At 37.0% G+C, this 144,179-nt stretch overlaps 3 protein-coding genes across 3 annotated transcripts in view; all 3 read left to right on the top strand.

Moving 5' to 3' along the window:
- The first annotated feature begins 34,110 nt into the window (after nucleotides 1-34,110).
- LOC112961627 (long-chain fatty acid transport protein 6-like) lies at nucleotides 34,111-51,735 on the top strand. The gene is made up of 10 exons (XM_026056972.1): nucleotides 34,111-34,588; nucleotides 35,560-35,772; nucleotides 36,561-36,719; nucleotides 38,811-38,935; nucleotides 41,695-41,889; nucleotides 43,306-43,396; nucleotides 45,900-46,098; nucleotides 46,507-46,604; nucleotides 48,484-48,614; nucleotides 51,559-51,735. Exons 1-10 carry the CDS (start codon nucleotides 34,111-34,113, stop codon nucleotides 51,733-51,735), a joined length of 1,866 nt encoding a protein of 621 aa, XP_025912757.1.
- A 23,593-nt stretch (nucleotides 51,736-75,328) lies between these two features.
- On the top strand, nucleotides 75,329-113,216 carry LOC112961626 (long-chain fatty acid transport protein 6-like). Its single transcript, XM_026056971.1, has 10 exons — nucleotides 75,329-75,809; nucleotides 84,987-85,193; nucleotides 87,315-87,473; nucleotides 88,525-88,649; nucleotides 98,874-99,068; nucleotides 107,696-107,786; nucleotides 108,193-108,391; nucleotides 109,001-109,098; nucleotides 110,597-110,727; nucleotides 113,040-113,216. The coding sequence occupies exons 1-10, from the start codon at nucleotides 75,329-75,331 to the stop codon at nucleotides 113,214-113,216; spliced, it is 1,863 nt and encodes a 620-aa protein (XP_025912756.1).
- A 16,773-nt stretch (nucleotides 113,217-129,989) lies between these two features.
- ISOC1 (isochorismatase domain containing 1) overlaps nucleotides 129,990-144,179 on the top strand; it is a 15,485-nt gene continuing 1,295 nt past the window's right edge. Inside the window, exons 1-5 of the mRNA XM_026056963.1 lie at nucleotides 129,990-130,312; nucleotides 139,079-139,198; nucleotides 139,353-139,556; nucleotides 139,932-140,048; nucleotides 144,029-144,179. The exon at nucleotides 144,029-144,179 is cut by the window's right edge and continues 1,295 nt beyond it. Of these exons, the coding sequence (XP_025912748.1) occupies nucleotides 129,998-130,312; nucleotides 139,079-139,198; nucleotides 139,353-139,556; nucleotides 139,932-140,048; nucleotides 144,029-144,175 (903 nt within the window). The 5' untranslated portion in view covers nucleotides 129,990-129,997 and the 3' untranslated portion in view covers nucleotides 144,176-144,179. The remainder of the gene's footprint in view (nucleotides 130,313-139,078; nucleotides 139,199-139,352; nucleotides 139,557-139,931; nucleotides 140,049-144,028) is intronic.

The raw sequence follows: 144,179 nt of genomic DNA, 5'->3' as shown, positions 1-144,179 counted from the left end.
GACCACCCACACCATTTTCACTTGCAAGATTAATTGGACTTGACATTTTCTTCATTGTTCATCTTGGACTAAGACAATTTGAACTACTGGAGTTACTATTTTCAAATCAATATAGCACATTAATAGTGTTGCACTATAATGTAAAGGCCAGTAATTGCATATCTCCACTACTATTGCACTTGCTCCAGTTTGATTTTTGCAATTTGCAAACAAGAGAAAACTATGAGCTTTAACGTAATTTCTACTTATCTTCTTTTAATCTTCTCCGGCTGTTGAATCCTAATCTGCCAACAACCAAAATCCATAATATTACCTTGTAAACATATACGAAAGTTTAAAATAGTAACTGACCACAATTGCAGCTGCAGAGAGGTGCTAACACTCTTTTTGAAATAATTTACATTCACTTAGTTTCAGATTTACATGGTCTCATCTCAGTCAGCTCGATATATTGATGTTCTCCTGAAGGCAGAAAACAAGCATTCTATTATTTACAGACATCGGAGCAGGCAGATATTTTTTAAAATTGCCTTAGTTTTAATCAAAACATATGGGAAGAGCATTTATTTCCTAGGAGAATTTTAAAATTAAGTGCAAAATCCTATATAACACCTTTTTTCATACTAATCTGTCACAGCTCTTTGTAGTGAGACATGCTGTGCCAGACCCCATTGTTAAAACACCTAAACGTGTTCAGCAACCTCCAAAAGCATCAAGACTCTAAAAGTATGTCTACACTATATACACTACATTATTTTTATAAGGTACAGTGGTATTAAAAAGCACATATAAATCCCATTAAGAATGAACAGGATATAAAATGTGTCTCTTATTTATATTGCTACCATGCAATGTTTGGATCCAAACAGTCTGGTCATCTGCCAAAGCAAAAACCAAAAGCATTAAAACTAGGGCCAGTTCTTCTTGCTTGTAAACCTCTCATTGCTGCAGTGGCTTCTTATTAGTTCCTTCACCCTATACAGAAAAGCCTCTTACTCTTAATCTTAAATAGTATTAGTGTATGTTACTCATCAGGACTCTAAAACAACAGGTGGATTCTGAAAATGACTGGTTGCTAACATCAAAACACTTCTGTGTCATTTATAATGTAAAACAAAGCTTCAGACTTTCTAGTAATTTAAAATGTATTTTCCTCAGCAAACTGGAATGTAGACATATCAACTCTATCATTGTAAAAAGTCGATTAAATCATATTTGCTATAGTCCAACAATTTTAAGTACTGGACTCTATATGTTTAATGAAAAGTGTATCCAGGATACAGAGACTTAAATAGTTTTACAATGAAACCACAAAGCAAGAACATATTTTCACTGCTAGGCATTTTCAGGACTATGTGTGGAGAATGGATGCTCACCAAGACTAGTTGGAAGAACACAAAAAAATAAAGCACTCAAGACAGACTATTACTGTCACTTAACAACAGACAATTTTTTATTCCCGGAAAGGTGTCTGAGAAGTTGATGAATAAGCACATCTAATACCACCTGCCTTCTGCCAGCACACAAGAGTCCACACAATAGTTTCCACCTTGTAGGGGCAGGGAAACTGGCTGTTTTTTGCAATTACTGCCTTTCCTCTGCCTTTAACAAAGGGGAAAGCACTGTGCTTTCTCTTTCTTTCTCTTAAAGTAGTTGTATTTCTTTATAATTGTGGTATTTACTCCCAAGTTATGCTCATCAAATGATCATATGCTGCTAGCTAAGCAATTTGAAAGTTGCTTTCCAATGTGTAGGTCATTCAAAAATAACTCTCTGAAAATCTGTGTTCCACCCATCAATGTGTTCTCATTTGTTTGTTGATATTTTGATATGTAAATCACAACTTATTATTATTGTCATTATCATACATGAAAAACATTTGATGTCAATTCAGTCTTACATTTTTTAAAAGTACTGCACATCAGAGTAATGTTATTTATCTTTCATATGTCACATGCAATAGTTTATAAGGGAAAACTGATTGGACTGTTAGATAGCTCTGACACTAACCCACAAAAGTAACCAGCTTCTGGATTTTCCTTGTAGGTCAGCAATTTGCAACCATCTTTCACAACTTGATTAAAATGTTCTGTTTCCCCATTGGCCTGAGTAAAGTAAATAGAAGTATGTCTCTATTTAATATTTCTTGCCTTCAGAAATTCTCTGGATTCCGTGAATGTGAGTTGATGTCTGCTGTCAAGGACTAATTCTCTTGGGATTTACAAGAGGATTAACAAGAACTTGATTAGTCTTGTAGAAATATCCTGGAAAATAAAAATTAGTTTTGGCTTTTTGCTGAGGTAATCAGTTCTACTGAAATGTTCTCACTGGCATTTGTAGAGCAATCTCCTGAACTTGCACATAAAGTAATTTGATAAAAAGCCTCTATAGCTGTTTTGACAAGTATTATAGAAGTGACAGCGTATGCTGTTCTAAACTTGAAAGCCCATCCCTAGATATGAGTGGAGATTTGAGTGTCTGCTTACATGAAGCTCATTTATGAGTATGACAAACCAGACAGGCTTGTGGCTTTATGGGAGCAATACGACAACAGATGTCCTTTCAATTAAACATACTGGTGTCAATTAAAGGCAGATACTATTGATAAACAACATATGCATTTTCTACATAGTTTCATAGTAAAGCAGATTCACATTTCCTGTAAGGATACATTCAACAACATGATGTACACGGACACAGTCCTGTTATGGTAGTAATCATTTCAATATCATCTCCCAGACAGATGTTGTACTTGACAAAAGTATCTGAAGCATGCATCCTTACTATGTTTACCTATCTCTTAAGATGCTCAAAATTAATATATAGGTGACAGTGCACAAATCAGCACTCAAGGGAAATATTGCTTGCCTCCATGTTTTTGATTAATAGTACAGGTATCAGTGAAAAATGTATTACAGTAGGTTAAATCCCTGGAACTATTTAATTTCACTAGATGAATACAAGGGCTTAATTTCCGATAATAAAAATATTTACTTTGGTCCTATAGCATTGCTGACAGAAAAATATGTTTGGAGTTCATCCTGGTGGAGTTGCAGGATACTGCACCAAATGCACGCTGACATATGTCTGTAGTTATGACTGCATGAGAGACTAGGAGTGACACTGCATTCCTGACAGTTCACTTTGTAACATTTCATAACAAAAGAGATGTTTTTGTTCACAAAAGTCAAGCTTACTGCAGCCACAAAATAACTGAAAATAAGTTTGATGCAAAAACCAAATTCAGCCCCAGGAAATAGTCACATTTCTTGGACTGCATGTCTGAGTGTCTGATATAACACCTGTTTCTCTGAGATTACATAGACCCTATCAAAGGTTTTCAATTTGAACTGCTATCAGAACTTCTACCAATCAGTAACAACAGTGATTAGTCCTTGAACATCCTTTATACATGAAGCAAAGCCAGTCATGGACTTCATGGACTGTAGCACAACATCTCTGTAATCCTCATGTAATGCTGAAGTCTAAGGTTGCCAGCATTTTACTTCCTAAAACCTCCAAACCCACTTTTTCATTCTGTAATAAAGGATAGTTGTTGTCATTGTTGCCTGATTACAAGTGTCCATAAATCTAATATTCTTGATAAAATCACCTGGCAATGTTTCTTACATGCATCAGAGAAGCTGCAACTCCTTAGAGAAGGTGAAAGTTGTGGCTCTAAGCCATCATTATGCCCTTGTGATCCATGATGTTTCAGCAGTTGAGCTAGTTTCCCACACAGTTTAATAACGTGTGATGGGTCATCAACATCGTAACAGCCTCCTCAAGCTGCTCAATGGATTTCATGGCTACTTGAAACTTTGACAGCACTATGTAATTGTGTAGCCTCTGATCCTGGCCAATCTAACAAAAAGACTAATTCTGACTAGTCCAGGATGGTTTCTCAATTCAGCTATCTGGTACAGCCACTTCTTTCCATAAGGGGAACTCAGGAGATGCTGCTGAATATAATGTATTTTGGATACACTCTCGCCTTCTGATAGCTGACTAGAGTTTCTGACTCCTGGCTTGGTTGCAGACTTCTGCTTATGACTCCTTTCTTGCAGGTTGTGTGTCTGTTCCTAAGGACTGAGGAGGACTGAGAGTAAAGAGGCCATATGTATACATTGACAGAAGATGAAAAGAAGGCATAACATCTGGACCTCAGCATCTGGAATTTGTTTTTGTGATATCTGACTTTCCCGCATGCAACCATCCACCTGTATATCATGTATTTTAGGAAAATATTTTTTAGTTAGTGGTATTAATTTAATTAGTGGTCTGTTATTTTAGAATACAGAATCTAGAAAAGTTGTTTTTATTTCCTAGTGTGTTTCTAACAGTGAATTTCTAAGAGAAATCAGAATTGGTAAAAGAATACCTGCTATAACTGTGTCATTGGTTATTCTACTTGGCTGACAATTTGACAAGAACTCCATAGTAAATATACAGTGGAGATGTCAGCAGGGACAACCACCGAAACCCAGGGCCACTCAGCAGCACAGGATTAGAAAGGAGGGAAGAAATGCTGAGAATAAAGCAAGCCCAAGGAAGCTACGCTGGGCAGCAGAAGTGAAAGGACAAGAGTGGGAAAAGAATAGGGAAAGTGTAAATAATATCATATGAAGCAGTACAACGTTCAGAATAAGCCAATTCTACCAAAGTAAATTTCTGGCAATGTATGAATAGTATGTTAGGTCTCGTTTCCACATAATGAACTGCCTATGTGCTCACTGCATAGCCAGGAATTGGGATAAATCAAATCAGATTTACATTTGTCCAGAGGAGAGTTGAAAATGGGTTTCTAAGGTGCTAAGAAGTCAAAAGATACCCAGTAGGTAAGTAGATTTGTGGGATTACTTGCCAAAGTACATTGTGGATGCAATAAATACATGTACCCTCGAGCATTTGAAGGTGAGATCTATTAGGGATTACTTACAGAGAAACTCTGTTAGAGTTTCAGATTCAGGAAATCAGCTAAACTGAAAATAGTTATAGCCTGGGAGAGGGGTAGTATCGTATATAATTACTCTCTTCCTACTCTTCCGTAGACCATATGTGGTTAATGTTTTACTTTATTTTTAATGACACTCGCAAATTGTATCTATTTGTTCTTTCTCATGGGATGATATTTCTGAAGACTGAGTAGACAAATTAACATGGCAAAATACCAGATGCTCAACAGATGCTCAATTATTCTTGAACATAGAGATGTGAAAAGACATCATAATAAATTAGTCAAATGTTTTGCATTGTCTGCTATTTAATCTTCCACTTCTCTATGTGAACTGTCAAGGTTTAGGAGCAAACTCTCCCTGGCTGAAGTTCAAAAAACCACTGCTCAGTGGCTTGCGTGTGTACATATCTTGGATAACTGCATCTACATTGGCAGTGATCTCTTCATTAAGCAGAGCATATTCAGCATTGCTGTCCTTGTCTTGATTAAACACTCTCCTTCTGGCATGTAATCACAACCTTTTTTAAAGAGTTCCAGCATTCAAATCTTTTGTTTAAAGGTAAGAGTTTGAACATTATTTCAGGTACTGCTACAGAAAAGTTTCCTTAGATTTCATCATCCCAGATCCTTCAGATTAATTCAGCCTCTCCCACAAAGGTAGCTCTATTTTTGCGCATTATCTCAACTTCTCTTTCTCTATGAATACCAAATCCTTATTTACTTCCTCTGTAAAACAATATGGAAGAGAAAGGGTGTTCACAAATGAATCTACTTTACTCTTCCTCTCTAATGAAAGGAAGACTTTTCCTCTCTCTATCGAGGGTTATTTTGATAAACATGTTTCAGGTAAGTGAAGTCCATCACTTTGAAGTTCCTCAACACGTCTAGAGCCACGTGTATATCAGAGGCAGGCCACACCACATGAAATACACCATCATGCACTTAGTTTGCTTATTTGCTTCCTCCTGTAAGTGCTCTATCCCTTTTCTGTTTCAATCTGCTTGGATTGCTGCTTCTTTTTCTTTCTTTTTTTCTCTTTTTTTCACATTTTGCAGTAGCAGCGAAAGATTTACCAGGCAATTGTACATATACAAAGAGGTGTGCAATAGAGATTTATTGATCAATCCTAGGAAAAATGGATCTGGGCACTGAGCCAGAATTTTCTACAAGCAATATCAGATGGATGCCGCCATCTCATGGTCAATGCTGGAGACAGAACGCCAGGCCCAGACTGAACACCAGATCCTTACTCTGAACCAGTGCAACCACTCTTATGGTTTGAAATAGCTAATCATCTAATGCAGTGATCTTAAATGCATGTATAGATAAAAACTTAAACGGAAGTCAAATCCCTTTTTCATGATAGGTGTGCATGCAGTATTTTAATGGAGCCCGCCAGGAAGCTGGAATGCTGTCTGAATGTTACATATTTTCAGGGACACGTTTTCATCCCAGCTGATTTCCAGGTGAATAACTCGCTGTAACTGAGAAGCTAAATATACAATGTCTGATAGCACCTAGCAGAAGTGAAAATTCCAGAATCCTGGAATTTAATTAGAAAGGAAGATGCCTTCTCTATATTTGTTATAAGGTGTACACCCTCACTTTGACTTCTCAGGAAAATCATCTGTTTTCTAAAAGAAAGAAACAGTCCACAGCCAGCATTTTCAAGCATTCTGACTATGCCAGAGTGCTCCTTACTGCTTGCACTGTGGCTCACACAGTTCTCCTGTTTTCATTCTGCTCCTCCACTGTGAAAGCCAGCACATGTGTGGCCACTCCTAGGGTGTGCTTGGCAAGCACCGGAGCATAGACGCCAAGCTCCAGAATGCATTTTTTCCAGCATTGATATGTGGGACTGTAGCTGTCTTCCTGGCTGCATTTCTTCGTGCTGCTGGCTGGCTCCAAGTTTGGCTGCTGAAACTACTGAAGGAGTTGCCAACAGGACTGGTGTGAGGATTAGTCTGGTTTAGCTGTCCTAACCTTCAGGATGCCATGATCCCTCAATTTCCCCGTCACGAAGAAAAGAAAATCTTTTTTATGTTTAAGAACAAGTTTCTAGAAACATTTTTTTTCAGAGATCCATTTTCAAGGGACTTTTGTGGTGAAGGAAGAGGAAGTGCCATATTTATCTGAACTGTTAAAGCACATACAGCAAACAGACTCCAGTACAAATTCTGCCCATACTTTTATGCAGGCCACAGATTTATCAAGTTCCTTCCCTGACTTGTTGATAGCTAAATGGGAGAACCACTGTATTGCTTTCCATATTTCTTCAAGACTGGGTATCTTGAATATTGCTTAGTTGGCAAAAGGCAAAACAACTTATTTATGCCTCTTAAAAACAGTATGTAAGAAAATTAGACAGATTACACTGTCCAGATTATGGCTAAGGCAACAAAGAATATGGAGACAGTGACCTCTGTTGGCATCTTCAACAAAGGCACCAATCCAAACTTTTTTCTGAATGTCTTATATCCACTGGAAGTAGGTGATAGAGACAGAATATCAAGCTCTGCTTGAATTGCCAGGTAAATTTCACAACCCAAAAGCAGATTGAAGGTATTGGCAAGGATAGGAAAGTGACGCTTTTTTTTCATTGCATTTTAGATGGCTGCCTGAAAAGGGATTAGTAGTCAGTGACCTCCCCACTACCCCTGGGAGGTCAGAAAAGCATTGTGGCTCATTGAGGCACAAGGTCTTACAGTGTTGCTTTGGAGATGATGCAGTTCTGCACTGCCCCAATTCAGGGCTGTGGTTACAAGCCACAAGAGAATCCATAAGGGGTTCACTCGAATATCTCATTCTAGTTTCCAGCTAAGAAGTATCTTTTCTACTACTTTCCATAAGAACAACCATTGCTGAGCATAGGCATGGGCTGCGGAGGTGAATACTTTTGGCTCTGGGTCTGGGCGTTGAAAAGTTCTCACGCGTTCTCAGAATAAGGGAACTGTAAAGAATTAAAGAACACAGTCCTTCCACGGTCCTTCCTGGAGCACTGCCTGGAGCACTGTGGTGTTGCTCCACTCCCAATGTGAAACAGACTGTAATTTGCAAACTGTTCCTCAATCTTTTTCAGAAGAATACAAGTTGGGAAATGTTTCCATCAGTGGAAGTGCCTGGAAAAAGAAGGGGAAAGAGATTAAGAAGCTCAAATGCTCAAAAAAAAGAACAGGGAAAGAGATGGAGGAAACAGAGAAAAAGGAAATAGCAGAGACTGGAACAGAGAAGGCAGTATTTAGAGCCTACAAGTTTTAAATATTGTAGGCTTATGTGCAAATTAGGCTGTGGGAATCTTTCAAAACTGGGGCCTGTGCTTTGGGCCCTACAGACCTTAAGACAGCACAGGAATGATGTGCTACTTGACAAGCATTAGAGGGAAATGTAAATAGTTAGTGATTTTCAAGAGAAAATGGCAAGGGAAAAATATTGAAAAGTATAAAAGAAAAGTCCTAAAATTCATGTAAGACTATAAATCTTCTTCCATTTTTATTAAGATAAAAGATTGTTCCTAGGAAGAAGAAAGGATCAACTGGGATAAACATTATAGAAAGATCTTTTTCTTCTTCTAATTCTTTTTCTTGTCTGGAGGGGAAAAGGAAAATAATTGAGCATTTATTGACTGAAAAGGATTTAAAATAAGAAACTGAATGGAAAAAAAGAATAGGGGGAATCTCTTTGGGATGAGGAAGGGCTCCAATAATGGATTAAAAGAATGCAAGAAACTTTAAAGAGTTTTAAGGACAGAAGTGACATTTTATTTTATGGGGCATTCATTGTCATATGTTTGTGGCTGCGGGCATGAAAAGTGGGTGTATACTTTTGGGTAAACATCAAAAGTCTGGGAAGTTCTATCAAAAGTTGCTTATCCAAACCAGTCTGGTTTGGAGGGGATAGCTTTTCTCTCAGTTCATTTCTGTTTCTTGTTGTGGCCAAAAACAGGAAGCAGAGAGACAAAAAGRAAAAAAAAAAAAAAAAAAGTATTACCAAATGTTTTAACAACCTAAGAAATTTGGGTTTGATTTGCATTTTGAGGTAAAGGTTCAAATCAGTTCTTTCTCCAAGTTAGTCTGTTCAACTAAGATATAAACATAGTGAGTCTGCTGGCTGTTGATGAGTCTGCCTGGCCAAGTGCTGCAGTAGCAATTTTTGGTCCACAGTGCTTGTAATACAGAAAATGGCAAGCAAAGGGTCACAGTAACTGTTCTTTTTACCAGATATATTTCACTTATCTTCCCAGCAATCACAGTAAATATTCAAGTAACTTATTTAGGGCAAACGTCAATAAAATGCCATCCAGCCTCAGGCTGCGAATCCTTCACAAAACTGTCAAAAATCTTTCCCCAGCGTTCAAATACTGTCTCTATTTCTGTGATCTGGTGCAGGCTCCATGACCAAAAACACGGGCAGAAATTTACTCATTTGTTTTTAGTGTTTCACCTCAATTTACCAAGTAATTTTGGAGATTATAAACAATATCCTTACAGATTTATGGATTTTCTAATTTAAAGGAAAAAAGTAACTACAAAATTAGCCCTGCTATTTATTGTCATGTGATCAGTTGTACTGCATTTAGATAGTCAGAAAATAAAAAGCAGGAATAGAGTTGCATAAGTTATGAAATTTTAAATGCACATACCCATAGTTACAAAAGTGGTAAGAGGTTTTAAAAGAGGTTTTAAAAGAGGTTTTATTCCACAATTTTTAACACTTTTGATGTGATTTTGCCATGCTTTATGATGACTTAAATCTTCAAACAGATCTCAAAATCATCTAAAAGACACACAGATGGGGAGTAAAAACATTTTTTTACACTAAGTTTTGTATTTGAAAAATAATCTAATTTTAATTACAGGAAGGCACACTATTGAGTGTGGGAAACCTGATCATTACTTCCTCCTAAAATATACTGTAGGCAAAGCACAAGGTTAGAAGCAGGTCCTTGAGCTGAGATGTCCAATTTGCCAAGACCTTAACAAAACCCTGCAAATATAAAATACTTTGTAAATATTAGCAATGAAATAGGAAAACATCAATAGTGTTATTTAATAGATGACAAAACACACTGAAAATTTTCTGACCTTCTTGCAGTTATGACAAGCAGAGGGAATATAGGGAGTGGACAAAAGGAAGAAAAGACGAGGTGAAGGTGCCAAAGAAAGGAATCAAACAAAAGGAGATCAGTCTTGCTGACATCCTGATCATATGCAGCTCTACTCTACATGTAGAGAAGATAGATAGGCACAACTTTGAGTATCTTCTTCCCTGTTGTCCAAAGAATAAGGGAACTGTAAAGAATTAAAGAAGCTTCCTCCAAAATAAGTATTAAGAAGCATGGAAGATTGAATGCACATGTCTGAGTCTTGCAAATTATAGCCTAACAGGCGATCTTTCTCCTCAAGTTACTGATGTGTATTCTTAGTCCTCTACTCTGAATTATCCGGGAAATACACAAAATGTCTTTCACTAGAAATCACTGATTAACTTACACAGTGCTTGATCTTGCATGATTCAGGGCTTGTCTATACAGGCAAAAATATCTGATAGAGTTTAATGCTTTTTTTTTTTTTTTTGCTGTAACTGTAGCAAGCAAGCAAATCCACATCAGTTTGCTTATGCAATCATAATGACTGCAGTGAGCTTTCTGGAAACAGTCACTGGACATGCATGGTGTAACATGCCCATTTGTTGCTGGGCTTCACGCAGTCTGGGCTCTCCTCCTGGAACTCTAGCACTTGTGGTTAAATTTAGTAACTCTCAAGACTTCTTTTCTGATAATACATCATTCAAATGGTTTTAAATGAGCCTGTGACATTTTGAAATTGTGTGGTAGTAGTACTGCCAAGTACGGCAGTCCTCACTGTTATTAAAATGAATTAATGTACTTCAGATGCATTGGCAATCACACAGACTAGCATCTTCGGATGAGTGGGAGGAATGGCAGCCAGCCACCTGCTTTACTGCTGTGGTGCTACAACAGTTCTGCTTAAAAAGGAGGAGCAGGTAAGTAGCCAATTAGCCAGCTTATGTTAAATTTGCTAGGGTTGCTTAACTTATTTAAATGTGATGCTGGTGGGATACATTATAGGATGTATAAGGAGGATGACCAACAGTGATGTCAGAACTTCGAAGTGAGGAAGGCTTCTGTGGCAAAGAAGGGAATTAACTATATGCTGTTCATTTTTATGAAAAAGATACGTAGCTGGCCTCTTTCATCTCTTACCTTAAATCAAAGGGAGCTCTTGTGGGATGAACCTATCAGCAAATGAACAATGAGTAATGACCACAACAAACAAAAGATTGACAGCTAAGAATACCAAGGATCTTTGAGAAGGGAGGGGGCATACTAGTAAATGGCAACTTTTTTTAACCTAACTCCAGAAAGACTGTTAAAGTTTATCCTTCCCCATTCCTGGTCCTAGGAAGAAAGGAACTCTAATGGCAAAGGGGACAGAAGGGCTGTCAGTGTCTTGAGGGCTGTCAATGCCTTCCCCAACAGGGAGATGTGAGGTTGGCATATGTAAGAAACACACTAAAACTACAGCAAGCCTAGAACTCACTTTTGTACAAAACTAAAGCATGGTGCAACAGGAACAGTTAGTGTGGATAACAACAGAGATTTGGTTGTGCGTATTATTTAGCATGCACCAACAGCTGGGCTCCTGTGTTGGGCTGATCCAAAATCTATGCCCTGAGGTCTTCACTGCTATCACCTTACTAGCTAATCAGGCTCATACAGGTATGCTAGCTCTTGCTAAGGTCACACCTTCATTCTGCTGCCAGATATCCCCAGAAATCTCATCTCTAATCATAATAGTCTTTACTATCCATGTGCAAGACACGCTGCAGTTGCACCCTGGAACACCAACTTGAGAAGTGGCCACAGTGTGAACAGCATTTGGCTACCATCCTTCTTCGCTGCTGCTGTCAAAAATCATCTCTTGGGACAGCCATGGAAAGAGGACCAGGAGGAAAACAAAGTTTTGAGCTTGAGTTTTTATGGTATAGAGTCCATTTTGAGCCCAGCAGGAAAAAGGATTGACACACCTGGGGGGAGGAGGGGTGGCAAACAACAAAGGAAATAAATTTAGTCCCTCACATAGTCATAGCCACCAAACATGGTGGCTGGAGCCTGAAACAAAATTGCTCCTGTTTCCCTACAAGGCAGTCCAAGACAGTCCTGTTGGAAACATTCAGAGACACAGGCTATGGCTGTAATACTTGACTTCAAATAGATTGTGTTTCAGTCAAAATTTTGATGAAAGGGAGTACACAGAACTGCTGTATCGAGTGCACGGCACTATGGATTAGAATGGAGCTGGAGAGAGGCGAAGAATCTGAACAGAAAGCTGACATCTGGTCTAAGGAGCACCTGACAAGCTACAAGTTAAAGTAATTGGCTCAACCAGAGGTGAACACCACAGTGAGGGTGATGGGAGAACTAAGGCATCCAAAAAAGTTAGTTTGAACCTGGACTACATGCACATATATAGTTACATGCACATACACACCTACAGAGTATAAACAGTATGTTTCACTGTCAGACTCAAGGAGGCCTAACATGATGCCTAACTTTTAGATAACTAAGCTGAGATAAAACCTACCCTTTGTGCTAAAAAAGAAAAGAAAGTCTAGTAAACAAGAAAAACAAACAAGCACTCTTTGTGTAGCCCAAGTGAAAGCCAAGAACAACTCAAAAGTACAAAAATAAGCACATGTATAAATCTTTCTATGCTTAGGGCCCCAATTCCTGTCCTCACAGAACCTGAATATTCTACTTAATTAGAGTTTGAGCTACTAAGCACACTCCACATATGTAAAGACAACATAGATTTTCCCATTACAGATAATCAAACGTCACTTTGGTATGTATTTGTAATCATAATTTATAATAACAACTAAAATGATACACATTTTTCTTTAAATAAGTTGTGCTGGGTATGATACCTTTAAATGAAAGAAACAAAGTTCCTTTGAAAACTGCTTTTAAGAGAAAGTATCCATTTTATTCAACAAGTTATGAAAAAATATCTTACTGCATGTACATGTATTTCTTTTCAATATAACACATTTCTCTTAAAATACAATGTGCTTATTCATTGGGAATTGTATGCTGCACCAAAGCTTTTTAAGCCTTGGACTAATGTCAGAGCGCCTGACAAAACATAAGCATAAGGAAAATGATATCATTCTATTTTCTGCAAATAGATCAACTTTTGAAAAAGCAGAAGAAATAATACATATTTTCTGATATTCAAACAACTTGATAAAAATTTTCACACTGTTTTGAGTTCTGCTGAAACTGTATCACAACACTTACATCACACTTCAAAATTGTTAGCAGTACTGGTAGAAGGATGAAAATCAATGTGTATAGGACTACAGGACTAAAATTAAGAAAAAATTTGTATCTTATTGCTTATAGTCTTCTAACTTCAATTAAAATGATTGCTGTAAGAGAGAGGTCAGAGTCTGCTGAAAGCAAATTCACTTCATGGTAACAGTTGTGACTGTATGCTATTCATGTACACTATCACAAGATAGAAGATAAAATATCACAAGATAGAAATGTACAGAGATAGAGATAGAAATATATAGAGGTAGAATTTATATAGAAATATAAAATTTGACACGCTAAATTATTTGCCTGTGCTGCACACTACTGAATAAATGGTACTAGTATTCCTGCTGATACTATACCCAATTCACAAAATCCCTAAGAATTCATATTTTCTTTCCAGAGTGTGAAGCATGGTGGGTTTTTAGAATATCTAATTCAGTTGGGTTTTACTTTTACTTTCCTTTACTTTTACTTACACTTACCTTGAAAGTGTCTTAACACTGCAGAATTACAGTTTGATGTGGCCCAATATGCCACTACATACATTACATCTTTACTTCCCTGAGTTGTGGACCAGATGGGATACATTCTCCTTAGGCATCCAGACAGTTTCTATTTAAAGGAAAATATAACCATTTAGATTTTTTCACAGGAGAGCAACTGTCTGATTTTAGTATTCAGCATTCACAGGATACATTTTAGGCCAAGTCATAAATCTTAAATCATAATGCTATCTTTGGTATGAAGCTGTGGGTTTTTGTTTTAATTTCAGTTTTGGGGTTGGATTTTTTTTTGTTAGCTCAGCTAGTTCACACAGAAAATTGTGTTCAAAAAAAGAGTACTTTACATAGGATTTTCTACAAACTGCAGCCTCATAAAGTGAAACAGCTGTTAACTAAATTCTAAGGGAGACAAAGGTAGATATTTCTCATAACGTTTTCTATATCCTGTATGCTAGAAATAAACTTAAACTGCCATGATTGCATCTCTTTCTCTTCCTGGAAGTTTACCACACTTAAAAGAGGAATGAGTCCTGGGAGCTAATTCAGAACAATTTATACCAGCACAATAATGGATTCCTGGGGGCTCTTTCAACTTCTGTTTGCAAATGGAATAGGGAATTTTAGGAAACCCAGTTGTTATTATTAGGTTGTTCAGGTTGTCAAATTATCAGGGAAAATGTAAACAAAGGTAGTGAATTCATAACCACAAGCTGGATAAAGAAACCAATCTTTGGGTCTTCATTTTCACAGGTCATACAAAATCCAAAAGTTCTTCCTCTTTCTTCTCCTTCAAACCAGGAGACAAAATGTAGTCCTGAATCAGTACTGCAATCTTTTGAGTCTGCCACTGTAGAAGTAGAGCAAGGCAGGAAAGCCACCACACGCTCTTTGAAACGGTAAAGATTTGGGTCAGGGAGACAGTCTTGATTTGCTACCAGATGTCCCTGTAAAAGGTAAATGGCTGTTTTGTGCAAGTTTTGTGAGAAATGGAACCGATAACTGAAGTGTTTCTCTAATAGCTTTGGAGCATGCAGTTCAGCCTATTTCCAAATGCATGTCCATGAAACTGATTTCATCTTACTGTATTGACCAGGATCTGATCATGCAGATTAAAACAAAGATGGACAGATAAAATGTATTTTGCTTGTAATCTATAATAATTATAGATTATAATAAGGAATATAGATTATAGTAAGGTTACACATAGTCTACAAGGAATGTACAGTAATTATAGATCACAGATAATAAACAAGGATTTTTGCAAATAATCTATGCACCTGAAGAAGACTGTTTTGTTTTTTTTTCCAACTAGGTGAACAGGCAGCTGAACACAGATGGCTGACTGAGAGAAGTGAGAGTTATCTTGCCTTCCCATTTTCGTATATTTAATAGCCAGCAGCAAAGAAAAATGAGCAAGCGAGATACCAGATGTGTGTCCTAGCATGCTGACGTGAAGAAAACTTTACAAAGACTGTTGACATTTTGGCATTCAGGACATTGTTCTGACTGGGGTCTAAGTGGTGAAATGTCAACATTCTTTGCTTCTTCCTAGTAAAATATTTGCTATAAAGTGTAAATAAAGACTATAGAGTTTTTCTTCACATTAGTTTGCTGAAACATCTGGATTTGTGTTTACATTAGGCTGCACCACAGGCTTATCCTTCAAAGCAACCCGCTTTTATTTTCTGTTTTTTTAATGGAACCTCTCAAATGCACAATGTTTTTATAAGTAAGACAATATTGTTTGACTATGGGAATAATCTTAAATATAATGTGAAAAAACGCTAGAAAAAGGCCCTGCTGAATCTGTAGAATGCTTTTGTGAAAGCAGGTGAAATATTGTATAATGTGGCCTGTAAAAAAGATGTTTACACTGTTTTTTATGGAGAAAGAACCTTTTGGCTACAGTTGCTTGACTCATGCAGCTGCAATCATATTAAAACTATTATTTGTGAAAACATATTTGGCATATACATCCAATCCTTGATGTCTAACCATGACACTGTTGAAAAACTGGTAGAGCTGTAACATAAAATGCTGACTACCACCATGATTTAGAACTGTACAAAGCCTCCAGAGGAGAAGGTGAGAAGTGATTGAAGCATATTTTTTAAATAAACAGGAATTGCCAGTTCTCCTAAGTTTACAATGGGAGGAAAATATCACATGCTGAAATGATACAAAGAAGGGTGTGTAATGGTTAAAGCAAAGGCTGCAAAGTAACAAAACAGCTCCTATCATCCAAAATATATTGGTGCTCTCCAGAGGATAAAAGTGTTCACCAAAATGCAGACATAAAACACAGTTCCAAGCATTAAGACAAGCTGTAAATATTAGTCATTTGGCCTCAGTAAATAAGAGTAGGTTTCTATTTCCTTTTTTTCTACAGTCAATATTAGTTCTCTAACCTAGGCTGGCCAGTGGAGAAAACCCATACAAATATATCACATAATACACTAATGACACCAAGTCTCCAGATCTCACAATACCTTGACAGGAGTTTACAAACAGCAATTCTTTTTTACCCAATTAACATTACACTGAAACAGCAGTAAGAGGCCTCATGAAACAACCATTTCATAACAGATGATCAGGACACAGTAAATCATAAAGCTACCATCAGTAGATCAAAAGCTGCTCCCCATACAAGTAATATCCATAAATTCTACTCTGCTGGATGGCTGGTGATCATCCATGCCACAGCAGTTTGGAAATATTTTTAATAGATTTGTCCAAGTTTCAAATTTTGGTTTTAAACTTGCCCCAAAAGCTTTGTCCTTCAAAGTGTTAACCACCATGAGCCTCCAACGGTCCTGGGGCAAGTCAGCGCAGTCAGTACTTTGCTTTGCAGGATCAGGAACATAGACTGCAAAACCTTTTCTACTTCTCTGTTGGCAGCTTCATTATCATGGTCAAATTGGTAGCATCTGAGTTGAAAGTTTTTAGATCTATTTTCCCCCCATGATAGATGCACATCTCTATATTCTGTGATTTTACTTAGTAGTGCTTCTGTGAACTATGCATGTTATGCATGCACATGAACAAAGGAGAAGCTAAACTTGCTGAACAAAAACTCACATAATCTCTAGTAAAGTACTGCTACTAATTCACTGTGAAATCAATGAACTAAAAAAAACCAAACAGGTAATGCTCAATATGAGATCATGCATGACTGAATTGCGAGCTTGCTTAATGTTGTGTTTTTGGAGCCACTATATGCGTGTTGAACCAGAATGTGACATGTGATAGAAAGAAGAACAAGCATTAACAAACAAGCATAAACCATATTTTCCAGTACACTGATATCCACCTATTGCTTTGATAAATTATGTCACATGAAACAAAATACAAACCAACCACTCTGAGCTACTGTAAATAACATAGTGAAAACAAACAGCATGTTTTTGGACTGCTAATTCAAGCTGGATAAAATATGACTAAGACATTCAAGGTTTTAAGAGACAATGACTCTGTCATACAATTTTTTGTTCTGTGTTTTATCTTTTAAAGATTCTCTTTTAGTTATACCCAGTGAAATAGGAAATCAAAATACTTCTTTTAAAATTATTTTATACCAAAAACTGAGATCACCCAAAACAGAAACTCTAAAAAAGAAGCTTGAATTCAGAGAATCAAAGTGAAGTTTTAACAGATTTATGTTAGCAAGTACTCTAAAAGGGTGAAATATTTTAAAAAGTCAAAGTAAAACAAAGAGAAAGACAACATGTGAGAGTCATGTGAGAGTAAAATTGTGTCTGGTCATATGAAAGCTCTGTCCTATCCAATGAATATATAAACCTCTTCCTAACCTGAAGGACGCAACAGAAATATTGAAGGAATTTAAAGACTATGTTTCTACAAACTAAATAATGACAGATTTGGACTCTGTTTCCATGTTTTTCATCTAATGCCTTTCCTACTGGATACTGTTTTACTATATAGCCATTATAAAGACCAGTGACATCACTGAACAGAGGAAAGTCCTTTGTTACCTTCACTTTCTACCAAATATATTTTGAGAGCACCAATAAATGATTAAAATAATACAGTGACAGAAACTCATAGCTGGTTTTAAATATGATAGCATGCGTTTAAATGGAATGACTCTTTTGTTGTTTCATTCAGCGGTACTTTAACTGGTATTTGCATTTGAGAAGTGAAGAAGCCACCTAACCTTGGTCCACACTGAACATGTTCATGAGTGCTCAGACCTGTGGCTTTTATTTGAGCTTATTAAATTCAGCAGTTACAGCAGATTTCTCACTCCCTGAGAAATTATGGAGAAGTGTAATAAATTTTATGGCTGTCTAGCTCCAAATGTTAGGACATGCAAATGCAGAAGAGTAGACACATTTGCACTATCCACAGAATCATTTAGAAGCCATAATTTACTGCTTTATATAGATTTCTAGATCTTCATTTAAGAAAATGCTCATAATTCAGGCATAATTACAGTTTCTCATACCAGTTTCTTTTTCATCATGGATTAAAACAAGCCTCTTTTACTTACCCTGGCACAAACTGAGCTTTGTCTCAAGCTGCTGCTGCTCACTGTCCTTCAGTTTGATCCAAATGTATTCTTCAGATAGAAACAAGCATCAAGAAAAACCCTTACATAGAGCAAGGCTTTCGCTGTCGGCAGCTCTGGTGTTTTAACTTCAGAGCAACAAGGTATTACTGAGTTTATATCTTTTTATCTTTTTATCATATGGGATATATTTCTTGAGGCACCGGTTAATTTTAATGTTAAAAATTATTAATTTTAATATTAAATTTCAAGCTTCCATCAGCCACACTACTGAGCTTTTAGCAGCTCTTTTTTTCCTTTTACTACAAAAAACAAATCCTAGCACCTGTTCCTCTTTCCTTTTAATCTTCTAAGGTGTATTTTCAAGAAAGCAAAGAAGGATTTGCATGAATAAAATCTATATATTGACAACTATATTTCTGTGATTGTAAGAGCTCTGGGTCAAAAGCCATACATTTGGCGTGTGTTTACTTACCATGTAGCATTATAGAAAATTGTAGGTCTTCCCAGCCCTATAGTAATAAAAATAAAAATAATAAAACCATCCAAAATAATTTAGAAAAGCCAAAATTTCCTCAGTGATTTTCAGCCTCACTCCAAGTCATATTTGCCTCCAGAATTAGCTTAATGTAAAGCTATCAACCTATTTGAGCTTACTCTTCCTTAGTGTCTTTACATTCATTACAGCTTAATTCAGCTGAATACTTCTCCTTCATGGCTAAGTTCTCTTGGCAAATAAGGGCCAAAAGCCCTGTAATGGTGGGACAAGAAAGTGATTACTAATCTGTTTGTCAAAACTCAGACCCTCATAACAAATCCATGCAATATTTAAACCAAAAAATAAAATTGTATGTGTAATTCCTCTTTGAAGTAAAATCCGTTGAGAAGAAAAATATGCAATGGGAAAGACCTCTTTTAGTAAAGACAGTAATATTATTGTCTTATTCATTTGCTGACTACAAATAGTCAGCTGACTACAAGTGTCTTTTTTCTTTTCCATTCCCAAGATACTTTTTATGGCATTTTAGTGCACTTAATGTACATGTGTATATATTTTTGTATAAAAATTAGTAATATGCTGCTGGGGTCTGTTGTTCTGTCTGTTTATTTTACATGTGTATATTTATATGAGAAATATTTTAGTTATTAAACTTCATGTCAATGAAAAATTAGCTTCCCAACACATTTTTATACAGTAGATCTTATATTATTGTTATAGTCAGAAAAGTGACTCTGTAAAAATGGTTCTGTTTATCAGCATACCAGTTCCTGTGTGTCTTCAGGTCAGTGGGAAGATACAGTAATGGCTCTGTAGTTAAGGAAAAAATTTGCAGACTTTACTCTAGGGACATTAGCATCTATTTTCCAGCTTTTTAAAATGCTTCAGCTTAAAAGAATTCTAGCTTAGCATAAACCTACATTCGATCCATTAGCAGTACTCTAGTCATCAATAAAAGACACTTCAGAGCTTGATCATCTTGATTCAAAGCCATGGAGATTCATTACATCTGCTAATCATGTAGCAGTGAAATAGGCCCCAAATTTGTAAAGGAAAGGATGGTAGGAGTTATTTCTCTTCATAGTCAACACGGCCTATGGGAGATATGCCGTAGCAGGACATGCAGGGAGACTTTTCTGATTTTCAGATCTTGATTTGAGGCAAACAAAAAGAATTCAAAATAAATCAGAGAAACCTCAGACTCAAACAAAGGGAAAAATGAGAACTGTTTGGATTCGGCTGTGCAGCAGGGTGCCAAAGGAAGAAAACCTTACTGCCAGTCACAGGGAATGATAGCTGACTGTTGGCCTGACTCCTAGTTAGGTACAAAGTTTCCAGGGAGTGGAAAGGGAAGACAATTATTTTTTCTGATATACATGTCTTTTTCTGCCATAACACATAACCAGTCTGAGCACGTACCTRAGCTAAATTATTAGTTACGTTTAATGGAATAGCTATTGTAGGTAAGAATGAGAATTTTGGCATGCATGCATGAGGGATTTGTATTGTCTCTGTTACTGCTCAAGTTGCCTTCCCCTGGAAAGCCACAGATTTTCTTTTCTTGCTTAATTCTCATTTTGGCTTTTGTATATTGGTTTGTTTCTCCTTGTAACCGCCATTATGTTATTGGTGGACATAGCAAGGAAAACTTTCAAATATGGCCTTTGCTTGAATGTGTGTTTTCCTTCATACATGTGACCGCAGCTGCATGTTTTGAAAATGATCACAAAGTGTAAGTGACATATTTGTCATGTAGAGATACAGAGATGCAGCTATACACAGGTGCACACGTGGCTTTTCTACTCATGGTACTTAAAAACACTGTGTCAGAAATTACAGCTGAAGACCTTTTAATAATCGCTGAGCATCCCACCTCTTTCAGGCTCTGCTAATGAAGACCAATTAGGGTCAGTATTTTGGCCAAGTCCATGTCTGCCTTGGAGACCACAGAACGTGCTGAAGGCAGATAACTGTCTCTGCACCTTGCTGTGCTTCTTGTAGCTCTATCTCACTGGCTGACTGGCTCTCTTATTTTGATGCTTAAAGTGAAGAAGTTCATTCAGATTTTGCCTGAATATCCTTACTGTCACTAGAACTGGGATAGAAAATAGGCTGAAGTAGACACGGAAAAATTATCAGTGGCAAAATCAGAAATGGATGATGCTAGAGCATTTGCAAACTACAGAGCCTACAGAACTGCAAAAAAAAAGATGTTAAGGCAAGTAGGGAGAATTGTATTTCTCATATTGTGCTAGCAGCAACTTACTTCACAGCTGTATACGAAATCTGCATGCTTTATGCAATGCTTCGCACATGCTTCTGAACATCCAGAATATCCGCTATAATATTGTCATTCAGAAAAGTGCTGTGTTTAAACTAACAAAAAGCATAGGGGTGAGCAGTGACTCTAGTGACCAGTGCAGGCCAATCCCATTTTTGTGATGAGGCGACAGTCTGTACTCTAAAAACGTACTGGAGGGGCCAAGGGAGAAAAAGTGCTTCAGCCTATTTACAGTAAATCCACATGGTTTCCTGCAGACAAACCAAGTCTCTCTGCCTGTGCTTCTACTCACCTGGATGCCAGCCAGCTCTGAACTGGAAACTGCTGTCAGTACAGTGCTGCGCCCAAGCTAATAAGCCTTGCTGAGAGACTGACTTCAAGTTCAGAGCTGGATCACAACTGGCAGACAGAGCAAGTTTATGTCTGTCTGCAAAAGACTGAGTAGACATAGCTTTAGGGTAAAGGAAATCTGAGATTATACAAAATTGGTGGATTAGGATTTTGCATAGCACAGCTCCCTCGTGGGAGCTCCAGGTAGGGGGAGCGCTACCCAGGCCGACATAAACACACTAAACCTTGCTAAGAACAAGACATGCTCGTAAAAGCATTGGGAGAGCTGAACTGGGACTTCTCTAACTGGGACTCCTTCTATGGACCGATTGATCACATATATTTTGGGGACATATTTCCCTACTTAAGACAGATTTAGAATAGATAGCAGAGCATATATTTAAGATGAATCCTACATCCAGTTTTTATTATTTCATGTGTGCATATGGTGGCTCATCAGATCGTGCAGTTTGTTCGCTGAACTATAAGTATTTATTACAATACTACACTTATGAACAAACAACAATAAAGTGAGAATACTAAACAAACCTCCATTGATTTAAAAATATATGAACAACTAATTCTATCTAAGCATGTTTTAAACCTTTTTAAAATCACGTATTAAAACCAAAACATATTTGAAAAGTAAATGCAGTTATAGAAAGATGGCTGATCTTAATCTTGGCCCATATAAATTGTTTGTTTGTGCCTGATAATGAATAGTCATGCCTGCTTTGAATTTTCTTCTCATTGTATTATTTTATTTAAGACTGTATGTAAAAGAAGATTTTTTCTCTGCATTTTTCATTCTGAACTCTGTAGCTGTCTTACAAACTATGCCTTTTCATCTCCAGGCACTTCACTTTTGAAGCATGTTCAGTGTGCTTGATAAGTATATAATCTCAGAATTTACCGTGCTGTCCACTTTCTTATAATCAGTTACACTGATGGTGAAATGGCAAATCAATATACCCCCCCCTTTTTTTTTAGGGAGGAATCCAGTTGGTTCATGCAAAGGTCAATCTTTGAGGAAATAACAGAAATGCTATTGAGTGCCAGAAGGGAGAATATCAAATGATGGGTTGGAGAGAAGTTCTCTGAGGTCCGGAGAGACTGAAGAGAAATCCTTTTGAGCCCCACCATAGCAATGGGAGTAAAAGAAGCCGTAAGCCAACTTTACATGTAGACCCTATGGGGGCAAGACACAGGATAAAGAAGAAAACAAGACTGTGTGGATCCTAAGTCTGTGGGAATTGTGTCGCTAAGAGGTATCTACAGAATTTCTTTCAATTTCTGCGCTTTCTTACTCAAGTAACAATGGATTTTATTTTTGTAAAAGATGAAGAAACATCTATTTCAAAGACATGTTGTTTTAGTCTAGAGTGAGTAAAGCACAACTAATATGGTTCATCCAAACAGAGCAGGTTAAAAGAAGATCAGTGCAGCTATAACTGATATCAGAAAGTGGAAAAATGGCTATGTAAGAAAATGTCCCAAAAGTTAAATGATACAGTTCAGGTGTTTTAACATTAGAATTGATCCACGTTGATCAATATGTAGACTCCTCAACTTAGTTTAATGACTCAGCAAGAATGTCATAACTGTAGTGTCTTTTCTCAGGACAGTTTAGTGCTAATATTACACATTGTATGTCTGTGGAAAACCTGTAACATTGTATTTTGCCATTAGGTCTGTACAAGGCTGTTCTTTCAGCCTTGTTGATGACCCAAAGTAAAGACCCAATTTTATACTTAAGTAAGGAAAACTAAGGTTTGGGTTGAATGAAATACCTGAGTTGTCTGAAGACTTCATTCTAATAGCTTCATTTGGGGGTATATAGAGTAAATAAATAAAAGAAAGGAAAGCAGCAAAGTTTTATGAATTTTTGAATACTTTCCAGACTCCTCCTTGGCTTCCAGGATAAAACAAACTTTAAAATAAATTATTCACACGGGAAACAAAAAAAAAAAAAAAAAACCACACAGCGCTACTTCCATTATTAGAAAGTTTTAATTTATAGCCAATAAAAAATTTCAAGATACTGCATATTAAACTACTGGATGGTCCTATTAAGAATAGTATATCATGGCCAGATTGTAGGAGCTGGGAAGAAAGCTTTTGGTACAGAAGATAGAAATAATTCTCTGGTATACCTTACTGACAACTTACTTGTTCCAAAAGAAAAAAAAAAGAGTCAATTTCTTTTTCTCTCCCTTTCCTTCAGAATAATAACTATACATTAAATGTTGGGTTTCCTGTGTCTCTAGCTTGTACACTTTTGGATTACATTTCGCTTTATGCTTTCAAACTATCCTATGCAGCCATAAGAACATGAAATTCACTTTTACAAAGTACATGAAGAAGAATTACTAGGCTCCAGTAGCCAGGACTTTAAGAAAAACCCAAGCAACAAGAAAGGTGGTGGTTTTTTTTTAAATAGATAGGTAGATGCGTAGATGGATATCAAACTAGACAGATATGTGTGGATTAACTGAAAATTTACAGATGATGGCATGTAATAAGTGTTCTCTTCTTTATCATCCATCATTTTTTTCACATGTATTCATATACTTCCTCCCATCCAAAAAGAAATTATGTTTAGTGGTTCATAGCTAGGGATTCATAAGCAGGGATTCAAAATAAATTCTACAGTTATGATTGTATATATCTCTTTAACTCTAATCCCCCCAGTAGTTGTGCTGAGACACTTAAATTACATGCAATTTCTCAAGTACTGAAATCCCACTTTCTCCTTCTGTACTCTAGAAAGACAGTGGATCTTGGAACGCTGCAGTGTTTTTTTAGAAACAAGCACAATAATTCCATTGTCATACACACCTGGCATACTCCTTTGAGGCAATTTTGTAAATGCTCTCATTCAAGGAGGACATACCATGCGGATAGGCCCCTTAGTCTATTCTAAATGTTCCAGACTATGCCTGCCATAGATTCTTGGTGGTGTCTATTTCTCAGCATTAATGTATTATATATTTTAATCATCAGTGTGAATCAGGGCAAGAAGCATTTGACCTAGATTCATATTCAGCAGACCTATATGCTGACAGCATTTGTCAGTATTTTACTCTGAGTTTGTCAGACTTCATTTGTAATGTGATGTTCAAGAATAGTTGACTACATTTTTCACATGCATTGTTGTTACTGTCTGGCAAGCACTGAATTGAACACAGTATTAAAGGAGATACATATGAACATATAGAGATAAAAATATATCATATGATACATTCACTTTTTAAAATCCAATAATGTAATTAAACTAAGATACACATTTAGGATCAGGTATGATGTGCACTTCAACATTTATTGTGATACTTCTTTAACTTTATGCTTATGTTTTTAATTTGCTCTCAGCAAACTCTGTACATGTTTTCACTTTAAATAGGGTGTCACTTTTCTCAGCTGGAGATATTAAAAATGTAAAGATGGAAGAACAATACTAAATAGGGAGAACCTCTTGCTAGTCCTCTGAAAGTGCTCCATAGCTTTAAAAAGAAAGCAATACCATCCAGAATCTGGAAATAAATGGATAAATACCACAGAAATACCTTTCTTCATGCACCTTAAGAGTTTGTGCTGTGAGACTTTTCTGTATTGTGAGATTCAGAATGGGTATCAGGATACCATCCTCTCCTACAGATCTGGCATTGTGTTCAACTGCTTTCTCTAATGCTCTCATGTTACTACATTGATGTTCAAATATGCTGTGATCTAATAGATATAGATCCATTGTGGGCATAAATGATTCTGCAGTTTTTAGCTGAAAACTAAACTAACAAAACTTAGAAGGCTAGCAAAAATACCCACTCAAGCAAATAAGTTTCTTGTGGTGATAGGTAAATTCCAGGAACGTAGTTTGATAAAACAATAACAATCATAATACACAACCAAAACCCCCACAATTTCATCCTAATACTCAAACTACTTCTTTCAGAAATAGTGTCTTTTTCCTTGCAAGCAGACATACATATGTGACTAATGTGCCCTTTGAAACAATGTAGCTCCAAATAGACACAGAACTGTGTATATTTTCACATATGTACACACAACACATATGTGCATTATTTCAGGGTCCAGGGCCACGTTTCAGTTTTCCCACTCACAGTAATTCTAGTTGCAAACATATTGGAAGAGACAGTTCCAGGATTTTACAATATTCTGCATTCTCCGATACTTACCTTTGTTCCTTTACTTGCAAAAAATCAGTAGGTCACCAGCTATCAGGTGAGACATTTTGCAGACCTAAAAATGGAAGGTTTATAAATGAGATGCATTCCTATGCATACCGTTATGCAGTTTATTTTAACTGCAGGTGGTAACTGCCTGTGCTCTAGTAAAATTCCGCAAGGATCTAGTAAAATTCCCCAAGGATGTTATCTTTTTGAATACAAGGTGTTGTAGTTAAAGTTATTATTTTTAATTAACTTAAGGAAAAATGTGTTCATTACTTGTAAAACTGCTTATATCATACTCTGGAAGCTAAACAGCATGCAGAGTTGAAAAGCAAATCAGAGTCAGAGAATGTTCTCAGGCCCCACAAGCTGAACCATGAAAAGAGTAGTAAAAGCTGGGAAGCTGATTGTCAAAATTAATGAAACACTGCCCTCTTCTGATTAAATCTAATCTTGAGGTAACTGTTCTTGCAATGAAAGAAAAGATATCTGCGAAAGAATAAATGGACTGCAGATGAATGTGTGGCTTGGCAATTAGGTTAGTCTTCTGCAGTGGTAGTTAAGTACTGAACATCCATAATTTCTGAGTGGCAAATACATTGATGCACATCAAAGCAAGAGATACAGATAGCCTAAACAAAAGCAACATGCAGTGTAGCTGTGTATTTTGGGGATACTACTGTAATAAAAAGAAAGGTGGTGTGAAATGCAGCTAGCAGATGGACGATTTAACGCAAACAGAAGGAGGCGATTCTTCTCACAGGTAACTAAGCTGTGAAACTCCTTGCTGCCAGGTTTTGTGGATGCTAAGCTTTTCAAATATTCAAGAACAAGGAATCAGAGTCTCAGAAAGAAAATTACATTATAGAGTTATTAAATGTAAAGACATGTTCAGGAAGTTTCTGAGCTGTTGATTGCTGGGTAAGTGTTCTGCAGAAATACCACTATTCGCTTTCCTTAGTCTTATACTCTTCCCTAGGCATTCACTACTGGCAGCTATCGGTGACTAATTTCCAGTATCTTCCATACTCACCTTGCTGAAGTATCTCTTCTTTAATTGCAAAAAATGAGTTGCTCACAAGCCACCTGTAGACCTACAAGTAGAACAAGGGTCATAAATACGATGCAGTCCTACACAAATTTCTATGCACTGAACATTTGGTCTGATTTAGATTGACTGATTTTATGATAGCTTCCTTACAGAGAACATCTCCCTGTATTTCACACCAGACCGACATGCAACATTGCTTTAGCTGTGAAGGATCACATACATAGAAAATCTGACTGCTTTTTGGACTTGTCACAGAAAAGATTGGAAAATGAGGGTCTTACCCTTCACTGAGTGTTAGCAGAACTAATAGTCTACATGAGGCCTAATCCTTCTCACACATCCTGCAACTTCTGTTGGACAGAAGAATAGTTCTCTTGATAATTCTTTTCTTTTTTGACTCATTGGAAACCCCATGGAGAGAACTGAGGAAGTAACCCCTCTGCTCCCATCCCAGAAAGGTCCACAATTCTACTCATCTTTTACATGCATCATACAAAACAGAAATCAGCATATAGGGAAACTCCTGCTTTCTCTCCACCACCGTGCACTGACACAGAAAAAAAAAAGTAAAAAGGAAGAGTTGTGGCATGCAGAGTCGTGAGCTACAGCCTGTCCTTAGGTACCCTGTTGTGAGTGAGAGCAGAATCCACATCACAGAATTCTTAGAGTAGACTTGGTAGAAAAGCTTAGTTGCAAAGGAGCCAATGTAAGTGGAGTGGTTTGGATCACTTACAGTAACTGCTACACTCATTYATTAATATGACTTAAAAGGAAGAAATATTATCTTGCACTTAGCTACATTTTTTCATAAAGCAGGCATTAGGTTTTGTATGTCATGTTAGAATGATTAGTTGCAAAACCATGAAAAAGATGATGTTCTGTGGCCCAATATTGTCATGGTTAAAAAAGCCATCAGTTAAGTTCTGCTTTTGTATCTTGGCTTGAGCTACTATGCTAATAGTCTACACCAGAATACTGCGCCATTAAATTATGGAATTTATATGTAGAATCCATGTGGCAGTCTAAAATATTCCATAAAATATTCCAGCACTAGCAGCTGGGGGAGATGGGAAGAAGAAAGAGCGGGGGTGTTTCCCATGGCCATTCTGAAATATACACCATGCAATTTAACTGGATGTCATATTCTTTAAGGACATATCAGTTTCCACAGTCTACATTTGACTTAAAGAATATGTGGGCCTTCATCAAGTTCTGACCACTATTGGACATTTAAAGAAACTCAGAGGCCAAAATTAATTCTCAAAGGAGTTTCATGGGGCCCAGATAAGTTGCTCATACATATGAGAACTGCAAATGAGCACAAGTAGTAATTTGACCATTTTGCTCCAATTTGCTTCATTTTCCCCAGACAAGCAAGCTTGACCCCTATGAACATTTTCTCAATGCTTTTTCCTCCTTCAGAACAGTGGTTTACTTACTAAGTTGTAAATAATACAAAGCTTCCTCCCAATGCTACTAACCAGTTCTTGCTCCTGCTCTTTTGCTCTTATTAACCTTTCTGAATCTTGGCATCAAAAAGTTCCTGACCTTCACCACTAGCCATTTGCTTCATGTTCTTCTTGCTCTCTAATGGACCAATACATTTTCAGCCAATCTACTCTATAGTCATGATCTCAGTTATACTGCATCTTTAATCATTTCCTCCAACCAGGATGATAGCCTAATCTTTACATAAAGTGCCAGTGTGCGATATGTTCAGCCCAGAATTATGTCCTCCAAATACAATAAATAATTTGACAAATTTAGTTTGTGAATGGAACAAAGTCTGTAAGCCAAAATCTGTTAATTATTCAATAAAATAAGCTGCATAAAAATGATGGTTTATGGATTTTCTAAAAACTGAATACCGTAATTATTTATTATAAATTATTTATTAGGTCATTAATCAACCCTAAAGTTCATGGATGCATTTTAAACAGAAAAATAAATGGTGACTAATTAACCTGTATGAATAAAATACATTTACATACAAATAACTGAATATATATGAAAATAGGATAACTCAGTAAACACTCATACAAATATAGAAGATACCTCTTATAAAAAAAATGAAGCCAATACAGCCTAATCTCTATGTATTTAGCAACCCTGTCCAAAAGCTATTCAGCTTGTAACTTTGACTTTCAAAGATTAGAGGTTTGGTCCAAATGATTTAAATTGTTAGCTGACAGTGTATATGCCTTCTTCTATTCAGGTAATCTTTCATAGCTCTGTAATGAATTAGGGAACAAGTGACATATATATTCTGTAACACAAATATCCATCGAGGCTTCTATGACTAAGCTTAAAAATGTGTTAATCAGAAATTATTATGAAACCTAGTAACATTTCTGTACTCGTCACAGAGAGTATTTGACAATGTGAGATAAATTCTGTAGAAACATTTGCTGTATACTGAATGTCATATAATGCGGAGTATAGAGAAACATGACTGAGCTTTTTCTATCACACTGGTACTGTGTAATTTTTGTTTAACTCTGCCTTGATGCTTATGGTTGTTTTAACCCTATAAGCTAGTAGATCATAATCAGTTTGATTTCTTTCTCTTTTAAAAATTAACTCTCATTAGAGTCAACAAACACACTGAGTTCCAAAGTACAATATTCCAATTCTCTTTCACTCACATGCTCAAATACAGATGCAAAGCAGAAGAAATAAAGGTCAGGAAACCTGGGACCTGGGAGTAACAGACACAAGCCTCTACCTGTATGTTCAGTCATACAGTCACCACTGAAACACCATATGGATGTGAAGCTTCAAGAGAACATCTTCTACTGGATAAAATGAACATGTATAAATTACCCATGCAACCTTGCTATGAATGATAAACAGAGCCAGGAAGGATTCAACTGAATATAGGATGCTGATCAAAATATATAAACAAAGTAGTGGTAAGAAAATGCTTGTTTGGTGACATTATTTATCATTCAGATGCTGGATAAAGTATTAGCAGTAAACTTGGGTAAATGTTTGCATTTCTTTTGTAGGTTATTTTCTTATTATATTTACACAAAACAATGTTCACTATACGCATCTGAAGTCAGATTAGATTCATTCCTTTATTTGCTTGCATTTATACATTTTTCTAAAGTTGATTTTGTCTCTCTGCTTCAATGAGATAAATATATTAAATAAATATATATATTTTTTTTATTGCTCAGACAGTACTTTGAGCTTCAAAACTGAACTGCTGCTGCCTAACGATTAGCTTGTTTTTAAGCAAAGGCAGCATGTTGTTTTACTGAAAAAGCTGATGGAATACTGGAAAGACAAAATATTAATATGTATTCTTAGTGAACGGTTGTTTTCACTGTATTTGTAAACCTTTACATTTGCTGTTCTTCATTATTCATGTGGTTGCCTAAATACTGAAAAATAGTTGATTTTAGATTTCAACACCATTTCTTAGTCTTCTGTGTTTTTCTTCAAGATCAAGCTCTAAATATCAAGAAATCATTAGGAATCTCATTTTTCATAAAAAGCATGTTTCCAGTCCTTGTGATTGCAGAGGAAAAGTTGAAAAGAAGCAAAGAGGAACAAAGCAGAGAGAATAAGTAAACAGAATTCTAGGTTTCCATAACTCCTTACTTTCTAGACCCTCCCAAACCAACAAAAATAATAATGTGAGATTGGGGATCAATTTTCTTGAATTCAGTTATGATTTTGTTAACAAAGTGCTGACTAAAATAGTGTAATAATAAAAATTTCACATTAGAGACTTTGTAGTGTAATACTAAGGCTATTAACATGCTATTTCTACCTCGAAAACACAAATTTTCCACAGCAGAAATTTAGGCAGCTGGTTGAATCACTATCAAAAGTTAATGTCCAAGATTCTTAGTCTAGTACTTCTAGTGTCAAAGTAGTATTAACTGTAAAGTCAACCACATAAAGGGCAGAACTCCCAGAAAACTAGGACATGCAGTTTACACCAGGGCCAACACACAAAACTGCTTACATCTCCTAGTGATTGGCACAGGGCTGCCACCAGAACATCTTCTGGATGGTCTTAACTGCTTTTAACGGGACTTAAAGTTTTCTGTGTTTTTTTTCTTTCTCTCCAGTATGCCCCCAGCCTGTCAGAGCTACTCTGTACGTGGCCACTAAGTGGTGCACGTGCAGTAGCTCTGTGTCTGAGGCGGCAGCTCTGTTGTTTGGTTTTCCCTTTTTCTAAGAGAATAACCCCAGGTCAGAGCCAAGAAGAGAGAAAGGGAGTTCAGTCTGAGAAGAGCTAGCAGTCAGTTTTCACTGAAGTAATACTTTTTGGCATAGGATCATTCTGGTCAGATAAGCAAATGAAGACTAAGGACTGGAAATACCAGATTGTCCATTAATTAATAAAAGGCTGAAGGAATTACTTGGTTATTTCATGCTAATTGCTCAAATGCCCTTTCCAAGACATCAGTGAAAATATCCCAGAGCGCACTGACTCATAGGAATAAATAGTTCTATTTCTGACCATGCAGAGAAACAAATCTAGATATATGTGCAAGCAAAACTCCATTGTGTGAAATGTGGTGAAAAGAATACAAAGGAGAGATGAAGTAGTCCAACTTTAAGGACATTTCTCTTACTTTGACAGAGAGTCTTGTCAAAAAAACAAACCAAGCCAAAACTCAACAGTAGATGCTATTTTAAGATGAATACAAAGCTTTGCAAATCAAGGACGCATTTGATAAAACCATTAGTTCACTAAGCTGTTTGCAATTATGCCTAAATCTTAAGTTACTCATCAGAGTGCATTAATAATTAAAACTATTTTTTTCCAAAATGTACTATGCTATGAGTTTGTCTAATTTAATAAAATAATCCACTGTCCTGAGCTGCTCCTTCTGTTGGACTGTGGATTAGATAGCTACATTTCTGAATGTAGCTGACATACATTTTCTGAATGTTTTGGGGAATCCAGCAGGCCAGTAATCAAAAGCCAGATATGCAGTTGTGCCAAGATATTGCAACAAAAAGCAGGCATCAGGCATGTCCTTACAGGCATGGGGCAGATCATGGCACTGTGGCTTCTAGACTGCAGCTGATTGTATGACTGTAGTCTCACTCAGAAAGAGGCATACTCTTTCCTAATATTCACTGCTTTCTTCTCCATCTATATATTTGACGTTTCCCCTTTCATTTCTTCTGTTTAACTTAGATTTCAGTTCTCTGTCCCATAAACAGTATTTTGCTTGAACAAATTCATGAGGACAGATGGAGGGCCTTTCCAAGCACACCCAACTGTGAAAAGGGTGAACCTAAATTAATTCTGAAAGAACTTTGGAGACCAAAAGTTGTTTCATGCAGTCTGGTCTAGTCTTTGTCTGTTTTATTATACTACTAATTCTCACTTATACACCATAGCTATATTTGGGCATAAAAGTCACATAAGAATGTTACAGCAGGTCTATTATTTACTGAGTTTACTTCTGATCTTGCCTCAAAGACAATTAAAGCTGATTCTAGTCTTGCTCCATCATCCCTTTTATTTATTTTCTTCCGAAATTATGTCAATGTGTTTATTGGATCAGTTTATAAACTCTGCCATTTACACATGCCCTGGGGCTAAATCTACTGTTTAGAGCTATAGTGAATCTTGCACACTTGTACAGAGTAGCAAAGAGAAATTAGTAACTGTTTACAAGTCACAGTCAAGGAGAATTCAATAGCCATGAACAGTATGAGGTCTTCCGCGAGTTCACTTGGCCAGAAAAGTAAGTAACAAATATTCGGAAAAAGCCAAAAGGTTAATATGGGAACCATACAAGTGAATGGCATGGTATTTTAAGGGCATATCTACTGTAAGATTAATTTTGAGCTAATCTAATTTTTTTATATATTAAAGAAATATTTTAGCCTGATATGTAACCTGACAAATCCCACAATAAAGAAGAATAATTGGGAAACTTAAGGTTAACTAAAATTGTCACTTACAAATTAGAGAGTTCAGAAACAAGCTTTTTTGTTTTTAATTTTTGTTAGAACTTCAAAATGTCATGCATGACATACTTTAACTTGTTTTATATCTTTGTATGCAATTAATTTACACACACAATGTTTTCATTTTTAAGGCGTTCTTTTACTCCTACAACATTACAGTGGCTTTACAGTATATACAAGATCCTGTTTGCTGCAAAAAATCTATGAGGTTGTATATTCTTTAAATATTGTTAAAAATGTAAACTAGCTTGAGAAACTTACCCTTAAGTAAAGCTTCTCAGGAAAATATTTCTAAACTACAGAGTGGAGGCCACATTATTTAGAAAAGCCTCACAGACTGCTGAAGTGTTCTGTATCCTACACTGACATATAAAAATGTTTTAAATATTTGTAGTAATCATGGCTGAAAGCTCAAAAAGGACACTGGTGAATGCTACACATTTCAAATTGTAAGTATCTTGCACAATCTTTAGGAGTCTCCTTCTAAATACTATTTGAAAATATGGCAATTGATGATTGAAATATTTTAATGAAGTTAGTAACTGCTTTGCTCTAGAGATACTCCTTCAAATCTTAGTATGTGCTTCTGTAGCAATAGGTTCATGATTTTGTTTTAAGCTTCTGGGTATTATGGTAAATAATAAAAATAAAAAATAAAACAGCTATTAATTACCATTTACTATAAATTTCAGAAAATTCTAAGGTGAAAATTGGCTGCTTTAGAAAATGCAGAAGGGTCACAGTATATTGTCTGAAGTTTGTGGATGTTCAGCAGACTATTCAAACCTACTATCTGTGGAGGGTTAGATGATGGCCTCAAATTCTACCTGGACCAAAAACAAAGGCAGTAAAAGAGAAGATAGTAAAGGAGAAGATATAGTGATATATATATATTTAGGAGTTATGTACTAAAAGAAGATATTTCATGTATCTTGCAGACACAGCATACTTAATATACCATACACTATACTTTCATAACATACATATAATATACATATGATATTACATTATTTAACTGTTTGTTTCCTTCTTTTTTAGGATTTGCCCTGGTACAATAAACAGTCTAGATAGAATCCTGACTTCAGGTTAAAAAATTGTGTACAATTTTTTTCCTGTGTTTATATCTTCTGTTGTTTGCTCTTCAAAGACTTTTTAAGCTTCTTAATTTCCATCTTGTATTTAATTGTCAATATCTTACTCATTTTACTGTCACATTGGCCACATTTTAAAATATTTTTTTTAGTCTGAATGAACTCTTCTGCCCTTGTCAATTGTGCAATCTTCTTTACTCCATTTTTTCTTTTTTCACTGTTCTGGGCCTTTGTACTTTTGGTAAACTCCAATATGTCATTCTAAAAAGTTCTCAAGATAACTGGTGGAACTGCAATGAGATTTTTGTCTTTCAGTCTCTGTCTTCTTAAAACTTGTTACCAATTATATAAATGCATTGTATTTTACATCCAATCTATTATTTCCCTCCCAGCATGCTATACACGTGGCTTTCAACACTTGCTGGAGGAGCACTGGTGCTATATGTCTCTCTGAAGATATTTTTCCCATATTTCTGGGAGGATCTGCTCTATTGCTTGAGACGGAAGAGGTTAAAAGCGATAATAAAGAAAAGGGCAAGCAATGGAATTCTCTCAATAACTGATCTTTTCATGCAGAGAGTGGAAAAGGCTCCCCACAAGCCATTCATAATCTACGAAGGGAAGGTATACACCTACCAAGATGTAGACAAGAGAAGTAACAGGGTAGCCCAGGTCTTCCTCCACCATGGGGCTCTGAAAAAGGGCGACACGGTGGCGCTGATGATGGGCAACGAGCCAGACTTCATCCACGTGTGGTTTGGACTGGCCAAGCTGGGCTGCGTGGTGTCTTTCCTCAACTTCAACGTCCACTCCCGGTCTCTCCTGCACTGTATTAATAAATGTGCAGCAAAAGCACTGGTGATAGCAGAAGGTAAGTCTTGTGTCATGTTTGATTTACTACTGACTTCCTACTGCTTTATGCTTTTTCTTTTAAATAGAAAACCAGAGCAGTTCAAAGTTTCAAGCACTTCATATATGTATACACATATTTTGGCTATAAGAGAGGGGAAAGTGATAGGTTTGTTTAAATTTAAACAGTATAAATACCAGAAATATGTGGAATTAATCAGCATAATAAAAGGCTTCAAACTGAAACTCTCAAAGTACTGGACAATGTACCAGCAGAAACAATCATACATCAGGAAGGGAACAACCTGGTGAGAAATTTTAGCATTTCATTTGCATTTCTATTTACTGGCCTATGTAGATACAAGCCCACTGACTCCAAGAAGACTCACATTTCCTTTATAAGTGATTTTTTTTTAACTGACAGCTTGCACATACAAATTTACAACCACTTTCACACCACTTAAAATTAGTTGTCCTGAGGTAACATTGCTTAGAGCAAAGAGTACAGTGAATTGAGCTATCTTTCTGACCCTGTTACTTATATGTTAAGTAATATTGGACAATTTATTTAGCCTTTCTACTCTTCTTTTCCCATCTTTGGGAAAGAGTGGCACTCCTGAGTGGCACAACTTCCATAATTCACATATACAAACCCATGAAGGATCATTAGTTGGTATGTTTACCATGCTTTAAAACATAAGAATGCTATAACATAAAATTAAATTAAATCAAATCCAATATTTTAGTATCACCAAGTGATAAGATCAGTGAGTTTTACCTGTTACAGTTAAAACCGCATGAGAAAGATAGGGAGATTAACCTTCACTGTTATCTTTTTCACTGTCCATGGGATCTCACAGGTGGGGTTACCTTGATGTGTGTGGAGTGGTAGGTTCACTGTAGGCAGTGGGAGGGCACTAACTCCAGCGCAGGTAATCAGGGCTGTAATTGACATTGTTTTAATACTAAGTACATATTTCTTTAACTTGGCAGATTGTTTAGGATCGATAGAGAAGGATTTTATTTTTCATCTCAAGGACAATAATGTTACTATCTGGCTGATGAGCACCAGTTCTCCTTTCCAGCATGTTGATACTATACTGGACAAACTAGACAAGGTCCCTGATGACCCTGTTCCATCTCACCTTAGATCTGTGACAAACCAAAGAAACACAGCTATGTATATCTTCACATCGGGAAGTACAGGTGAGGATGTGTGCTAAGAACATACTACTGGAACTACCTTAAAATTCATGTGGCATAAACTTGGCACCAAGACACAGAAAGACAGAAGTTAAATTTTTAACTCAAGACAGTAAACTACACAAGAATTCATTTACTTAAAAGACATTTTTGCCTTGACATAACAAGGGCATAAATCCAGTTAGAGAACTTTTGCATAGATATTCCATGGCTGAATTTAATTCCTTAAATATAAGGCCAGTAAAGTCAGTCTCTAGCAGCTGCTCAGATTTCATTATGTCAGAATTTCACAGATCTATACTAAAAAGAGCTATGATCAGCACAAGTGCTTGGGCCTTGGGGCAAAACTTTTGCTCAGTGATTGGCCCGAGTAAAAAAGCTTCACACTACTTCATTGGGAAGGAAAGGGGAATTCCTCCTCCAGCCAAGCCAAACAACTTCGTAAAAGCTATTCCTATAGCAAATAGCAGCTGAGCAGCACAATCTTCACAGCCTTTTCAGTTCTTGCTTTGTGGTGAGAGAACACAGCATGCACAAGGGATCTGCATCTGCTTGTGATGTATAGGGATTTTCCTTCCCAGAGAGAGAAGGAGACATGATCAAATAGCCTTCAAGGCAAACAGACCAAAGAAGCTGATAGACTAAGGAGACATATTCTTTATCTAAAGACTGAAGTATGGGACAGATACAGACTCACAAGAAGGGATAATAGAACAAACAGTTCTAGACAGCAGCAAAATTGTGGATGCAAACAGCACATTTATAATTATTTCCTCTTCTCACTTTGACAGGTTTCCCAAAAGCTGCTATCATTACTCATCTAAGAGCCCTATCTGCCTCCTTAGCCTTTATGCAGTGTGGGGCAGTTTCGCAGGATATTATGTATCTCACTCTTCCTTTGTACCACATCAGTGCTTCTCTTCTTGGTATCGGTGGATGCATTGAATTAGGTAATATTTACCATCTGGTGAAATTTCACTGACTTGTGATGACCTCAGATGGTTTTGTTTCTTATAAATCATTAAGGGAGTTGTGAAGGCAGGCAAGAGAAGGGTAGAGAGAAAGAGGGAGAGAGAAAGGATGATTTGATCTAAAATTGCATGGTGCTCGTTATATACTTTTTACTAAGTCTTCCATGTGAGTAAAAACACAAATGAAGATGTACTTCACTCTGTATTCAAAAGATTAACAGGAAATACAATACAGACAAGACAAGAAATACAATATAGACAAGCAATACAATATAGAGATGTCTTGAATACATCTCTCCCATCCTATTGACATCCCAGTACACATATAACTGTCAACGCTGTATCATTTTATTATTTGGTGAATAACTCTTGTCATTATGTTTTGTAAGTAACAAATGAAGAATTAAATTTGTGGAAATAGAATATGCAAAAAGGCAAGTGGCTCATAGTCATCAGCTTTCTTGGATGTAAAATTGTGACAATCACATAAAAAAAGGAAGGATGTGGTAAGGAAATCTTTCCTTAAAATATTGTGTATTTTTTTCCTCAACTATGCATTCCTACTAACTTCTAATATGAAATTCAGTATCTTAATCTTTGATCTATTTAAGTGGTGTTTATTATAGTATGAATATATTTTAATGAATATTTGCTTTCTGAAATCTTATCATAAATGTTTGTGTACCCATCCATAGTAAGCATTTGCTATTTATCTAAATATTAATAAACCTTTTCCTGAAACTTTCTTCTACGTCTGCCACTTCCTCAACTGGCAAACAGTGAAAAAACAGAGATCTTGACAATGTTATAAAAGGCAAAATCTCAAAATATGAAGCAGATCCATACTTTTTTTTAGGTATACACCCTAAACTTTGTGTGTTTTTTTAGAGTTCTCTGGTTAATTTTTATTAAAGACTAGGTCTTTTTAGTTTCAGTCTTACATGAAAACAGTTTTCATTCACAGTTTATGCATAATGTTCCTGTGTAAAGTTTTGTTCAATTGTTACTTCTATGACAAGTAAATTGAATAAATTATGTCTCTTAAAATAAGAGACAAATACTGATTTTGCACCTAACTATCCCCCCAGACACAGTATTTGAATGAGGGCATGATTCTAACTCCAAATCATAAGTAACTAGGAACTAGGGAGGAACTGGGAAGCTTCATGCCTTTGTGTAGGACCCAGGCAAAAAGGTATTTTGGAAAGGACAGAAGGAGGGAAAATAGGGAATGCTTGGTTAACAGCACTTAGAGAAAACTGTGGAAAAGGGATGGTATAGGAGACATGAGGGAGTCTAGGATGGGATAGCTTTTGGAATAGAAAGCACTGAAGGAAAGGAACATCAGGGCAACAGAAGCAAAAAGTTGAAGGTGAAGAGTTGACAAGAAATGTGAAAATGGGTATAGAGACAGAAATAACAGAGGCTCTGAGCCAGTTTTCCTTCTACCACTTCTTACACAAATTCAGAAAACTGCCAGCTCCCTTCTCCCCCACCTCAAGCTCTCTTTTTTTTCCCAGACTTACACTGGTAACAATCTTGAAAGAAACATAAAGGCTTTGAACTATTCCTGAGAATTGGAGACCACTAAAAGGTTACAACAGCTTCTCCTAACTGAAACATGCTTAACTACAGACCTAATGATCTATATAGCATATAATCAAGAACAAAATATGGCCATAAGATTTCTTCTGCAGATTTACACAGAAAAGAAAGAATGGGGTAGGATGCCTCCTAATATTTCAATTTAAATATGAAACAGGAGGACACTGAAGCAAAAATATTTTAAGCTGAAAAGTGTCATTACAAATTTGAGTAACAAACTGGTATGAGTGGAAATCAGATTCACACAATACAATTAATTCCTACTCCTTTTCATACTGTAAGTTTTTAGATTCTAGTCAGAAATCCAAGAAGAAACACTGCATTGTGCTAGGCCCATTTAACAAAAACACCTTGCTGCATTAGCTGAATAAAGAGAATGTTGACTTTTTTGTTAACAATAGTGGTAGAAGATAGAATAGATTTTAATAGTTATTTTTAATTTCCTTGTTTGTTTTCTTCACCTAGGAGCAACTTGTGTTTTGAAGAAGAAATTTTCCGCAAGCCAGTTTTGGAATGACTGCAGAAAATATAATGTAACAGTGTTTTTGTATATAGGGGAACTTTGTCGTTACCTTTGTAACCAGCCCAGTGTAAGTTCTTGTTATAACTGCAGCTTTAAAACATAGCAAATATTTTAAATTATATGGAATTACCTATTTCTTGGTGGTATAGACCTTTTTATACTTGACATTTTTTTCCAGAGTATGCAAATATGGGGTCTTGTGTTGCTTGCAAATATAATGAAGCTACACAGTATAAACCTGGCAGGACTGGACAGTTACGCTCACATACTATCTTTAGTCCTTCCGTAAAGCCAAGCTTGTCTGGCTTTTCATCTGAGTGAAAATGATAATGGAAGGCAGGTCAGTAAGGAAAAGGTATAAGCAGTAGAAGTTTTATTAAACTTGATAAAATGCAAGTAAGAAACAGATTAAATGATTAACCAATCAGTGCACTGCAGTGTTCCAAATTAGTTACTTATTAAGAGAAGGTTACTCTATCCAATATTTAATATCTGATAAATAATCTTTGTATGGCTTTGAAATTGTTGAATGAGTTGTTTAGTTTTTCTGAAAAGGATACATTTACTTTGCTCCAACAGCACCTTTTGCTTCACTGCCACATATATGATGATAAACCCACCTTTATAAAGGCATGCCACTACTAGTGTGGTAAAAAGTCATGGTTGCCCCTGGGATAACAGTACTGAAAGACATGGAGATAAATCTTGATCCGATTTAGGACAAAAGTAACATGTCACTGAGCATAGCAGCAACAGAAAAGCAAATATGTAAGCCTGAAAACATTTATTAGACTTGCAATACTTGTTTCTAGATAATGATGGAAAATTACTAAGATGGGTTAATTCTCCTAGTATTGTACTTGGGAGTTTGGAAGTTACTGAAGGGAGGTGACAAGAAGGATTCCTGCCTACCACAGAAAGCATCATGTACAAGTACAAGGTTCAAATGCTGTCCATCTGCATTGGTCAGAGATTGGAGCAAGGACTAGCAAAAAGGCACAACTGAGTCCAATAGCTCATCTGAACAGAGCCTTACTATTGTGTGGTCCGGATGTAGGAGAGGGGTCAAAGAGAAAAAAGGCGTCATCAGACTGTGACCAAGCCAGGAAAGCTGTTGGCCAGAACTCCAGCCTGCACAAACATTTTGTCAGTACATGGATCAAACAACAAAGGAATAATTAGCTAGGCCAAACTAGTTGTGTAAAGGTCTCCTGCAGGAAAAGACAGGAAGAACTTTCTTTACTTGGCTCAATGACTGGAATTTAACAGAGAGGATATTGATTTTTAACTGGCAACCAGTAAGAAGAGGGGAAAACAGAAAGCTGGCCTAGTTGAGTTCAGAGTGTTGAGGATGCCAGCAGAAGTGGATCAGTGTAAAGGCAGAGTCCTATCAAGAGGATTAAACATTATACTGATGCATGATGTATAAGATCTATAGTGTGTCATGCAGATTCTTTCACAATGAGACAAGCCTGTGCAGGCTAATAAACCTGGCAGGCACATTTCACCTAGCCTCCTCTGCTGTGGGATGCCAGAGCACAGCCCAGTCCTGGTGCTGCCCAGATCAGGGCTACCTAGATGAGGGACTGTTGGAGTAAGCTCCAGCTCACATCCAGGGTATCAGGCCCTGCTTCCTTTCACAGAGCATGAAATTGGTTAAGAACATGGATTTGGGAATGGGGAAGCACTCCTGGGTTTCTTGACATAGACTCCAGAAACCTCTCTGTGACTAGCACATATCTATAGGAAGGTTAACCGGCATTCTTGTACCTATCAGAACTAATAACTGTGAAATATGGTACTCCATAGGAGCTATAACAAACAAAACAGAATATACTCTGATGCTGTCAGAGTGAGCTCACAAAACCATTTCATCCAAATATTTTTTAAATGTGAAAAAGTTAGAATACTGATTCTATTAAATATTTTCACATGATTCTTAGGTAAACTCTTTCAACTTTCCATTTAGAAACCACTTTTATTTTATTTAGAAATCAACTGTATTACACAATTTTCAAAATTCAAAATCACACCAGAAGGGAAACAAAATGCACTGATTTGGCTTGAAGAAACCACTTTTCCGGACCTGAAAAAATTTGTTTTTTACTTTCTGTTTTTCAGTCATGGAGGCAACTTAATCAATCAGTCCTACCTACCTCTCTGAAAAAGTGGTGGTTTTTCCATAGTCAGACTCTTGACTCCACTTCTTACCTGGAGCTTAAATGTGAAAGGTGCTGAGCAGTCTGGCCCAGTGCCGAAACTATTTGCTTACGTAAGCATCTGAGTAGCACATCATAATAGTGACATAGCTGACGGGTAACAATGACATGGTAACAACCACATTTTGACTATAGGTCTGATAGGAGCTTTGCTGAATTTGGACTTCCTCACATGTACAGCTGACTATAAGCTTTCATAAGTGTTTTCTAAGACAGTATGTTACTTATGGAATTGGTTTGGAAAGGAATTTCCATTCTGTGGGCCATGGCACTATTTACAGCATATTTATTTACATTTCCAACATAAAATGGTTCCTTTGAACTTTGTAAAAGAAATGTTTGATGGAATTTGTAAGTGAAAATGCAAAGGAGATCTATAGGAATAAAGAAAAACTGTTCACATTTTATGAATATCTTTCAACCTTAGACAAACAAGAATTCTGATAATTTTCTGGTTGATTTTTATAAAACCAATACCTTCCTGTGAGCGTGTTTGTCAAGATGCATTTTCTAAAGGAAAACTCTTCTATTAGGAAATTTTAGATCAATTCTACATATTTAGACCCTTTATCTCAGTAGCAGAATATTTATTTTTGGCTGTTCACAGAAAGAAGGGGACAGAGTTCACCAAGTGCGCCTGGCTCTAGGAAATGGCATAAGACCTGTTATCTGGAAAGAATTCCTGATGAGGTTTGGCCCAATTAAAATATTTGAATTCTATGGATCCACAGAAGGAAACTCTTTTTTCTTAAATTATACAAATAAAATAGGAGCTGTGGGCCGTGCTGGCATGTTCTCAAAGGTAAGTGTAATCAAGTCAACCAACCAACCCCGTATTCCCCTCCAAAAAAGCAGGTCAAACAAATAAATACATAAGAACTTATAAAGACAAAGAAAATGTACAGGGTTTATCTAAAAGAAACTGCTTTTCATGGAAACCAAAACCTTATTTTTACTCCCTTTGACATTGACTCTATTCTCTGTTCATATATTGTAAAGCTAGAGTAAGTATACAGAAGTCCACAGAAGTTAAAACTACAGCACTCACATAACAGAGATTTTTCCTCAGAACATATAAAAAATAACCCCACTGTACAGAAGTGCCCATGCATAGGATCAATTAAAGATGATTTTCACTGAGGTTTATTTATCATCCTAACAACTCACATATATTAAGTGATGAGGCAGAAATTAGTTTTGATTTGACTTTTGGTATGAATCAGGAGATACACATTCTAGAGCAAACTCTTACACAAATTTACTGTTTGATTGCCTCTTGATACATTAAAACTGGCATCACACCTTCTCTGAAATAAGACAAGCACAAGAACCAAACTCTCAAAAACTCATCACTTAAGAAAGATAAGTACAAATCTCAAAATAGCTGAAGTATAAACTTCAGATACATGAGTATTGTTGAAATTCTTGTTCGAGATACACATCTTCCACTCATAAAAATGCCTTGACAGTCTCAAATGTTTTTCCTATTTGTACGGACTCTTTCTTAATCATGAAAATTAAACTACTATAAAATACTGTTCAAATGATACTAAAGATTCAGATCAGTTAATATCAAAACCAGATTAATGATTTCCAAATGATTTCTGCTTTTAATCTGAGATGCTGAAAATGCCTTCCCATGGCCATAATAACAACTCTGCAATGCTTTTGATCTTTTAACAATCTTAACTATGTGGACAGGGGATGAAGGCAGGAAAGTCTAAATCAAACCATTGTGCTGTATGTTTCCACTTCGATCTGACTGAAGTAATTTTTGAGAGGTCTGTAAATTTAATTTGGATTTTTTTCAGAGAATCTTCTTGATTTGCATTCCAGTAATGTTACACCATTACTTAGAAGAGAATGGTAGTTTTTAAGCAAAATCAATAATGTGATCAAAAGCACTGTCCCATTTTATTTTACATAAATAATGTGAACCAGAACGTACTCTAAAACAGTGGATTTTGTTTTTTCTCTTCATCAAGAAAGGAGACAATAATTTCATCTGTATATCCAATGTTGCTTACTAGGACACAAATATCTTCTGACAAACATCTGATTTCTTCTCAGTAATAGTGTCAGCATATTTCAGGCTGTTCCAAATCTTCCAAAGTTAATAGGGGATTATTTGTTAATTTAAAGTAATTTTAATCAGACCAGCTGGAAACTGAGTAAGACTGTGCAGTTTTTAAGTATTTATATGTGTTCTTTTATTTAGTTCCTACATTCTTTTGAATTGTTGAAATATGATGTCTGGAAACAGGAACTTATGAAGGATGAACATGGATGGTGTAAGAAAGCACCCATAGGTAAGGAAAATTATCAGTTATCTATTAATTGACAGGTAACACTATTTACATGCAGATATTTTTAGGGTAGAGATTAACTCTCTGCTCTGTGTGCAACACAGAGTAGTGTGCTTCTTGACATATAATTAGAAGCTGAAAATTATACAGCAAAAACATCAAGAGATAGAGATCAACAGGTCTGTATCAACAGATACAAATAATATAAAAAAATACAATAATGTAAGAATATAATTTATACTCAGGGCTCAGCATGATTTTGCTCCCATCTGCAAAAACTTACACGTTCATGTTCCTGAATAAATAAAGCATCCTAGTGTTTCTGTTTTTTCCAAATAAAATGGGCAAGTAACTCCTAGTTGATACTGCATTTTGAGACCAGATGTTTACAGATGCTTTATAATCTCTAAATTAAAAGTTCCAAGAAATAGAAAAGTGCCTTTACAAAATCTGGAGGATATTTTTCAGATTTGTACATTTACCGACTGAAGCAGTTTTAACTATTTAGTAGCTAGAGTTGCATAGAATCTCCAAATCCTACTTAAAATAGGACACACTGAATCAAAGAGCTGAAGCTCTCACACTGAAAATAGCATGTCTTCACAGCTGAGAGTGTCATATTTGATAAAAACCCAGAGAACTTGCTCTCACATGAGACATAGCAATGCTGCTTATTAAAGTTACCTTAAATCTGTGTGTGTGTGTGTGTGTGTGTGTGTGTGTGTGTGTGTGTACATGAGTGCATGCATCCACATATGACAAAGTTAACAGTTCTGGGAAAAAATCTTTAACATCACTAGCTTTGGTAATGTAGATTTAACTATCATCAAGATAGTTCCAGAAGGCAAAAAAGGAGCCTGAACAGCTGAGCTAAATAATATTTGCAATACTAATATCAGAACTCAATGAAGCATAGTAGTATTGGTAACCAAAGTAATAATGATTATTAATTATTTCTGATAATGCATTATTTTCTGATAATATCTAAACTGAGCAAAAGTGACTTTTTTCTTGAAAAAAGGCTAGCTTCTTCAGTACAGTTACATTAAAAACTGGACAAAATTTCTTGCTCTCATAATGAAATTGTTTCATGACACAACTAAAAAAGCTGTGCAAGTTTTTTTTATTTTTACATGTATTTTTTAAATAACTCTGAAGCCATCACTTGATGCAAAGTGTGACAGCAATGACTGTAAATTCCCAAACTGGAACAAAGGATCATCACGTAAAAATGGCTGGAATGCTGGACAATCCCTTTTTTTTAAATTCAACGTTTTTAGATGGTTTTATTCTTTTGTTATAAAGCATGCATCTTATTTGCAGTGGTGTGAGCTCCTTTGAACTGTAATACGAGCTTTCATTCCACTTTCCACATCTAGAGTTCAAAACAACAAGGAGATTTCATATAAGAGACAGCTATGCAGCTATGAAGAAAACTATTTGTTTGAAAAACATCTCCATACAACTCTTGGAAGGAAAAATAATAAAAATCTTTGGAAGCTGGAAATGTCTTTTAACCTCAGAAGTAGACTGGGAAATAAGCCAGTACCTACCATAGACACAGAACAATAAAAATGTATTTACAAGGGGAGTTCTGAGCCAATTCCAGTGAAATCAGTAGGATTTTTGCCCTTAATATAAATGGGAATTGTACAGTCAGCTGTAATGAGTGCTGCCCAGAAAGAAAATCCTGGAGCCTCTGGGGACTCCAGGATGTTCTGAGGAACAGGCACACCATCGAACTTCCCATCATGGCCTCCAGCACGTGTTCCCCACAACGACACTGTGCTGAGAGCAGTAACAAGTCTGTCTTTCAGAAAAATATAAAGCACAAGAAATCAGAAACTGTGTTTTGCCCCCATGCGCGTTGTTTGACTACCAGCATCCTTTTCAGATGACAAAATAGTTCTCCTTTCCTTGGGCAAATGCTCTTTCAGGGTGAGAAAAGAACATTGGGCAGGCTATGAATAATGTAGTGTAGGAGTGGAAAGACTCTTCCAAGAATCTGGAGGGATTGTTGGAAAAAAACCCAAAAAACATATTTTAGTTCTGTTTTCCCTATACTCCAGAATGAAGGACAACCACTATCAGGGGAACAGGCTTCAGACACTGAAGCTGAAATCTTCTGGAAGAGCCCAAGAGGCAGAAACAGGCAATCCTGCACTCCATGTGAGACTTTTGGGATAACATACAATCCATTCAAGTGCAACCAGAGAAGGACAAATGGTGGAAAAGTCTTATGGAGATTTCATTCATAATAAGTGGATTGGCAGGCTCCAGGCCACCAAAGCTTTTCCCTAAGGTCTAGCTTTTCAGGAGAGAAGGAAGCAATATTATGTTCCCTCTTCCACTCACCTCTTTCTGCTGCTCAGGAAATAGTTATGGAAACGTAGCAATAAGACGAGTAGAACGATGTGGTTTTCCAAAAGATTTTCAATATGATACTTTATGCTCTAAATAGTTCATTGTAAATACAGCTTTTCCCTCCTCCTTTCATGGCCTGCAGGTGAACCTGGCCTTCTGGTTGTCCAGGTGACACAGGAAACCCCATTTTCTGGATATGCTGGAAATAAAGAAATCTCAGAGAAGAAACTCCTGCGTAACGTGTTTGTGAAAGGAGATGTGTATTTTGACACAGGAGATCTCCTGGTGATGGACCAGAATGGCTTCCTTTACTTCAGTGACCGGGTGGGAGACACTTTCAGGTGAGATACAGACTTAACAGTTAATCCAGTGAGAGGAAGGAAATCAATTTTTCTTGAAGGAAATCACACATATACAGGACTGGATAGCAAAGCTCAGACTTGAACTTGATTATCACCTGTTTGGTTTTAACAGAACCATTAAGGATCTCATCCAAGGTACACACGTTCAGACCCAAAGAACAGTCATGGTGGACAATTTTAAAAATTTGAGTCAAATGGCACTGTCTTTTCTTTTAAAGCTGGGATTTCAAAAGAGAGGGCACTAAAACAGAACTGGTTTCATCTGTCTATGCTTTTCAGTTAACAGTAGTCCACATTAACAATAGCACTCTCCATCACATATAGCCATGTATAGAATAAAAAATTGTTAGCTAATATTTATGTTATTTAAAAAAATATTTTCAACAGATGGAAAGGAGAAAATGTTGCCACTATAGAAGTCTCTGAGATCATTGGGATGATGGATTTTATTCAAGAAGTTAATGTTTATGGCGTAAGCGTAAAAAGTAAGAATCTCCTTATAGTTTGTGAACATTAAATGAAAGTAATAATTAATTTTCCTACTCTATTTTTTCTGTTCTTATACACAAGTGCACATTTATATGTATGGAAATCAGTGGAGTTAACCAGGAAATTCATGCTTTCTTACAGTGCTTTGAAATTTCTGTTTCAAAAAAATGGTGTATTTAATAAAGATGATATGCTGAAAGTTTATAATGAATAACAGAAACACTTGGATGAAACAGAACTCGTAACACAGATGTGAGAAGTACAAAATTATAAACTACAGAAGACATCTGTTAGAGCAGAGCCTTTCATCTGAAAAATGCTAAAACAGGGAGCATACTAAAACATGACATGTGTGAAAACACCTGTCACCATCTTGTGTCCTAGAAGACACCTATTTTTTCACAACTGGAATGCTCCCAATGGCATATGGGGCTCTATAAATGTACAATACCAAGCTGAAAAACTATAGGCAACTGAGTTACAAGGTGAGGTGGAAAAGAACTTGGAAGATGCATCTCCTGCATGAACAGTTTGAGGACAACAAACTTCTTTTGGCATTGAATAGCTGTTCTGTGCTTCCTATGGGTGAAGACAAACAAAGTCTAACATTAAAAGAAAACAGTCACTTGAAGAAGCAGCTAGCAAGATACAAGCTATTACTTAGCACTGAGAGAAGGGAAATCCAGTGGATTCAAAAAGAAACAGGATATATGAAAACTGAATAAAAAGAAGGCTGAAATCTGAATGGTTGACCAGCAGGTGGCTAGGAAATGGTATTCCATTGTGTTCATTTGGGAGAGATGGCATCTTGCTTCAAGTGGCACAAATAAAATTGTAATCTCACTTGGACAGCATATCCCATTCTCATCAACGATTGCTGATGACAAGCTCTCCTCAGTGGCTGCAGCTATCTGGAATCTCAGGGTAGAGAATAACATGCACCATCAAAACAAAACCCCTAGACCTTAAAAATCACATTCATCCTTGGCTAACTTAAACTGCTTTGAGTATTAATATAGCAACATGATAATGTTTTGTATTTCTGAATCAACTTGAGTCTCAAAAATTGCCAAATTTATTACACATCACCAATTAAACAATTCCAAGTTAATTTCCATGAAAAGGGAACGCCCACATTTTATCCTTTCTGTGCCTTGGTCACACCTCAAAGCTGCTATTTCCTTCTGGACAGATTTTTTTCCTGGCAGCTCACTTTTTCTAGTTTAAATGTTTTGTCCATTTGGAATTTTTACTTGTGTGTGAAAAAAGCAAAAGTAGCAACTGTGCTTGTTACATCTTTCATAATAGGCTTTTATCTCTGTTTTCAGGTACAACATAATTTACTGCTTGTAATTTACTAGGAGGCCCTTGGCACTATATTTGTCACTAATCTGTCCATGGAGTAGAGCAGCAGCCAATTACTCAGCACTGCTTATACAATGTACAGTAGCCATTAGACTTGGTATATACCAGAGAGCGTACTCACATGTCTACCTTTTGCTCTAGTCTTTGTGGAAGTGCTTCCAGCTTTTCATTGGCTAGTGGTCACTCTGATTTCAGTAGCCACTATGTTACCAATGGAATGATTAAGCAAGGCAGGAAGGAAACTCAGCAGCCAACTGCAGCTCTACAGAATTCCTAACAAAAAGAGGTTGCTGACATTTTTTAATTGAGTAAAAACTCTGAAAGTAACTTTAAATCTTCCAAAATAAAATATTTTGTATCTTCTACTGAATGATGTCTGAGAGGGTAGGGCAGATACACAGGCTCAAAATCCTTGCTCTGATCAATACTAAATCCCTCTCAAAGTGATAGAAGATACCTCTTTCATGTAGATAACTCATATTTGTGATACTATTTTCAATGCTTTTTTAGATTATGAAGGAAGAATAGGGATGGCAGCTATTGTGCTTAAACCTGACCAACCCTTTGATGGAGAAAGACTTTACAAGCATGTTGTGGACTTCCTTCCAAGTTATGCCCAACCACGCTTTGTGAGAATCATGGTAAGACAAATCAGATGTTTCCTGTTTGTATTTATCTTTTGTCTGACCTGAGAATTTGTTACTAGAAAGTAACTTACAAACAGTTTCAAGAAGTTAAATGCAAAAGTAATATTAATCTAACATTCAGAAAAAAATTATTCTGAAGTAATTATTTGATGAATTAAAAATATATTTTGCTTTACGAATCCATTTGTACCTAATAATCCTAGATGCACTTAATAACTTAGCAAAGTCATATTTTCCTTTAAAACTGATTACCTTTAAGTAGCTTGTTCTAGCCAGTGGAAGACAGAGCAGGGACAGACGAGCGATATTACACATAACAGTGTCCACCTATGAAAAGATGACTCAATCCATTTAAAACCTTTTCCTAACACATTTGATCTTGAAGTGATTATTATTCATTATTACTGACACAACATCAAAGAAATAGCTAGTACTTTACAATAAATAACAAGATAAATACTTTACAGTGAGGATCTCATAATCAAGGAACCAGAACTGGCCCATATGCTCTAGGGTATAAAAGCAGACCTGGGATAGAATTCTTTTTCCCAGTGCACTTTAAAAGTGCAAGGACTGTATCCTTTGCATGGTCCCCACAGTATGAACTTGTGCAACAGGACAAGAGAGTTATGAACTGCAAAGAGCAGGAAAGGGCCCTATGTTATATCTTCTGAAAGTTGGCAGCAGACAGCTTTCTGCTGCCAGGCTATGCTAAGAGGTGTTCGGCAATTCTGTCTCTTCCTTAATATAGATGTTGTGTCTGAAGGGCACAAGTTGGACTGAGAACAGCATGGGAATATAACAAAGAGTGAGCTGATATAAAACAGAAAGAGGAGAAAGTGAATATTATTGTTATATATTTATTTGAAGAGATAACGTATATATTTAGAGGGAAGTATGAGTATTGAAAGAGTTTTAAGAATTGAGAAAGGCTATTTTTTAACTAACAGAAGTTACTGTACTAAGTAAAAGTATCTTCAAATACCATCTATGGTGCCTAAGGACAGCAGTGCCCTCTCCTGGGAAAAAACTTTGGAACAGATTTGTCTTTATGGTTCTATCAGGTACAGGAAAAAAGCTATGAGGAGCTCCACTGCCTATATACGTGGAACTATTTAAACTTGGTTGAATTTCTATGTTCTCTGAGAAAATTTTTTTTTAGCTAATTGAAGGAAGCTAACTAGCTAAATCATCTTTGATGCTGTTGTTGAAAAGTAAGACATTGCCAGTAATAATTCACAGATATCTAAATATCCATAAAATCTTATTAAAAGAGATAAAATCAATTTTATAATAAAATCAAAAAGATAAACAACATTTTATTACTTTAAAAAGCATCCTAATGAAGGATAATATAAAATTTCTAAAAAAAAGAATGAAAATTTTCTGAGTGGAGCTGGTCAGAAAATGAAGTTCCTTTTCTGGAAAAAAAAATTTTGAGGAATAGGTAATCCTAATCAAGAGTGACAAATAAAAACATGAAATTCTCATGCAAAATTGGATTTCAGATAAAACCTGCCCCGAACATTTTTCAACTGTCCATACGCAGGCTCTTTCTAATTTGGCTTGCAGCCATGGTCAATTTTGTGAAAAATGGAGCAACCGAGCGAGTGAGCTGTTCTTCTCAAACTCTCTGAGTGACTCTAAAAACAAAGCAGAGGCCCAGAGACCACCATGCAGAGAATGAGGGGACTCGGGGGTAGCAGATTTTTCCCAGACTTTTGCTAACTTCACTTTCTACCTGGAGGAAGAAATTACGAAGAGGTTTCTGAGAGCATCCTGGGAGTTATTAGTTTTGCATTTTTGTTCTGTTCCCCCCACCCCAACAGTATTTCTCTGTATAAAATTCCGACTTTATACAAATAGCATAAGGGGATCATTTCAATAGAAAATCTCAGCAATCTCTATTCATAATACCCATTTGAAAATAATTAATACCTGTTTTTATTAAACTTTTCATCTTAAGCATTGCAACTTTTTTAATAATTACCAAGAAAAGATGATGTTGGCTATTCAATTTGAAGAAAGCCCAGTTGGTAACGACTGAGTCATATTACCGTCTGGCAGCTATTCAGTGGTTGTGTGAAATGACTTGGTGGTCTAAGTGTGGTTCCTATCGTAAGCGCTGCCAAAAAGACTGAATTAACTGGCAAACTTATTAGCAGTCTCAGCTTAGAAGCCAAAGACTAAATGATCTGAGACTTGTGCATATAGAGTGGCAGGGGGAAGAGGAAACTAATTATATTACAGATCAAGAGAAAAAACAAACAGGAACTGAAAAGTTGCCTGTTTCAGTTTGAAGAGTGAAAGAAAATTTTGGCTACATTGAAAACAACGTACAAGTAAAAACAATGTTTAAGAATGAGGCTTCTTTAACTTTTCCTGTAATATGAGCCACATTTAAGAGATTATTTTATATACCGCTTCCACTCTTGTACACTGACTATCGTGTGCAGACCAACTTGTTCATGAATTAGCAGTTGTAGAACTTCTGTATAACAACTGCAGCAACTGCTTACACAGAAAAATAACACAGGAAGGTATTTAATATATTTGTATTTAATGTCTTAAATGAAATTTAGCAGCTGGAAACCAGAGAAGAGCCAGTACCATAAAATCAGCCAGCTCTTTGCAGACCACCACCAAATGTTCCATAAACTACAGATTTTGTGATCAGCTGCATTAATGAAAGTTTAAAAAAATGCTTATTTTAAAACAGAATGTTGTGAACTTGAATATGGCTCTGATACAGAGTATGAAACAAAAGCTGCCTTTAGATTTAGGTTCCACTGCATCTGTGAATCAGATCATTCTTTCTAACTCAAGCCATTCTATAGCAAAACTGTACAATCCATTTTCTTCAGTAATTGCATTATTTTTTTCACTGATATAGGCAGAAATGGAATACTGGACTTAACTTGAATTATTTCTTTTTTAGGATGTTATGCAAATTACTGCAACTTTCAAGCATCAGAAAATGCATCTGGTGAATGAGGGATTTAATCCAGAAATTATATCTGAACCTCTGTATTTCTTGCATGAACCTGCATGTTCCTATATTCCTTTGACAAGGGAGATATACAAGAAGGTGGTTTCTGGTGAAATACGTTTATAAAGCATAGATATAAAAAATGTCCTACAACACAGAGAATAAATTTTAAATATACTCCTGCACTTACTTCAACAGAAGTCAATATACCGTATTTGTCATAAAACCATAAAATAATCAAATTATTCCCATTGTGACAGTTTGTTTCATCATAATAAGACAGAGCCACAATCTTTACACATATTGTTTAAGCTGCACTGTAACTGTTCAAATTACTTCCACTGCTCGTACATACAAATTTGTATCTTACATTTCTCAGTGATTCAAATTACTATTTTTGTCTAAGCCACTTGTAGCTGAATATCTGACTCCTTGTTTAGCTCTTAATACTGGTTCTGCTTCTAGAATGCAAATATTTGTAGTAGAATTTTAGATGAATAGTCATAGACATTAATAAAATATAAAATAGGCAATCAAAAACATAAGCCAAATACTGCACTAGCAGTACATGTAGACTTCTGTTCAATGTTTGTTAATTATAGTATGTATATTTAATTGCAGCACTTTATGTTATATGTAATTTCAGATTTTTATGGGAAATAAACATACAATGCTAAAATACTGTTATAGTACTTAATTATGGGTATATTTCACAACTTCCACCAGAACTGACATAGTTTAAACTATTCACAAAGATTCATCCACGCTGGCACATGACTTCTTCCTTTACTTACTGATTGTCATACTCCTGAAACGGAGTTCACGTGAAAGGAGAACAGAAAAGGCTACAACTTCCTGTCTTCCTGCTTTTGCTGAAAGTGAACATCTAGAATTTTTTTAAAGGTGCTATTCCCTAGCCCTTTCCTGAACATAACATGAAGCTTATTTGTTCCCAGGTTTCAGTAGGTACTACCACTGCTAACTATTACTACTGCCATAATGCATTGAAACATGGGAACTGACCAGAACACTATTGCTGGCTATTGTACAAGCACAGCAGAGACTCTGGTCCTGCCCCACAAAAGCTCATTATCTAACCTAAAAAACAATTTGACCAACAAAAAGACCTGGCTCTGATCGTAAAGGCCTATCATCCATCCTGTTCCCCAGCAGACAAAGTACTATGCAGTGTATCTTTTAGATCCATTATCGTGCCTCTGCCTTTCCAACCTCTGAGATGGACAGTGTTAGCACTGTGGGACAAGACCCGGCACAGCAAGTGGGAATGGGCTGCCAGGAACCTAGAAACTGATAATTAAAACAAGTTTTACAGAAACAGAAAGTGGCAGCGTCCTGCATATAGGTGTGGTCTCCTGAGATCTCCCACGAGACACACAAGGCTTCTGAGCTTGGAGATAAGCAGAGCTCCCTGAGCAAAACAGTCTCAGAAGTCCTTACTTGTATGGATTCACTGTTTGCGGACTGGGAAGAATACTGAGCCCAATATGGGGTCAAGGAGGGCCCAAGGACCTCCAATGGGCTGGAATTTCACGTGTGACTGTAAATCGCCAAACACCTCCTATGACTGCAGTGGGAAGCAATGAACTTCACTCGGCTTGCTGACAGCTCTCAATTCCTGGGCATCCTAGCGTCCAGAAAAGACGGGATCACTTACTCATGCCTCTGGAATATACTGGTTCCTCCAAATACTTCTCCCACTGATCTTCTAACATATGATACAATAGGACTCACCTAGAGCTGATCTGATAAGTTGACATCTCTTTTCCAAAATGTCAGAAATTTTCAGATCACGATGCTGTATTGAGAGAGCTCTGAAGTGGTTAGAGTAAACAGAATATTTGTATTTTTCCTGACACCTAATATATATAAATACACACATATACCCTTCTGCATATATGTATCATTAAGCTTTATGTGGGCTATCCATGTAGAACTGTTGATACCAATAAACACAATTAAGTTTGCAATACATGATATTGAGAGAAATCCCAAAAGCTCAAAAAAATCTCTGGTCATCTATCTGACTTTTACTGCCACAAAAGATAGTGCTTTAACATTGCTTGTCTTTCCATTATTTCTTCCTTCCTTCCTGACTATTTTCCTTCCTCTACATTCAGTTCCTTCCCTACATTCACCCTTCAGAAAAGTAAAAATAATGAAGAACACAAGATAACAATTCCATCCATGGCCGCACAATCAATAGTCAACAGCTTATTCATCTATGTATATGCTAACAGGAAAAGATTTACATATAGTTTATATTTATCTTAGTAGAACTGACAGTAAACATAAAATATCACTGGAGAACATTCATACAATACATCAAAGAAATGCTTCACAGAGAGATACTCGAAGCACTATTACTTATTTGCAGTCTGATTTTTAAAAGAATAGTAAAATGTTACATTATTCTTAAAGATTTCTAAACTTGTTAATCTGATTTACTAATCTCAAGAAAAATATTTCAAGATTTACAGACAACAGAATAGTTTTTGTAAGGTAGGCATGATCCCGTATTTAGTGAACTATAGAAAAAGCTTCTAATATAGCACAATTTTGTAGATATAATAATGCACTGAGATGATAAATGCTGCATTTAATATAGCATGCTGCATTCAATACAGTATATTGTGCAGTAAATCAAGTGAAATAAATTACCAGCATAATAATTTTATATTGAATATAAATTATATTTAGCTATAGTATTTCAAACATCTTCATTTTATACACATTAGAATCAATAAACCCAAATGCACACATTTTTAGTAAAACGAATTGCTAATGTATGCTCTCTAATGAAAGAAAGAAAATCCTTCCAGTAATGAAATGATAATGTAAACAGATATTGGCATAATGCTTAATACTAAGAGAGTGGCACTTAGAAATATGAGGTGTCACGTGACATCAAAGCACTTTATTGGAACTATAAAATCAATGGGAATAAAGTCTTTACAAAGCATTACAAAAGACATAAGTTGTTATCAAGTCATTATATTCATATACTCATGTTAAAAGGAGGACATCAGTTATAAGCTCTCCACAGCAAAGACCTACTTTGCATATGACCCCTCACAATAGCATTTGGTTTCATAAATAAATCTTTCATATGCCAGTAAATAGTAAATTATAGATTATTTACTAATAGTTTATAATAACTTGCTGTAAAGTATTTAAAAGGAATTCATTTAAAAAACAAACATCTAATCTACTGAATGGAAATACTACAGCAGCATTAAGGATTCACAAAACTACTTTGAAAGTTCCTCTTAGCAGGCACATAGACATTGTGGATAATTATATACTATTTTGGTAAGGAGTTGCCTTTAACAGTGCTATCCTTATACTCAGTCATCTCAAGCACCACAAGATGGTAGCATTTCTGAACAATACTGCCACTCACTTTCCTCTCCAGTAAGTTTCAACCCACAGAATTTTCCAAAACAGCAATATTTAGATTTTTAATATTATTTTAATGTACTTATTATTCTTTTCAAATAATAAGCATAATATAACTCAATATATTGGACCATGTTTATAGGCAGAAAAGTATGTCCCACCTTACTCCCTCTGAAAGTTTTTATCCAGTGTGCCTTCTAAAAGCCCTAAAAAATAAATGACATCTGTTTTGTGTCCAGGTCAGTTCAATATTTTAATTAACTCTCTGGCTAAAGGAACAAAAGACATACTAATAAATTTCTGTCCACAGCAATGGAGGAGTTACCGGGACTTTGGAGCAGATAAGTGGAATGCAAAATAGTCTTGATAAACTGAAGAACCAGGGAGATGAAATTCAGTAAAAATGTGCAAAGAACTAAACACAAGAAAGAGTCAATTGTGCCTATACAAAAAGGAAAATAACTAAGGAGCAACACTTTGAAGAGGAGGATTTAAGCTCAAAATGATGAAAATCTCAGGATATTTCTTCAAAAGTAGGTACAAACAAACCAGGTTGTTCATTCTCCATGGAGGCCACATAAAGCGAGCTGTAACCACAAACCACTGAGGTTACTCTGGGTACTCAGCACTGTACCTAAGTTAATTTGACCTGCATGAAAGCTTGTTTTTTTCCACAAGGCTAACACCGTTACACTGCTTCCAGAACAGCTCAGAGCACAGAGACAGGGGCTCAGCTACAGCTGCACTCATCCATGAAGAGGCAACCGAAAATGCTAAAAGGCAATTTTCATGACCTACAACTGTTGACATACAACCCGCCTAACTAGGTATGCAAGCTGCCTCTGAAAGCTCCTACCTCTTTCTACTAATGATAAAGCTTTCAAACCTGGGTGCTTTGAGCTGCACTTAAAGTAGATTTCTACAAAAGACCGGAAGTAAGAAACCCCAAACTAAGGGCAAAGACCCTTTAAAAGAATTTCATTTTCCCACAGATCTCCCCTCATTCTCTCTTGGCCCTGCAAAGGCAGAGGATCAGCACCCAGTTTCATGAGCAGCAGGGCTGAAGCTCAGAAAGGATCTCAGGGTAAAAAGCTCTCAGTGGTCCGGGCTCAACGCTGAACCATAGGCTGCTCTCAGGGTGAAGGGAACAAGGCAGTTCGGTATTAAGAAACACTTTCTGACACTAAGTGTAGAAATTGGTAAGTTGCTGAGGAGACTGTGAAATGTATGTTGTTCAGAGCTTTTAAAAAAACATGCCCCAGGCTTTTGGCCAGGACATTTCCAATAGCTTGTTAGGGACCTACCCAGGAACCTGATACTGTGACTGGAGCAGGCAGCCGGTCACAAGGGCCCAACAGGAGATCAGGGATGCTCATATGGTCACCAGGAGCGGTCATTTGAAATGTTTTGGAACGCCTTATCTGTCGGTGAGGTAAATATCAGGAATACCTGGTTTACAGCTGACAGGCTTTTAAAGTGAAGATGTGCTAGATGACTTCTCAGGGCCCATTCCAGCCAAAATCCAGGATCTGTGAGGTTATTCTGGTAAGAATAGAAACAGAAGGCAGAGTCAGATATTCTTCCATACGCTTTCATCTGCTTCACAGTTCAGAGCCTTTATCAGTCACCTCTTCCAGTATCAACCTTCCTCATGTTTTTTGTTTTTCCTTAGATACTTTCCCTGATTGTATCAGACTTCAGCATCTTGTCTGTTTTTTTTCCATTCTTTCTTGCTCATATCACAAAACATCTTGTTCAAAGCAATACCAGTAAAGTCTCTTCATTTGTTATTTCAAATTTTCATTTGGATGCTTTTGCATTTGTTTTGGAGGACAACATGTGCATTCAATTTGAAAAATCATATTACTTAAGAAACTTACTTTCATAAAATAATTTAAGGGACTGTACAACCATCTTAAACAACCTGAAAACAGCTGTTTAAATAAGATTCAAATCAATGAAAAATTAATTAAAATATTACATTAAGCATTTCTACTGCAGAAAAGCTTTTAAAATGCAATCTTTTAATCTATGTTGTAGAACTGTGTTAAACAACACTAACCTGTAGAATGAGATCTTTAAAGAAATTGAGGGATTGAATATTTCATATGCTGACCAAAATACTTGTGACAATAGGATAAAAGTTCTCTAAAAGAAAAAATATACTTAATACATTTAGGATTTCAACAATAAATAGAGAGAGCATTCATTTCTTTACTTGAAATCTGGAATGTCTTTAGCTGTAAGGATACCAAGACTTTGATCTGCTGACAATGCTGCCTTTCTTTTAAGATCTGAAGAAACCACATGAAACTTATATGCTTTTGCCATGCTATAGGTAAAGAGAACCTCTGAAAAGAAGTTCACAAGAAAATGTGTTCATATATAAATATATGTGCTAAAGCTGTATTTATACAGAAGTGTACATACATACTACAAGTTAGAAGGCCTTTCATTAAACTTTTACATCAGTCAAAAGGACAGAAAGATATGCATCTACTTGCAGCATGCAAATTATTTAGCAAAGACATGCCTCTTGTTGTCTCTGTCAATAAATTTTTGAGATTAGTCTCAGAGAGTTTGCTATTGCCACTGACCATTTTTTCTAATATAACTCTCAAGTGCTCATCAAATGGCAGAGTCTGTTCCCCACAGCAACACTTCCAACCATCAAGGCTCCTGCCTATGCCAGGGTCACGCACATAATGGTCCTGCAGATTCTAGAGGATGCTCACAGTCTGGGCTGATGTGCAACAAAACAAATTCATCATTCTACTGATCATGGGCATGATTTAACTTGTGCAAGACCTATGAATAAATCTGTACTTACAAAAACAAATCAAGTTGGAAAATAAGCTAAATATTCCAAATATTTCCTGGGATACTGAGAAGAGACTACATAAGGGAGGGGAGGGAAGGGAAGGGAAGGGAAGGGATTAAAAAAAAGAAAATGCTTTGAAGAACTAAAATTAGAACTTTTAAAACACAAATCTCTGGGCTCTCATATTCCTACAGAGCCAAGCTGCCCACAGTCACACCGTCTGAAAGCCTCCATCCAGGAGCCTACAGCTTCACAGCTACAGAGCACAGGAACCTACAAGCCTGGGAAGTCCAGAAACCTGGAAAGCTGTTAGTCTGTGCAAGGGATGCCAGGGAGTGTGGGAGCTCCGAGACATGGGCAAACCGGCAGGAAAGCAGGCTAACCTCATTAAAAGTTCAGGGGAGACCGAAGGGTTGCATGGCATTGTGGTTCACATTCTACACACTGATTTTAGAAAATAAGAATGTTTTTATGTGGCATTACTAATTTTCTCTTAGGTTTAAAAGCACTTATTTTTCTTTGTTTGCTTCCAGAGGGCTAGTAGAAGCATAAAAGTTTTAACATGAGTTTGAGATCTTGTAACATTTTCTACAATGGGAGTTTTCATTAAAAGGACACTTACAGAAATCACCATTCCATATATTCTATATACCATTAGCAAAAATTCTGGCAAGTTACACAAATGACCTCGGTTTAGGTCAACAACAACATAAATGCAAAATAAATGAAAACATAAATGTCATTAGCAAAGGAAAGGACAAACCAAAGGTTTTCTTTCCACCTTTCTTCAAAAAAGTTTTGTAAATGATGGTTTGCAATAGGTAAATCAAGCACATTTTACTACCTACATCATGCTTAAACTTTGAAAGTCAACACCAAGAGAGAGTCATGTCTACTGCAAATACGCTACTATTTTTCAAAAAGTCAAGCACAGCAGAGAGGAATAGGGGCAAGCGAAGCTCAGTCCAAGTAATTCTGAGCTGTTGATGAGTCCTCCCGCAATAAAGCAACATGAGAGCAGAATCTGGTACTTAAACATACTGAAATTGGACAAAAGAGTGAAACAAAAGTTCAAAGACGAGGGATCCCTAATTGCAGAAAAGATAGGCTAATGCCAAACAGACATAAAGTAAAATCTTCCAAAGTAAATTGCTTATACTGCTTATTTTCCTGTTACTTCTAGTCAAGAATCATATTTCTACTATTTTCCAAGGTCCCACAGATAAACCACAATTCTGAGAGGCCTCACATTGGAGTCAAGGAGAAGAAAACGTGCACAGAAATAAGACAAAATATGAGTTTTAAATTGTTCACTGTTTCTTAGGATCTGGAGTTAAATAACCTACCTATCAAGATTTAAAAAACGTGATAGTATTTTAAATACCACAGTGTGTTTACTACTGGAGAATGCTTGCTTAAATATGTTTGCTTTTATATGCAAATATTTCCTTGAATTTTAACAAATTCAATAAAGCTCATCAAAGTTTTCTTTGGAAAGCCTTTAAGGAGTGTATCTAAATTAAACAATGCTGGAATGCTGTATTTTAAGAAATAGCCCGCATGTATAGTAGTCTTTAAATTAGATCACCCTGGATTTTGGAGGGATGAGTCAAGGGAAGTGTTTGTAAAGAAATGTATTGCCTTTTTAGTAAAAGAAATCTGATAACAACGTGGCTCCTACTGCTTTTTGCTTCACAGGTACTGACATACACATTTGCCCCTCACATAGGATATACAAAAATTTCCAACAAACAAACAGTGACTTCTTGCGAGTAATACAGGTTCTAGGTTAAGAAATTCTTCCAGAAGGACTACGTTAATTTTGATTTTTTCTAGTCAATTATTATAATACAACTACGGTATGAAGTTGTTGGCTTATTTTAGTAACAGATAATGGAAGTATGTTTTATATTGCATGCATCTTAGAGTGCATTCACTCTTGCATAGGGCAACAGTTGCAGTTCTTGAAGTAAAAACACTGAAGAAATCTTTCCAAAGACTAAATAAACTATAAGATCATGTTCTCTGACAAGCAGAATGTACTTTACAAATAAACTCATGCGTAGGCTGCTTCTTGCTCCAAGACACATAAATTATGCTGGAGTGCGCAATACTTGAACTTCAAATAATAAACAGAATTACATATAATTGGCAGACCAGGATTGCCTCTATTTTAAAAAAGCCTGCTATTTACTTGTACAAAGTAGGTAATATAAAAATGTCATCTATTCCCACTGTGTATATAAGCTTATTTTTCACAAACTTTTTTATTTCTATTAAGTGGACATGTGTATTGACACATACTCACAATGCATATACATTTTATGGGTATTTTGATATAGAAAGAATCCTTATCCAAAACTCTGTGTACTTTTACTTAGGGATTTAAAGACAAATAAACAAAGCTAAAGCCGTAACATTGATCTACTTACCTCAGTAAGTAGAAAATTAGGGAAACAAGCAAACAATAATCCACATATAACAATAAACTATGAGCTCCAGCCTCCTTCCTGGGAAGTGAAATAGGTGGTATTACAAGGACACACTAAGGATAAAGAGACATAGACATTCTTAACAAAAGTACCGTTTTCACTGTAAAATAAACGTCCTACAGTATGCCTTGAGGACTGGGCCTTTTTTGACCTTAGAGTTCAAGCTCAGAAACAACGTTTAATTCCAGTTGTAACTGTATTCCATGATCTCGCAATGATCTCCGAAGCAGAAGGGCAAAGACAAAATGGCAAAGGGATTAAGGACATTCAGAGATAGAGATGCATCTCCAACCTCACAATTGTGATTTGTGAGACAGTCAGAAGGGATGAAGATATGCGGGAAGACTGCATGCGTCTGCTTCTGCATGTTAGAGACATTAAATACACATTTGGGGTCTGCCTATTGCGAGGAAGAATCAAAGAAGGTATTGTCCAGCAGTAGGTCTTTATTTTAATTCTTGTCCACAAGCACTATCAAATGGCTTTTCTATACACGGGATAGATTCAATGGCAACAGAAAACAATATTTAGCAATTACCACTGAAAATATTGCAAAAATCACTGTGTTGAAATACAGTTAAAAAGTAACAGACTCCCAATTGTGAAATCCTTAATAGAGATGTCTATTAAGTGGTTCTTCTTTTAACTTCTGATTATATTGTTTACCCAGATCTCTCATACTATTTTTCTGCTCTGTTTTTAAAGCTTCAAGGAGATGATTCCCGAAAGGAATTTGGACTAAAATGCAACACTAATACACCATCGCACTCCTGCATTTCTGACAAAGCAAAGAGCATGTATCCAGCCTTGCTGAGGCAATGTACTGCTGTGGGGGCAAGGAGAGGAACGGAAGAAGATAAGGAGTGCAGCATGTCATTAGCCTCTGTATCCTTCTTGCCTCTGCTGAGGTGGCCTTCCCTGCCATCTCCTTCTTCCTCTGTGCTCCTTCCCCCCACCTCCTTCTTCTTCCCTTCCTGCCCCCATTGCTAGAAGACTAGGGCAAAAACTCACTGTTTTATTGGGGTGGTATTTTTCACTTTAAGCTGCTTAAAGAGGATGGTGCCTGAGGGAAGTGATTTATTGCCATGCCTGAGCCAGTGCTGTCTAGATGGATTGCCACAGTCACTACTACCACAATGGGAAACTCTCTCTTCTGCAAGCTGTGTTTTTGTTCCCCCAACTAGGTAATTCTCTGCTTTGCTTATGCCGAAAGCTAATCAGGCACAAACTCGCCTGCCTTGGGATCTCCTGCCAGTAGCAACTGCAAAAGGAACTCTTACGCTCACCTTCCCAAGCTGTTATTTTGCAGCTATCATGCTTCACATGCAGACTGAAATGTAGGAAGATGTACTAACCACAAAGACTCCAGTGATACACGTGGCTGGCTGGTCATCTTTGTACATCTTTGTACTTCCAGCTGACCTGTGGAGACCGTCCTGAATCCCTTTTGCTTTTGGTCATAAACAGTGTCACCTCTGTCATGTCATAAAGAATTTTCAGTGTCATCACCACAGTGGCACCTTAGATGTAGTGGACAGCATGCTAGCTGAGAAAATACAAAATAGGATTATCTCAAAATGTATTAATACTTTATTGGTCACTAATACTTATTCTGTAAGGGGGACTCTGCACAATGTAAGTTGAGATAGGAGTACAAAGTTGTGATTAGTAACATTGAAAAATCAGGCCATTTATTAAGTAATTATTGGAGCAGTGTACAATACTGTACAACAGGGTGCTAATGTATAGTACAGCAAGTCCTTTAAAAGATTTGGCTCCTGCATACAGGAATATCCTTGAAAATTACATTTTCATCACCCTGGCATGAAAGCTACATTTTGCAACAAGATCATTCCTCTAGATATAAAAAGTTATTAAACTAAATCCAACTGGAGATTTTGGCAAGCAAATCCCTTTGAGAAACACGAGCATAGTTATTTGCTCACATAATGCCAATTTTTCATAAGTGTCTATGCTTGCCTTGTTGTTACCATTTTTTTTCTTTTATTGCCAAGCTCGCATTTGGAGATATCTACATGTTCACCTCCCCATTCATAAGATAACCAGTTAATAACACAAACACACCCCAAGCAGCTGGAAACTGAAAACAGCTAATCTGTGTGAAATATTCATGGCCTACAGCTTAGAAACACCAAGAGGTGACACGTACACATACAAAAATATTTTCTGTGCATGTAGTAGTGACTAGATCAAATCAATGCAAAGCTAATGACACATTAAAGTATCTGACTGAGTCATCATGTTTGTTTTTCTTTAGCCTCATGAGGTTTATCAATCAAGGTGGTTGCATATGACAGATCTCATTTACATTTCACATGAGAAGTTACATAAATGAACGTGAAGGATTATTTTTTTCAGAAGAACATCTCAGAAAACTAGTAAATACTTTTGGCTCTAGCTGGAATCAGCAGGTGCTGGAGCTTCTAAGGACTTCCAAGAATCAAGGCCCAGGCGGTGTTAGGACGGGCAACAGTCTAATTGGCTGTCAGACACTGCCAGCATTAACTGGCCTTAATGGCCCTGATGTGCATCACCCAGGACCCCCACTCACCCCCTCCTCCCCCAACAGGCCCAGGAGCTCTATTTAAGCTCAGGAAGAGCGCTCTCTTGTCTTTTCTCTTGGGTGGACCTTGCTGTATCTTTATCTCTAATCCTACTTCCAGCCTCCTCTCCTGACTGGACTCCCTGGACCTGATTCATCCCCTTGCCTTGTCTGGGGCTGTTGATGGGCCCCTAGACCCTGCTGTGTTTAGGTGCTGTGGGACTGCTCCCTGGTCAGGGAGGGCACAGCCTGTGTTGGGGACCTCCTGGCACCTGGCTTGTCCCCCCTGCCTTTTTGAGCAGCCCTGCTCTTGCTGCTCCCTGACACTGGCTATATGAAATTCAGCTACAGAAATGTAAGTAGGTAGCTTTTTCTTTGGTTGTCTCTCAGACTAAGTGTGCTTGGGGGGGGGGAGAAAAATGGGGGAGCACAATGAGCATGTCAAAGCAAGCTTGAAATTCTGGTGTGCCAGAAACTATTAGCTGTAAAAAACACATATTCTTAATACAGAAAACTACAAGAGAAATCACATTTTACAATCATGTTTTTTACAATTATGTTTTAGGTAGTGGATGTTTGAGGAATGAGTTTCCCATGCATCAGAATGACTGGCTATAAGGATTCAGAAGAAATGGCCTGTGCATGTGTAGAGAGCTACAGGTATCCCTGCGTTATCTAAAAGCCCAAACACTGCTTAAAATTCTTTTCACCTGTGGCTCACTGTATGATGGTTCTCTGGCTTCTGAGGGACTTGTTTCCCCTCTTCACTTCCAGAAAACAAAAAGAGCATGTGAGGAGAAGAAAACTGAAAAATTGAGCCTAAGTTTTTTTGCCATTGAATTCACAGAAACCAGGATTTTATCACACAGTTGAGTTATACCATGATGACAAAGTACTTCTGAAAAGGGTGTGGCATATCAGATGCAAGTGGTCTCTCTTAAAAAAAAAGTTGTTGACAGATTCAGAATTGGGAGTTTATGTACACGAAAGTACTGCTAGCAAGAAGAAGTCACAGTGGTGGTGGTGGGAAATCTGCTACATTAGCTAACATTAAGAATAACACTTTGAATGTCAGGTAAAGTTTCTAATGCAATCAATTCAAGTACAAAATGAAAGAACAAGTGACAGATGTTCTCTGGCATGCTGTTTAACTTCATGATGGAAACATGAAAGCTGGGAAAACAGGGGCAAGTTGAAAGCTATCTTAGGCATGCCTGGAGGCTCAGGAGGCAAACATGCTGTTCCAGTCCTTTGAAGAATAATTCCGACAGCACTTTCACCTAAAAAGTCAACAGGATAATAAATACTGAATGCTTCCAACTGGTAGCTATACAGAACATCCTGATTAGAATTATGGGTGACTCTTAAACTGTTTTTTACTAGCAAGTACCCACAAAGCAGAAAAGCAATAGAAGCACTAAGCATCTAGATGGTTTCTTAGAGCTAGAATTTGTCTTATTTACTCATTGCTACAGTTTTTGCTTGGGACCTTCAGGTCGCAGATGTGCTCCTCAGTATTTTGACCCAGGCCAATATGTGAGAAAACTTGCCTAGTGACCATGGGAAGACTTTTCCTGCTAGACTCCTACATTACCCTATTCCAAGACAGGTAAGATCAAATAAAAGCATGTTTTGACACCTCTTAAAAAAGGTATTGGGATATTAGACTCTTAGTACTCTAGAACAGTGATTATAAGGATAGCCAAAAATTAAAGGAAATGGAATGCATGTATGTTAGTCAGGTACCTTGAAATTGCCTAAAACTCAAGCCAAGTTTCACTAACAATCAACAAATATTTAAAGGATCTAAAACAGCACTTTATCCTGAAACAATCTGTCTTTGTTCAGCTCTTTCTGGCTTTCCCCATGCTTTAAAGACTTGGTTTTCTTGCATACCTTACATCTGAGACTGTATTCCCCAGAATACCCTTTGATCTTTCCCTTTCTATAGGGGTTACATTCAGACTCAAATCTTTATCTCAAAGTTAACTGACTCTTTAGAGGTGCTTTTGATCTTTCCCTACAAATGATTAGCTGTCCTCAAGAGTCGAGAAAGGTTAGGGTCCCTTTTACAGATCAGGTACTACTTGCTATATTTAATGAGTTGTTTGGGGAGTAATACCAAAAACACACTTGCCTGAACCTATCAGTAAAATGTGAAAGTCTTCCATGCCATTAATATTACTTCATCTAAAAAGTGGTGTTTATACATGTGGATTGTTTCAGTTCTTCATTTAGATCCTTTCTGGATGACAGTGAAATTGAACCCAATCTCTATTTATTCTGTATTTGGGGGATCCAAAGAAAACAAACTTATGAGCTTCATTCCTTCAGCAGTCAACAAAACTGTTCAAGGTGCAAGAAAATCTGAATAATACACCTTGATTCCCTGGGAAGTTATGGCTAAATTTTATTAGAATATGAATAAATTGTCATAATATATAGGTAAATATATCCTAGTGTGAACACAGCTTATACCAGCAAAACTATGACTTATTAGTAAAGCTTATTCCAAGGAAATTAGTACACAATAAATAAGGTACATTTTTATGGTCTACCCTATCAACAGTAAGGCTTTCTGTTAACATAATTACACCCATACTTCCCTACATCCTAGAAAAGTTGACAGAAGTTGGTAGTGTTGATGTGCCATAATGAGTGACTTGAGCATCCTAAAATATTACAAAATGATCTTTCATTTCCTATGGATTTGAGGTTTTGTGACCATTTAATGATTTGCAATGATCGAAACCTCCTTTAACGTCTTCTAGTCTTTACCTTCTCAGGTCCCCTTGATATCTTTAATGTGAGTACCCTGCTCATATTTCCTAAATTCCCACATCCCCTTATTTAACAAGAGTTAAAGTTTGTGTGACTGGCTCAGCATTACTGCTTAATATTCCAGTAATTTAGCTTAAGAAATATTGCTTTATGAAACATGACTAGAAAATTAAGATAGCTTTGTGTTGCTGAATTGATTTATATTGCTTAGTCATGAAGGAGAAAATGGTTTTACTTATCTATGGGGTGAATGTCATTCAGAAGGGCTGGGGAAGAAAACACTGACCTCAGTTCTACTTCTGTTCAGAACACAAGTGCACTCTTCCATTCTTATATCCATACAGTCACAATACTATCTGTACTTTCATTTCATAGCAACTTATAAAGTGGAATATCATGGTGCAAATGCTGTAACTGTTCAGGAAGTAAGGAACAAATAATATGGTGCTATTTTCTTTGCCTAAGTAGACTACTTATGCTAAGAAATTCTATAGCAAGAAGATTGTATAGCAAGGCTTGTATAGTCCCCTATAAAGTATGTATGTGTATAGGAATGCTCAGTGCATGAATGGACTTGTGTTATATGCTAGAAAACAAAATGCTACAGCAGGCAGAGAGTCAGTATAGAATCTCTTCCATTTCCCTTCCCTGCTGCTACATGATTCTCAATTTTCTACAGTAAAGGCAAACATATAAATTTTGCCTCCCTTTTGCCAGCTGATCCTGGGCTTCTGCAGTTATCTTCTCCTACCTGGGGTCTATGGAAACTTAGGTGACATTGTTCTATAAGACTAACTTATAAATCAGTGTGTCTCCCACTGACTTGACCATGAGACCTTTTGAGGTGTTTTTTTTCACACTAATAAAAGGTGCCACTTCCATATTTTCTCAAACCCTCTGACTAATGCAATTGTATTGAACTGAGAGTAAGTATTTCATAGCTGCCATTAACTTGAAATTTACTGTTGGTGTTTCAGATTAAAGAAAGGCTTGTGAGTTTGAAAGATTATCTCTTTATTCCTGCTACATCATCTTGGCTAATAAAAGTTATCTGTACAAACTATGCCTCACTGAAAAGACATCTTTACAGATATTTCCTTGTAATGTTGTTTGTTATGTTGGACAGCAATGTTGGATTCTGCTTTAATCCTGTCTTTGGATTGCATGCTCTTTCTGAAGTCTTGTTTGGCCTTCAAATGATATAGCAACTACAGGACAAATGGTAAGTATGGTTATATAAAAAAACAAACTCCAAACCCCAAAGATGTATGCATTCCCTAATGATCTTACATAATTCTCACTTAACGTTTTCCCACTACCGCAAGTCTTAAATTTTCTGATAAATCTTACAGAAAAATTGCTTATGAATCCTTTTCTGTTGTAAAAATGTCTTTATTAATATAGAAGCCTTTATACTTTCTATAGTGTATTCACCACATGGCCAGGATCAATTTCTATCCATGTTGTGTAAAAGTATAGTTCCATGTAACTTTAAAGAAATCTTAGTGTAGATTTGAATAGCCGTGCGTGACACCATTCTATTTTAAGAAGCACGAGCCAGGTTTTCCAAGTCTTCAATATGCTTTAAGTTGTTATAATGTAATTTTTGATTAACTGAAAAGCTATATTCCAGTGCCTGACAGTCTTTCACCAATCATCTTTAATTTGCATTTCTATGTCCCTCTGAAATGTAAATGTGCACTAGGAAAGGGTCACATGTAGCATTAAGCTTTGCAAATCAACAGATGTGCTGTTGAAAATGTTTGTGTCAGACATTAAATTTTTTTAGGGAAAAGCCAAAATACAAATAAAATGAAATAGCATACAATCTTGGTTACTCAACAAATTCTGTTTATTTTACTAGGATACATACAATCCTAGTAGGACCTGTTCACATAACTAAAAGAATCTCTCTACCATTATTCAGCCATTCATTCCAGATTTGCTTATTTCTTTTTTGTTTTAAAACCTAGGACTTTACTAGATATAAATTGTGAACATTTAAAGACAATTATTTTACTTTAATAGAAAGGTAATTGATTAGTGACATGTGAGGAGTTGGAAAATGCATTTGCAAGGAATATTGACTTTTATATGAAATGTATATATTATGCAACTATGTTTTTAAAACAGAAAAAGATTCAACAGATTCTAAGAAAGAATTCTCTAGAGGTGAACAATCTACAAGGCTATTCCCACACTGTGAAACTGTTGTCTTCCCTCCTTTTGCTTCAGCTTTATTTAATCACATTTTACAAGAAGAAAAATTTTTCATCAGAAAAAAATTACAACTCCTTTATATTTCATTATTGGGTCATACCATAGTCTTGGACATCAAAATGTTTTCTGTTGGAGAGAAATTGAGCAGAATAATTTATAGCATAATAAACAATTCAGGGCTCAGTGATTTGTCTGTTAAGAGTTCTCTGTAGTCAAGAGTAAATCACATTCCAGCTCATGAAATGTTACAAGAAGCTGATTAATGGGTAAATTTCTTATTACGCTTTTGGGCTCTTATTTACTTAAAAGTATGTCATTACATTTAAGTTTCTTGGAGTTAAACTTAATAAAGGGTTTGGGGCAATATGATTTACCACCTGCAAGCATCTTATGTTAATTTTAATTTCATAATACATACAATTTTTCCTAGAGGACTATGGCTTTATTCAATGCATACAGTAGCTGATATTCACTTACCAATAATTCAGCATTCTGTGTTGCACATTGACCAATGTATACAGGAAACTTAATGCTATGCTTAATGCCAGCTAGCTAATGCCAGCAGCAAAGATGATTTTATTGATTTCTTCATGAGCCTTTCAAATTTATGCTATTTATGTCAGAAAACATTAATAAATGTGCATATTTTTCCATTGGGTGAAAAGATGGAACTGTCCTTCAGGTAGAGAGCCAAGACACAGAACATGAGATTCAGCTCTCCTAAATTTAGAGGCTAGTCTCAGCCACCTAAACTTGGGCATTTAATGCCAGTTTGGGATGTCAGAGGTATCAGACACTAGCAAATATGACACAAGAGCTCAGAACCATCTGGAGAGTCATCTGAAGATCAGGCATCTTTCTCCAAGGCATCCAGAATGGCACAAGATGCCTAGTTGTGGTTAACTGATTCAAGCCCTGGCTACATACAATGCCTGCACAGAAGCTGCTTGCTTATACTTCTCTCATAGTGGAGACCTAGTCAGGGCAGCCAGGCAAGCATTTCACCTTATCCTAAATTAGACATCAGCATTTGGTCAAAAAAATGACTCTAAAATCTCTTAACTGTAAGTGATCTTCATTAATTATAGTGGAAGCTTACACCAAACGCTTGCATGTGGACATCCACCTACCTTGCAGGCACTGAAAGTTAGGGTAAACTCAATCCCACAGGGAAAAGTTAGTCAAATGTGTCCACTAATCTTTAAGAGCCCAATTTTTCACTATCCCATTTAACATCACATGTAAAATATGACTCCTGGTGTCTTCATCTATAGTTGTGTGAGTAGCCACCAAATCCAAGAGTCTGAGGGTTTTAAAGGCTAATGTTGGGCATACAGCATGGCTAAATTGCCCCCAGTTTGAAGAGAGTATAAATGGTTAAGACAATATCACATGGGATTTCTGTGGCACAGGCAGGAATCAAATCCATTTCTAGTATTAGTTTACCTATATTGGCACCATTTTACTTTTTATTGAAATCTACTGCCTTGGCTTATCTAGTCTCTCAACAACTGAAAACTACTGAAAGCCAATTCATATGCTATACAAATTCTCCCTCTCACTTGGGGGAGAGGAAATTAATGCTTACTTTTTACAAAGAAAACTTGGATAATGAGTACAGAGGACTGCAACAGTTGCTGTGCACAACTGAGAGGAACAGAGACAATACAGAGATTGCAAAACCACAGTTCTCCTTTAAAACTAAGCATTTCAGAGTATCAGAGACTTTATACTGGGATCTGGCTCATTTCTTTTCTTTGGGATTGGCAGCAATGATAACATCTGAAGTACAAAATTCTTCCTCTCTGCTCTTATGACTAATGTCTTTGGTGATGTGCTAGTCATTAGTCACCTTAGTTAACACAATCACCTGCTTACTTGCCTGTCTGATTTCTAGCTCACAGTATAGTTCAAATGCATCTTTCTCACTCAAAGTCTATATTATTGTTTGTATGTCTTCCTTTTGTGCTCTATCAGTTACCTATTACCTATTGCTTTTTCCTTTCATTCTCATCTGTATACCCCCAATTTTTCACAATTCTGACTCTTTCCATGCTTTTGTTCTCATTTGTTGCTGCTTCTGCACTACACCATAGAATGTCTCGCTCCTCCTTTCTGTCTTCTTCAAGGTAATCCTTGCATATGTAAGTATCTTTCAGCCTCCCTCCATCATCTTTCAAAGCAACATTTAAGCATGTCTTCCACAAAGTGCACATTCCTTTTCATTGTGTATTATTTATACATATTCATAGTTGACCATGTGAATCCCTAAATAAAAAAACTTCACAATTTTTATATTACCTTAGGTAGAGGTTACTGTAGCGTTTAATTTATTAAATTATTTAAATGTTTTTAAATGAAAACACTGGCCCATGAAGTTGCATTCACTTAAGCAAGTTAAAAATCTGTCTCCTCATAGAAGGTTGGTCTTGAAGTGATGCAGACCAACTTAAACTGAATATTGCTGTCTTCCTATAAATTTACACTTCATATACTTCCTATAAATGTATGTGATATACAACATAGAAGCAGATACTTCTGTTGCACCTTACAATTATATAGACTCTACATCAATATAAAAATAGCAGCCTACTGCCACTGTCCCCTTTGAAGAGCCATCAAATCTATTTATAATCTAATCTTGCATTATTTCATTTGCTTGAATTTGTTTCCAATGGATGTCCAGACAGGACCCATACAATAATGCTATGTCTGTACCTCGTTCATAAAATCAGGCCTCAGTCTCAGTGGTTAAGACAGAAAACTACAATACTAGAACCAGCTGAGAATGCAACATAGCTCTCTACTTGTTCTTCTCCCTTCCTTCATGGCATAGCCTAATTAGCCTAGAATTAAAAAACTTTACAATCAAGTCAGTCTAAACCAGAGTTTTGAGCTAAAGTTACTGACTCCACAGTGGAGCCGAACAAAGTAAGATCACTCATTATTTAACATAGTTTGTTTGATAGTGCAATGAAATAAAGGAGAAAGGCCCCAAGAAGGGGTTAGAAGCATTCTTAGAGTTGAAAAGTGGTTTAAGAGGCTACTGCTTACTACTTCTCACCTACCTATTGGTGCATCTCAGCCCACTTTTCTCCTTGATACTGTTGTTCCATTCTCAGTACAGAGGAGAGCTCGGGCAAGACAGTTCTTATGATCATTGGGTTTCAAGGCAAGAGCTAAAAAGCTTTCTCAAATCACATTAATAAATGGGAGTATGAAGCTGAGCTCTGACCTGAGTCAAACACACAGTGCAGACATCTAATAGTAGGTGAGAACATGCTTTTTACTTGCTTGAAAATACTCCTGTTATAAAACAATTTGTATTTTCAAATAGATTTTCAAAGAATCTGGTAACGGTAGGTGTAACTATGATTTCAGACAAAGGAGTCTATTTTTGCAAAGGCGTTTGACATTTTCTGGCAGTATTTTGCCAGTATCTGGGCAATTCTTGGGATACTGCTGGAGTATAAGAACACTTCTATACAGTGTATGACAATTTTGACACCTAAGCCTTTGATTAATAAGTAGGTATATTCCAGCAAGCTGTTCATGTTACACGATTCAACTGCATTTAATATTACTAAAATTATTAAGATTTTTTCTTAAATAAAATGCTTAGTCCAGGCTTCAATCCAATTCTTTCATCTTCCAAACTTGACAGACTCTTAAAAAGAAATAGCCTCAATTTCACTTGTAATGGACTTTCTGAAATGTCTGTGAATAGTGAAAACATTCTAAGAAGGTCCATGATATGTAATATAAATAAGTAATTAAAAATTAAATACCTGACTATCACTTTGTATGCTTCTCCATCCTCAGCCCTTCAAATCTTGTCTGTGTGAAAGTGCTGTACACTGCAAATGAAAATAGAAAGCTGTTTCCTTTCTATTCAACAACATTCAGAAAGTTGAAGTATTTCATCTAACAAAAATATTCACCTCTATTCCGTTTTTATTTCAATTTTTGTCTTAGGAATTTGAACAAACTGGACACTTTGAGGTAATCTCAAATTTACCTTTTTAGCATTCTTAAAATGTGGACCAGGCATTATCTAACTGTTATAACAGTTGGAATACCTAAATGCACTTAGTAGTTTTGGACAATCTGAAGGTAAAATATATCCTTGTATATTCACCCAGCAAGCTTCACATTTATTAAAAAGATTGCAGGAAGTGTTGGTATTGTAGGAATAAAAGCAGATGAGTCAGATGTGCCTTAAAACCACTGCAAAAATACCATCATACTACCTAAATAAAACCCAGCTCAGTACCATCCTCACCATTATAAACAGCCCTTGTCTGTGTTTCATGAAGTATTATGAAGCTCATAAAGCTCTTCTCCCAAAGAAATTGCTGATTTGCACCCTTAAAAGGGGAATCTGAGGAAAAAGCAATGAGAGGACAGGACGACTTTTACAAGGAAAAAGAAACAAGCACTGACAACTCCGCAATTCTAGCAAATTTACCTATAGAGGAAAAAAAGGACAAAAGTCACGTTTTTAATACTTTTTAAAATTTGCTTTATATTTGTACAAATCAAATTTTCATCTTTCATTATATTATTATCCAATGGGCAGAATGAAATTTCCATTATTCCATGTGTTCCCTGTCCTCAGTTTCACAGCCACAAAAAGCAGAATGAACTGTACTTTTTCTACTAAGATTAGCAGGGGACTGGTAGATACTCTACATCCAAAAGCAGATGAGTCAAGTCTTTCCCCATAAAGAAAAGTACCTGCTCTCGGATTGCATAATATGGAACATCCACCAAAAAGCCTCAGGAATAAATTGATGATTCATTTGTTTAGTTATTATCCTTTTATAGTTGTTCTTTCAAACAGAATTTTTACATCAAGGAAGGCACTATGAACTGTGATTTAGAGTGACCTTTATTTATAAGTTTTTGTGTTTACAGAACAGAAATTTGTATCATTTACTAGGGAGGGGGCAGTCTTGTTGTAATACTCTGATAATTTGAGGAATTTATTTGCGATTTTTGAATTATATCTCTTTGGTTCTTGATTAGTTCTTCTTTTGCTATTATCTTCCGATTTTGTGATTATCTTGGGCTAATAGAGCAATGTCATGTGTGATATGCTGCAAACTTGTTGCCATCCTCTTGTGAGAATGCAGGTTTGTCTCTTAAAGAGTCCTTTGTGCTGTGGTCTAATCAGTGTGGGCCTTTTTGGGCTTGCCAGAAACAGCACATTCCTCAATTTGATTGCCTGGGAACCATCTTCTTCCACATAACTCACCTTTTTAAGCCTTTTTTTGCTGTTGCTTTCTCACACACACACACACACACACACATTTCCATTCATACCTCACTCATATCAATCCTACTACTTCTGTCACAAGTTTCTAAAAAGAGGCTGTGGAGATCCTCGGACACAAAGAAGACAAGTTGAGCAAAAGTGGGTAAGATGCTGACAGGACTTCATAGCTGAGGTGACCTAGCTGAGAAACCCACAAAGCTTAGAGAAAGAAAGCTTTGTTGGAAAAACTCCCTAGTTCAAAGTAGACTATAAATATTGCATGGTGGTCTCTGAAAAAATTCATGTAGTTCATTTATTGTATGTAATGTTTAAATACCATAACTGTCATATGTATTTACAATATTTGAACATTCAAAATTGTGATATGCAAAGTGTCTCTGCCTTCATAAGAAAAGCAATATAGTATAGGCTGGTTTAGAGGCTGGAAGAATGACTGATATTCAGAATAGGAGAGAAAAGCTTGTAGACTGGTAGGAATAGAAAATGGCTGGAGATTTAGCAGAATGACAGACAGGGCTAATGGGCTAAATGCAGGCTGGATGAATGGGATATCAGATGAGTGTTTTAGAGAAAGATCAGGGCTGTTATGCAATGAGAGTGGAGGCACAAGTAGTCATTGGAAGAAAAAAGAAAAAGAACTGGAAGCTGTGAGACATCTGGAAGTAGGAAGGCAGGATTCTAGAAGGAGTACACTGAGCGATGGTTTCCTTTTGCTGGTCAGGCTTTGCTGTGCTCAGGGTTTCTACTGACGGTTGTGCTAGAGAAGAGGGTTAGCACATTCTTTCAGATAGGGGAGTCCCATAACTATTCATAAAATTCAAGAGAGGAGTCTGGAAGAAGTATCCTCTGGGATACAAAGATCTTCATTGGCCAGAGAAAGAAGACATCCCTTGACAAACTTCAAAGAGCACAAATGACATGGCAGGCTGGTTTGGTACCTGAAGAGGACAACGGAACAAGGGCTGCACTGTTCAGCATTCGGATTTCAAAATGAAGAAAATCTCTTTTGGAAAGAAGAAAATTTCAATATCAAGTGTAAGCTGGACTGATGAGAGGAACGTTCTTGTTGGTATTGCAATAATACTCAGGAGCACCAGTTCTTGACTATGTCGTCTTGGTGTAATATTGGCAACAAGCAGACCTGTGATGTGAACAGAGTTAGACGAGGTGTGGAAAAGGAACTGACAGAGCAGAGGTGTTCGTATTGTGAACTGCCAGGCCTTAGAAACTGCGGAACTGACTTCAGAAAGTCAAAAACATCCAAAATACACTTATATCCTGTAAATAAATACATTTGCTAGAGTCCACACTTTTAAAATAAGGAGGCAGTAGAGTCAGGCTTTCAAATTTTTCTGTGACAAGCATGGGGGCAGAAAAGCTGTCATGTGTAAAGCATGACCTCAGCTTCTCACGGTCCACGTAGCTCCAGGCTCTGCCGCGCTAAACCCCACAAACGCCACATGCCGTGTGACTCACCGAGGGCAACCGCAGCGCCCGCCTGGGTCCGGCGGTGCGCGCATGTCCTTGGGGCGACAGACCAGAACGGCAGCGGGGCCAGCGTCGTGTCCGGGCGCTGACTGCTCCTGGCCAGAGGTTTCCCCTGGGCGCCTGCACGGCGGGTCAGTCTTGGGGTGAGGGATGGCAGAGAACAAGACACCAGCCTCTGCGGTGGCGAGGCGCGGGCGGCCGCCCGCCTCAGCGCGGGGCGGCGCACCTGGGCCAACGGCCGCGAGTGGCTCCGCGCGGCGGAGCCGTTACGGATAACGGACACCGCCCCGCGCCCTGCCCGCGGCGGGGCTCTCCGCGCCCAGCCGCCGTCTTCCCCGGGAGCCGCCCACCCTGCCGCGCTGCCCGCCGCCGGGGCGGGGTGAGGCCGCGGAGGCAGGAGCGAGCGCCTTGTGCGAGCGGCTCCGCGGCCGCCGCCGCCGCCTCGCCCGCACCTCGCAGCAGCCCGTGAGTCCCGACGGAGGGAGAGGGGGTCGCCGCGGCCCCGGCCCCGGCCCTGCGGGGGAGGCGGCGGCTGCCTCCGCTCCTGCGCACCTGCTGCCCGGCGGGAGGCGGCGGCGGCGCCTCAGCGGCTCTCGCCGTTCCCCGGGGCCGCCCGGGCGGAGGGGACGCCGCGCCGCGCCCGCCTTGCCGCCGGCCCGATGCTGCCCGCCTGGGTGCCGGGCGCCGCGGCGGGCGTCGTGTCGCTGCACGTCATCCAGAGGCTGCTCTTCCCCTACTTCTGGGCCGACCTGAGGTACCTGCTCAAAGTGCTAAAGTACGGGCTGCGGGTGGAGGCCTACCGGCTGCGGGGCCGGGTCGTCACCGTGCTGGACAAGTTCGTGAAGCTGGCGGAGAGGCAGCCCCGCAAGCCGTTCCTCCTCTACGACGGCAAGGTGCACACCTATGGGGACGTGGACAGGAGGAGCAACAGGGTGGCCCAGGTCTTCCTCCAGCACGGTGCCCTGCGGAAGGGCGACACGGTGGCCCTGCTGATGGGCAACGAGCCGGACTTCATCCACGTGTGGTTTGGGCTGGCCAAGCTGGGCTGCGTGGTGGCTTTCCTCAACTTCAACGTCCGCTCCAGGTCTCTCCTGCACTGTCTCAGCAGCTGTGAGCCCAAGATACTGGTTGTGGGAGCAGGTAGAGTATATGCCTGATGTGCGCCCCCAAAGCTTTTAATGTCATATCTCCCCCATTTATGCCTCTCTAGTTGCTTCACTGAAAACCTGATTTTCCCAGGTGTTTGTGGAATCAAAGAAACCTAGGGCTGGGAAGGGCTTCAGGAGATCATAAAGCATAAGCCTCTTGCGCTTGAGACAGCATCAAGTATACCTGTCTCCAGGGGACATCCATTTAACTTGTTCTTAAAAAATGTACGTTGCGGGAGCATTTACAGCACCTGAATGCAGCTTGTTACAAGTGTTTAATCACTTCAATAGTTGCTTAATGTGTCTCAGGGAAGATTAAAATGGGATGTTAGGAATCATTTCCCATTCTTAAATTTTTAAACAGCTAATTTTAATCTTATTGAGTCATGTTGTTCTTTCTTTTGTTGTACTATACCACCATCCTCTTGGTGATCAAAACCACCATGAACTAGGAGGCCTAAGCTGCAGGTTGTACAATTTTTGTTGCACAACCATTTTTGGAGGCATGATTTTCTTCCACAGGTTACAACTTAAGAGTTTTGTTTTATAGGTGTAGCACGTAGGAGGTTGATTTATAATAACCAACTGACATTGGATTGTAGAAGAAATTGCTTTGCTTTGATTGAATAGGCAGTAATAGTGTGCTTTGTATTAGTTTCCAACTTACCACACTTTTTTTTTTAAGTGCTTCAAAAGAATTTTAAAAATGTTGACCTAGGTATTTTGTACATTGTATATTGTAATTAGGTTTTAATTATTGAGATGCATAAACCAAAACCAGAGATTCAAAATCTAAACTTGGCTTGTAGAGACATTTCAGCATTTATGGTCAAAATTTGTAAGTGAACCTACAATGCTAAAAGATTACACAGAACCTTTTGTCTTTTTCACTGGAGGAGGATATTTTAAAAGATCAAATACGAATGTTGTTCTGCCTCTAAAACTGCTGTTCTTGAGTGTACTCTGCCTTGTTTCTAGTTCACAACTTCTTGTCTTATTCTTACTACGCAGTTTGTGGGGTTTTGCCACCATGACACCTGATTTTTGCAGTTTCCTTCCATCTGCTCTCTGCTGCTGCAGATTTGTGCTTTAAGAAAAACTTATTTAAGTTTTTTCTCTGGCAGATTGTTAATTTAATCATAAATGCTTTTAAACTGATTGTACATATTATGCTCATTTAAGAATGGTAATTAAAACAAGCTCATGAAATGAGAGCCAACTTAAGTATGGTCACAAAATACATAATGACATACTTCTGAACAAATGGTTTTTCATTTTACCTTCTAACTTAATAATAATAAAAAAAATCTCTGTGTGCTTTTCAGTGTATGGATTGAGGAACAGAATTCATGTTCAGGTAATTCTTGTTCCTGGATGGTGATTAAGGAGAACTTTGGGTCAGAACTTGTATCTAAGAGGAGTTTTTAATAAAACAAGAGGTTAACTAATGAGTGAGAAAAGTACTTGTGAAGCAGGAACTGGGCCCATATTTCTCTACTCTTAGTCTGCTAGCTGCAGCTGACAGGAACAGCAACTATGGTGATCTAACACAAGTTAGAGCTAGGTTCTAGGACTCCTGCTGGGCCAGTCACCCTTATACCTCTGCCCACTAGAGAAAAACCATCTGCAGACAGATAATACAACAGAGATACCAAAAAAATTAGTCTCCAAGTTAGTCTTTTGCAAGTTGGTTGTCTTCCTTCGTGGGTTTTAGTTTTTGCATTGTTGCTCAGTCCCCAGAGCCTGATGGATTCTTCACAATATTCTTCAGCATGTAGGGGCTTTTTTTCCTCTCTTGTGAAAGAAGTTGAAATTCTGTGTGTCCTTGACTATTGGCCATGACATATGAAAAAGGAGCCCCCTCCAAAGGGGTCCAAATTTTGCAATTCAAGATTTGTATGCTGTTGTGTGGCTGAGGGCTAACTCATGTAACTCTTTTTGTATAATAATATGTTTTTGTCTAATTGTTATACATAATACTTTTTCCCTAAAGCTTATAAAAATTGTTACTCAGTATTTAAGACTGAGGATACAGTCAGTTAGACTAACTCTCAGGTTAACATCTTTTTGTCAGGTGTTAGTATGGTTTTTTCAAGGACTTCTGCCTTGTATTATCAGTGGGCATGATCTGGACTTTTCTGTATGTTTTGCTGTTGTATCATGGCTTACCACAGGATTCTGGATAGCCTGAACATGGTGTGCTAAAAAGTATGTTCTTTTGCAAAATATTTACACTATAGACTTTAACTTGTGATTCCATCTATGGTTGCAATGGTCATGTATCATGTTTGGCAACTGAAGTTTTTTTTTCTTTTTTTTCTTTTTTCTTTTTCCTTTTTTCCTTTTTTCTTTCCTTTTTTCTTTCCTTTTTTCTTTCCTTTTTTCTTTCCTTTTTTCTTTCCTTTTTTCCTTTTTTCCTTTTTTCCTTTTTTCCTTTTTTCCTTTTTTCCTTTTTTTTCCTTTTTTTTCCTTTCTTTTTTTTTTTATCAGACCTCATTTCATGTTTGCAGGCTTGACTTAGTAATTCCATTTAATTGAATTGAAACAGGAACAAAACTGTGTTTTCAGTATTTTGGACGACCTTTAATGTAGCTCATATACTGCAGCACAATAGAAATCATCCCCCTGCAATTTGACCATTAATTGTCTGTGCTCAACAAGACCAGATTTTCTCTTGAAATTCTTGTCTGTAATGGCACATTAAATCAGGAACCTGCATTCAAATCTACTTAATACTAAGATTGCATTTGTGTTGATAGGGACATTCCACTTTCTGGTGATATCTGGAATGGTTTCCACAGGTAGTTAGTTACTGCAGAATCGTCTCTGCTCAGAATGCTGGTATAGCCTCCCTCTGTGTGAGATAATTGCACCTTGTTTCTTCTTTTGGTATATCCTGTCCTTTTCTTTCTTTCTTTTTTTTTTTTCCCCCTTCCAAAAATGTTTTTGCTTGTTACAAATGGAATACCTTTATCCAAATAGGCTGGGTACTATTTATGCTTGCATTTTCTTCCACACCTTGTTCAGTCTTTCGTGCTGCCTCTTGCAAGAGCTCTCTCATTTTGTGGACTTTTCTTTGAACTCTTCAGTTTTGTTTTGCGACTGCATGTTTTTCTGAGGTTGTGGTTTGGTAACCCAGTCCAATTAATATCATCTTGCCTTTCCTCCAGCATTTGCAGTCAGATCTTGTTCTGGTGTGACAATTCTGATATTTTGATCGCTTTTTCTAACACTATATTGGGATCTTCTAATGGTCATTAAGTTTGGGGGTTTGGTTTTTGACCTGGGTATTCCACAAACTCTCTGCAATTGAATATTTGATTTTAAGTCTCAGTGTGTTATAAAAGCTTACAAATTTCTCCCTCTTGTTGTTTTCTCATATGAAATAGATACCCTTAAAAGGTTTTTTTTTGGGGGGGGGGGGTGTTTGTTTGTTTTCCCTAGGACTGTAATATTCTTTTAATTCACTTAGCACAATCGAGTAACTTGCTTTCTTCCTTCTCATTCAAACACAGGCTATAAAGCAAATACAGACTGATTTGCCAATATTTAAACTTTCTGTTCATCTTCCTTTCTAGTATTTCCATTTGGCTTTGTGGTCGAGACAGTTTTGCTTTAGCCCCTTTCAATTGTCTGCTGTATTCCCAGAGCATTTCAACTGCTTTGGGATTTTTAGCTCTTGCTTTAATTTCTAGTGTAACGTTTTCACTTTTCCATTCCCAGGAACACTGTCTATCATCCTCCCCCACCCTGTTCTGGGGAATGTTTCTTGAAAGAGATTCAAAAGTTGGAGTTTAGAATTGCATCTTTAATAAAACAGCAGTTAACTAACATGTAAGTAAACGAGCAACTTGTGAAGGAGAAGTTAAGAGGCTGTATGCCTTCTCTCTATCAGAAGAGAAAATCTAGCAACATTAACTTACAGCAGATGCTTCCAGCTAGAACAGTCTGACCTGTTTAAAAGGTGTTTGTCCTTACTACGTTTGTTACCAGATTCTGCCACACTTATTCATTTTAAAACTACAGGATAAACTGAGGAGTAAGGTACTCCCTAACTGCAGCTTTTAAGGTGTCAAAACACTGCTTCCTTCCTAGGGAATTTTTCTAGTTACTGGAGTCTTGCTTGAACAAGAAAGCACACTTTATTTTTTGAGCAGTAGTGGTGTGAAAGCAATGGCTATTGAACAATATTTATAATCCCACCAGAGAGGTACGAATGGAATTTTCCAGTGCATTTATGCTGTGTAGCTACTGGGAAGAGTTCAGCTCTTAGTAGGACATCTCAGGGTTGCCATCATGAGCGCTGATTCAGGGGTTCGGCGGTGAAAGGATTGCATTACTAAAGTCCATGAGTTTGGTTTACATCAGTCCTCAGAGCAAAGGGAGTGTACGGAATTGTATCTCCCAGCTGTTCAAAGCAGAGCATTTTGCTGGCCAGGATTTCCTACTCCTGAGGCATCAGCAGTGCCTGCAAGCCTTCCGGCCCAAAGAAAAACGGCTATTGCCTTCTGCCACTGTTGAGTGTATTTTGAACTCTTTATCATGTGAGCTCTGAAGCAGAATTTATGCTGGCAGGAGTGAAGTTCAGCCAGAAGAGAGTTTACATCCTGGAGAAGGAAAGTAAACAAAATCTTCTTTGGTGTTTGTGATTTAAGATCATATGGTGTGATATACAATTAGCAGGATCGTCACTCACATGTTAGTCACTGATTGTATGGAAAATGAATGGATGAAAACTGTTAGGACTTTGCCAAAACTTCATCTTTTCTTAACTATGTGGAGTAAATGATCAAAGCTATCTCTAAACATCTAGGGCAAGAGAATAGTGAAAGACCTGCAGAAGACACTCCTAACCGCTCTATTTGACACTGTCTCTCTCTAATCACTTGCTTGCTTCTCTTTTAGTGTGTAACTTTATCACAGATACCCTTTGATTGGAAAGCAGTGCCAACTGTTTGTGATTCCCAAGCCTGCTTGTGTTTACTATCTTTACTGCCTTCAGTGGCGTTTCAAGATGCCACACTGATCCTGAGCCACAACTGAGTTGTAAAGATTTCTGTTATTATTTCTTGGTGAGAAAAGGGGGTTCAGGGGACTGAGTGTAGAGAGTCACTGGGGAATCGGGTGCAGGTGCCAGTTATTTTTCCGATGTCAGACAGTGTGGGAAAGGGTTTAGACTTTCCATAGCTTACTGAGCATATCAACCAGGGTACACATCAAATTTCTGTAAGAACCATTTCATACAGCTTTTTTTTCTGAGTAACTTTCTGTGCAGTACAAGTTGATCTCATAATCTGATTTATTCCTTTCATCAGTGTAGGACTGTGTCTGCTTGCCAATAGGCTGCATTGTTTCTTTGTTAGAAAATAATGTAAAAAACCCTCTGTGCAACTTGAAGCCCAGGACAGTAGTTTAAAGCCAAAACATATTTTGTCTGCTTTCTCAAAAGATGTAACTGACTTTTATGTATTCATGTGAATTTAATGTAACGTACTGTTTCACCAACTTTCTGTTAAACAATGAGACACTTTAAAGGCAAGAGGGGAAAAAAATGTTGGGAGAAGCATCTTCATTTACAGCAATTACAGATTTTATTTATTTATTTATTTATTTTAAGTAGAACCCAACTAATTAGCAAATGGTGAATATTCATATACAAATAGAATGTAAACAGCACACAGAACTGCTGGTTACATTGCCAAACTTAAGACAAATAATCATTTCTTCCAATGCAAATAAACCAAAATCTGAATGTAATTTCATAGTTTTAAAAGCAAACAAGTACCTGAGATGAACTGCAAGCTTAAAGTATCTAGATTGCTTTACTATATGGTGACGTACACCTACTAGGTACCTCTAGAAATAATTGAACTATAGCTTCTCCATGTATTCCTGACACATGGACAGGGCCATATATAAAGACCAACAAGCTTTTTACAACCTCTGGCGCAAAATTCTTTGTTCATGGAACAACACATTAGTTAGCTGTCATCAGAATTATTCTTTGGAAATATATTAGTACAACTGAGAGTTACCTTCAAACACCCCATGTTCATGCATGTTCAAGAAGCAATTTCAAGCTTCTGGCTCTTTGAATGCAGCTGTTTTAAATTACCCTCCCCCCCTTTTATTTTTCTTCAGGAAATCACTTATTGTTTCTGCTGTTCTCTGCTATCTAACCAGGAATCTCTTTCAAGATATACAAACAGTTCATATATTGTTCCAAGTACCAAATTCCTGTGCACAAGAGAAAAAATCCATTGTATAATCAGTTCATAGAACCAATGTTCAATACTAGTTAGAAAAAACAAACATGCCCATGTACGACAACAAAAACCTTAGATTGTATGAATAACTTTAAAAAAATAGTAAATCCACCTTAATTATTTGGAGTAAATGTTTCAGTCTAATGAAAGGGAGCTGGGTCCTGCTTTCATGCTTGAATCTTAATTTGTTATGTCTATATAATTGAAATTAGTAGTTGACATTGTTCTCCCTTCAGAGGGGAATACTTGATTAAGCTTTATTGCAATTTAACTACTAAAGTCCACTTACTTTTTATAGACTTTCATTTCATGTTACTCAGATACATAAAGAATTCAGTGCACATTTTATCTGGAAGTACTGTACACTAAAAAATCAGAAATACATTTGAATGTCTTCATGTTGTGTAGCCATCAACAAAAACTTCTTCAGTAGAGAAATCAACAGTTGGTAGGTAATACAGCTTCATTTTCATAACCTTCAAAAACATAAACAACAGAACAATTTAAGAAACTGAAAGCAGGACTGAATCTATTTATGGACAGTAAGGAGAGTAATGGCCCCTTTGATATCTGCAGTCTCCATGTCACCAAAAAATGGTGATACTCTGCTGGTTTTTGCCATGCCTTTTTCAAGAAAATAGTTTGCAAGTAAACAGTAGGTAAACTTTCAGATAGAATTACACTTTACTTACAGTAAACATGATAATCTTATATGATGACATTTATTGGGCAGTTTTTCCTCAGTATTTGTACATCACACTGGTTACCTGGTAAAGATGCGACACACAGGATGGCCAGCTGGGTCTGGGTCAAATGATAACTGACTGTTGGAGAAACCAAGAAATCTTTATCCTTAGGAAATCATCTCTGGTATTCCTTTCTGCTCCAATTCACAGATTTGTCAGTGCACCAATAAACAGCGAGAGTTTTAGCATTTTTGAGAGTGGAAATGCAGCTCCAGCCACTTCAGACACGTGTTTCTTTTGCTAGGTTCTCAACCCAACTTGTGCCAAACAAACTATTAGTGTGTTTAGGAGACATGCTTAAAAGGAAGACAGAAATTGATATGCGAAGCTAAATAGTATATTGTTATGTGTTACACTAGGTTTATTAATAGCTATTTTTCATTAGAAATAGTACTGTTGTATTTTCATATTTATGACTGCGAAAATATGCCCTAATTTTATATTATGGCAGCAAAGCAGAATGCCAATGGAACCTGCATTTTCAGTGCATCAGGTTTCTTGCAGTAAACACTATTGTCTTTAAGATTACTTATATTCTGTCTGTTATTATATATAGTGGAAGGGGACTGTACTCTAATATTTGAAACAGGAGGCTGTCTTTTATATTTCCCTAATTCTTTGGGTGATTTCTTCTTGAAATCATTCTGCTGCGCGAAGAAGTTAGTACAGAAAAACATAAATGTCACACTCCATCAGGTATATTTGCTAAATCTTATATAGAACACTGCAAAAAATCATAGAATATACAGAATTTGTCCTCTATGGGCTTCAGGCTTGTAAGATATTGTTTAGTCAGGGACTATAGGCTCTCTATCTATTATAGTAATGGAAATTAATGTGTTATTCATTAAAACATATACAGTAGTCTGTCACTAGAAGAGTGTTTTCTGAAAGATGAAAAATTTTTGCTTATTTTGGTGTAAAATATATGCAAAGGGTTTTTATTAGTATCTGTATCTTTGAGAAAAGAGTTTGGGTTTGAAGTCAGGAGTTCAGATGCTGGCTCTGGCAATGCCTCATTATGAGGTTCTGGGCAAGTCATTTCAACTTTGTTTTTCCATCTGTAAAAACTGAGATAATAACTTACATTTATACCCACAGGGCTATTTACAAGATTAATTACATAGGCTGTGATCCAGCAAAGCACTTAAGTATAAATGTATCTTTAAGTATATGAATAGTTCTATTGACAAGAATATGAGTATTTCTATTCTTGGGAATTTTGCTGGATTAGTACTTTAATGTCTGTGCAGTGTTCTGAGAATGTGACAGATTGTAAAATTGCTAAAAAATATAAACATAAATACCAAATGCATTACTTAAGAATTGGCCTCTATTTCTATATTTTCTTACTGTTTAATCTGGAACGCTCTTTCTTTTTTCTTTCCTGCTTATTTATGCTACTGTTTTTATTTTATAAAATTGAATTTGTATTTATTTTCAGGAAAAAGCTAATAGAAGGAATGGCTTTCAGTGAATGTACATGTGGTTCTAGGAAAATAAAATTTTCTAAGGTACCTAAAATCAGATTTGCTGAGGTATCTAAAACACTTAAAGAACCACATAAGTACCCACATGGTTTTTCAGAAGCGTCTGAATAAGCAGGTGCCTGTACCATATTTTCATTCTGTGAAGTTCAGGCACCTACGTATACGATAGTGTGGACTTTTTTTTTTTTAATGAGTCACTTCTGTGCTTTTGGAAAAAATCCTGCTTGATGATAGATTGCTGCTGAGGGCATTCAAGGAAACCTGTGTTATAATTACTGGCTGTGTATATATTTGCCTTGCATCATTAACTGATTTCTTGATCATTTATTTGAAGTTGAAGCTTAACTATACTGTATTCTGGTCTTAGAAATGACCAAATGTTATCCAAAGTGAGGTGGGAACCAGAAGATAGCAATCAAGGCTCACCGTTTTCCCTTGATGGCTTGTTGACATTTAGATCACATGGGGTCAGCAGTATTTGTGCCAAATTATACGCTATTTTCAATGAATTTCCATTCCAACTCATCATTATTTCATTGTATTTATTTATGTCCATTATTCCTCTTTCTATTATAAAGATTAAAACTGTCAGGGAAAAAATACTTCATTTAAATTTAGTTTTGTGAACATGTAAGGTAAATAACATTATTTTATGTTGAATTTCAAGATTTGCTTGGGACTCTGGAAGAAATTCTTCCTAATCTCCAAAAAGATGTTAGTGTTTGGGTAATGACCAAAGACTCCACTTTGCCAAGCGTGCATACCCTTTTAGACAAAATAGAAGCTGCATCTGAAGACCCTGTTCCTGCTGATCGACGCTCTGCAAACAACCTCAAGGCATCTGTTCTCTACATATTTACTTCAGGAACAACAGGTACAGGTCTCCTAAAGAGTCACATTTTCTTAAACCTTTCTCTAGAAACTTTTTTTTTGAAGCTGTTATGAATCTTTGTATAATTTCATATCCAGAAACATTATGGTTGGAAATAAGCACGCTTCTTATCAGTGACTATTTATATTTACTGTTTTATGAGCTTCTCTTCCTTTTTTCTTGCCAAATTGTGCAAGTTTTATCCCCTCTTGTTATTTAACAACTAAGGTAGTTGTAAAACGTTTTGCTTATTCTGGGGGTTTGCAACTGTGATAATACTGTTTTGTGATCGCAAAATGCAATATTAGCTATATTAGCTATACGATATCTAGAACATTAGAGCTAATATTATATCTAGAACATTAGAAAGCCATTTTAGAATAAGCAAATATACATTTAGTTGTTCTTCATTAAGTCCTCTTGTATGCAGGTCACTGTAGAGACAGAAAATAGGATTAAGTTATTAGCCTTTTAGTTTAGAAACAGATGGCTGAATTTATTACCAGTGCTCCAGCAGCTAAGAAGCTACGACTTTTTAAATACTGATCACTGACATGAAAAGCAGCATGATGTTGTTAAGATAAGCAGATTGGCATTCTCATTCAGTTGAACACTGCAGTTTTAGCCATAAGAAGATTTAAAATCAAGATGCATTTTATGGCTTGATTCTCCCACACAAATAATTATGTGTTTGTTTTGGATTCTGGGAAATAATCTGAGAAATAAAAATGTAGGTCTAAAATAAAAAAAAAATTAAAAAGCTATAAATATTGTTCAGAGATCAGGTATGTCTGAAATACTATTAATACAAATCTGTTTGAGCTTGCTGGTAAAAGTAAGGATTTCTAGCTTAACAATATTACAGAATCCTCCAGGGAGGCTGCAGTCTTGTTCTTATAACTGCATTCAGAATCTCTGTGTAATGTCTCTATGAATTTTTGTCATATAGGATTTAAAATATTTTTGAATGGTTGTATGTATAACGTTAATTTACATTGCATTTCTTATGTGTACCATGTAATTAGAAAAATAAGGGTTGTTTAGTTTGAAGAGTATGGAATACGTAGTTTTAATCTGAAGTAATTCAGCATTTTCACACTTTCTGATAATGCAAGAACATAGGGTTGCTCATAAAATTAATGGCCAGTAAACTTCGTTAAAAGAGAGTATTATCTTGTGAAGTCTGTAGTTAGCTGTTTGTAAAGGCAGAAGAAAAAAAACTCAAGACCTTCTCTACAATATCTCTTGCTGTGAGTGGTTCATTGACAGCATAGGCTTATTTCCTCTTCTTATCAGTACGATGGGTTATGGAATTCATCAGTTCTGTTTCATTACATTTTTTTAAATTGTAAAAGTTCCCTGTGTTCCTCATCAGGAACAAGCCTGGATTTTGTGCGTGTGTATGTATGGGTCTGGAATGGATAGTAAGCAAGAACACTCCCCCTACTCCAAATAATGAGTAACAGAGAGTAGGCTGAGGAGAGCTCTTAGCTCTAGCACATGGGCCTTCATGTCACTGAACAGAAATTCTGTGCTGAATGTGAAGGAGCTTCCTGAGAAGAGCCTAATTAGAATGGACTCTTAGCATCTTCTGCTGAAAATGTTTAATTCTGCATAGCCTTCACAGTGTTCTAAATTAAATAGCTAGACTTTAGAGGAACACGCTTTTAGATAAACAGCCACTAATTGATCTACCTGGTGTAGATCCCATATATTTCCTAGGTATATTACACTTACTGTGTTTTTTGCCTAGAATGCCACTTCAGGTTAAGGAAGTCCCTGTGTACCCTAAGTGCTTTTTGCTCTCCATTGATTCTCTGTAATTTGATAGTGCTGTAGCTGTGGAGTTTCCTCATGTTTCCTCCTATCTGAGTTGACTTGACATCAGATTAAATGACTAACACGTGGTTACAAACTGGCTTATTTATCTTTGTGTATGGAACGAACGCATACAATACTGTATTAAGCACCCACTTGTCTGTTTAGTTAAATGGATGGCTGAAAATTTGGCTATGAAAGGAAGTATTGATTGTGTTATAATTGTAGAGACCTCCCAGAGAAAAAAAGGAATTTTGACTTCTCTCTAACAGATTCTTTGTATGTACTTTTGTGTTTTCATTATAGGTCTTCCAAAGGCTGCAGTCATCAGTCACATGCAGGTTCTCAAAGGAGCTGCTGGGCTGTGGGCTTTTGGTGCTACTGCAGAAGACATCATTTATATTACTCTGCCTCTTTATCACAGTGCAGCATCTCTCCTTGGTATCGGTGGATGCATTGAATTAGGTAAGGCTATTTAATTTAATTGTATGGTTAATAGAGAATCAATTGTTTAAAAAACATATTAAAACACATTTAGGTTCACTGCCATTACGGGAACGAATGCTTTGCCTAAACTGAATGAAAATTCTTTTCTGAGTAGTTGTATGGTTCTGTATTTTTGGGGTAGCGGGATGTGTTGTAACAGAGAAGGATCTCTTTTACCAGCTGTTTTGGGGATATTGAAAAAGGATTACTTATAATTATTTCTGTCAAGATTTTTTTTTATTTTCTTTTATATTTGGGAAAAAATGTAGGCAGATATGTAATATTTTGATAGTGTGTATAGCACATTAGCGTACGTATGTAGCGTATTGTACATTGGAATAGAGTTAACATGTGCTTAGGTAAACTTAAAAAGACTGAAAAATATATTTATAGTAAATATATTGTTTTGTGATATATCATTACGTGAAATAATAACTTTTTATTTTCGTTTAAGTTGTATTCTGTTTTGGCATGGACTATAAAATAAATATTTTACTGAGACAACGTAGGTGTCCTCAATGGTTCTCTGAGGATAGATTTATTTGGAATTTAATGACAAACATATCCTGTTTTCTGAAGTATCAAGCCAGAGCAAGGGGGAAGATCAGATGCATAGGATTATGGATTAATTCTGTCTGAATTTGCATCAATGAATACTTTTTTTTGCTGAAAAGTGAGGTTTCAGTGATCACCAAACTATTTGCTAACTCAGGCTGAATTTGCTGAATATTTGCTGAATCTTTTTGGATAATCTCAACCAACAAAGGGAAGCTGTCGTCTTCCTTTTACCCCTGTCTATCAGTTGGTTTACTAACTCAGGAAGGAGACTGGGTTCATGTCCTTTCTTTGTCTACCAGGGTTTGAACACTCATCTTCTAATAAGACAACTTAACTGCCAAATTATATGGTTCTCTGAATTAGAGCGGTCTCAGTTCCTCTCATGTTCTGTTTTGTAGAAATAATGAACGTATCTAGCTAAGCTGTCACATAGAGAAAATGCTTCATTTCCTGTTTTACTGTTTCCATAAAGGTGCAACTTGTGTGTTAAGAAAGAAGTTCTCAGCTAGTCAGTTCTGGCATGACTGCAGAAAGTACAATGTGACTGTCATTCAGTACATTGGAGAACTTTGCCGTTACCTTTGCAGCCAGCCAGTGGTAAGTAGAATCAAAATGATGGCTATCCAGCTGGAAGTTCTTTGTACATTTATTGTTCTTGCTGTATTTATGCTAAGAGGGAAATAAAACTGTACTGAGCTTGTCCCTCAGCTCTTCTTCTTATGTGAAGTTCCTCAAGTATTTGGTTGTCTGTAGACGGTAAAAAACAAATGGTTGGAATTAAGAAAAAACATATTAAAGGAAGAGATTTACAGTGGGAATGAAAACTGAATCAGTAGAGTTTGGTGGAAAAGAAATATTATTTCAAGTTTCACAAAGTTAGTTCAGAACACCCAGTTTACTGAAAAATGCCTTTTCGGAATTTTCAAAACTTTGCTTCTTGGCACATAAATGAATGAGAAGTTTCAAGTTTTATAGGTCATGTTTTAACACTCTTTTGGCTTGTGGGACATGCTTGAATTTAGAGCATTTAGACCATATTTTACAATTTTGAAGAGGTTTGGTCCAGGTCAGCGGCTCAGAAGAAGAATGTTAATTGTTCCAATTAGAAAGCTGTTCCAGACAACAAAGCTAGTTTTGTTAAAATGCTGTTCCTGCCTGAATCTGTTAGCCCTAATTTCAAAGTACTTCTTTTGCTATGGCAGTCATCAGTGTTGTCTATCTACAGTGTATCAAGTACTAAATGTGTTGAACCTGTTGTAAATGCCATTAATAACTGACTCAGGTTAATTAATTTAACTCTCAGTCTGGCTATTTTATGGTATGTTCCTGTATTTACCCACTGGTGATAGGGGAGCCCAAGATGTTTAGGCTAAGTTAAGTGCCTAAAACTTGATGGAATTAATTCAAGACTTAGTATAAAATAACATAGCTAAATGGATCAAGGCCATGACCTTTTGCATAGCAAACACAACTTAATTTCTATCCTCAAGTGCTTGGTTTAACTGGGTCAAAATGCATTTGAAACAAATATTCTTAGTCCAGTAGAAACTAAAATTCATCTTGCTATTTCTAGTGACTGCTGTTCCATCTGTTTTATCCATCCTTTGCAGGTTGTACTGTTATGTTTCAATAATAAGCCCTTAATATGAAATCATGAATCATCTTACTTGGTAAAGCATTTTAATGCTTTTACACAGTAAATTATGATCACAGCTTTTATTTTTAATGCTAAATAAAACTAAATAACTGCTTGCAAGTACATGTATTATATTAAGCAAAAAGAACTGTGTCCTCTTTTAATTTAACACATTGTTTAAGAGAACACAAAGAGGTTTGTGAAAAGGTACAGAAGTTGGGTGCATTGCACCTAATATCTCTTTGAACATTCTCCCTTTACCTTTGTAAAATATCATAATTTCATTTTGGACTTCAAATACATAAGCAGGGGTTTATTTCCTTTTCAGTGAATTTTATTCAAATGACTCCTCTTTCAGGAAATGGTGGCAATAATTCAAATTAATGAAACTGAAAATTCTTTTCTAATCCAAGTCTCATTTTATGATTTTCCAGAATAATAACCTTCTCCTTCAGCAGCATTTAATCAATTACAAAAGAATGCAAGTCAGGCTTGTTTTCCAGTGGAATAAAAATTTGCATTTATATCTCAGTTTGCAGACCGAAGAAGTTAATGGAAAAGCCTAGTGTTCAGAAGACACTGTATCTTTTTTTTTTTTTCCTCCTGAAAATTTTCAGAAGTGTATTTAAATAATGTAGAGGTAGGCTCAGAGTTTCTACACCACTGTCCATGCTTGCCTCCCAGCAAAGAGAATATTTCCGGATTAAAGAGCATGACTACCAGGTCTGATGTCCCAGTGACCACCACTGGCTGTGATGTGAATTCAGAATAGTGATATATGTCTGTCTGTTACTCTCTCGCACGCTCTCTCTCTCTTTTTTTTTTTTTGTTACTTTATAATTATGTAAACAGAAAGTTATAGTATATGAAAAAATCAACACAAAGTCTTTCTTTCATTTCTAGATCCTTCCCAAACCATAATAAAGTTAAAGGAGTTTTAACTCTTGCAAATAATGTTAGTCGTGCTATCTTTTAAATAACCCTCCTATTTGTTAATAGGAGCTGGCATGTGAGGCTGGCTTTTTGCTTGTGAGGCTACTTTTCTACTTTTTTACTAGCCAGCTAAAAAGAAACCTAATGTTCCTTCTCAAAAAAAAAAAAAAAAAAGAAAAGCTTATAAAATTAATACATTTTAAAGCTTATTAGATTGTTAGATTAGACCTAAAGAAAAATAGTTACTATTTGTCACATTAGAACTGGAAGAGAAACATGTTCACACAAATAAGTGGAAGGATTCTAAATATATTGTGCAATCCACTATTATTTTTCAAGTAGGTGAAATAATTTGTCAACTTGTCTCTTTTTAAGTGTCATTAACTTTAGAAGTAATACATATACTGTCAGCGTGCAAAAGATCTGGCTAATAACAAGTTTTAAAACTCTATCAAGATACCATGCAGGCTGCAGGGGCAGTGTTCTCAAGGTTAGAATTCTGTAAAGCCCTTCCAATGAGCACATATTAAAATCAAAGGAATTACCTAAAGTGCTTCCTTTGTTTCTTTAAAACAAATACTAAATTTGAAATAAACTGCGTATTTGTAAAGAGTTCATTATGGACTTCTAAGCAGAAAAAGCCATAATAAATGAAGTGCTTTTTCCTCTCCTGCCTATAGATGCACTCTAGCACAAAAAGCCATTTAGCTCTTTTCCAAAATATCTTTCTGACCTGTGACCTACCAGTTCACTGGTATGTCTGTCTTATCCCTTGTGGAAAGAAAACAATATGGAAGATTTATCAGGAAGATCTGTGGCTGAGGCATCAACACAGGAGAGGCCCATGCTGCGGCCTCCATCATGTGAAATTACTGTCATGGCGCTTCTCATTTTATACGTTTTGGACAGAACTCTTGTCAGGTCTCTGTGGTAGCATATAGATGCTCGACTTAGCTGTTCTTATTAGTTCTGTTCTGTTTGATCTTTCAGCCTCCCACTCACATCTGCAACAGCTCTTGAAGACTCTTTTGCAGTGGAATTTCTCTGCAATCTGCTCTGCATCCAGTTTGTTCTAGTAACAAACGTGTGGTCTGGAAAGACCACTCATTAGAAAAGGAAGCCTTGTCAGCGGCTCTCCCCGCCCCACACTTTATTTCTCCTCAAGTACAAGGACCTTGAAGTGCGTGACGTGCGTAGCTTTTGCTGGGCTACTAAATAAACTAGAGTTTACTCCTACTTACATTGAAAGTCTATTTCACAAGCCATTAAATGATTACTTAGAAATGTTCTTTCAATATCTGTCCTTTTCTATTTCCATTTGATATTGAGCAGGTGTTATCATTTGGCATCAGTAATATTTCCTATTTCCTTGGGGTTACCTCCAAATGTATGAGAGTATTCATACCAACTTTCAGACTTTATTTCGTTAAGCTGAAACAAGCCAATCTGTCTACTAGATCCAGTTTGGCCAAGGTTCCTTTGGATGGGATTAAGCTCTCTGAAGTGTCTTTAGAAAAGATTTATTTTATTAAAACTCTTCTGCCTTAGAACAATAGTGATTTAGAAGAGGAAAATTGATGCTGCTGGGATCAGCAAACAGGATGAACACTTATTTCCCTGCTGTTGACTCAAGTGTTGTGGGAAGAGAGGAAGAACAGGGCAAATATTTGTTAGATAGCTCTGTCTTCCATGTGGAAGCTCATTTCTTTGAAGGAAGAGAATTTGATAGAGTGAGGAAAGAAAGGAGAAATGAGTCAGCGGGCACCACTCTACAATGCCGGATTTACTTACTATTCCATTTCATTCCCTGTTAGAGACATGCTTTTGTTCAATTTATATTTGAGACTAGATATTGTTCTCTGTCTTAACAGGTGGAGTGGAAATTTGACAGGGCCTTAGCAAGTTTTCAGCATAAACATTTTGTTAAATACCCCAAACCAGTAATGTATCACAGTTACAGACAGCTACGTCTCCACCTTCTATCGAGGTCTCTGAATACTCTCTATATGACATTATGATTTTACTTATCTCAGCGTGTGAATTTTGTAATTCATTTACTCTTCTTGTAACCTGTGTTTTTTCAGTTTGTGACCGGTTGCGTAGGTACTAAGGAGACAGCGTTCTTAAACCAAGTTGTTAGTGATTTACTAAGGTATGAACAATGACCAAAAAGAAAATGTAAACTGTGTTAGTACAAGGTAATAACTCTTAATGGAGTTCAAAAAAACAGATAGACTTTTAGACTAAGAATATATTTAGCACACTTGATAAGCTACGAAACAGACCTAAGGATTGGAAGTGTGCATTTTTTCCCCCAAATTATATCAATTGATCTAATCTAATAAAAGATACTATGTATCAAAGAAAACTTTGCCTATGTGATAGCCTTAAACTGCCATGTCTACAACAACAGCATTATTGACCAAAAAAGGATTTAGAAACAAGAGTCTATAATCCTGTCCATTTTGCCTCTTGCCTTCTGATATTTAAGTCCAATAGCCTTACTTCCCTTGGTCTCTGTCCACAGGATGATTATGTCTCTCTTCTGGTTCTTCTTACCAATAACCTTTATCTTCCTGCAAAGGTCTGCTGTAATGCTCCTAGAGTTTCCTTGTCCTTAGGGAGCACTGGTTTTCCAAATCCAAACCAGCATTGAAGGCTAACTGATAACTTAGCTAGTAATTCTGGCATGGTGTCTCAAGAGTTTTTGAGTCTTTAAGAGGTCATATAATTTGACCAATTCTCTACCTTCCAGTTTGTTTTCCTAGATATTTGTCTTTTGGGGTTGAACTGCTGCAGTCATGCAGAAAATGTCTCAGTATTGAGGCCAAGGAATTACATTCATACTTTTACAAAGGGAAGCTCCATGTTGTCCTCAGGATAAGAGGAATGCAGGGAATATTCTGTGCCTGCTTTAATTCTCTGAATCGACCTCTGTAAAGTTTTGTGTACTATATTTTTACTTGTGGGCTCCTGAGACAATCACCAAAAAACCAAGGATCTACTTTGTATTTCTGGGTGGAATAGGGACAAAAGCGACTTTTTATGGTGGTAGATAGTCTCTAAGGTAATAAAAGTACAGGTAAAGAAAACATTTCCTATTGGAATAGCTAAAGGAAGAACAGTTCTATTAGAATCTAATCCTAGTAGATTATTAGGAGATTCATTAATGAAAGAGTGCTGGGAATGAGCAGTGCTACATAGCAAACAACCAGTTCCTGAACTGGAAGGAAGTGTCCTGTTCCTCTTTATAATAAATCTAGAATTCCTGTTCCCCTTTCTTATGTTGCCTGTCTTTACAATACCCTTCGTGTTTTCCTTTCCTTTTATTTTTAAATTTGAGCATGTATTTCTCTCAAAAATACTCTAGTTGCAGTTCATAATGGGGTATTACTGTAAAGTGAATGTAAGCATATATCCTGAAGGATTTATTACATCTGTCAATATAATGGCAGTAGGATATCTCTCATCTCATACTCACTGTACTACCTGCCTGATGCTTTTTTTTTTTTTTTTTTAAACAGGGCTTATGGGTCAATAGGAACTTGGTGAATGTATTGTTACATACACTTCTTGTAAATACATGAAGATAAATCTTATGTGGTCTGCACTTATTTTATATTTAACAGATGTTTGAATTTCTCAGGCCCTGAGATTGCTCTTAGTTTCACCAAGGCCATAATACAGGAAACATTTCAAGTCTCCTTTGCTTAAAGTTGCCTTTGCTTCTCTCCCACTCAGCATTTCCTGCTGCAGAAATGGTAAAATTAGGACAATGAATCTATTTTCTTGGATTCTTTTAAGCAACTGCTGAATACATTTTTATATTGCTGCAGTCATGAATCCTTCCCACACCCAATTAATATACTGTTGATGGCACTTTAAAAGGCATTTAATTTATCAGTGACTTAATCATGTATGGTTTACCTAGTTTACAAAGAACATTTAAGAAGGAAAGACTGGCAGATGAAAAATCCCAGCTACCATCCATGTGGTGTTTAGTGTAATAAGGCAGATCTTGACTTGTCAATTAATTACTATACAAATGAAACAACCACTCAAAATGGAGAAATAGTGTGTCAAAAACTGATTTATGATATATGCAGACATTTGGTATGTGGTTCAAAGAGCTTGGCTGAATGCGCTGTAGAAAAGTCCAGCTATAAGGTGAGAACAATGCTTGTTTATTAATGCTTCAAAAAGGTATTGTTTTTACATTTTTTTGTTAAAAGTAAGTGAATATAGACTGAATCCTGATTGTGCTTCAAAATCACTTCATGAGGAAAGAAAATCACAGTGCAGGAAAACAAATAGTTAGAAAGTTACTAAAAGTATAGAAAGTATATTAAAGTTAGAAGAATATTCTAACTTTCTGTTATTCTAAAAACAGTTTATAAATCCTGCCTTTCTGATCACCCATAGAGAACTATTAATCACATTCAGAAACACAAAGCATGAATAACTGATCACAGGACACAAGTTACTTGAACTGGTCTATGATGGTCATCCAGGGCAAGGCACTAAGTCTGTGGTAAGTAAGGTCCTGTGGGGGAATTTAGCTCTCAGTGAAGGAAGTGTTAACTAGTTCCTACACCACAGCAGACAAAGAACGTGCACGCAGACAATTACTGCAGAGCGGCTGATGCACAGTAACGGGCTGATCTGCCACAACTTGTTCAGGTGTCAGGAATGGTACAGGGATTGCCAAGCATACTTCCCAGCAAAGGTGTGTACTTCATGACTTCTTGAAATCTCTCCTAATCCTACAGTTCTGTGCACCATAATGATTGGAAGCTAATTTTTGGTTATATCTGAATATGGCAGAAATTGAAGCATGACTGTTTGGTGCCCTAATCTGTTTAAAGTATATGTGCCTGCGTATTTAGTTTATTTGGATTTTCATACATATCATACAACACCCTAATTGTGCACCTCCAAACCATATTTCTAGAATTTGTTGGTTTTATCATCCTTCCCTTATTTATTACATTTTATTCAGAGCCTAAGCTTTCTGCCACAGTAACTGTGGATACCTATATGCATGCACTAAATTTGGACTCTGGCAATAATCTGGACAGTAATACAGATGATGAATACTAATAGATTAAATCATGAAAAATATGTTGTTAAAAGGGTTATACACATTTTATTGAAAGTGGTTCACTTTCCATAGCAAGTTAGTTATACGTAAAGCTGAGAGGAATTAATGTCATGTATTAGGTTATATATAAAACTTAGGTAAAAATCTGTAAAAGAGCTCTATGAACTTAGTTACATGTTTAAAGTTATCATTGTTTAAAGTTTCCCTCATTTATAATTATTCTCTCTATACTTTCTAAACATTTAACAATAAGGAGACTATATTGCATAGGTTTTCCATTCTTATAGTTGAAAGACTGCTAAAATGTGTGACAGTTTTAAGGCTTTTTCTCTGGAAAGCTCTGCAGTACTCTTCAGTAACTCTTGCATCAGCAGATGGGTACTCTGTGATAGAGCTGACTAAATCGCAAGTACTACAGTTGCAACAATGCAGTCTAATAGGATATTTAGCTCAGTTGTGAATGATGTGTGAATAAGTGAATTACCGTCCTCTGTTTTAAAGAAAACTTGCTTTCTGCAGTCAGGTTTTGATGACTTCATACACCTTCTTTGTACTTCTGCAAAAGGGCTGAGCCTTAAGAGAGCATCTCCTGAAKTGCAGTAGCCATGCCGTGTATTGGCGATAGGTATTACTGTTGCAAACGGAGAGGAATACTGGTCAGAGTGTCAGGGATAGCTTGCCTCTTTTCCACTAGAAAAACCTTTAGCATGACTTTGTGCTTTACTAATATAAACTAGCCAGAATAAAATCAGGAATTGAAGTAGTTGACTCTATAAACAATGCTATCTTTGTCCTTTTGGGGAAAAAAAGCAGAGTGTAGGTCATTGTTTTCTAGTTCATCTTAGTTTGTGTTTCTTCAGCAAACTTCTAACAATACTCCTGTTATTCTTAAAGTATAAATATAGAAGCACACTCACCTGTTCGTTAATTTGATTTCTAGAGAGTTTGAATGTTCCTAGCCTAATGAATGACCCACTCAATCAGTGTGTATACATACATGCATATTTGTCTCTTCTGTTCATTGTGGAAAAAATTATTTCTGTGAAAGGATCTCTTGTGCTGTTTTTCATACGTTAGCATAGGCTGTACATTTGAATAATTCAGTGACCTCAGCAAGGGGTAATTGCAGTTCACTTACTGACACATTAATTTCAGTTTAATAATGAAACTGAAAGGAAAATATCGCATATCACAGCTTAAGACAGTGGACGATTTTCTGGAAAAAGGGTTAAAAGCTTTCCTGACAAAGTTCAAAGTAGGACTGAAACACTTAAAAAATATATATATATATATAGTATATATATTTGTTGTTCATTGACAGTGTAATGATCTGTGAATGTGTAATGTAATAAACATTATTTCAGAAATATGAAAATCTACACTGTTGCATTTGAAGTTGAAAAATCAAACCACTCAAAAAAATTACCTCTCTAGGCCATTGTAGAAACTTTGTTACTGGCCATGTCCACCTGCAGTTTCCTTGCACTTTATAATGCAGCTTATGTTAATAATGATTTGGCAGGAAATTAATGAAATATGTGATTACCTGTTTAGAAATGACTGTTGAAGCTAAAGTAAGGTAGGAGGGGAGAAAGAAAAAGGAAAGAATCGGGTTGACATAAAAGCGTAATTGAACAGAATGGTTAGTGACAGAGGGAGGCTTGTTAGTGATGCAGTTTTGGATAATATAGCAGGATAATGCTATACAAGATCCTGCTCTGCTAAGAGCTATCTGCGTATTCATTGCTGGATCATTCAAGATCAATAAAGGACTTTTTCTTCCTCCTATGAGTTACTGATTCTGAAGAGGGAAGAAGAGAACTTAATCTTCACGATTTAGAGCAGGAACTTGAAATGTTGCTCTGTGTGCACCTTTTGTGACAGAAGTGACAATTTACCATCCTCATGAAAAGCTCCCTGAATTTTTTCCAAGGCATAAGCCTCTGAGGAACAGTACTTTCTATGTATTCAGTAGGCACTTCTGTGTTTTTAAGCTACACAATGTTTAAAGATTCTCCTTTCAATGAGCACACCTGGATATCTCAAGGCGTGCGTGCAGACTGACCAGATCTCAGTGGGGAGGGGTGCAGTAGACTGGAATATAAGAACAGAAAGTAGGGACTTTGTTTTCTGTAAAAAGTATATGTACAGATATAATCATTATATATACACAGAGAAAGAGTTATATACAGATATAACTTTATATATATATATATAAAATATATGTATATACAGGCAGTGTACCAATACCAAAGCACTATGCAATTTTAAATATAGGTGATAAAAAATGATACCAAACTCCTACATTTAATTTGTGCTGTCTCATTGCTAGAATATTCTGTATTGGCACTTGCAACAATTAAAAAGTGAGCCTGATTTTAAAACAGTGCAGTAAAAAAAATACATTTTAGGTCTTTCGCCTTCTAATGTTTCAACCTAAATCTGAATGTATTTTTAAGGAGCTCCTTGCAGTAACAGGGTTCAGGAATATATTCATAAAATTAGGGAGTCTCACTGAAGTGGATGAACATATACTATCGTGTTTCTTGTAATAAAACATGAGATTTGACAACAGTAAAGACTGAGAATCACTAGGAAATAATGTATTCCAAGTAACACTGTACAAAACCAGTAAGTGTTAAACCTGAAAGAAATACAGAAGATGACTCACATGGTTTGAGTAGTAAGGAACAGAAATTACAATTGCATGAAATCTTCATTGTTTCTTATAACCAGTCGGAAGATACAAGAAAGTAACTATTAATCTCTGCTGACTTTAGTCCCTTGACAGAAATAATGCCTGCCTTCCTCTATTCTTTCAATTTTCCTAATTGTGCTAAGTGGAAAAAGAGTGACAGGATAAACCTTTTAAAATATGGAAGTACTTATATAAATTAATGTAGTCATTATTCAGGCAATATTTTGCTTGTGCAGTAGTTATTGGCATACACATAATTAGGTTTTTGATTGCAGAGTTTGCTACACTGTAGTTGTAGCCTCGCTATGCCAGCTTTCTTTAACTTCTTAACTGTTGTTGTTCTTATTTTTTTATGTTTTATACTTGATTTATTTAAGCAGGTACATTTCTTCCATAATATTTGCAACAGTCAAATACAGTTATCAGAATATTCCTTTTTTTTTTTTTTAACAGAAGGAGGGAGAAAAAAATCACAAAGTCCGCCTAGCAGTTGGAAATGGAGTAAGAAATGATGTATGGAGAGAATTTTTAGACCGATTTGGTGCTGTTAAGATCTGTGAGTTTTATGGTGCTACTGAAGGAAACATTTGTTTCATGAACCACACAGGACAAATTGGATCTGTGGGACGTACCAACTTCTTTTATAAGGTGACTATTTAATTCTATTTTACTTTGGAGGGAGTGCTGAAGGCAAATGTATTTCTCAGTTTGACTACAGGTTATAGAGCTGCAGTCATAAGTCCAAGGTAAATTTTCTAATGTAGTTATTGCAAGTTTAATTGACCCTGTAAAATCTTGGAAGCGACCAAAGTATTGCAGATAGTGCTTCTTGCCAAAACAAGTCAAACGTTCAGCAGGAACACCAAGATTTTTCTTAGAATTCAAGAGTGTCAAATAGGTCTTCTCTTCTGAGAGCTTTGAGTTGATTCTGAATGTTAGTCCAAATCTCTACCATATTAAAGGATAACAGAGGAAGTTGGATTTGTTTTAATACCTAAGAATTTACGATCAATGAAGTATACATACAAGTCCCATGTCCTGATTTAGTGTTCCACAGAATACGTTTACAGCGGTTTTCAAAGGATATATTTGTATTGCATACTACATGTAAACATTTAGCATAAATAAGAATTAATAGTAATAAAATAAAAGCAGAAATACTTTTAAGAGATTTTATACCTATGTACAGTTAAGTACAAGTAACTCAAACTACTTTACATCCAGTCTGTTTCATTACTTCTAAATTTCAAAGATAAAAAGTTAAAAATATAATCACTATTATTTACATATGATACACAGTATTTTCCAGTGGTATTAATTTAAAAATTCCATGCCCCTTTATCTACCAAGTGTGCTATATTTAGTTTGCTCTAGTTTACTAAAATTCAAAAAAATATATATTTCCACTATTTCCTGCATAGTCTCTGTTTTGTATTTCATCAGCTTTGACAATGCAGGTTACATGCTTTGGGGGAAAAGCAATAAGTGTTATTAATATCACACATGCTGTCTTCTCCTTCCTCCTTCAAAATAAATGAGGAGGAAGAATTATGTGAGGGTCAGTTTACAACTTGTGTCTCCACACACATCCTTTTATTCCAGCTAGAAATTCAGATGGATTTTCCCTTTGTGTCCTATTAATATCATCCCTTGAATGGTTAGAGAGGTCAGTAAGTAATGTGTGTTCCAGGGTTTAGCTAATGAAGTAGAAGATGTCTTATTAAGACTTTCTAGCAAGGAGACTGCTTATTTCACTTTATCTTGTTGTTTATGCCCATTTTTACTCTTCTTGAAATAAACAGGACTACATGGACAGGCTATAATTTGCAAAAGGAATTGAGATGCCTGTTGATGAACACAAGTCCTGCTGATATAAGTGGCATTTGTGCTCTCCTGAGGCAAACTGGTAGTAAAATGTTCTGACAAAACTGTTTTCACAGAAAGATGTTAAAATATTGTTTGGAAACACATCTGTTCAAGATAAGTTCTAATGAAGTGCAAATAACTTTCTAGACAGCATAGGTTCAGGGTCCACAACTTCAATACAGCATCACTACACAGACTACTTTACAATTCAGAGCCCAGAAGAATTCCCAAATCTTCCCTTCAGGGACAGGGACCTGGGAGCCTAGGTCTCAGCTCCAGACTCTGCAGGGAGGAACCTGGAAACACTCAGAAAGAGACCACAAGAGAGAACATGTTTTTGAGAAACCGTTCAGAGCTTGGCAAACTCAGCAGATTTACTCTGCTCCTTTTCTGAGTTGTACATGATCTATATTCTGCAGTAGGCACAGTGGAGGTCTGGTTCAGATGCCTGTGAGGACCTCTAGAAAGGTGCAGATCCACTGTACAACACCAGGTATCTAGAATTTAGGGAGCAGAAGCAGAATGAGGAACCTTAGAGCTTGTGGTCACATTTGTTTCAGACTTTTCTAAGCCACGTGCTTTAATTCTTTTTAAATCTTTTTTTTTCTTAGAAATCTTATAAAATTTTACTTTTGTTCCAAGCCTGAGTAAACTTGTTTTCAGAATTTCACAACTTGTGACAGAGTTTTGTCATAAGTCATTAATCTTCTGGAAATGCCATGTATAGGTTACAGCAGATAAAGGATTAGGCCTGAGGTTATCTATTCATTGATTTATTTTTCTGTATTTTAAACAACCTAATGTGTGGAGTGTGATATTTTGCATGTGTTAATATTGGCATTTCATATATCAATAAATGCTGTTTGTATTTCTGAAAGGAAGATTAATATTTTGTTTTTCTTGCACATGAAATGTGCTACTTGTTTCTCTTTAATTATTAGACTTGAGACTGCTTAGATTTGAGTTAGTCACTGCAAATGAGAAAAAAATAGCTCCTGCAAACTGCAGTTAAAAAATAAATGTAGTTGTAACTGTATACTTGACCTCACTAGACATTTTTGCTGTAATTTATATATAATTCCAAGCTGGAACTATTTTAGTCTATGGAAACAGCAATATAGTCTGTTAAGATAATTATGGATTGTCCCCCTGCTTACTCAGTACAAATATGGAAAGACCATAAGATATTTTATGAACCGGAAAAAAGCCGTTCATTGCATTTGGCTTGGCTTTGAAATCAATTTATATTCTGTCTTTTTCAATACTCTGTTTTCCCCAGAAATAAATCTACAGTAAGAATTCAGCAGTTATTTCTGTACTTTCTGTTCTAAGGAAGGTAACTAAAGCACATATTTGTAAGCAGGCTAAATATTTAGCTATTACCGTTCTCCACAGGGGCCTGTGGTATATGGCTCCCAACCGCTACACTAATGTACATAAATTTGGCATTCGGTGTCTGTAGAGTCCGAGAGGAGAATAAAGGTTGTCACTGGAAACCAGATCCAATGTGGAGACAAATGGCCTCGTTCTCATTACATGGGCATGGTGTGTCTAGCCACATTGGTGGGTGGATTATATGACCCGTTTTATATGGGAATAGATCTGTCCCAAATATCTTCCAAATGGAGGAGTTTTCAAGTACTTCTCCAGAGCTCCATCAGGACTTTTTTCATAAGTAATATGTCTTGAGGCAGAACATTTAGGGCTGCCTGACCTCTCTCTCTTTGAAAGAATCTTTGTCAGTGGAACAACATGGCATATTAATATATCTTTTTTTATATTAGAGTAGTTACACGTGTCATATTAAAAGTCCTCCAAAGAAAGAATCTGCAACTGCTGGGGCTCTGAGGCTGTCACCTGTGCAGTCTCGCTGGAATGACAGTTCCTTCAATCTGCTTCATGCCACTTTGCAGTTTGCAGGAGCAGCCAGCTCCCCCATATGTTGAAACAGAGTAGTGTTCACATGAACCAGGGCTTGGTTAGGTTTAGTGCAGTTTCAGAAAAGAAAAGCCTAGAAGCGGTTGAGAGAGAGTGAAGGAATGTTAAAAAATATCATAACATGTACCTTTTGTTATTTTCACATTGTTAAAGAGATACATATCTGAACAAAAACTGAAGTTTGGGGACCTTCTTTTGTATGTGTTTTTGATTACTCTGCAATTGAGTACTGTGACACAAACTGGCTCTGTATTATAATGCTTTAGATAAGTTAGTTTGGACTGAGTTCAGGCTTTTGTTGTTTTTTTTTAAAAATACATTTTACAGGTTTCAATCATCGGACAATGCATTTTGCAATAGAACCGCTGTGTTTGTTTTACTTTACTCTGAATGACATCCACTGAACATCTAGCAGTATGTAAAGGAGAACAGCTTTATTTCTGTTTCTCTGACCCTTGAATGATCTGAAGTTGGCAAGGGAGACTGTCTACTGCTGGAAACCAGGGAATGGCACAGGAAAAGGCCCAGGCACCCAACTCCTAAGTGTTTCTGTCAATACAGTTGTCTGAGGGAGCAGGGAACATTACTGAAATTTGAGAAGAGAAAAAAAAACTGCTATAACTCTTTTTGAAACCTTATTCCCTTGACATGTGGAGCAATGTAAGGAGAGATCCTCAGATATACTCTCTGGGGATTTCCTAAATACCTTCTTCTTGAACTGGGAAGAGAAAGAAAACTGAGAAAGGGGAAAAAAGAGTTGTGTGATAACGTGATATAGCAAAGGAGATAGAGGAAACACACTCTGGTGCAGTTACACAGTCAGAATAAAGTAAATGCAGTATAAAACTCCATACATACAGATATTGAGACTACCCAGAATAACAGGAGGTAGGTTCAAAGTCTAAGATTTTTCGTGGGAAAAAAGAAAAATAGGAAGGCATTTTGGCCATAAGCAGTGACATTGGCACAGTTACTAAAGGTGAAATGCAGATAAAAGTTATAGCTGCACTGTAAAAGACAAACTGAGCTCCCAGAATGATGAAAGGGAGTTTTCTGTCATTAACTGCCAAAAAAGGGAGGGAGGGAGGGGAGTGAACACTGATGATCAATATCAGTGTTCTCCATAACACATTACTTTCATAAATAATTTGGAAGAGACAATAACAGGTGCAACCCACACAAGCCACTGCGTGTAAAGTGCTGACTCAAGGCAGCGTTCTTGTTTGCACTTATTTTCACACTACTTATATAAGAGGGATTGGTTTATGTGCTTGAAAGCATCACTGTGATACACGAATAAATCCTTCAGTAAGGATGTCCATGTAGACTTGATGAACAGAACAGTATAAACCTCTGAATAGCTTTTTAGCTGTACCTCTTGAAATGTTTTACAAAGAAGATAGTGTATAGATTAACATAATAATATAGTACATTACTGTTTAATATTTACGCTTGACATTCATATGTACATAGTTAATGATTAATATAAATCTTGTATGATATACATTATATAGATATAAAAATGTGATATGGGAAAAAGCTGTAAGACTCTCAATAGCACTTATTAAATATGTATGTTAAATCCCTGTCTTGCACTTAAAATATATTCTGTGTGACAACAGAGAAGATGTAATGGGAGAGTGGGACTAATGAGATCCAAGGAAGCTTTTAATAAGGGCTAAAATTAGTCCATGATGAGTCCTCCTGAAAAAAGGCATGTAAAAAATCCATGTTCCGAACTTTATTTATAATTTTTTTATTATTATTATTTTAAACCTAAATATCCCAAGTATTGCGGGAATCTAAATCTCTCATACTCAGAATTGAATGGATTGGAATCAGATGTGAGCTGAAAAATGTTTAAATCTTATCTTATGGCAAATGGAAATAAAACAAATTAAAAATCATTTCAACAGATAAAACATTTTTCCATCCACACAACAATGCAGAATGGGTATTATGCACTTTTTTCAGATAGCCATAGAACTTAAATGGCAGAAGAGATGCATTTTAACATAAAAGCAAAATTTGAGGTCAAGTTTAGCCAAATCTTAAGACCCTGGAAAACTATATTCACAGAACAAACGTCGATATGTGTTAATCCAAGCAATCGAAGCACTTAAGTTCAGGGCCCAGTGGACAGCAAAGGCTAAAACATAATATCTGAAAACTAGTGTTGTTGCTGCTGCTCTTGAGCTTTTAGTTTTGAGCTAAAATAATCTAAGGTACTTCAAGTATATTCCAAGATATCTTCTTATAATATTATGTAGTGGTTCAGTTAATATCAAGCTTAGTTTTAAAAGCTTTTTTGCTTGGTTTTGCTTACTTTAGCTAACCTAAGTGTGCGGAGGACCTGCACATCTAGTCCTTCAGCATAAATAAAACATTACAAGTATATTTTAAAAACATAGGTAAGATATGATGTTGCTGTGCTTCAGACTTTGTTTTCTAACATTACACTTTATCAAGATGGTTGGACTTAAGTCTGATAATTGTAACACTTTATTTTATAAACAGATATTCTCACAGAGAATTCATACTATATCACCTTTAAAACAAATAAGAAACTAAATAAAATGTAATAGCCTGTGATATTTCTCTGAGGAAGCTTCTCTGATCATTCTTTATAAGTTTAAACTTTAAGAATTTCAAAACTATTTTCAAAACAATATTTAAACTCACTTATTTCCAATCACACTGTTTAAAAAATAAATAGGGTTATGTGATGTCGTTGTTAGATAAGCTCCAAGCAGCATAGTAATAGACAGTGCTGTTGCAGTTCAGCTCATTGCAAGTTTCAACTAATCAAATGGTGGGGTTTTGTTAGATACATTTACATGGTGCTTTAGGGAATAAAGTACAGACAAAAATAGATGAACACTGTATTCAGTACACTGTGAGAATAATGTGGTAATGCTTCAATAGTTCAGGCCCTCTTTTCCAATAATTTCAAATAATGAGATAAAACTGATATATGCCTGTAGCCAGACTACATGCTTTGCTCTAGTGCTTGCATTTTCTAATATTCAACATGAAAAGAAAGCTGTTTGCATAGAGACAGTTGTTTGCACAAAATATATGTTAGCATCCAGTTTCATTGTACAGGTCTGATGCAACATGTGTTGTTTTCTTCTTATTTTAATTGCATATTTGCATGTCTATTATTTTAAAGAGCTAACCGGAATTGGCATAGTTAATACTAAAGTTGCAGGCACTAAAAGATGTAAGCAGAAAAATAAATAGCAAAACTTGCAACAGCCTTTGTTAGATGATCTCACGTACCTAATTAAAACTTCTAAGTATTTAAAACAACTTAAAAATAATGCATCAGACTAATACATTGGCAAAATACAGCTATTAAGCTTTGAAGCAATGAACAGATAAAAATGGAACTGAACAGGGCACTCACTTGTGCTCTAATGAAAAATATCAGAATAACATTTCATTTTATACTATTTCATTGTTGTTATTTATGTTTTTCACTGCATTTGGTCTGTCATATAAAATCTATCAAAATAGTAAATATCAATGTGTAAAAAGAAAGTCAAAAAGAATAGAAATTAAGTGGATAGAGCCAAAGAAGAGATCCCAAGGAAAAAAACCCCCTTCCATTTATTATGAATACCTCCCAGTCTGTTCTACCAAGAATAGTATAGTTAGTTCTAATTAAAATAAACTCTTTAACTTTCAAATTCATGACTTTGCTAAATGTTAGTCTGTATTTATAAAAAATTTCCCCTTCACTTTATTAGAAAAGAGTGTCAGATTCTTGGATCATGACTTGAATTTTCACACTACAACCTTGTTCCTTTGACCAACAGTTAAAAATATCTTTTTGTTTCAGACTTTGGGGAGAAACGAGATACAGTAGTGAATTTTGACAAGACTCAGCAGATCAAGTTTGTCTGTGTGAGGCTGAATCTGCATGCTTAATGTTTGGCTTCAAGTTGCTATTTATTCAGACATCCTTGAGAACAAAGTGATGTGATATAGCTGCAGCAAGATTTAAAATTAGGATAAAATCATTATGTAACTCTGCATCCTAATTAATTGCAGAAAAGTGAAGGGATTTATGTTTTGGCATCCTACCCATTACTTTAGTCACCTTCATAATGCCATCCTTCAATTACATTTCATTTCTTGCTAGTAAGAAATACAGGTGTATAGTGACAGTTTTTTGTTTTTTTCTACTTGGCATGCCAAGATTTTTCCAGAAGAAGATAATTATATATCCTTGGTTAGCCTAGTCATGATGAAATACATTCCTGATACGATTCTTTACAAAAGGGAAATGAGAAGACTCCAGAGCTGGGCAAATTGAATCCTTAGGAAAATAACTGCAAACACAGTGGTCCATACAGTATCAGGTATAGGTCTCTTAGGTCTAATTTGGATTTCTATCAGAGTGGAAAAACAAATGAGAGTCAGACCCTGCATACTTAGAGAAAAGAAGGGTTGTGATACCTAGTGTTGCTACAAATAAGTTGCCTTCTCCATCCACTTCCCCAGTGCCACACGCTTTGTGAGCCTCGTACAAGAGGGAGGCTAGTTGTGTAAGCCCACGCAGGTGGCCAGCCAAGTCAGCAGCGTTTGTGCTCAAGGGTTCACGGTATTTCAAAGGCAGGTAGGACTAACCCTGACATATCTATGGAATGCGCACAACTACATAATCACATCAAATGACCTGGGAATACATCTCTTTCTGGTGGTGCCGATGGTAGCGCTCTCCAGGATGTGGCAATCTGAGAACGCCAGAGGGAAGGACTGAGGCTAGTTAAGCAAGAATAAAGCACAACAGGGAGCACGTTTCCCTCTGTAAGCAGGTGGAGACCTTGGCTGTGCGTGTTGTGTTAGGAACCAGAAAGCCCCGAGAATGCTTAGCAAATACAGACTGCTGCTTAGCAAATCCTTCTTGCGGTGTTGCATCCAACACAACGCTACGCCAGGCAGGTAAAACCTGAGCCTCATCAAGTGTAGTGAAACAGGATACCAAATTATATTGCTGCTGATTTAGCCAGAGATTTATTTTCCAATATTTTGTAATGGTGTCTCCAAACACAGCTTCAGTAACAAACAACCTCACTGAACCTGTAAGCCTGATCTTCTAGGTTACAAACTGGCATTCCTGAGTAGTCACAGGAGCTATTCTGATTAAAATCAGAAAAGAATCTGGTTCCAGGAGTAGCTTTGGGTCCCACAACTCAGTTGTATGAAAATGAACAAAATTACAGATCTGTGTTTTCACCAAGTATTTTTGAACATTACAAGATTATTAAAATGTTCTGATGTTACTTTTCTCCAGCAAATTGTCTAAGTTTTCATACAGAATATTTTGCGGTTTTAAATGAAACTGCATTCAACATTTTGACAAGCAAGACTGCAATAAAAAAAATGGTTTCCTTGCTTATATTTGCTGCCACCAGATGTCACTGTGTATATTAATAACTGATGACCCTTTCCCCCTTTTTTAGCTTTTCTTCTCATTTGATTTAATCAAGTATGATTTCCAAAAAGATGAACCTGTTAGAAATAAGCATGGTTGGTGCGAGAAAGTTAAGAAAGGTAAGTATGCATTATAATAGGATACAATAGCCTTTTGATTTTAATACAAGTACTCTAGAGATTTTTTTTTTAAGGAGCCTTGCTACTGCATTACTGTGCTACGCCAACATCAACTTTTACTCTTTACTCCTACAAAAGCAGTATGTTTCTTGATCTAAGGCAGAGCAGTATTAAAGCTGTGCTGACATCAAAAGAACAGTCACTTTGCATCTAAGGGTGACTACACAAGTTGCAAAGCAGTAGAAACAGGTAAGTTGCTATTATAGCGTCACGCCTACTGAAAGAACCCTGCCAAACGTGGCTCGTGGTCTTTTAAAGTTATGTGTAGCAAATTAACATTAAGGTAAAATACAGGAAATATACAATGATATCTTATGTTTACATTCATTTCAACTTCTCTGTGTAGGTGAGGCTGGTCTTCTCATTTCCAAAGTGAATGCAAAGAACCCCTTCTTCGGTTATGCTGGCAATAAGAGACACACAGAAAAGAAATTACTCTGTGATGTGTTTAGGAAAGGAGATATTTATTTTAATACTGGGGATCTAATGGTTCAAGACCAAGAGAATTTTCTTTATTTTTGGGACAGGATTGGAGACACCTTCAGGTATAATCATTGTTTCTTATTACATTTCTTCATTAAAAAGCATAGATGTACAGAATAGAATAATACTGTTTTATTTGTTTTCAGCCATGAGTGTTTGATTTATAACTGTCTTGATATAGTTTATAACAATTTTGAAGTGGATGATAGGGGCTTAATTTTGTAAATAATGCACCTGCAGAGCTGGCTATCTAATTTTCAGAAGGTTTGGTATGAATTACAGCTTTTTGAACATTCTTTCTAATGAGCATACTAACAAATGATAGATTGGTTGGGAGCTAGGAGAGCTGGATACCAAATTAGAGAAAAATGTGTCAAATACTGAAGAATGGTCACATTTGACATGTTTAGATGTATGTCAAAGTTTTGAAAACCGTTACATGAGATTATGATGAGCTTTCATTGTCCTTTGAAGTGATATCTAATATCCAGTCCCATTTCAATGACAGATGCTGTCTTCCGGTGATCAGACCGCTAAACAAAGGTGACAAGTTGGAACAAATAGAAGGAGTTATTAATCTAAAATGAATGAGTTCCTAGTAAAGTTAATGTTTTTAAGCACAGATGTCCATATGGTTGCATGCGATTAAATTATTTTTTCACTTGTTTTAGATGGAAAGGGGAGAATGTTGCAACCACTGAAGTTTCTGATGTGATTGTAATGTTGGACTTCATACAAGAAGCAAATGTGTATGGTGTATCTGTGCCAGGTAAGAGAAGCATTAGCTGTGTGGTCTTTTTTTCCTCAAGGTTTTGTTGTTAACCCTCATAACTTTTATTTCATGTTATAGACCTATGAATCATTTCTGATAGAGTTAGCTGTTTAATACCTAGCTAAAATGGAGCTGCAGATAATAAAAATACCAACAGATTGTGAATGAGCCAGTGAATCATGCCTTTTGATGTGTATTTTTGAAAAGCTATTTTTCCACGAATTTGTGATAGCTACATAATTTAGTTTAAAGTGTTATTAAATTCACATCTGTGGAAAATCCACATATCTATGTGTCAGAATAAAATCACGTCAACAAGCTAAAAATTAAAGTTATTCTAAAGAAAAGTATATTCATTACTAAGTGAAGCAATTTTCCTGTCTTAATTCACTTTAACCGAGCCTAATAAACCATCTATAAACAGGAATTTTTCAAAAACCAAGGACCAGATAAGAGAGAAGAGGAGAAGAAAACAAACTATATACTAAGAAAGAAAAGAATATAATTTCTTCTCAATAATTTTTTTCTTTAGTTAATTGTCATGCAGAAATCTGGGCCTGATTTCCATTCATGCTAAATCCTCTTTAGAATATTCTTGAATGATAAAAGAGTTTTAAATTTGATAAAGGTGTCATTTACCCCTATTTTAAGACCACCACACAAGAAAAATCGTAATAAAGAAGAGTAACTGAAAAGTAGACTCAAGATTAAAACATGAGGGCTTCTCATTTTATATACAACTTTTACCTGCAGATTCTTACCTTTATAAAGAAATAACTGAACCAGTTTATGTGACACTGTCTTGATAATTGTAGTTAAACATGCACAAAACAATTTCACCACAAAAGCTGTAGCATTACCAGAAAAGGATTGTAAGGAGGCAATGGTGGAATGTCTCTGTTGTTATTGCTAGCTGATAGTTAAAATGAGCAGTTACTTTGAATGCTGAAGTTTATTGTTTTTATAATATTTTACCTGTTTCAGTCTTTCCCATAGACCCAAAGTGCTGTCTCCCTTCCCAAACAAACCAGTTAGAACTTCTTGACACTTCTGATCGCTCTCTCAGCCAAAAACATTCAGATCCACAGCCTTGACAGAAGAGACTGCCAAGAGAGAAAAACTAAAACTGATGAGAAGACATAATTGGCAAATCTGGGAAAGAGGCTCAGTGCTCTGTTTTTGAGAGAGAGGGATGGTATTGATGTTTATCAACATGTATTGATGAATACTGAACACAGATAGATGGTACTCTATTTATGCTTAACCACCTAACTTGTTTATGGCATTATTTCTTAACTTTAACAGCTCAATCTCCAAAAAGATGCAATACCATATAAAATATAAATACAATTTTTTTGTGTTACTGAAACTCAGAAAATGATATGTTATTGTCAGTTTATTCATGTGCTATAGTTTTTTTTTAAATTAAGGTTAATGACAAAAATCTAAATTTTATTAATCTTTAAAATTTTATGTCTCCCTTCCTTTCCTCCAGCTCATGAAGGAAAAGCAGGAATGGCCTCTCTTATTTTAAAGGAGAATACAACATTGGACTTGGAGCAAATGTATAAGCAAGTTGTGACCTATCTACCAAGTTATGCCTGTCCTCTCTTCTTAAGAGTCCAGGTAAACTGCATTACTGCACCATGCATATAAACATCTACATCGTGTAAACATAGCAATGGTTAAACGAATAAAAGTCAGTATGGCAAACAGAAAGAAAGTGTTTGCTCACGTATCACGTAATTTAGTTTTTTAGTTTTTTAGTATTTTTTGAACTGGTCCTATTTACTATCTTCATTAATGAGGTCTTAGAAGAGGAATTACACAAACACATAATGCAATTTGCAGATTATGTTAAACTGGGAGGAACTGCATGTATCTGTAAGGATAGAGATCATACAAAAGGATTTAGGGAGATTAGAAGCACAAACAAAAAGATTCAGATTAGTAAAATGAGAACCAGTGCATCTGGAGAAAATAATCTAAAATCCATTTTATTTAGTAGAAACGAGAGAGCAGAGAAGTAAAGCTAAAGCAGGAGACACACTGATAATGCACAACAGATGAGATGTTATTTGCAGTGTAATACAGCTGCAAAAAGGTTAAAGCATTAACAAATGTACCATATTTATTGTTTCCGAATTAAAAGTGTTTATTATTGCCACCATCATTATCATTAGAGTGCCTATCATCCCTAATTGTGTACTAGTACCTTGCTGTGGTTGCTGTCCAGTTTGGCATAAAAAATTAGTCCCTCCCTCAAAGAGTTCATAATTTAAATGTAATATAAGAGACTATATATGGCTAGAAAAAAAGGGATGGGTATAGAAAACACACACTATTGCTTATCAGCATCTTAACTTTCAATAAGTGTTTTGGAAACATCATGACAAAGGCAAGCAGCAAAATGTTTTTGAAGATGTTTATGAAGGAAGTCTCCTAAGTCTGAGGGGAAGATGAGAAAAAACAGATGGTTATTTGAAAAGAGAACACAGGTTATGTTAGCACTCTGGGCCAATCAGAGATGGAAATTGAAAAAATATATTTCATTAAGTCTAGGAAGATATTCTTTGCAGTAGCATTCTGATATGAACAAGCAAGAATACAGTTGAGAATGTTGCAGCCATCAGTTAATGAAATGATGAGAACCTAGACTAGATAAATTGCTATTCATATGTACAGAAAAGCCTTTATCACAGAGATGCTGTGCAGAAGGAATCTAAATCTTTGATGTATCTGGAACTTGGCTTCATCTGAATTAGATTTGAATTAAAATGCCCGCATTACAGATGAGTAAATTGTTGTATTGCTCTCTTATCAGGAAAGGAGGTAGTGGGTGGAACTTCAAGGAAAAAAAAATGAAATTAAAACCTCATTGACCTTGATCTGATATGTAATCATACATTAGAATATGTCAGAAAGTTTTTTAGATCAACCAGAGCAGGTAGATCTGGATTAGATACAGCTCTGTGAATTGCTGGAGGTGATACTTTATTTTCTGTTTGCAGAGCATACGCATATTTGTAAATGTAAAGGTAGAAGAGAAGATGACAGAGAGAGGTCATAAAGTGTGGGGGAGAGGATAGGAGGATAGAGGAGAAGAATCAGAAGGCAACAAACTCTCAGAAGTCCAGGGAGCATGGGGTAGTGTCAAGAGCAGAATTAATGAATGCATTGGGGGCTGCTAACAGCTCAAGGAGATAAGCAATGCTTGCACTAATATTTTGTAAGAAWGAGGCCATTAGGAATTTGGCAGGAGTATTTAAGGCAAAAATGGAGTGCAATGGCAGAGACTTAACTGGAATGATCTAGAACGACAGTGGAGTTGTTGAATCCAAGACTGATTGTAAATCATATGCTGAGTGACGTTTGAGGTGAAAATGAAAAAAGGCATTCACTGGGGAGGTTAGTGGTGTCTGCAGCAGAAATTTTTGATGGAAAAGGCTAAATCTTATTTGTTTTGAATGTAGAAAGGACCAGGCCAGTGTGGGAGTGTAAGAAGAAATGAGTAGGTAGCTGGAGTGGAATTACTGGAGAACTGGATGTGTTAGAGAAACAAGGCAGATGGAAGTTGTCTGTTGTTGTGACAGGAGACAAGAAAAAGGAGGTGTACTAGACATGACTGCAGTGAAAGGAAAGGGGAAGGAAAGAGGGGAGTTTTATATTGTTCAAAGTGATTGGAAAGCAAGACAAAGTTTAGAAAAAAACTAAATAGCAAAAAAAAAAAAATTCTCACTGGAGATGCCTCCCACTCCTTTTCCTAAGGGAAACACTGACATTAAAAAGAAGCTTGAACAAAACAGTACAAAATGTGTGATGAGAGTAAATAGAATTACTCTTAGATCAAGTAAACTTCTGAAAATAAATGTGAATGTGAGCAAAAGAAAAGGATCTCAGTCTATCTACTGAATAATAAATCTTTATTTCTTCCATAGGAAACAATGGAAATGACTGGAACTTTCAAACTACAGAAATTTCATTTGGTGGATGAAGGTTTTAATCCATCTACAATCACTGATCCACTTTATTTTTTAGATAGTTCTAAGCAAGCATATGTCTTGTTAACCAAAGAAGTACATGAGAGGATCTTATCTGGACAAATGAAACTTTAATGAACCTAATGCTAGGTTACTAAGAGTCAGTCTATATGAGCTACTGTGCAAGAAGTGATAAAATTAATCACCAGTATTTATATGTAGTTATCCAAAATAACATTTTATATATTTGATACTTAAAAGCAGGTATCTCTTGTATCTTTCCTCATTTGATCATTATTGATCACTAATTATTTTCTACCTCTTGAGACCAAATATAACCAAATGACCTGTAAAACATGTCTGAGATCTATTTTATCTTAATTCTGGAATTTAAATGCTCTGAGTCTGCTAGTTTTTCTTAGTACTAAATAAAAACGAGGGATACGCAGAATGATATGTAGAAGAAAAGGACTCAAAAAATGAGAAATATGTGGTGATGAAGGTTATTACTTTGAGAGAGAGAACATGCCATAAACATCTCTTCTATTGTAGTTTCCACTTCATATATATATCCTTATGAATATATATTTTAAGAAATAAAGACTTGATAAGTGGTTGGAAGAAAAAACAACCCTTATGCAGAGGACTTTGATGCAACATAAGATGAAAGAGAACGAAGGAGAAAATGCCCTCCAAACAAACCTGAAACTAAAAGGTTTATACCAACATCACTGCTGAGACTTTTTGTCATAATCCATGCTCTTTCTTTTATTTGTAAACTGGCTGTTTAGATTGTCAGATTCTGAAGACAGGCCATGCTTCTATAATTTGTGTAGTACCGGATCAGCCACAGGCAGAGACAATGTGCATACTTAAAGGGGAAAATAGCTCTTATAGCATAAAAAGAATGATTAAAACAATAATATTAGCATTTTATATCATACATATTGACTAACAAATAGCTTCCTCGCTCTTGTTAACTGTTAGGGATTATTATTTTATGGGTACTAAAATATAGCAGAAATTTTAAAATTCTAAATCATGTTCTAATATACTGCTTTTTAAAAGTTTTCAAATAAAGCATAAATTTATTTAAAAGATATTCCACAGTGTCTTGGTTTGATTTAAGTCTGACTGTATAAAATCTGTTTTGTGTTTGTTCCGATATACTGCTCACGCAGCAAAAACATGGGGACAATGTTCTCCTCTAATGGATTGTGATGCCAGCTTTCATCAGTGTCCTAACAGCCAGAAGCAGTATTGTAGCATACTGTGAGGGAGATTCTGTTCAACACCAAACATCAGAAGTCACTTTTCCAGCATGACTGTGGAATGAAAATGCCCTATCATAACAGATTAGGATGTAGTTACTTTAAAATTTCATTTTTTTTCTTTCAATTTTGTTTTTAAACAAGATGTTAGACCTTTATTGAAGTTGTGTCAACTCTTAATTTTTGGTTATCATTTTCATTGATTTTCCTTAAAAATGCCCACCAAGGATGCAGTAAAAATTATACAAAGGACTATAGCTTGCATATGTTCCTGAATCCCATATTCTTTATGGGATTGTCAGTACAAATAAGTGAGCTGGCAATTTTGCAATTGACAAAGCAGCTTTATGGTGGATGTTGACATAAAAGATTAAGAAATGCGTAGATAACAGGGAAAGGAGAGGACTGCCGGGTAAGGATGGAAGGCACCACCAGTCTAGCATTTCCTGAACAGTTTTATATCTCTTTCTTTTTGTAGTTCCCATAACCGCTGTCTATAACAGAAAGCTGTTCTTTTTGCTGCTAATTCAATTGGTCCTGAATACCATTACTCTGTTCTGGTCATAGTTGCACTCTTCTAGTCATGGACTGCAAATTTAAGAACCAAGTGTTTATAATCAAATTAAACACAACTTTGCAAATTAGTTTATAATTTTGAGCAAAGCATTGGTTGCTTAAATCAAACACTATTTTACCTCTTATGCCCATTTAACCTTAATTATATGCTGACAATACTTCAGGATCCCTTTCTATTTATTACAATATTTATTTATTATTTATTTTTCATTCCTTTTTTATTATATTTATTTATCTCTTATTATTTATTTATAAAAATGATGCAGCTCCTATGGCAAATAATATATTTTAAAGAACTTTTTAAAAATTAGTGTCTGAGATCTTCAGTAGCATGTTGATCTTGTAATAGAACCTTGTAATAATATAACAGTAATCTTGTAATAGAACATAAACTAACGTAATGAAATCAAATACTCATTGCTACCATTTTTAATTCAATTTTGGTATTGGATTTACCACTTTTTAAATTTTGCTACAAAATTTGATCCTATTCTTGGCATTAATGAAAAGGTCCTACCACTTAGATAGAACAGGAAAGAGAAAAAAAAACATGAAGATAAAAGACAAGGAGATACAAAAAATACTTCCTATACAAAAAAACGGAATGAAAAAGATGTTTGGGAGTGTCATCATTCAGTGGCTTACACGTCAAGTATCCAAGATGTAGTGAAGAATGTTGCTGTGTGGGGAGGTTGGGGGAAGAGAGAAGAAAGCACTAGAGGAAGAAAAAGGCATATGGGCTACCTTTCATGCTTTAGCCACTACTAGGGCAGCTGATTGGTGATTCCCAGCTCTACAGTGTATTATAGGAGCAGTAAGACTTTCCCAACTTAGCTGGCTTGAATAGCCTGTATTTGTGTCACGGCAGCAACTCCCCTCTACTCCTTAGCATAACCTTGACAGTCTGGACAATCTGCCTATTTTCAAGGGGTACTAAAAGAGTTCTGTCCTGTACCCATCTCCAGAGGTAGGATGGTTGTGATGCAGGAAAAGATACAGAGCTGTAGGCTCCGTTTTTCCTAAAGGAAAAACAGTATATTATTTGTAGTTCAGTAATTCTTTCTTTTAGCAAGTAGGTTAGGTGCCAGCAGATGAACAGAAGCATGCTACAGCAAATTGTCACATTTCCCAAGGAGATGTAAATTACTGAACTGGCATTGAAGTTAGCCTGAATGATAATGATGTTTATGCAAAACACGAAGAAGGCCCTTACTTTCAGAATAAAACAGCTGAAATATTTGTACCAACCTGTTCTCTCCCTACCCTCATGCCCAGATCAACATGCAGAACAGGCTGAGGTCTTGAGCGTTGCTGCAAAACTGTACACCAGTATTTGCCCTGGAAGTTTCATTTTGTGTGGTAGTGGCAAAAGAAGTGGCTAGGGTGTGGATGGAGAGCTGCCCTGCTAACCTCACATATTAAAAAAAAAAAAAGAGAGAGAGAGAGAGAGATTAGAATAAACAAATGTAATCTCCCATCAATAAACTATTGATTGTCTTCTTTGGTGGATGCATAAAAATCTAATGATGTCACTGATTCAAAATGTCAAAGTGGAGGTTTAAACTTAAAAAGTACGTTGTGTGTCAGCCTCTAAAAAACAGACTGCTCTTAGCTTTAGACAGAATGGCACGCACTGTAGATTGTTTTCCACTTCACTAACCTTGCAATGAAATAATACTTGTAGTTGATAATTCTACTGTTGTTCTAAATAAGTGAACAGGTGTATGTAAGTGAAAAATACACCTCTTAAAGACTGCCATTATCTGCAATTCATAATGCCCTGTAACATTGGGAACTGGAGGTGACTAAGCCAATCAGATATAGTGAGATCCAGGGAGGAAAGAGGAGGTTTCAAACTCTTTACCACTTTCAGGTAGAGAGTAGCGCTTCTGGCTATGTAAGGTTTCGTTAGAAAGTGGAATGGAGTCCTTAGGCTGTGAAAATTCTTAAAAAAAAACCCTGAATCAAAACATTAGCTATGAAAATTTGAACAGTACCCCGGATTTCGTAAGTCGATCCTGATCTCTGTAATAGCCCAAATCAAACTCGGATACAAAGAGACTATTATTTTGGAAAAGTCTGGATTAAGTTCCAAAGGCACACCACAGTTTGAAGCTCTGCTGCTTAGAACGCTTCCTGTTATAAATACCGTTACCATCTTTTTATGTACTTGTAAGCATATTTATATCCTGCAGCAAATGAGATCTATGTTTCTCCTTTATTTGATGCCATTAAATGGCTTAATTAGGAACAAGTGTTCCTCATCTTTGAGGCTAAATAGCTGAAGGAAACAGAGCTGCTACAGCCATTGTTTCAGTGCCTTATTCAAGAGCTCAGATGCTTAGTGGAATTCACAGATCTCACTTTGGGTGGTTTGACAGCTCCTTACAAAATGTAAGAGGAAAGTTATATGCCTGAGAATAGCATCCGCAAAAGTGAGCTCACAGAGCAAGAACTGCCTAAATCTACTAGTAGGGAATAGTGAGGAGAGGATTATGTCTTAAATCCTACTCCTGCCAGTACTTAGGAATCTAATCCTAGTTTGCTGGGAGCACGCAGATTGGAATTATACAAAAAATAATTTTTTTGCAAGTGTTTGTAATTCTACAAATTGCTGGCAAAATGATGGCCATACACATTCAGCTCGTTTTCTATCCAAGCATTTCATTAGAATTATAAATAACAGGTAGGAGAGGAAACTATTTGTTGATGATATACGAAAGCACTATAATCTGTCATACACCACTGTCGTAACAAAGCCATATTCCCTAGTAAGATGTATAAAACCTCTCTGTAGTATAAGCAAAAAGATTCCATTTCTATTTTGCTGGCCAAATCCAATTTCTGTGAAGAGAAGTTTACATCTATACAAATACCTGTAATCTGCCATTAACAAACTGGTTTTGTTGGGATATTCTTATGCTCAAAAAAACATTAAGCGTGACTCACCATTGTCTGAGCCCATTTTTATACTAGGCTCCGCTACAATGACAAATTGCCTATGCCCTATGCCATTTGTCAGGTATATTCTGAAATAGCTTCAGGCAGTAAGTGCTCTCCAAACATACAGATGATTTTTAAAGACCTTTTGGCTTCCTCTTGTGTTATATAAAACCTAAATTTCATTGGAGGAATGTGTCATACTAGAAAGCAAAGTATGGTCAAAACAATAGCCTAAGATGCCTCACTTTGTTCATCTATCTCATAATATTAAATGAAAATCAACCCTCCCTACTGAAAATGTTGATCCAGTATTTTTCTTTAACTTTTCTACATGATGTTCTGTACAATTACTGTTTTTTTTAAAGAATATGTGACCTATGTAAAATAATCTCTGCCTTGCTTTGGTGACCAAAACCAGAGAAGTGACCAGAGTCAGAAAAGGAGTTCTCCGGAAGCAGTTTCCAAGACTGAATGAGCATGATCAGTGAAATGTTAGTAGCTTCAGAATGGGGGTATTCAGTGATCTGCAGCATTTCTACAGAAATCATTCCTTCTGCATCCCATGAACCATAGTATCTCACCTTGTTTCACCAGCATCATTTCTCTGTTTAATAAAGCTGTTAGGTATTTTCAGTGCTAAAGTCTGCAGAGCCTTGAAACTGTGCAGACAGAGTGAAATCAATAGAAGTAATACACTAAACAGCATACAGTCTGCTGAATTTAGTATATTAAAATGAGAGCATGATTCATTTTTATGTCACTTTATTGAAAAAATAGTACTGTTTAAATGTTTCTTAAGCTGCAAGAGAATTATATATTTGCTGTGACATTAAGACTAGAGTCACCCAGAAACAGTTCTTTGAAAAATATGTCCAGTTTTCAGAACTGTAAAGTTTTTTTCTTCCTTTTACTACAAGACAAGTTTTTCCTAACAACAAAAATTTGTAGTACAACTACTAATTCACACATCTGACAACTTTAGTCATAGCTGAGTTATTCTCACTGTAAGTTCTCATAGAGAACAGGCCATTACCCCTAGCAATCTGGATGGTCAGGTACATAATTCTGCTGTCAATATTGGAGTTCTGCTTTCCCCTTCCTTTCCCAAATAATGTATATGCTCATTCTGCTTGAAGTAACTCCCAATGATTATAAGAAAAGAAAAAAGGCAGGGGGGATTTCAATTATTGAAATTCTTAGTAACACTGCTGAAGCCATTCGGTTGAACTCACTTAAACCACACGAGGAATCATTTTGGTCCCATACATTCTAGTGCATCATTCTGTATTTCCAAAGCCTTGTTCAAATACTGATTTGTTAGCTCTAACTTTCAACAACTATACATTCCACAATGCATCTTTGAACAATCAGTCACACAAACCCCACTCCTAGTGGTAAAAGCCCTGAAACCAAGAACTTTCAGGGGAAAAAAAAAACATATTTTTTTTGCTCCAGGATTTTTTTCATCTTTTGCTTTGCAAAATGGATGCTACTCACAGCACTAAAGCCCACCTCAAGAAACAGTTTTTGTACTTATCAACGTCTCAGACACATTTGTGTATTTATTTGCAAAAATGGGTCAATTGCCACTCAGCCCTGCTGTCATGAATATAATCTGTTAATTATGGAGGTATTGCCAGACGTGGAGTGATTATAAGATTATTCATTCTGTTACCTCAAAGATACTGACAAAGACTCTGGCTAAAAACATCTCTGCTCTGGACCTCTTTTCTCCTACATTTTCTTTCTCCATTAAAAAAAGAAAGCTCAATCTTTCAGAAGAAAGGAGGCAAGGGATAATTCTTTATTTAATGCAAAATCACTCATGGATTAAGGATTCCTGGAATTAAATCTATGAATCTCATGAGGAATGAAAACCACATTTCCTTCAATAGCAGTTAATGCAGAGGTTTGTCAGGCAGATGTTCCAAATGACAGTAATCAAGTTAGAAAGCTTTTGAAAGAGCTCTTGCATTTGTAAATTACATCCTCAAAATAAAACATTTAGAACTGGGAAACCGAGGACTAGGGTGACTGATTTAAAAATAGATACAATGGAGAGTAATGCTGATAGTTAAGGAGTCAACAGAAAGTATTTTTCTCCTAAAAATCTCAATTAGTTTCCTGATGTGTTACTGCTTGTTGATAAACCTGTTAAGACTGGAACTATACTTTCTGATGTAGGTCAGAAAGCACGTCAAAAAGGAAAGCATTTCAAAAGAAAATGCTAGGGCAAGATGTGATAGAACGAACTTTGCAGATTCTGGTGTCTAGTCACATGGGGAAAGGAGCAGAGAGAGCAAGAATTTAGATGTAGCTATATGAAGACTCAGAGTTTAGCTCCAAATAGTCTATTTGTATTTTTAAAGGCTGAAGGCTGACTTGTTCCTCTCTATCTGCCAAAACTGCGCTTCATACTTCATGCTACAAGGTTACAGACCTTTGTTGAAACCCTGCGTGCACCAAGAGGCTCTGTGACTTTCCCCCTCCTAGGGGTTTGGCGGCCTGTGTTCAAGGTCGGCTCTGATCAGAGCAGCCGCGTGGCCTCGCATCAGGTTGCTGGGGATCGTCCCTGCTTTGCTTGGGAGCTGTATTTAAGCGCAGGCCCTTGACTGAGCTACACTGTTGCTGCTGGACTGCTCTCCTCTTGCTCGGCTACTGTGGGACTTCATCCTTGCTGGTGAGAGCGCTGTCTCCACCTGCCTTGCTGTCACCCTCCGCTGCCAGCTTGCTTTCCCTGGCGGAACAGCCCACTCATACAGAATAAACCCTTCAGGCCAATTCAGTCATTTCTAGGATCATGAGATAAGATAGGTCAAAGGGTTTTGCAACCTGTAAAGGCAGATGCATTAGAGGAAAAAAAATACTAGTGACAATTTGACGGGCGAGTGAAGAGTTAACAGGACTGAAGTTTGTCAATTGATATGCAGAAGAACTGATAGCACAAGAGCTGACGTGCACAAAGCTGTTGAACAGAGGACTTAACAGGACTAAAGTCGTCTACCAGCCGATATGCGCAAGGACTGATGTGCGCAAGGCTGCGGAATGGCAGCATTAACAAGACTGAAGAGGTCTGCCACCTGGAATCTGCACGGACCCCCGGGGAGGGRAGAAGCAATACGGAGGTGCTGGGGTCTTGCCTCGCTAGCAGGGTCCTCCCAAGCAGACAAACAGACAGTCCTGTGATTGCGAAACTCGCAAAAAGTCAGCAAAAGCAGTGTTTGCCCAGAGCCCCAGCCGTATAAAAGGAGACTTGGGAGCTAGGAGAGTTTGAGCAGGGACAGGAACGTGACCTGATCATCCTCTCCAGCTGGACCGTGAGTATCCCCCCCCTCCCCTTTTCCTGGGACGCTGGGTTAAGGTAACTCCTCGAGGYTGAGAGCCCTCTCACTAGGAGAGTGAACAAGAAAGCTTTCAAGTAGGGATAAGCAGTCCTTCCAATTAATAACGCAGTAATCGACAGTTTCAGGTTATCCTTTCTAAATTAGTAACTGATGGTTTTGTGTTATCCTTCCTAAATTAGTAATCGCATTATTTTAATGGATGTTACTAATGCAAGAACTTGTGTGAGGAAATAAACATCTTTTTTATTATTATTATATTACTGTCTCAGTCGTTGCTATCGAACCTTCATAGCATGACAGCATGACACAATTCCTTAAGGCCTCTTTTAATTTAAATATTGCCATCGGCTGAATTTAATGTCTTCAAGTAGCTGACTAAGAAGAGTTATAAAAAACTGGACAGACAAAAGGCAGTTATTGCAAACTCAGTTCTGCGCTCAGAATGTGACCACAGGGATGATTCAATTTACCTTTGACAGCTGATGAAGTATTTCATCATCTTAACTGTTGAAAAGCATCAAATGCTTTCCTTGTTTAACCGTAAATGTAAGCTACTGCCTTAGTTACTATAGAAAGGCCCTGCAGTTTATAATTGGAGACAAAGTATGCCTTAAAGCAATGAAATAGAGACCACACATGAAAATGAGTAGCTTTTGTGATTCTATGCACATAAAATCACAGAATCCCAGAATAGTTGAGGTTGGAAGCAACATCTAGAGATCATCTAGTTCAACCTTCCTGCTCAAAGCACGGTCAACTAGAGCAGCTTGCTCAGCACATTTTTCAGTTACTAAAAACAAAACAGACAGTGTAATTTGAAGATCTGAATTATTCTTATTTGTGGAAGTGTCATGTCCTATAACAGGGTGCTAGGTGTCATTTATAGAGACACAATGTCTTGAATCCACTTCACAGGAAAACACATCTTTCAACATGGAAAAGGCTACCACAGTGTACTGAAGGGGAGAATTTGGTTCTTACACTAAGAACTAGTCTTCTCGCCATAAATGTTCTTTTCCACCCCTAAAGGTGACCTGCACTCTCTGTCCAGAAGAACCCTCCTCCTGAGGGAATTCATTCCTCTAGGATGATGCTTTAGCACCCCAGCTAGAGACCTATGAACTTCCACACTGCTCACAATCAAGGCTCTCCACACAAACAACTATTCAGAAAATCTTGCTGTTCTGACCACAGTTATAATCAATGGCGACACATGTAATAGTATATCAAGTGTATATTGTCAGGTATTAGTACATAAATATACATATATATGCACATATATATTTTGTCTGTTGTGCAAAAAGAAAAAAACACAATAGCTGGGAACAAAGATAGGATCCTAAAGCATGAAGTCACTGAAGGAGAGCATAACAGCAGAACTGACAACAAAACTGAAAAGCAAATGGAACAATCCACTGGATTGTGAATAAACAGCTCATTTACAGGGGTAAAAATGTTAGAAGTTTTAAAAACCTAGTTATTTGGGGAATCTAGAAAGTCTGATGGTTCCCTGGGAGTCTGTCCATCTAACTAGACAAACTAGAACAATCTATAACTGCTAACAGCATGAATGAAGAGAAATAGGTATCATTTTAGACATGTGACAGCACTAAAAGATACTGCCTGCTGGGCAGCGTAAGCACTCCTAAATTTCAGCACAAAAGGTTTACTGAGATTGTGGAAACTCAACAGAATCAGCAATCACCAAAACACTGCTGTTTATGAAATGTTTCTGCCTGTAGACAAAATAAAAAATAAATGAAGCAACCTCAGAACATATGATTGGATTAAGGAAATTAGAAGAGTTTTGCTGAACTCTGAAGAAATTACACAATCCAGTAAGGGACTGGCACAGAAAATCCATTCAAGAATAGCTTGTGACTAAGGCTTACTTGATGCAAAAATGTGCAAGTCATTAAAGAAGTAAAATAAACTGAGGGTCAAGCAAAAGACACAGTAGAGGCAACACTAAAAACCGTGCCTTCACTATGGCAAATCGTGTCCTATGTGATCAAAGATTCCTTATTCGAAGAAAAAATTAAATCAAAAAAACCCAAAACCTTCCAGCACATAAAGATGATGCAAGGCTGACTGCCAAAGAAGCAGATCAATTATATCATAACGGAAATGTCCTAAGTTTTCAGATTCATCAACAAGCAGTTGACAAAATGGATTCTACCAAGGRTGTCTTTTTATCTCTATCACTGCTTAACTTAGAAAATATGTTTGCTTTTCTTTGTAAGAGGAAGAAGTAAAACAAAAATGGAATTTGAAACAGATAACTGCAGTACCTGTAATTTCAAATAGGATTATCAGGAAGAACAAAGAGAAAAATTTGGTGCTACTGAAGTATATACAGGGTAATCCTTACTTTGGGCATTATCCTAGAAATGCTACCTTGTTGTGAAGAGCATTAGCCAGCATGTACATGGGGAAGGAAGTCCTCTCCTGTTTGGTGACATTCTGTCTGACTGGCAAAGCATATAACTTTTGTACATTTACTTTTTTTATTTTTTGGTAATAAACTTGTCTCCAAAAGAAGCTTGACTGAAATTTTGGACAAATAGCAGGTGTCAGTCCAAATGATTCTACAATCTTAAAACAGCAGTAAAACCTGATCTTGAAGAAGAAATAATTCCTGAATTTTGTCAATTTTGTCCGTTGTGTTCTGTGATTCAAAGGAAGGTAAAGGATAATTAGAACATTAGGAATGTGCTTTAATAGAATGACTGTAGCACATTTAATGCCAGTAATGAAGAAGAATGCAGTTATCCATATTGGTGGAAATGTGAGGGGTAGCATTAACATAGTTGAAAAAGGTTTAACATATTTTGTTTTCACATATCACACTGAAAACAATCATATGGTCGTCTACTGAGAAATGCTTTTTATAAGCAAAAACATATTTTTATCAATATTTTAATTGCTGTCACATTTACTATTCTGTTCCAACTGTCATTACATCCAAAAGCAATTTAGGAAATAAAAAACAGCCTAAGTAACATGGTATCAAATTCATTATTTACAGTGTCGCTTTAAAACACCTATCAAGCTGCAAAATCAGGTTAGATTTGTCCCAGCAATGCACTTTTTTTCTTTGTTGCGGTATTATTATGTAGTGACAATCTTAAAAATAGAGAAATAAAGTAATCCGAAAATTCTTTACAAAAGGACCTATCCTGCTTCCAGTCACCATCTCCCTCCATCTCTACAACGTTGCCCATACTGCCTTACAGAGCTGGGAATACTTATGTACAAGCTCTGGGGTGTGCATATAACCAGGGAGGTGTGCATATGACCACAGAAGAAGCAAAGTTAAAGACATTATCTGGAATAACTCATTTCCAAATCTTCCAAGGAAATAAAACTGAAGAGGTGGAAAACAACTTCAGGAGCTGTCTGCCAGTTGGATCTATTTCAATCTACACTGCTGCAAAAATATGTCTCTCTTTTGAACATATAGAGTCAACATAGTTTAAGCTAATTAACTCGTGTTAGCAGCCAAAGCTTACATCTATGCTACACTTGAGCTGCCTGATCTCAGGGTCAATGTGAAGTCTGGAACTCCCCAAAAGCTCAACTGCTCCATATCCAAACTACCATGATGGAAAATTGCAGCAGGAATACAGACATCTCTTAGAAAGGACCTTGTGCTGGTCGGTCTTCTCAATGTTGTTAATACAGCATTGCTGCAAGGGCAGATGAGATAAATGGAAGTAGCTGGGCCAGGCCAGGCCACACTGCAGTTGGCAGCAATCTACTGTACGAAGCATGGGCCTGCAAAGTCCTCCCCCCTGGAGCACCAGCAGAATTACTGCGGAGCCAGCACAAGGGACACTGTCTCAGATATGCAACACGGAGAGCTAGTAAATCTGGCTGTAAGCCCTATTTCAAGGCTAGTTTTAAATACAAAGCAGATCTAGTCCAATATATTAAAGTCAGCAGACATCAGTTGGGACTGCAAAGTGGGGACTGTAAAATTAAGCCATTTGGACCGAGCCGTGTGAAAATGTGGTTACATTGCTAGAACAAGGCAGCTAAATATAGGTTTGCAGGCATCAGATGCGAGGTCTAACACGGATTGTTGTGGCAATGCTGCTATTTGAGCAATAATCTTTACTGTTCAAATTAACGTGTGACATGCCCTCATATGAAATAAAAGCAGTAATTTGGACATGCGATGAAAATAATTCTGAAACATCGCAGGTGAATTGAATAACATTCAAATAACTGAAAGTCTTGAAACTGCACAGGCACTGCTCTGTATTTATGCATGTTAATTTATTAAGTAGTGTAGCAGCCCCTTTTTCCTTGACTGCCTTTCTCTTGGCTATATTGTGTGAATTTCAGGTAGATGAGATGCCACAGAGAATAATTTTGAGCTGTAAGAAAAAATTGTCAGCTCTCTTTGATTTTAAAACTACCTCATCACTTTGGGCTTCCAGAGCTCAAAACTGTTAACTGCAGGACATGCCTCACCATTCGCATTCTTCTCAGTGTTAGAGAGAGCATCACCAAAGCAGTAGTTTTATCTAAGGCTTATTTTGTGATTCTATTGTAATCTTCTACAGAATATTATGTGGAGTGTATAATTTTGGCACATTTGATATTCTGCTTTGTTCTAAAAAAGGTAACCATATAATAAGGGTTTCAGACAGACTGAAAAAAATATGCAATATAAAATAGAAAATGTAGTTCAGAAACTTTAAATTAAGAAACTCATACACCCTCATCCAAAAGTTACAATTCTGAACTGTTTTTTTGTTTATAAAAATGTAGGTACTTCTTTTTTCTTATTAAGAAGTTTACATTTTAATGCCCTGAATTCTAACCTTCAAGCGGAAACCTAATGCATGGTTCCACTTTGCAAGTGGACATGATCTTCCATCTTTCTTACTTTGTCCATCCTAGCTCTTGATGGAAGTGCTCTTTAACTGCTTGGAAAAAAAAAAAAAAAGCTTTCCAAAGGCTACAAATCAGATGACCTTGCGCAGTTCAGCTGGAGGAAAAGGTCTCATGGCAGAGCCTTGTGTCTGTGTAGAATGCCAGTGGAGTCTTAACTTGTTAGGATAACTTGATATAGGCAGAAGCATTTCAGAATCAGGATAAGAAAATCTGGCCTTCAATTAAAAAGGTTGATACTCCAAATAATTTTTAATGAATTTCTTTATAGCACACGCTGTATGTACCATCCAGGAGGTGTATTTGCTATGATTATATCCTGCATTTTTTTATGACTTTGGCATATGCTGAGCTTGTAAGTGTAAGGTTTGCAGCATCTTAAAAAACAGGGTAGAGAGCAGTATGTGTGACTTCCTAGTGGAAGATACAATTCTCTGAAATGTGTACAAAGGCTGATTACACATTACTTGCTACATGAAGTGCCAAAGAGATGTGTTACAACTTGTCTTACAGTTTTGTTGTCCAAACTGGGTACAAACCACATCTTTGCTTTAGCCCCAAACAATGTTGATCATTGGACATTCTCCCTACGCAGTGCCTCGTATAGCCCCTACTCTTTCTGTGAATCAAAAGCAAAGATGTTATTAGAAAGAAGCTGGATTTTCTAGGCAGGTTACAACCTCACATTCATGATGGTGCCTTACAAGTTAATGAAAAACAATCTGATCTGCCACTGTCACAGGAACTGTATGAATAAAAGGCACATGTAAAGTCAGTGAACCAATATCCAGCCAGTGATACTTGGAGTGATATTTTGAAAACTGAAGATGAACAGAGGTAGAGGAGGGAACATTTGTAGTATGATAGTGAGAAAATCATAGTAAGATTTGCTTCCATCAGAAGTGTATTCTACTACAGGGCAGTATAGTCTAAGTTCAGAAGGCTACTCAAGAGGTATTTAAAGTACTTTCAATTCAAAAAAAAATTACATGTGCAAATACTGATGCTGTCTGTGCTAGGAGAAGAGAGCAAATTTGAAATATAAAAAAATTCTGGGTGATACAGTAAGAGAAGAGTCAAGATGCAGATAAAGGCCGAGGTTAGGTGTCACTTGGTAGGGTCACATGGGTTATGTAGTAAAAAAAGCTGCTATCAACTTTTACCTTCCTATGTGTGCTGGGATCAGGCAGTTGTGCCCTCCTCCACTGTGCCTTTTCCTGACGTTCCTCTGGCGAGACCTGGCATCAGCGAGGACCGGCCCTTTCTATACAGGTCTGGGTCCAACTCCCTCTTTGATCTGAGATAGGAAGGGGTGTGACAGTTAGTTGCAGCAGAGGAGACCCTCCTCATACAGATTTCAAATGAATGTAGGTGTTATTTCCTTGCCATTGCATAAACCTCACTCTGTTAGCAAAATGTTTTCTGTTATTCAAGTAAGTCTGAATCTTGCCAACATACCAAAATATTGGTTATGTATTCTGGATAATAACTCAGTAATTTGTATTCAAATATATTCACTGTAGACAGCAATTGTAGAAAGGTAAGAACTCACTATGGCATATTTTCTTATTAAATATAGCCCTATTCTGCAAAATGGAAAAAAGCAGCAGATTTAAGACACCATTGATCAATAAAACCACTACTTGAGCTATGTTTTAAAAATATATTGAATTTTAGAATGGCATTCAATTAAAATAAAGTACAAATTAAGAACTAGAAACCAATTTAAGTCACAGAAAATAAACTGAATTCACTGAGTATTGAATTTGTCACCTTTTCATCTGGAAAACTGGAACTGATTCAAGTCAGCTAATGACTGGGCCATAAAATTTTTCACCCCGTGTGCCTCTACAGTAATATCATTAAGTGACTGGCTGTATTCATAAATTAAATCAGCAGAACAGTAAGCATGGACAAATAATTAAAATAAGCTCTGAACCCTGGATGCTGGATATTTTTATGGTTGGCAGACAAGGTGGAATAAAGTTGCATATACTTCACAAAAAGCGCTTGTATATGTATTTCTGGAAGCAAAAATTTCTGTTTTCTCCAACTAAATATTGTTACATATGGGACTGGATCAAATGATTAAACAAAACCAGATGGACTGGATCTCTTGCATTTTCACTGATTTAAAAAAATATTTTATCAAAGAAATAAATTCATATCAAAGAAATGTATTCGGTTACACTGACAATATCTGCTTTGGAAAGCAGGTGCAAACTCCCTATAACCCCACTGAATTCACTGGCAGCAAACGAAGGCAGAATCAATGTATATTTTGGATTTGCAAATGAATCTTTATAAAAAATTACTTCATATAATTTCTGCCTAGAAACATTGCCATACAATTTGCATGTTTTTCCTGTAATATGCAAAAGCCATAGTACACTTGTTTCTTGGATGGAGTGTAAAATAATCACTTCAGACTGCTTTAGTGTCTGGCAAAAACATTGGTATGGAAATATATAATTGTAAAGGCCTACTTATGCTTGTATTTTTTCAATCAATTCATATAGCAGTGTATTTTCTGAAAAACATTCTAGTGAAAATATAAAACTGTTGTTCTGTGTGAAAGCCAGAGATTTCCAATATCAGTAAAGTGTGTGAACAATTTTGAGCATGTAGACATTTAGCTAGCTGGACATCCGTGATCCATCTATCCACTTTATGGTGGTGCCATTGCACTGGGCAATGCCTAAAAACACCCACTTGAAATTGGGAGATGTCTTAATTGAGGGAAACTTTCTAACAATGGCAACATGCTGCCCAGATCCTCTTCCCCAAACACAACGGACTGCAACAGAAAATCTGCTAAATAACAGCAAAAAGCTGGGCAGTGTCTCTACCTCCTATTCTGGGCTCTCACTCCTGGCAGGAAAACTGGCTGATGAATCTGGACATTTTGTAGAGAACGCGAGGTTGGGAAGGACGAGACGCGGGCACGCACGTCTCCTCCTCGCCGATCTGTGAGCCTAACTGCAGAGTCACTGCTTCGCCGTGTAGTGGTCTGGATACGTCCAGCGTCTGAGAAATCGGCACTTCTGAAGACAATGTTGTATTAAACTCAAGAACTGTCTCCTGCGACGGGAGAGCGAGTGACCGATCCCAGCCTAGACGCAAGCGCAGCTCGGGCCGAAGCGCCTGCGAGGCATGGCGCTTCCTCGAGCCCATCAGCAGGTGCCCGGGCCGTTAGGCCCGCGCGTGCGGTATTTCCTCGATGACGCGCACTCCAGAGGAACAACCAACTCTCCTATTTAAAGGGTGCGGCGCCTTCTCGCGCCCGGTGCTTACGGCGTTAGCGCGAGGCGGTAACGGCTGCCGGCCCGGGGACCGGCTCGCGGGCAGGAGCGGGGCGCGGCAGGCGCCATGGCAGCGGGGCGCGGCAGGCGCCATGGCGGCGGCGCCCCGGCCCCACGGCAGCCAGCTCCCGCGCCGGGCACGGCGGCAGGGCCAAGCCCTCTCCCTCCGCCGCCCCCGGCGTGTTTTCCTGGAGCGCCTCCGCGTGTTTCAGCCGCCGACAGAGGCAGCTCTGCCTGCGGCGAGGCCCCCGCCAGGGGGCTGCCCTTGCCTCGCCCCACCTGCCCCCCGCCGCCGCTTCCTACGGGCAGGAATCGGGGCGCAGGGCTCCTCCTCCCGCCGCCGGCTGCGGGGAGGCACCCGCTGCCGCAGGAGGAGCGGCGGCGGGAGAGGCGCTGCCCGCCCGGCGAGCGCCCCGGCGGCGCGGGCTCGGGGGGCCGGGCCGGGCCCTATGGTGAGGAGGAGGAGCCGCAGCCGGGATTGGGGGCCGCCGGCGCCGCCCGTCTGGCCGGGAGGAGGAGGCGGCAGGAGGAGGAGCGGCGGCGCCGGCTGCAGCGAGCTGGCTCGGCTGCCCCTGAACATGGCGGCGGCGGAGGCGGCGGCTCCTCCGGCCAGCGGCGGCGGCGGCGGGGGCTGCTCGCCGGCGGGGGGCGGCGGCTCCGTGCCGGTGCTCTTCTGCTTCTCCGTCTTCGCGCGGCCCTCGAGCGTGCCTCATGGCTCCGGCTACGAGCTGCTCATCCAGAAGTTCCTCAGCCTCTACGGGGACCAGATCGACATGCACCGCAAGTTCGTGGTGCAGCTCTTCGCCGAGGAGTGGAGCCAGTACATAGACCTGCCCAAGGGCTTCCTGGTCAGCGAGCGCTGCAAGGTGCGCCTGGTGCCACTGCAGATCCAGGTGAGAGCCACGCCGCCGCCGGCATGGGCTCCGCTCCCCCAGGTGCGGACGGGGGAGCACCCCCCTCCTGCCCGCTGCCGCCCCGGGAGTCTCGCACGGAGTCTGGGGCGGTTTCGTGACACGCGTCGCCCCGTCCCGGATAAGTGCGAGCCTCCCTGGCGCTTGGCTTGCACCTCTGTGGGCGCCGAGTCCTGACCCGGCAGCCCGCCCCTTCCCCGCGGTGGCGCCTCGGGAGCCCCGGGGCGGGCAAGGGACCCTCCGGCCGGCCACGGCGCTGATACAGTTTCGGGAGAGACGGGGGAAGCAGAGCCCGTGCGCGGGGCGCAGTAACCGGCGGCGGCGGGGGGAGGCTTCAGTGCCGGCTGGGAAGGGCCGGGGAAAACGCGAACCCGCGAGGGAGCGGCGCAGCAAACCTACTTTTTGTGGCTGTTGAGAAACGCCGATTTTACTGAGCGAGGGAGGCAGCTGCGCTCCACACCGCACGCGTCCCAAAGCCTCGTTTCAGGTTTTATATCTAGTGAGTGAGCACTCGTTTTACCCGGTGAAAGAGGAAGTAGTATCGTGGCTACAATAATAACTACTGCTCCTTTAAAAGAGGCTGCTGGCGTTACCCAGTTTAAACTAGGGACGATGTTACTAGGTGGAGTGGGAGTTTACTACTGCAAACTCAAACGTTGCTCTTTCAAGAGGACTCTGCCGGAGCTTTTATTCCACAGGTTGTAGGTCCCCAAGATCTTGTGTCTGTTCTCGCACAAAAAAAGCTCTTCATGATGTACAGATTCGTAACTCACTAGTTTTGTTCCCATAAACCAGGAAACCAGACTGCCAGACAGATACAGTACGTGTGTTTCATACTAAGATACCTCTCTATGCATACTGGAGATTCATGCCAGTGATGCTCTAATAGTTGCACTCAGAACAAAATTGCTGTCTCTTTCCTTTTTCCAGCTTTCAAGACTTCATTTTTTTAATTACAAAGTTAGCATTTTAATTAAGAAGATTTGTCTTAATTCTTAAGTCAAAGTTTTGCTTTGTCAAGCCAAAATTTTTAATATTAGAAAAGCAATGTCATAAACACTGAAATATTGCTAGCCTTCTCTCTATGCTTCTAGAAAAGATCTAGGTTGTGCTGTTTGTATACTCTGCTCAGTCATAGTGTCCTGAACTCATAAACTACCAAGATGGCTTTTTCACTTGCACTGTGTATCAAAGACCCTTTTGAAGGTTTTTTTTCTTCTTTTCTTAACCATATGTAGGGAAAGGATGTTTAGGAACATCAAACTTATGTAGTAACCTATTTTGTCGTTGCTCACTAATCGTATTTAGCTTAAAGCTTTTCTGCTTTTGTATGTTGAAAACAGAATGGATGGGTGTCCAGCCAGAGAAACTGGATAGTCCTCCCAACTTGTAAAAACAGTTGGTTTCAGCAGTGTGATAAGTAAACTAAGTGCTCTAAACATAGAGCTTAAATAGTCTGATGCAGTATCAGTGATGCAGGTCAGAACTTTGTTTCTTATTTCTGTATCCAGATCATTGTTCTGCAAAGACTCTTTTGCAGGTTGCTTTCTGTGCTGAAACTAAGTGCAACCCAAGCGTTTGTAGCAGGATGTCTGTCTTGGTGTTAAAGGTCAGTACTGGGACATTGAATGATATCTCATTCTCTTGAGTGCAAACACACTAATGCAGCCTTAACCGAAAGCAGGGATTCAGGATGAACAATTTAATACATAAACTGTCTAATCGATTAGCTGCTTTCACTGATCCTGTTACAATCCTATGACAATGGCAACTGTTGATATGAAAAGGGTAATACTTGTATGTTATTTTAGTTGCCTCTTTGATGTGCTTCAGCAGCTGAGAATGAGGTGGGGACATCATAATGATGTCAGTCAGCTCTCCTTGAGCCATCAGCAGGTGCTCGGAGAGCACTTGATTTGAGAACACTTGGTCTAATACAGTCAAAGCTGCACTTTTTAAGACCTTGAGATTCTACAAGATGTATGGAATTTACTGATGAGAAGATTTGCTGATGAGAAGATTATATTTTCTTTCTTTAACTTAATTCATGCTTTGCCACTCTTGTATGCCTTTTTTCCTGACACTTTTTTCTGCAGTTATGCATCACACAGGTTTGTCAACTCTGAATGTGGTGTAGTCAGTTGAAATACCATTTTGAATGTCTTGTGAAAGGCACAGATGTGATTTGGCTTGCATATTTATAAAATATATTTCTTTTAGAAATAAGATGCAGCATCAGTATTTCTAGACAAATAATTAGAGTATTTTTTCTGTGTTTTTTTTATAGAATATGTGTATGTATTTAATTATAAATGACTTAACCCATAGGACAATAGYGTTCATGAACAACATTCTGCTGTTTAGATTCCTTTTCTATGTAGACTTATGTATGGAAAGGTATACATTTTGTTGCAATAGCTCAGGAAATATCAGCACCAAATGATGTTTGACTGAAATATTCCAATTTCCTGTCTCTACAGTGCAGGGAGGTTGTAATCTCACTGAGAAATCACCATATGTTTCCCTCCAGAAGCCACTCTGCGCAGTTCAGTTTAAAACTTGATCTGTGTAGGGACATTTGTACTAGACACTTTTATTCCAGTCATATTTGGGCACTTGTGCTGTGCTCAAATACGTACATTTGTTTAGCTATACTGGCACAAAACAGCAACTCAAGATTTTAATTGCTATCCAGCGTTACGCAGACTGAGGTTACGATAAACCCTGATGTTCTGTTTGGCTACTAATCTTAAAACTTCTCAACCATATACTTGCAACAAAGAGGCAAGTTTTCTTTGGCATGCTCTAGTTGGTGAGGCAGGTATTTGCTTGTTGCTTGAGGGATTGAGTATTAACAGAAGGGAGCTGTTTGCTTTTCATGGAGTTTACATGTATTAAAACTTTTAATAGAATAATATTTATACTCCAGAAAAAATGAAGGACTACTTTAGCCTCTTTTAAATCTAAATACTGTTAACTCTAAATGCTGTTAAGTAGCACTGCTAAAAATATTGTGTTTTGCTGTAATTGCTGTAGTCTTCTTTAGAGAACAGGAACAGTAAGGAAAAAAAACACTTAGCAGATATCAGAAGAAAAGACAAGTATGCTTGTTACAGGCGTGTAGTAGAGGAGTTTTAGCAGCGTTCAAATATGTGGCAGGCAGGAAGAGGATATTTCACTGTAATTTTCATAACTACAAGGTGACCTCTCTTTAGTAATAGTTGTAGCCTACACTTGTAAACTTGTGACCTAAAGATGCTTTGGCTAAAAATTGAAATTATTATTAAAACAATTACTTAAGGTACCTCTACATCAGGCTCTTTTTAAAGCAACCTTAATGTCTGATGCACATCTTACTTGCCTGGAAAAGCAGCTTGGAGAATTGTACTTATTTATTGCTGAAAGATAAGTTAAAATAAAACTACTAATACACAGATTTTTATTTTAACACATATCTAGTATTGCTGCATGCAGATGCTTCTGAAATACAAGTAACACTAATTCAGGAACCTAAGGCCTTTTTCCAAAGACCAGGAAAAGTCAAAGTACAGATTGCAGTATACCAGTCAAGTGCTTTACATGGGTGAGTTGCATTGCTTAAATTTTTTGTAAAGGCAGTTGTAAATTCTGATATATTGTTGCTGCAATTAAATATAACGTTTCTAAAAGCAGTGCCTGAAAACATAGGGTGGGGAGGGGAAAGGACTGGAAAAAAAAAATTGGAAGATATATTCCTTCAAATCCAGACTCCTTACTAGTGTGTGTTTAATCTGCAGTATTTTGATCACTTCTGACTTTCATGAAGAATCTGATATTATCTTATTACAAACATGATGTGCTTAATCTAACTAAATCTGTACTTTTGAATGTTGGTTTGCCTTTAAGTCTGCATTTTGACTTAGCATAAAAGAAATACCTTCTTAAGTTGAAACACTTGTAACCTATTTTCCTTTGAATTACATTAAACTGAATTGCTTCAATTTTTCATCATTCAAAAGGGGAAAAGCAAAGCAAAATCAAATTTTATAGATGTCCTTCTAGACATAAAGGAGCAGAAAACATACTTGGCTTCTTTTCATTGTTGTCTTTTTATTCTATGCTTTGAAATATCAAGGCTGCAAGGTTCTCCATTCTGCCATTTTCGTGGATAACCTTGGCAAGAGATTAGTAAGGTGACTAGTGATGTCACATGAGACTATTTCTCAGCTTTAACTCTCGTCCATCACAAATAGCAGGGAGAAAATTGCATTTTGTACATGTAATGGTTCCCTGAAGATTGAATAGGGAAAGTACAGATAAAGAACCAGCGTATATGAATATTTTCTGTCAAATTGATTCTGTAATTATGGTTCTTCATCACATTTGCATTTTGTATAATTAATAATAATCAGCAGAAATCAAATAGACCTGAAAAAAACCCACCTGTCCTTTCCCACCTAAGCCTTTTCTAGAGTAGGATTTAAAGCTGTATGTAACTTGTGACAGCATACCTTTAAATCCTGGTCTGGACAAGGTCCTAGAGATGACTTCTTTAGCTGGGTAAAAGAGCTGCATCAGATTACCTTATCTGACATACCTCTTCCAATTTTGCTGTGGATTGCTTCCAACAGAAGAAGAAAGGCCTACTAAATAAGAGGGATGGAGGGGGCATGAAACAAAACAGATGAGGTGTATATATAATTTGGGGGTATTTTAGATTATTATTATTATTATTTTAATTTAACTTGTTTAATAGCTTGGTAGCTGAGTAGATATTATTCAGGGTGGATTTTGGCAGCTTCCAAGTGACTGCTGTGGCTCACAATCCTTGTTTGCCCAGCCTGCCTTTCTTCTTGAAGTAAAATTGAACACATGCTTGCATGTCAGCCAAGAGTTGTGGTTTGCCTCCACCCCAAGCTTGCTTGCTGGATTTTGCACTGTTCTAGTGCAGGCTTTGCCAGTCTGCTGCTGGGATAGCAATGTTTTTCACCATCACAGTGACTTTTGAGGTGAAGATGTGTCAAGGCCTTAACTCTGTATAGCAGTGAAAGACGGAACAGCAAGGACCGCTTTTGAGGGAAAGTAAATATTTAAATTACATGACACATTTAAAAACTGATAAACAGCAGTTTTTCTTTATAAATAGCCAATAATTCTTATGAATTTATGGAATCCATTATCCACCATTTTTGAGACTTAATTTTAAACTACCTTTTGTTGCATTCTTACTTTTCCAAATGTGCTATTCTGAGTAATAGAATGACACCACCAAGTGTTCATTTTGATCTTGCCATCTATTTCTTTTAGCTTCTTCTTACTCTAGCACTGTGCTGCATGATTTTCATTGCAGACTTCAAGTTAGTAAGAAATAAATATAAAAATGAATACAAAGAAACATTTGTTAGACTTCATAAAAGCTTTTCTGTAGAAAACCTGTCAGTCCAACTTTATTTAAAATTGCCCTGATATTAAGCTGAGATATGTAAATTAAGATCATGTTAAATCAACTTGATAATAGAGGAAAGCAAATGTAAGGCTTTTGCTCCTACTTCCTATGATATTTGTCATAAACAGATGGGATTATAGATTTAATGGAAGCCTGTAACAACGATGCTCACTGGTTAGAATGCTAATCAGTATTATCTTTAGTGTTTCACTGTCAAAATGGAAGAATGTTGAATTGGTTTCTATAAGATCTGTTTTGAGTCTGATATTTGTAAGTATTCAGTCATACAAGTCACTACTGAAATTGAGGGCAAGTGCTTTTTTTGCAGAAGGTGCCAAGCTGGGAGGAGCTACAAGCATTCAAGAGAACAGAATTCAGGATTTTCTTGACAAGTTGGAGAAATGAGCTGACATAAGATGCAGTTCAAAATGGAAACAGCACAGATCTACACTTAAGTAGAAATAATCAACTGCACAAATAAAAGCTGAGGAAGTCTCCAAGTAAAGATTGAGGCTGTAATAGACCTCAGGAGTTGAGCTATCATCAATTATGACGAGCAAATAGCATACTGGACAGTGTAAACTGAATAGAGCCTGCAAAGCCTGTGGGTTGAACAATGTTCTCTGAAGCTTTACTAGTACAAAGTATGGACAGAGAAGTAGTACTGGGTGACCCACTTCAGATTGCAAGTTGAAAAGGACTCCAAGGAGAGCAATGGAAATGATCAGAGATGTAGGAGGAAAGATTGAAAGTATTAGATATGATTTAGAATAAAGAAAAAATAAAGGCTAAATGAAGACCTGATGTGAGTCTTGAAATATGTAAAAGGGGACTATGCATGGTTGTACTCATGGAAGAGGAAGGTAATGCTGTTCTTCAAATCCACTGTGGATAGAACTGGAAATAATGTTCTTGAATTGCAGCAAAGGAGTTATGGGTAAGAAAAAACTTTGAGGTAAAGATAGTAGGGCTGTAGGGTGGATTGTATAAGTGCTATGTAAATTATGTATCACTGCTAATTTTTAAAAATGGGGCAGACCAGATACCTGTGATGAATACTTGGGTTTAGTGTATCCTTCCATATAAGCATGGGGTAGACTAGGGCAGCCTCTTGAAAACCTTCCTAGCGTATTCATACCTGTTTCTCTGCTAAGGATGCTAGTGTTGTCTGTTGTATTGGGTGGGAAGATGCATACTAAGGTAGTAGACTGACTCCATTTAGATCACTCTACAGTCCCATGATGGTTTATATTTCAGAATTTTTTTAAAAAAAAATTTTTAAAGTGGTGGATTGATTTCTAGAAGAAAATAATGGTCTTTGCTTGTCATATGAGTGCCAAGACAAAATGACACGTTTCCTGAGTAGGAGATGCATTTATAAATATTGTCTATTCCAATCACTCTATTTTTGCTGCTGAGCAGTAGAAAAGCTAAATGTCATGATTGAATATTCTGATACTAGTAAGTGCGAGAGTTGAAATGAATTATGATAGGTGCTCACTGTGGTGTTTAATTGTACTTTAGTATATGTACTTCCCTCCAGCTGACTTCTGTGTTGTTCAAGCACTTAGATGGATGGTGCTCAAGAATGAGGCAGTTATTCAATATTTAATTTTCAAAACATTCTTGGTCCCAGGCATCATTTATTACACAGTGTGGAATCACAGAAGTGATGGAAGGGATGTCTTGAGGTCATCTGCCTCAGCCCCTGTTCAAAGCCACCACTGAATCAAATCAGCTCTGGCATTGTCTAACCAAATCTCAAAAAATTCCAAGGATGGAGATACCACTGCTCTGGGCAACCTATTTCAGTGCTGCTCTACCCTCCTAGTGTAAAAGATTTCCCTAATATCTATTCTGATCCTCTGTTTTCCTTTGACCCCAGTAGATCCATTATTAGAACATCTGCTTTACAATCATTACTGAATTTACCTTCATAACTGCTTGAGATAATAGTATTGCCATTTCTCAGATGTGGGCTTGAAGAACTGTGGTTGTGAACATTTACGATTTTGTTAGTAATGGCATCTGAGATGCAGGAGTCTACCATTTACAGTTTTAGCACACCCATTTAAAAAAAAGCATAACTTTTAGAGAATCCTGTATAGATACATATTTTTCCTCTACAATTTGAACAGTACATTCTGTATGACTTTGTGTGGCTCTTACTGCATTTGAAATTGAGATTAAGTGATTTACTTGGAGGCATATGATATATTAATGAAAGACTTTGGAATAGAATGTAAGGAATGCCAATTCCCTGTTCTTTCAGGGTATGCTACTTTACTGGTAAAGTAATTTTGTTTTAGTTTAAAACATGTCAACCTCAATTTCCAGAAAATGAGATGTATACAATTAATGTCTACTTGCCAAAAGCGGTTTAGTCAATTTGATTTATCACTCTGGTGAAAAGCTCCTCAATGATGTACTTCTCCTGAGCTCCCTTATCTCTAAAGGATAGTATGTAGCTGCTTTCTTTTCCTGTAGTCTTCTGCTTGGGCCTTACCTTTTGCTTCTACAGATAATACAATTAATTCCATATAAATACAAAGCACTCTTTCAAAGTGTGCAAAAATACAATCCTTGGTTCACTTTTTTATTACCCCTCTCCCACACCATTCTGTAGCCTGTATAAGGGGAAACTGTAGAAGATAATCTTTATCATTAATATGTATTCAGCTCTGTTTGTGGTAGTAATACTAGCAGGCTTCTCTGATTTCGTTTTAGTCTTTGGACTTTCATCAGTCCTGAGCTAAAAAATTCTGATAGGGTAAAGAAACTGAATACCCAGTGAAACTATTGAAAATAGTTCTATATAAGATACTTAAAGCATGTATAAAGTTGGTTTTTTTTTTTGACTTCGATTTATCCTGCTTTTGTGTCACTGAGTTGCAGATTCTAAAATGAATTTGAGGAATGTAATTGAGTTGTCAGTGACTTTTTTCTGCAGTTCTTCAAGATTTCTTATATTTTTAAAAAGTATCTTTAACACATATTCTGCAGAACACTTCCTTGCCCCTCTCCCCTTTCAGAGTCCAGAAATTTTCATGTTTGTTTAAATTGACTTGCATATGTCTCCTGCCTAATAAAATCATGATTACCTATTGATGACTGTAATATACTGCTCAGTATCAAGGCAATGCATTTGATTGTAGAAGCATACCAAAATCAGTCTTGAAAAACCTTTCTCCATCTGTTTCTGACTTAAAGTAAAACAAAAGAAATCCATTACTTGAAAGAGCTTGGCAAACTCTCTCATTCTTCTGCTTTTCTGAAAATGTCTTTATTGCCGTTAAAAACATTCTCTTTATTTTGTTTTTCAGATGACTACTTTGGGCAACCTGACACCCTCAAGCACTGTGTTTTTCTGTTGTGATATGCAAGAAAGATTCAGACCTGCCATCAAATACTTTGGTGATATCATCAGTGTAGGTCAACGACTGGTATGTTTATTGCTTTTTTTTTGTGGTAGCAAGTTTTGATCACACATGTAAATTATGTGGTACAACAACCAGTTACTGGTTATTCAGTTTCAAATAATGATGTCTATGCTTTTATCATTCTTTAATTTTTTTGTGCACTTTTTTCCTCTCACAGCTCCAAGGTGCACGGCTCTTAGGAATTCCAGTTATTGTAACAGAACAGTATCCCAAAGGTCTTGGCAGCACCGTACAAGAAATTGATTTAACAGGAGCTAAACTTGTACTTCCAAAAACAAAATTTTCAATGGTATTGCCAGAAGTAGAAGCAGCATTAGCAGAGATTCCTGGAGTCCGCAGTGTTATCTTGTTTGGAGTAGAAGTATGTGCCTTGCCATTCTTGTACTGTTTTATGATCTTATGTTGGCCAACAATAACATTAAGCATTGATTTCTGTAATAAAAAAGTAAATTTATGTTGCTCAGATATCTTCTACAGGTTAAATTATTCTTTATTATGCTATTTGTCTCTAAGATTACTCATAAAATGTGAAATTAGATATTTATGAACTACAGGCTGTCTCAAATTCATGTGGCATTTAAAACCCATGCTGATGTTACTAGTGATGTCATGGGTGGAAAAAATGTTTTAACCCTAATTAATTACATACTCAAATTTGAGATTGTGCTACTTATGTTTTATAATTATGGCTTCTTCTTGTTGTCATTCTCTTCCCCCCGCCCCCTTTTCCTGGCAGACTCATGTCTGCATCCAGCAAACAGCATTGGAATTGATTGGCAGAGGTTTGGAAGTTCATATTGTAGCTGATGCCACCTCGTCAAGAAGCATGATGGACAGGATGTTTGCTCTTGAGGTAGTGTTTCTTAAGTCTTTCTCTGCCTTGGATCTGTATGTTAATTTCCATGTTTATTATAACCTTAAAAGGAAGTTCTAAGGTCAGTGACAGTGAACAAATGTAGACTTGAAAAGAGGTGAATGCTGTAATTCTCAGGATAGCTTGCAGTATAGAGAAGACTTAATGATTTATCTTTCCTTCTTAAATTATGATTTAATATGTAGAACTCTGTTCTGATTGTTTTATGCAATCTAGGTTATTCTAACCACGAGCTTTTCAGGATTTTTTTTTAAAGGAGTTTTATCTGTACAACAGAGTAAAGGTTCTACAGAGCTTTTGTTTTGAATATTTGTTCTGTTCTACTGTCTAAATTCCTTGAGGGGGAAAAAAGGGATATTGCAAGGGATTCTGTGCAAAGCTCCATCTCAAATGTCTGTTCCTTCTTCTCTTCCTCCTTATTAGTGCAAATTAAAGCTTAATCTCCAGAATCTTTAATTATATTAAATAGTCCCCCCCCACCATGATCTTAGTCTAACTAAATGTTGAAAAAGTGGGGATAAACCCTTTTTTTTGTTATAACTTTGTAGTAGCAAATTCATGCAAATGATTTTATGATAGTGTACTCTAACTTGCCTACAGGCATCATTGTTGTAAATAAAAAATATATATATATACATTAAGTATTGCAGTTTTTGTCCCAGTTTCTAAGAATTATTTGGAAATTAAAACCAACAGTAACTAAACCATTTTATGCTGTTTTCATAGAACTGGAGAAGAATTTTAATTTCTTCTGATTCTAGTGAATAGGACAGGGGCTAAAGGAAAATCATCAGCCTGTAGCATTTGATAAAATCCATGCCTAAGTGGAAGCTTAATGTAGCCTGTTCCATAATGTATTATGATGGACACAGGGTGCAAGAATGATTGAGATCATGGACTTCCCAAGTCGATACAGTGTAGTAGTCGTCAAATAAGTACAGAAAAACAAAACTGAAATATTTGCCTTGATCTGTTTGTGTTTGTATGTCATTATCACCTATACTGTGTCTGCAAGCATAGAAATCGGTTTAGAGCTTGAAGTACTAAATAACTACCTCTGCCTTTTTTTCTTCCTCTCTAGTCAAAAAGATATTGAACTTAAACATAGTTAGTTGCAAAAACTGTAATCTGTGCAACTTAATCAGGGCTAGAGAAGGTAAGAGCTGGGCACGCTAGGGAATAGGAGACCAGGAGAAAAAGGGACACATACAGAGAATATTAATGATCCTGATTGACCATGGTGATACTTTATTAAAAAAGTGGGTAAAACATCAAAGCATTGGAGAATCCTGGTTTAGACTAAATGTACAGCTATACTGACAGTTTCTAATCATATTCTTATCATTTGTGTGTTTGGCAATGGCTTTCATGAGCTTGCTGCATACCTGGTGGACTGAGGTAAAGCTCACTGGGCTGTAGTTCCCTGGATCCTTCCCATGTTTTTTTAAAGATGGGTGTAATAATTGCCTTTTTCCAGTAATGGGAATCCTCCCCGATCAGTGACCTTTCAAGGCTGATAAAGAATGACCTTGCAGTGATTTCAACCAGCTTCCTCAGCATCCTTAAATGCATCCTGTCTAGTCCCACACTTGCCCTCAGTTCTGCATATTTTCCTTCAAGTTGCATGTCCTTGGATGACTGGGGAAAGTGGCTAAAACACTGCAGAAGTATGCAAGGAAAAAGTCAGTGTTCCTTTTTACCAAAATCTGATAAGCTCCTCCCATGTTTTGAATGTTAGGCTGAAGGCATAATTTTCTCAGACATAATTTAGCTTATGACTGTAGCGGTTCTTTAAATTGTGTATGCAAGCTCTCAGATCTGCTGTTAGTCCAGTGTTCAAGAGTCCAGAGTTCAGCATCCAGATGTGTCATAGATCTTGAGCATTACTTTGGGCAGATCACCTCAGATTTCTGGTGTTAACAGTGCTATCTTCATGAAATGCAGATAATTCATTGATTTGTGATATACATGCTTACTGTGCTGGTGAAGAACATATAAATATCTAAACAGGTATGTTAGGAGGTATAGTTTAATTGATAGCCAAAGCTTTCAGGTCTGCCTGATTGCAGACTCTGCCACTGTAGTGTGCTTAAAAACAACAGCAGACAAAAACTTGCAATAAAAAAAAATTCCCCTTTTTAAAGATAATTCAACCCAGCTGGTCAGGGCTGTAGGCATTCTGGATCTCTGCCCTATCTGATAAAGTTGTCTTTTATCACTGGCTGATCTTGGATAGAGCCAACTCTGTTCCTGTTGGATTTCTTTACTACTCTACATTTGTTCTGTTTCCTGCTATGTAGATGACACAATGTATGTTTTTGTTCCCTGTGTCTGAAAGAGGATGTGCTAAGAAAACTTGCACTGAAGAAGGTCCTCCAGTATGCTTAGTATTTGTATCTCTTCATGTCTAGTAATCGCAGAACCATATAAATTATACTTCTTGAAGTAAAGTATGAGTCAGTGCCAGCATTTTGATTTGGTAAGTTTTACCTTTAAAGAAAAGACCTATTACCATGAAAAAGACAATTGTAAGAAATTGGTCTTCCTTAGAAGGCAGTGTTCTTTAACAGTCTGTTTTATTCTCATCTGTAATAGTTAAAGCAAAATTCTGTATTACTGGAGAAGATCAGCTCAAAACATTGTAAAATTTCATTTTAATTTTCATTTTTTCTTCTGTATGCATATGCGCTTTAAATAAATGTCACTGTACAGAGTAGGAAAGCTGGGGAAATTGCTTTGTTTCAACTTAAGAATATTGTAAAACTTGCTGCCATCATCACATGCAGGAAGCATTAATTTGAATAAACCTAGTTTGTTTACTTTATTATATAGACTGTAGTGGTTCCCTAAAATTAATAATTTTCTCTCATCAGTTACTGTGTAATTAAACAATTAAGCAGCAGTGATCTCCATCTGCCCTAGAAAGTTTGGATCATCTCTTTTCTTTAGTACTTGCAATGGAAACCAATCTGAGGAAGTGCATGTTGTATTTTCTGCCTCTTACCCTCCTTTGGCTCATTCAGGACACTGTAGCTGCATTAAACTTGGTGGAACATACAGCTGATAGAGGACAATGAAGGGAAAACTGGATCCATGAAAAATTTTACTGACTAAGCATCTGTATGGTTGCTGGGAAGCTGATGGAGGAGATCAGCCTTTACTTAAGGATAACTCTGCTATATAGGCAGCAACTGTAGTCTTAACAGTCTGAAAACTTTGTAATGTGTGATATGGCTTGAGCTACGCAAAGCTCTGCTTAATTGTGCACTTATGAAATAAGGTCTACTAGACCTTTCAGTTTGCTTTTTTTGTGTTGAGCTTATTCTGTAGTCTTTAAGAAGAACCAGCTCAGGAGCTACTTAGACTGAAATGAGATGTTGGTTAAAAGTAACTGCTGGAATATTATGATACAAGGTCTGTAGAAGAGTTCTCTCTCCCTCTCCTGAGATTAGTGGTACTAGTGTGCTGTATAAATCCAAAGACCAAAATATTAGTACATAAGCTCTGAAAAAGAAATAGTTACAATTATATTTCTTGCTTAATGCTTTTATCTTGGACTTGGCTATTTTCTTTTTCCCTGGGCCTTTCAGATCTCATGCAAGAGAGTGAAGAAAGCTATCATCAAGAGTGTAGAGGGGAAAAGTGATGCTATTAGAAGAGGGGGTGGGTATTCTGAAAGCTTATGTGTTAAATCTGACTTGGGGAAAGAATCTATTCCAACTAGGAGGCCTATTCTGTAATCCAGGACAGCCTTTTTCCTCCTGTAAAGTCTAATAAAGTAGAACAGTTTCCATCCTAATTTTATCAATGACATTGTTAACAAATGCTGGAGTGGAATTGGTGATAGTTTTACTAATAGGAGATCTTTTTTAAAAATAATGACTTTCCCCCCTCATGGCGTATACTCATTCACACTTGCAAGTATTTCACGTTTTTCTCTCTGCTCTTTTCTCTTGCAGCGTCTTGCTCGTACTGGAATTATAGTTACTACTAGTGAGGCTATATTGCTGCAGCTGGTAGCTGATAAAGAACATCCGAAATTCAAAGAAATCCAAAATTTAATTAAGGCAAGTGCCCCTGAGTCGGGGCTCCTTTCCAAAGTTTAAAGAG

Source organism: Apteryx rowi, unplaced genomic scaffold (genome assembly GCF_003343035.1).
Source record: "Apteryx rowi isolate R43461 unplaced genomic scaffold, aptRow1 scaffold_135, whole genome shotgun sequence".
Lineage (NCBI taxonomy): Eukaryota > Metazoa > Chordata > Aves > Apterygiformes > Apterygidae > Apteryx > Apteryx rowi.
Note: the sequence above shows the minus strand (reverse complement) of the source record. Positions and strands in the feature narration are given on the sequence as shown.

Coding starts and splice junctions, on each gene's coding strand:
- LOC112961627 (XM_026056972.1), top strand. CDS start 34,111: ATGCTATACACGTGGCTTTCAACACTTGCTGGAGGAGCACTGGTGCTA. Junction 38,936..41,694: donor ACCTTTGTAACCAGCCCAGT/GTAAGTTCTTGT, acceptor GGCTGTTCACAG/AAAGAAGGGGACAGAGTTCA. Junction 48,615..51,558: donor CACGCTTTGTGAGAATCATG/GTAAGACAAATC, acceptor TTTCTTTTTTAG/GATGTTATGCAAATTACTGC.
- LOC112961626 (XM_026056971.1), top strand. CDS start 75,329: ATGCTGCCCGCCTGGGTGCCGGGCGCCGCGGCGGGCGTCGTGTCGCTG. Junction 75,810..84,986: donor GATACTGGTTGTGGGAGCAG/GTAGAGTATATG, acceptor TTGAATTTCAAG/ATTTGCTTGGGACTCTGGAA. Junction 99,069..107,695: donor GTACCAACTTCTTTTATAAG/GTGACTATTTAA, acceptor CCCCTTTTTTAG/CTTTTCTTCTCATTTGATTT.